General features: G+C 37.4%; 6 protein-coding genes and 1 long non-coding RNA gene across 15 annotated transcripts in view; 2 read left to right on the top strand and 5 right to left on the bottom strand.

Annotated features, from left to right (window-relative positions):
• Positions 1–494: 494 nt before the first annotated feature.
• LOC130548620 (calcium-binding protein 7) lies at positions 495–39,188 on the bottom strand. 2 transcript variants are annotated; one of them, XM_057325513.1, is made up of 8 exons: positions 39,159–39,188; positions 31,370–31,575; positions 31,152–31,231; positions 28,009–28,267; positions 10,229–10,372; positions 9,379–9,491; positions 8,061–8,211; positions 495–4,560 (listed from the first exon to the last, which is right to left on the bottom strand). In XM_057325513.1, the coding sequence occupies exons 4-8, from the start codon at positions 28,115–28,117 to the stop codon at positions 4,430–4,432; spliced, it is 648 nt and encodes a 215-aa protein (XP_057181496.1). In that variant the 5' UTR covers positions 28,118–28,267; positions 31,152–31,231; positions 31,370–31,575; positions 39,159–39,188; the 3' UTR covers positions 495–4,429. The 2 variants fall into 2 exon arrangements, with proteins under 2 accessions (XP_057181496.1, XP_057181485.1); XM_057325502.1 differs by lacking the exons at positions 31,152–31,231; positions 31,370–31,575; positions 39,159–39,188 and having other exon boundaries at positions 28,009–28,867.
• Positions 39,189–41,603: 2,415 nt separating this feature from the next.
• On the bottom strand, positions 41,604–52,350 carry LOC130548627 (uncharacterized). 2 transcript variants are annotated; one of them, XR_008962063.1, is made up of 4 exons: positions 51,788–52,350; positions 51,496–51,609; positions 44,471–44,531; positions 41,604–42,472 (listed from the first exon to the last, which is right to left on the bottom strand). It is a non-coding gene; the product is annotated as an uncharacterized LOC130548627 (long non-coding RNA). The 2 variants fall into 2 exon arrangements; XR_008962061.1 differs by having other exon boundaries at positions 51,496–52,350.
• A 13,172-nt stretch (positions 52,351–65,522) lies between these two features.
• nf2a (NF2, moesin-ezrin-radixin like (MERLIN) tumor suppressor a) lies at positions 65,523–97,113 on the bottom strand. Its single transcript, XM_057320483.1, has 18 exons — positions 96,986–97,113; positions 96,266–96,613; positions 91,631–91,756; positions 90,820–90,942; positions 86,588–86,671; positions 84,583–84,651; positions 84,062–84,144; positions 82,645–82,720; positions 82,261–82,395; positions 82,096–82,170; positions 77,676–77,789; positions 76,966–77,088; positions 75,355–75,471; positions 75,161–75,261; positions 74,757–74,862; positions 70,388–70,515; positions 69,557–69,716; positions 65,523–66,803 (listed from the first exon to the last, which is right to left on the bottom strand). Exons 2-18 carry the CDS (start codon positions 96,377–96,379, stop codon positions 66,753–66,755), a joined length of 1,785 nt encoding a protein of 594 aa, XP_057176466.1. The 5' UTR covers positions 96,380–96,613; positions 96,986–97,113; the 3' UTR covers positions 65,523–66,752.
• A 1,836-nt stretch (positions 97,114–98,949) lies between these two features.
• Positions 98,950–108,758, top strand: fbxo21 (F-box protein 21). Its single transcript, XM_057326522.1, has 12 exons — positions 98,950–99,207; positions 100,183–100,318; positions 100,490–100,599; positions 100,705–100,826; positions 100,938–101,084; positions 101,276–101,409; positions 102,351–102,487; positions 102,661–102,840; positions 104,741–104,873; positions 107,168–107,358; positions 107,615–107,772; positions 107,931–108,758. Exons 1-12 carry the CDS (start codon positions 98,984–98,986, stop codon positions 108,167–108,169), a joined length of 1,911 nt encoding a protein of 636 aa, XP_057182505.1. The 5' UTR covers positions 98,950–98,983; the 3' UTR covers positions 108,170–108,758.
• A 742-nt stretch (positions 108,759–109,500) lies between these two features.
• Positions 109,501–114,532, top strand: tesca (tescalcin a). 2 transcript variants are annotated; one of them, XM_057326584.1, is made up of 8 exons: positions 109,501–109,632; positions 111,707–111,776; positions 111,855–111,935; positions 112,016–112,155; positions 113,589–113,650; positions 113,720–113,827; positions 113,939–113,986; positions 114,088–114,532. In XM_057326584.1, exons 1-8 carry the CDS (start codon positions 109,572–109,574, stop codon positions 114,175–114,177), a joined length of 660 nt encoding a protein of 219 aa, XP_057182567.1. In that variant the 5' UTR covers positions 109,501–109,571; the 3' UTR covers positions 114,178–114,532. The 2 variants fall into 2 exon arrangements, with proteins under 2 accessions (XP_057182567.1, XP_057182575.1); XM_057326592.1 differs by having other exon boundaries at positions 109,535–109,646.
• Positions 114,533–114,647: 115 nt separating this feature from the next.
• fbxw8 (F-box and WD repeat domain containing 8) lies at positions 114,648–131,205 on the bottom strand. 3 transcript variants are annotated; one of them, XM_057326530.1, is made up of 11 exons: positions 130,730–131,201; positions 130,535–130,639; positions 129,826–129,990; positions 129,557–129,645; positions 129,159–129,310; positions 128,029–128,225; positions 127,312–127,533; positions 120,889–121,016; positions 116,430–116,603; positions 115,393–115,509; positions 114,648–115,314 (listed from the first exon to the last, which is right to left on the bottom strand). In XM_057326530.1, the coding sequence occupies exons 1-11, from the start codon at positions 131,084–131,086 to the stop codon at positions 115,161–115,163; spliced, it is 1,860 nt and encodes a 619-aa protein (XP_057182513.1). In that variant the 5' UTR covers positions 131,087–131,201; the 3' UTR covers positions 114,648–115,160. The 3 variants fall into 3 exon arrangements, with proteins under 3 accessions (XP_057182513.1, XP_057182527.1, XP_057182519.1); XM_057326544.1 differs by lacking the exon at positions 116,430–116,603 and having other exon boundaries at positions 130,730–131,205; XM_057326536.1 differs by lacking the exon at positions 115,393–115,509 and having other exon boundaries at positions 130,730–131,204.
• A 3,799-nt stretch (positions 131,206–135,004) lies between these two features.
• The window catches only part of rnft2 (ring finger protein, transmembrane 2), an 11,740-nt gene continuing 2,565 nt past the window's right edge, over positions 135,005–144,179 (bottom strand). For 2 of the 4 annotated variants that reach the window (XM_057326558.1, XM_057326565.1), the window contains exons 6-11: positions 144,079–144,179; positions 143,609–143,762; positions 138,137–138,286; positions 137,467–137,532; positions 135,479–135,580; positions 135,005–135,339 (exon numbers count right to left, since the gene is read on the bottom strand). In XM_057326558.1, the coding sequence (XP_057182541.1) occupies positions 135,205–135,339; positions 135,479–135,580; positions 137,467–137,532; positions 138,137–138,286; positions 143,609–143,762; positions 144,079–144,179 (708 nt within the window). In that variant the 3' untranslated portion in view covers positions 135,005–135,204. The other 2 variants (XM_057326575.1, XM_057326571.1) reach the window with 2 other exon arrangements.

Genomic DNA, 144,179 nt, shown 5'->3' on the forward strand with positions numbered 1-144,179 from the left:
AATGGCTTTTCATTGTCTACCTATATGCTGCTTTAGTCGATTTAGATTTATATATTCAGCTCTGACTTTACTGAGTGAACTGCAAATAAATCCAATACGATTGTGATACCTCAGACAGACACTTTCAACATCACACATAACCTGATGTCTGTTCTGATGAATCACCGTCTTAATGGAGTTCTGCTTCATCCCAGACCAGACCTTCACTTCTAGAACATCAAAACCTATTTTTAATGATATCCACTTATAGCTTAAATTGATCAATCTTTCAGAAGGGGCGAGTCACAGAGAAAAGAGTGTGAGAAAGTGAGGTACATACATCGAAAGCACAAAGGGAAGGAAAATACTGTGGGGTCTGACTCTTGGTTTGAAGTATGCTAGGAAGCTAGAATTAAGAAAGTAATAGCACTGTATTTCTAGAACCCCCCCCCTCTCTCTCTCTCTCTCTCTCTCAAAATTTACAGTAAACATTATGTCACACTGTTTGTGAGCAAATGTGTGGTTTGGTATTATCTTTATTCATCTGAAACACAGTACGATGTCACAGAAGGATACATACATTTTGTGCACTCAGTAAATCACAGTTCACGACGTAAAATGAATGTGTGACGTCGCATTAATAAACATACGTATATGGCACATTGATTACTCGCATTCAAAAATACTTTATCCCGAACAGCACTTTATATTCAGACCTGATTGCAATATCTTAGAAATGATAGCACTGTAAACAATATTTCATGATCTTTAAAAAATACAGTAAGGCAAAGTAAGAAATGTCACAGGACAACATTCAAAACACACGCGCGATTGCAAACAGGCCAAATATTCAGTTACGTAAGAGCGAACGTTTTGTGCATGTCTATTTAGAAATGCTCAAAAACGCAGCTCACATCTTGAATATGTCATATACTGTATTGCCATCTCTTTAACAAAAATAATAATGCTCTACATGCATTGATTCAGTCGTACAAACGTAAACATCTTTAATAATTCATGTCATACAAAAAGAGTCTGGCTCTGATAAAAATGACTTGAATGTGAAATTAGGAAAAATCTATTTTAAAGTGCTTACGCATATTAAACTACTGTCTCTATGATAAATAAGAATAAATAACTCTTTGCACTTCACGATCTGGTACAAACCAGCGCTCTCATTAAAATCCACAGTTATATATCAACACAGATTTTCTAGTCGCTTTGATGTATTGCTTTAATGTATACACAACATTACCTCCGTAAGGAAGATGATGCAAACAACGCACCTCATAAAAAATGTTTGTTTTTTCAGATACCCCTTTTCATGTTGCAATGTTAAATACTAATACATATATATCTATATATATATATATATATGTTTTAAAACATTTACAATGTATATGAACCATATGCTTTAATGTTCCATTAAAAATGGGACTTTATATTGATATACTGGTGTCCCCATCTAACAGGCATTTATGACTACACATAATTTGCACTTTTGATGAAAAATGTCTCACAAAGAAGTTGGTTTTAAACAAAATATACATGCTCTGGAGACATCATGCAAAGCTACATCGGGAAGGCATCTGTTTGCATTCATTGTCTTGGTTCATTTGCCAGCTTCTCAAAAAAGAAACAAGTATTAATTTGCAATAGTTCTCCAGAAGGTTTAAGTGCATACACTTTGCTAAACTTTTATGCAAAGAAAAACCGTATTGATAAACCTAAAACTTGAGCAATGCTCAGTTTCTGATGTGTTTCTTTAAACTTTATAAAACTCTCTGGGTGTTGTGCTACTTTTTCCATGTTTGTTGTTTAACTCAGTGACCTTCCTGTGGCTCGAGAGCATATGATTAATTTCCCCATTTATATTAATAAGAACTTACGCCTGTGTGATGGGGAAACCTGTACACCGTTGTCCTGTGACTCTTCTTGGGCTGATCAATCGATTATAGTGGGTGTTTTTTTGTCCATTGCATATTTCACATATTTCACCCACACATTCAAAAATAAGTTGTCACGATGCCATACCTAACATCTACTGTAAATCAATTCAGGCCGTGGGCAGAGTTTTAAAATTAATATTACCCTTTAAAATGCCATTTTTATAGAATGGCACACCTGTTACATATTCAAACCCCAACATTCATTTTTGTAAAAAATTATTCACAGTAATAAATGCAATCATCAAGTCAAATGGTTTACTAATTACTATGAGTTTTCTGGGGTGTAGGACCAATCGGAAAATTGAAGGGGCACATACAACCACAGAAAAATATTAAGTGACCACTCCAAAATTGTTTCATTTTTTTCTGAATTTACTTACTAAAGTGTTTAAAGGGATGGTTCAACCAAAAATGAAAATTCGGATAAAAGTTCTGTAAAAAAATATTATTATTATTATTATTATTAATTTATACAGGTTTGGAACAACTAGACAGTGAGTAAATGATGACAGAATTTTTTATTTTTGGTTAAAACATCCCTGATCATTTTTGTTGACATTTTGTGACAACTTTTCTTTCAAATTCCGAATGACAATAGTTTTTATTTGCATTTATTTGCATAAAATTAAAATAGGACGAACTGGTCAAAATAACAAAAATATTGCAGATCTTGAAAACCGCATGTTTAAACGACACAATTCTAATGTTTTTACATGTATTTTAGGATTATAAATATGTAAAAAATTGAATATATGATTTTTTGTACATGAATGAATTAAAATGTGTTTTTGTTCAAATTCAACAGACACTGGACTTGCCACAATAGATGCAGATGAAAGGCAAAACTGGAGTGATCTCTTAATTTTTTCTTGATTTTTTCCGATCATCTCATGAATATGTAACATTCAGCAGTTCTTTCTCAAGGGCAGGTAAATCAGTGCTAGACACTACAGTATACCATTTGCAGCACCATTCAGTTCACCATGTAGGTTTCGGTGTGTTATTAATGTTGTCAATTTATAATTGAAACATTTAAAAGTCAGGCTACATTTATTTCACACAGTGTATGAGAAAGGGGCGGATTCAGATAACTCTATAAGTGTCCCCCTCAGTTCCAAAGGTTGCTACGCCTCTGTATTCTTCCCAGTAAAATCATAAAATCACATTTTCACAAATGCAACATTTGTTATGAAAGAACGACACATTTTTAAAACAGAAGTGATGTAGCCACAGTGTTTGCTTGCAGGTTACATTAGTATGCATACTCCTAACACTGCAAACAAATGAAAACATCATTATCATCCATTTATGTTTGGCGATAAGCGTAAACAAACATCGATTTGGTTTGAAAGTAACCATTAAAGCTGAAGTGTGTCATTTTGTGCTTAAATCATAATTTCTTCCGAACTTAAAATGCAGAGAGAGATGCAAAGTATTTATAGGCTGATAGTCAATAAAAGTACAATAGATCATTGCAACACAATAGCACCCAATGAGTTTGGACTGGGACTGTTGGTTTGGGCCGATTCAGTTTCCAGTTGGTGACAGCAGTGGTGCAGAATTGCACACTTGAGCTTTAAATGATGTCCTGATATGTCAAAAACTCAAATCTTCCTTTTCTAACATGCCCATTTGGTATTACTTTAGTCATGTCATTTAAATTCAAAAGCTCCTATGTCATATCTATATGATAGCTACAGTGCAAACGTTTGCGAAAGCACAACAGTTAAGTTTGCACCAGCAAGTGTCGATCATTCAAGAGTCAACCTGAAAATGCATCGTGTATTTCAGGTGAAAAAACTATTTGAATTCACATAAAAACTTCAGTATTTCACTAGTGGTCGAACATCACTTTTGGGGGGCTTCACGCCCTTTGGATCGCATGAAGAACAACAAGAATCTTCTCAGGCATGTGCAACAAGGTAAGAACCCACGATAACACAAGACGACATGACATGAGCATGCTCTAAACAGCCCTTAATCTCATGCAAAGGGGTCAGTATACTGGATGTAAAGACGCTTTGTCATCCAACTCTTCATGTATGTGAGACGCGTCTTTGATGGTAAACTTTGCGCTGGGATCTAATATATAGTTGAGCTCTACTTGACGAATCATTCAGACGATTGTACATGCATCGTCATGCATTGAAGAGTAGGATCCTGGGTTGGAGAAGTCTATGCGTCTTAATTCACCCAAAACATGAAGGGGATATATTTTGGAGTTTTCCAGGTCAGGTAATGCAATGCGTTGAAATCTCTCTTCCTTTTTGTGTATTTTTTTGTGTGCGTGTTCAGTAAGTTAGCAATGCATGTGCGTATCAACTGTCAAGTAGAAGCTGTATTTTATCTCCAAAACATCAGAGTCTCAAAACTTGAATGTCACGTAAGATGAACGGTTCCGCCGCAGCAGTTTTTGTGTGTGTGTCTTTTTTAAACCTTTTTTGCCATTTCTGTCATTGGTGTATGTTTATATCATTCTATTTTGTGATTGGTCCATTCGGTTACTTCATGCCGCTGCGAAGCACCTGATTGGCTGCGATGAGCATGACACTGATGATGAAAGCAATTGCAAAGGCGCAGATGAGACTTTTCCGTACGCACGTTTGCTTCACCTGCTGAGTCGGACTCTCGGCTGAGAAAACAGAGAGATGAAAGTGGGGATCAGGACACATATGAAGGTATGATAAAGTTTAAGAGTAAAATGAAATTTGTAGTTCGTCTTTGTCCTTCTGAAACCTCAGATGTCCAAATGTTTTTCAGGAAATGGAAAAAAATATTTGACTTTTTAAATATGTTAAAAAGCGCTTTTTAATACTTTTTACTGGTTAGATATTTGCAAAACCCATTGACAAACATACAGTATAGGGTGACTAATACTAATGATTTATGGCAAAAAATAAAAATCACAAAATATGGAGATACATGGTTTTAGAAGGACACTTAATTTGCTAAAACATGTCAGTCATTGTAAGTCATTGAAAGGAACTATAGCACTATCACAAAAGCATAGTGAGCTGCACACCTACAAGTAGGCAAGATCTTTATACATCAAAGGAACATTGCTGATACAAAAACCGTTCCAAACAGTAGGCGGCAAAATCATGCTGCCATATGCCAATTTAGTCAAGATTTAAAGCAGAATCACATACAAGTGTATAACTACAACAGATCTGAGGCAGGCATCCAATCACAAAGTCAAGGGAAATATTCTTATGCTGCGTCCCAATTCGCCTACTTATACTATGCCCTTTAAGTGTTATGGAAAAGTATATACCTTTTAGTGCGTATTAAAACTGTGCACGCACTAGGACTTACTAATGCGAAAGGGAAGTGGCCGTTGTTGCCTAGACGATACTGTAATCTTTAACAATAAAGTTAATCAATCAACTGTCACACACTTGCATTTAAGTCTTTATTCATTCATTATTTTGTATGTAATGTTTACTGTATACTTACACTTATTAATTAAGCGAAGCATCTTTTATTTAAAGGGGTCATATGGTGCGAATACATGTTTTTCTGTGTCTTTGGTGTGTTACAAGTTGCCCATGCATGTATTAGACACGTAAAATTGCAAAAATGTAAGTGTCGGAACAAAAGATGCATTCTATCTAAAAACGAATGCTCACCCAGACCTGCCTGAAACGCCTCGTGTAACCACCCCCCCCACAAATCTACGTCAGTTGGTGGTATGAGTTGACTAAGAGCGCCCAAATGTATACACAAGTAAGGTGGACGTACCTGTCAGTACAATTGAAGAGGAACCTGATGTTCCAAATATGGTAAGAGGCGTTACATTTCCGTCATATGCTTGCAGTATTCGACCAATCACTACGCACTGGTTAACTGGCCAATCATAGCACACCTCGCTTTTCAGAGCGATGAGCTTTGTAAAAAATCTGCGTGTTTCAGAGAGGCGGAGCAAAGAGACGATACAAACATGCACGGTATGTGGAAAATACAGCGTTTATGAACCTTAAATCGTGTATACACATTGCGTTACATCTAAAACAAAACGATAATATTCCTTTTAGCCGTGTCATATGACCCCTTTAATTTCATTAATGCAGTGTAGCGTCACTAAACTCCGCCCTCTCGTGGTGAGTTGTGGGTAATATCAGCTGTTAAGTGTCCATGGATTCACACTTCGAATTTTCACAGGAAACAGTAGACCATTCGGGCACTTTGAGAAAACTCATTTCAGCTAGACATGTGCCCGGTTAACCGCGGTTACCACTAAATCCTGCTGAAACTGAGCTGGCTGCGATAATGCAAGGTATTGATTATTTTATTGATGCGTAGCTTATCCGTGAAGCACGTCTCTGGGATCAGTAGAAATGCTGCTCGATCTAAAAGCAGTGTGAGTTTGAGTCGCTTATAACGTGCATTTAAAAAAGCAACACCCGTCAAACATGATCATTATAAATATACTTTATTATCATGAAAATACCTGATGAGGCTTGAGGATCAGTGATAAAAACATGTCCTTAGGCATTTCCTAGAACTACGTGTGTTATGGTCTTCTTCTGCAGTGCGAATTTGGAGTTTCTGCACGAGAGCGCCCTCTGGCTTTCGGATGCAGAAGCATTTTACCGTACTTCACTCACAAGTTGTGCATAAATCAGTGATAGATATTTTCGGTTAACCGGGCATATGTCTAATTTCAGCATACTATGATTTGGGACATACTTACTAATTATATTTTCGAATACTATTTAGGACGGATAGTATGCGAATTGGGACGCACCTTTAGTAAACGTTGCCATATTTGCATGACAACTGACTTATCGCTAAGCCCCTCCCCTCAAACGCAGAATGGAACTCGGACAACTTGAGGTTTCAGCGCCATAGAGAAGCATTGTAAAATCCGAAGCTCTCATCGTTTTTACAGGGTTTAAGCCAGAGGCGGATATTGTGGGTTGGCCGGAATAATTCGCATCACCTTTTCAACAGGTGTTATTTTTAAGAAAAATTGATGGACTTGTGTTCCGTCCCATTGTGGCTTCAAATGCAATTCACTAAATGTTGGTATGGCAAGTTCAATTGACGTTATTCAATCTAACAATACGTGATTCTAGTATGTATAGAACAACAGATAAGAATAAGACAAAACTGTACCCACCAACCCATTTAAAAATCGAAATAAAGATGACTCTCCAAAACAAAAAAGAAAGGAATTACTCATAAACCCCATACATTAGTGAAGTCTGCGGTATTATTACTTACACAAGGCCTACAGTGTAATTAAACCTCAAAGCGTAATTTAAATAATAGCAATACCCAAGTGAATGTAATGTATGCTAACATACAAACCTAAATAGCGTTCTCACGTCATGTTCATTGCAGGTCGAAAGCACATAAACGAAGGTCTACATGTAGTGTCTCTCCATATTAAACTGGTTCAATGTAAATTAATTTAATATTACCCTGCGGTACATTACATTTATGCATTTGGCAGACGCTTTTATCCAAAGCGATTTACAGTGCATTTAGTCTATACATGTCTTTTTTTTTCAGTGTGTGTTCCCTGAGATCGAACTCACAACCTTGCGTTGTTAGCACAATGCTCTACCAACTGAGCTACAAAGTAACACATGAACAGTTTTGTAAGACATTAGTGAACTCCTTGTATTTGTCCAAGCTAGCGACAGTAACTAAGGGAGGCGGGGCTTAGCGATATGTCAATTGTTGATAAACAGCTCTGGATAAAAAATGTGTGTGTAAATGGTAATGGATCTAAATGTAAAATCTAATTCAAATTATGCTATTCATGTAGCTCATTTCTGTGTGCAACACATTATTTGTTAATATAAATTAATATTCATATAAATTGAATAAAATCTAAATAGTTATATTATTAGCCACTAGCCAGACCGATCAACAAACACAGAACGGAAAGTAACTTTGGGCCGGGCGTGTGTGGACTGTCTATAGTGAGACGCTCGCTCTAAACTCACAAACAAATTTAAACCGTGAATCTGTTTGTGTTTTCCGCACTGCGGAATACAATTTATACTCCTAACATTAATGATCATGATAATGAAACATAACATTTAGTGTAAGTCGATGTAAACGTTTAACCCTGCCACTCAGTCAGATCGGCAAATCAAAAAAAAATCGGAATAAACTTACTGTCAATGTCAACTTGGCAGTCCTCAGGATTTTCAATATGGTTCTCCTCCGTCATGATAATATTCTCGATGTCTTTCATAGACAGGTGGTCACAGAACGTGTCGTACAAAAGTCTCTTAAGCTCTTCAACAGTCAGTTTCTGCATGTCACACTGAAAACAGGAGAACAGAACTGCATTTGATCTTTCTTTCACAAATGTGAAACCATCTGCTTTCAAAAAAACTTTGCATACAATTTGCTTTGAAATAACATGAACTAATGTATCGTGCATAAGACCACGATTGTGTGTTTACAGAGTAAACAGGGTTAACTGTGAGGTCACGTTGACTGTAAATAAAGGCTCGATTGCACAAACATTTGTATGGTAATTGCACCGTGAGATGTTTAAAAGAGAGATCCCAGTAGCAGTTTGGGGTCAAGTGCACCGCTCGAAGCGTGCACCAGCAGTGAGCTGTTATTACAGAAGCACACCCTTCGGGAGAGTCACCATATGCCTCTTACAAATGATATTCAGCTTTACCCGCTCAGAGACCCGCTGCGGAAGAGACTCGCGAAATCTATTAATGAACCTCGCTTAGAAGTGATCATCTGACATAATAAAACATCTGCGCTGGATCCTATTCACATTATTGCTTTTAATTGAATATGTTCATTTAGTGTGATTAGAAAACACCATGATATAAAAGTGAAGAAAATGAATGGCACTACCATGTGAATACAGACCTAAAATTGATGAATAGAACTGCGTAAATGGCTTTTAAAAAGAAAAATCACAGGTGAGATCTCTTCATTATCTCAATTACTTCTCCTAGACACAAATGAGATTATGTGGAGAGCAAATGGAAAGTTTTGCTCAAGTCTTTTGCATCTCAGATATTTTTCAAACTGAGCTCAGATTTGTCAAGTCTGCAATCCAAAGTCAATTTTATTGAAGATCTCAATATATGAACTCAAATATTTCTTATCAAATTGACCCAAATCAAGATTATTTTACCACTACAATCTACATACTCTTCATGTATTTTAACAACTGTTTAATTTCTTTTTTAAATTTAATTCAAGTGAATTGTATTTCACCTAAGCAATTATACATTTTAGTGAAGTGCAATTATACATTTTAGTGAAGTGTTTTAGTGAAGTGTAATTATACATTTTAGTGAACCGTGTAGAGGGTGTACGAATTCCCTCAAGGCTTTTTGAGAAATGTCTAATGAATATCTGTTTCTAATCCAGATGTAGTCTTTGTGCGCGACAGACAGAAACGGCAGACGTGGCGTCTCCTGTCACTTGAATTAAGACAGAAGTGGCTAATAATCACCTTCCAGAACACAGAGTCAAAATCGGTTCCGTTGAATTTGTCAGGCATTCCGGCAGCGGTGAGTTTGGGTCCCAGGAGGGTGACGAATTCCTCGAAATCCACCTGGCCGTCTCCTAAAAAGAGACACGGTGAAATCTTGCCAAAATTGGCCCTGGTATATAAAACATGCATCCATTCATTTCTCTATTATTTTCATTTTCAATATAAATTAAATGGCAACATGTGATCATATGGGGTATTTCCAAAACCATTAAATGAGATTTACAGTATGTTTAGTGTTTGACATGACACTTACAGAGATTTGTTGTTTAATTAATGAATTCAACATTTCTTTATATTTAATAAAATTTCACTTACAAATCCTTCAAATTATGCACAGTGGTTGAAGAACTCTACATAGTTTACAGTGTTCTAATCTGCTCAAAATATTGATATAAATGACAATTTTATTAAACTTTTAAACAGTGTTGGCCAGCTGGTTACACAAATTAAAAGGACAGTTAACCTAAAAAATGTAAAAGAATATATATATATATATTAAACATAAAGACTCGAATTATAATAATACTACTTATACTTATTAACAAATATATTCATATTAAAATCAATGAAATTTTAAATAATATAATAAAATGTTATATTTAAAAGCTTTATTAGATGTTTTTTTAATTATTAAATGTTTGAACAAATTTTGTGTTCTCTATATCTTCTTTTTTGACTCTAAAAGTAATGACAACTGCAGACCACAGTTTCATCTTAACTGTTCTAATGAAAAAACATCACAACTTAGTTTTGGGTAAAATATAGTCCAAAAAAAACATACAGTGTTTGCTTGCATTCGTTTTCTCACCATCCATGTCGAGTCTTTGAATGATGACCTCTAGCTCGACCTCATTGGGCATGTACCCTAGAGAACGCATGGCCATGCCAAGTTCCTGCTTTGAGATGAAACCATTTCCATCTCTGTCAAACACCTTAAACGCCTCACGGATTTCTAAGGAACAAAATCACAAACACTCATTTTAGCGACAACGCACGTGCAGCTTAAAATCTTTGAAGAAATGTTGACGTTGTGAAGCTTAGAACGGTTTACATACTCTCAATAATAATACCGAGTATGGAATCATTACTCTGCAACAATAAAACAGATGGATATTGAAATAATCACAACAAAGTGACTTGAGATGGACTTGAAATGACAGAGATTTTTAGGCCCATACATTTTTTATCATCACAACAGTTCACATTCTGCTCCTTACTCCTCTCTTGGACTGGTTTAAAACGAAAAAACTGAAAGTTTCGTTATAGGTTCAAATGCTGCATCGCATACTGTATGGTTGGTTGAAAATCCCATATGCCCATATATGCACTATACATCACCATCAAGTCATTTTCAATTTTCCACTTGTCATGCCATAATGTCATATTCGTAATTATGAAATACGAGACACTCATGGTTGCCAGATATTACAATAAATCCAGATAATATATTCAACATTGTGTGAACAGAAGTATTTGGTGCTGTGCCTTGCTAACTGTGATGTAGGATTGATAAATGGCTATTTGGACGTGGAGAGCAAACAAAACAGCGCTCTGGATCTATTGCTCCCCTGAGTAAAGGAAATTAGCCAGGAAATATGAGAAGAAACGATGCTTCTGCTGTCCAAATATGCCGACTGCAACAGATGGGGAAAGCAACTTTATCGTTTTCGTTACAGAGGAAGTAAGCAGATTTCACATAAAAATATGGTGGGCTGTCTAATTTGCTCATTTCCATGTAAAAATGAAAACATCACATTTTGAAAAAGAAATTGAGAGGTTTAAAAGAAAGGCAAGATGGAACAGAGACACTTCTTATAATATGTGTCTGTGTCGACCGTCAGAATAAACGTTTTTGTTTACATAATATATGTCTGTGTAATGTGCATATTAATTTTGTATTTATTAACACGTACACATGCAGGCATGCAATGTTCTGAAATTGAGATTTATAAATCATCTTTAATTTCGAGAAATAGCTTTTGTTAGGATAGAACAATATTTGGTCTAGATACAACTATTTGAAAATCTGGAATCTGAGGGTGCAAAAAAATATAAATATTGAGAAAATCGCCTTTAAAGTTGTCCATCAGAGGCGCTGTAGCAGGCCGTTGCTAAGAAAAAACAGTTATAAAATGACCAATATAAAAATTCGTAAACATTAATTAATTATGGCTAAATATAAATAAATAAATATACATATTTTCTAAATATATATATACAAGTAGCTATGTTTTAGTGTTTATAAATTCAAAATGAATATGCACAGTACACAGACATTTATCAGCCTATGTAAACACAAACTTTTATTCAGGATGCGATTAATCACGATTAATCATTTGACGGCCCAAATTTTTATATTTATATCAAAATATTATATTGACAATAATATTTATACTTAATATATTTTAAAATTATAATGAATTTATGTATAATATTTAGTAATAATAAATTAATTAATATTGGACATTACTTGAACATTGTGAAGGACAACTGACTAATTGTGGCCGGATTTATGCGAATTTATATTCTCATATATTATATGTATTTAAAACTGTCATAGGTATTTTTTATATATCACAATAAATACTAAATACTCAATAAATAATCTTGTCAGTATTTTGTATTACAACTGATATTATAACGAACTTTTAAGTAAAATTGAGTAAAACCAAATGTTGTATCATATAAGGGAATTACTCATAACTTGAGATGTTATTTGCATGTGTAATAAAAACGAGTTATCTATCAATAAAGGTTACTGTACCCTTGATGTGAGAACAAATATGTACCTTAATTTCAATTGTACCTTAAAAGGTACATAACAGTATCATCAGACATTTCTTGTACCATTAAGGGTATTGAAAAGGTACAAAACTGTCAATGTAAGAAATAGCCGTTAATATGACGGCAATGTGTAACAGTTATTGCTGGACTACAGAAATAGCTAAACAAGCCGTCTGTCTCAATATATCCTGCATGATTGACACTAATTACTGCAATGCAAAGGTGATCATTTACACAACTTTTACCAGACCCCCAACATACAGAGGCAAGACCAAACCAAACCCTTACTGCTCACCAGCATGTGTTTGCAAATACACCTGAGAAATCCTCGAGTGGACTTACAACAGAAAAATGCTTTTCCCTTTGATTTTTAGCAGACAGATTTCAAAACTACATCTAGCTCAAAATAAATCCAACGTAGAAAATTGTATTACCTTGATGATTACACAAATTCATGATGATCTGGTTTAGCACAAAAGATCTTGGACTTTGCATTAATAACTTATGATGAGGATGACAGTCAAACATATCTCTGGTCAGTTTAACATCGTGCATAAAATATGAATGATTGGAAATGTGGGAAACTACTAAAGCTCTATGGACTCAAGGATGTTCATTGTGACTCTGCTGTGGGGAAACCACCTCAGCCTGTTGCTAAGCAACTGCACAACTGTTCCAACCCACTTTTGTATTGGATGCGATTAGACTACACCCCATCCTTGCTTTTCAAGGTATATCAAAACGTTGTATCCGTTCATAAAAATAGCATGTCCTGTGGAACATATTTTGAAAGCCAAGTGTGCATGAATGTAAAAACTGTGTTTTCAACAGCAGGGTTTCTAAAATACTGCTTTTCAGAATATTCAAACATTGCGAAGCTGCATCTTATCAGTGACTATAAAATATTCATTATTCAACTTTGTCAACCAGGTAATTCTGAACAGTGAATGTTTTATTAATCGTTTTGTTCACACTCAGCCAAGAACCAACACGCCTTGACCCGCCTGTGGTAGAATTTGCATAATTATGACTTTTAGTCCACCGCTCATGAAATGTTCATAAAAATACAATTATGCTTTCTCTTGTTCTGGAAAGGACACGGAAGATGTCGTCTTTTTGTTTGATCTTTTATGGCTTTGTAGAGTTAGTGGCACGACATCACAAAAGAACTCCAGACATTTTTTTAGTATCGTGGATGAAACAAACATGACTTCAAATGTTTTAGGGAAAGTGAGAATTTCTGGTGTTTTTATTTGGGTTTTTTTATACATTGAAATGTCAACTAAGCATTTCTGTCAATTTATTTTTGTTTATTTGTATCTCAAACCACATATGTATTGGGGACATCTAGGGACCTTAAAAGATATTTTGCCTGCTCTGTCAGCTTTTGATGATGTTTGTCTCTGAATGCGTTTTGCTAAATTATTAAATGGCTTATATTATATAACTGTCATCTCTTCTTTATGCAGGGACAGAGAAACCGATGGGTATATCATAGTCCAGGACAGCAAGCAACTACAAAGAGAGATGAATTAAAAATTCCTTCAAAGAGAGCCAATTAATCTTCTTCCTGTATTAACCTTCTTTGAAAGATTAAACTCATATAGTCAGTCTAAATTGCTGAGAGAGAGAGAGAGAGCAAGAGAGAGAGAGCAAGAGAGAGAGAGAGAGAGAGAGAGAGAGAGAGAGAGAGAGAGAGAGAGAGAGAGAGAGAGAGAGAGCGAGAGCGAGAGAGAGCTAGAGAGAGAGAGAGAGAGAGAGAGAGTGAGAGAGAGAGAGCGAGAGAGAGAGAGAGAGAGAGAGAGCGAGAGAGAGAGAATACCCAAACTATTTCTACAGTAATATAACAGATAAATGACTTTTAAACTGCCTCTCACATGACTGTCACATGGGCATTATATCGGATGACCTCTTACTACATTACAAATGATTTCATTATAATTATTGTGTTTAATTTTAGAGCTTTATTATATTAGTAATCATAGTTTTGAATATAACGACAGTCCTGATTTATAATATAATGTCCACAAAAAGACATTATATAAAGTAAAATGTTCATTCTGCTCTTTACAGATGATAAACAGAGACGGACGCTAGCAATATGGACAAAGGACAACAAGCACCTCTGTGCTTTTAAAGTAGCATCTCACGTTCTGCTTCATGACATGAAAGAACCAACACCGTTCGGGGTCGGGTCAATCCAGCGAATGGGTGACATTTGCTAAATGAAACATTTTCTTTTTTTTCCAACACAATCTAATAACACAAATGTTTCATTATTTAAAATGTATGTTGGTCAATATCAGAGAACTTATTTATTTTTTACATGTTTTTTTAAATAGAAGAGGGATGCATTTTTGTAACAGGACTGAAAGTAACAGGACTGAGTTTTTAGCATAAAATTGACAAATACATATATAGCCACATGGCAAACATGCTAATAATATGAGGACATTGATCAAATTGTAGTGATTTGCAAAAACAATTGAACAAATTCCAATTAATAATTTAGGTAACAGGACTGTTGAGATTGACCCTCTCCAGCCACAGCTAAAATACACAAAAACTTTTGTTATTCACATGGCCAAGATGGTGAAACTTTCTGCTCTAATTATGTTATCTTGGGACATGACTACAAATGTATAATATTTCTAAAATGTTATCGATTTTTAATGAAAAAAAGTAAATAGATGGAATGTGGAATTACACAAAAATGCCAAAAAATTAAGGTTTTTGAAGGATTTAAGCAGTAGCTAACAGTGACGTTTGAGCCTTGTCCCTCTGCGCACTGGTAAACTAAACTTGTAACGTTACAGTAAACTAAACGTATGGAACTGACCGTAGTAAATTTACCATTTATCTGATTAAATGTCACTGTTATGCAGAATAACAGCAAATATGCGTGCACAATATGTTAAATTTAAGACTGACCAGTCAAAATCACTCGTCTCAAATTAAGCTCACATCCGCAACCAGAATGAATTGAGGCACGGCGGCTTAATAAATCATAAATAACTTACAATTTGATGATCAAATTACTTGATAAAGTCTTCCTCCTGTTGTTTTGAAAATTTATCAGCTTTTCTTTTTTTCCCGAGCCTTGATAACAAAGTTTATCCACAGGCTGTTAATGTTTTGAGTTTTGAATGACGTTTTCCGCATTTCATCTTCTTTTTTTTAGTTTGGCGGTTGGCGATCCAACTTCGGGTGCTTCTTCCGCTTTACGAGATTGCTGGTGAACAACCCCCCAGATGGCGGAAAGTTAGCAAAAAACAAAGCGCGCCCGTTAAGAAAGATGATATGATTGGTCAGTTTTACTGTTACTCAAAATTAATCTCTACCGTTGATTTACTGCACTGTCAGCCAGCGGTATGCTAATGAAGGCGCCCGAGTAAGCACACGTTCGACTTCTTGCAGCATGCGCAGGCTGCGCAGACAGCGTATGACATTGCAGAACCGCAACTGCTCCGTGATCTTGAATTACTCTCGTGAGACTTGGAATTCTCACATGGATAGAGTCCGCATCGATCCAGGAAGTCAAATATACATATCTAATAGGGAAAATCGGCATTTATTGAAAATAATATTTTAAAGTTGATTAAATATTACTTTTTACGATAGTTTAGGTCATCACAGAGGGCCTAGCGGATTTTTAATAGAGGATTTAACTATATTTAATGGTAATTATAATGAATTTTACATTTTGAACTTGCAGTTATCTTTATGCGCAAGGCTCTTTGCTTAATAATAAAATGTATTTAAAAGTTAATACTTATGCATTTTTATACATTTAATGACCTGGGAACAGAAATGTCACCCATTCGGTAGAATGAGCCTGTCATGACCAAATACGTTATTTGAAAATACGCAAATGAGATTTGGAAGATATTGCACAGAATAAGATGTTGTGTAAAATGTTTCTCAATAATTGCTTTTACTTTCCTCTCATAAAGCTATCACGTGACTTCAAAATTGTGACATAAGGAAATAATGTTAGCAAATAAAGATTTTGGGTGAGCTGAACCTGTCCTAAAGTGTCCAAGAAGTTAATTATTGAAACATTCATACCGACTCGATTATGACATCCCAAAGTGCTCGGATCGAATTCTGCAATCCTTCTCAAATACCCTCTGCCGACCCTTTGTTGTCATGGTACTGATATGGAACCTCTGCGTTTAATCCCTTTGTCCTTTTAAAAGTCCCGGGAGCTTGAAAGCGCTTGCAGGATCTCTATCATCTAAAGCCCAGGTGCTTCGAACACACGCTGAAGCCTGTTTGATGTGTTAAGGTGCAGTTGCACTTCAAAGCTCCAATGTCTTCTCACAGTTTTCATGGACAAGCTTTTAAGAGAGGAAGACATAAAAGTGCACGTGTGGGGTTAAAGAACTACCTTCAACACACACCTTGAACTTTCTTTCACATTTATGCATTTGGCAGAGGCTTTTATCCTAAGTGACTTACATTGCATTATACTACACATTTGTTTCTGACTATGTGCACTCCCTTGGGATCGAACACATGACCTTGGCGTTGCTAGAGCCACAGGAAAGCATCCAATGCAGACACTGCATTTTCAAGTTTAATGTAATCCTGTATGAAAAGATCTACAGAAAACAATATGAATATTCATTCCCCGCAATACTTTTAATGACTCTTCTCGCTCATTCATGTCAGTTGTATCCCATAATCTTTCATTTCCCATGTGTAGATCTGTCAGATGCGCCAACAGGCTTCCCATCAAACAAGCTCTTGATATAAAATTCTTAAAATCACTTTCTCAAACTTTGTGGTTTGACAATGAGAGTGTAGCTTCATGTGTGTGTGTCCTACAGACTATTTTAAAACATCTATGGCAGGCTTAATCCATCTTGTGTGGTGGGAAGACCCCGCAGATCTGAATATTACAGTAACCATATTTTAACAAGACTCTGGAGTATTCACAAGCATTTATTACAGGACCAGACCGCTGTGTTGGGGGGATATGCACTCATTTAACATTCTTATGCTGGAAACCTCAAGAGGAGGCTTAATCACACAGGTTTTAAGGATTTGAAAAAGCCATACCATTTGCCTTCTAGTCACCCGAATAACCCTTACAAAAATGAATTGTGGTTTTATTATGAAAGTTAAGTTACCATGTTTTCTGGCAGATTTATATAATTTTATAATTTATATATATCACTGCTGTCCTTCTGAAAGTTTGTATATGCATATTTTGTGATTTTTATTTTTTTGCCATGAATCATTATTATTAGTCACGCTTTATGTTTGTCACTGGGATTTGCAAATATCTAACCGTTAAAAAGTGCTTGTCAACTTTGACAACAACGCAGTATTTAGTCATTTAAAAAGTTCAGTGTTTCAGCAAATTTGGACATCCCAGGTTTTAGAAGGATAGCGATGATATACACATTTATTTATATATATACAGTATATATATCACATATATACACTCACCTAAAGGATTATTAGGAACACCATACTAATACGGTGTTTGACCCCCTTTCGCCTTCAGAACTGCCTTAATTCTACGTGGCATTGATTCAACAAGGTGCTGAAAGCATTCTTTAGAAATGTTGGCCCATATTGATAGGATAGCATCTTGCAGTTGATGGAGATTTGTGGGATGCACATCCAGGGCACGAAGCTCCCGTTCCACCACATCCCAAAGATGTTCTATCGGGTTGAGATCTGGTGACTGTGGGGGCCATTCTAGTACAGTGAACTCATTGTCATGTTCAAGAAACCAATTTGAAATGATTCGAGCTTTGTGACATGGTGCATTATCCTGCTGGAAGTAGCCATTAGAGGATGGGTACATGGTGGTCATAAAGGGATGGACATGGTCAGAAACAATGCTCAGGTAGGCCGTGGCATTTAAACGATGCCCAATTGGCACTAAGGGGCCTAAAGTGTGCCAAGAAAACATCCCCCACACCATTACACCACCACCACCAGCCTGCACAGTGGTAACAAGGCATGATGGATCCATGTTCTCATTCTGTTTACGCCAAATTCTGACTCTACCATTTGAATGTCTCAACAGAAATCGAGACTCATCAGACCAGGCAACATTTTTCCAGTCTTCAACTGTCCAATTTTGGTGAGCTCGTGCAAATTGTAGCCTCTTTTTCCTATTTGTAGTGGAGATGAGTGGTACCCGGTGGGGTCTTCTGCTGTTGTAGCCCATCTGCCTCAAGGTTGTGCGTGTTGTGGCTTCACAAATGCTTTGCTGCATACCTCGGTTGTAACGAGTGGTTATTTCAGTCAAAGTTGCTCTTCTATCAGCTTGAATCAGTCGGCCCATTCTCCTCTGACCTCTAGCATCAACAAGGCATTTTCGCCCACAGGACTGCCGCATACTGGATGTTTTTCCCTTTTCACACCATTCTTTGTAAACCCTAGAAATGGTTGTGCGTGAAAATCCCAGTAACTGAGCAGATTGTGAAATACTCAGACCGGCCCGTCTGGCACCAACAACCATGCCACGCTCAAAATTGCTTAAATCACCTTTCTTTCCCATTCTGACATTCAGTTTGGAGTTCAGGAGATTGTCTTGACCAGGACCACACCCCTAAATGCATTGAAGCAACTGCCATGTGATTGGTTGATTAGATAATTGCATTAATGAGAAATTGAACAGGTGTTCCTAATAATCCTTTAGGTGAGTGTATATATATACACTGTATATTAGGATGCCCAATTACAGTTATTTTTTATAATTCGTATAATTTATGTTGAATGTTTTTTAATGGTTAAATGTTACTTGGGCTGAGATTAACACAAAATTTTGCGTAAACCGACCTGTCTAGAGCGATATCGCAAAGTCTGCGATTATGTTTCATGCTCAGTTTGTCCGTGAAGCACGTCTCTGGGATCGGTAGGAAATGCTGCTCGATCTGAAAGTAGTGCGAGTTTGAGTCGCTTATAACGTGCATTTGAAAAAACAACACCGTCAAACATTATCATTTTAAATATACTTTATTGTCATTAAAATGCCCGAGGAGGCTTGAAGATCAGCAAAAGAAAGATTTCCTGGAACAACGTGTGTTATGGTACCTCTTCTGCTGCGTATAGTTTTTCTGAAGTGTTTGACAGATTCCTAAAATATTTGTCTTATCTCTTTAATATCACAGGTATTTTAAAACAGATGGTCTAATAAATTTGTAAATATATAAAACAGAGTTTAATTTTTGTAAAGGAAATTTGAATAAATGTGGCAGCAACGCTTCTTTTCTTTGTAGTATACTTAACATTTAACTTTTTTGAATAAAGTTTCTATAGACTGAGATTTAATGCAGTTTTGAAAAAGAGGTCAAAATGTCATTAATGCACCAAAACTGTAAAATCAAAAATAATACTAAAATCACTATAAAAATCTGTAAAATCACAAAGAATATCACACCTCAATTCCCATACAGTAGATACCAAATACAGTACAACCTTAGCTCACATATCACAAACTTTATCTTCTAGATCAAAATGACACTTAATTGCTTGATAAATTAACTTTTTCGTGACAATCTGTATGTCAAAATGTATTTTACTATAAGCATGACTATACACAATATAACACTGACTCTCATTACAACATACTGTACATGTACTGTACATTAAGAAATATGAATAAAAAACGAATTTCAGGAAATTGGGATCACCACACGTTCAAGTGCATGTTTTTATAAGACCACGCTGAAAGTGACATTGGCAGAGCTGAACTAAATGAGATTGGCTTTTGTTAATTCTGGCCCTGATAACTGCAGCATGACGGCAGTCTGACTCCGGGTGGAAAGCAGACGTCTGCATTCATTGTCATACGTTCACAAAGGAATGCTCATCTGCCGTCTAAAAAATTGCTCCTAAAATCCGTCACGAGATTTAAAAGAGCGAGAGAGAGAATGAGAGAGATAAAAGTTTCGAGACACCACAGACATCCCTCACTGTAAAAAATGATTTGTTGTTTTTTGTTGTTTCAACTTAAAAAAATAAGTTACCTGGTTGCCTTAAAATTTTAAGTTAGTTCAACTTAAAAATATTAGTCAACACAACGAGTTTGCAACAAATTCATTAAGTGAACTAATATTTTTAAGTTGAATTAACTTAAAATTTTAAGGCAACCATGTAACTTATTTTTTTAAGTTGAAACAACAAAAAACAACTAATCATTTTTTACAGATGTGTGATGCTCGCGTGTCTTTTGACATCTTCAGAATCAGTGTACTGCCAGTCGTCCTACATTTTAAACCTTGCTCTTGCTCCCGGGGAAAATTGATCACAAATTCCTCTCTGCTCTGCACAGTCTTCACTTAAGCTTATGTTTTGAGAGAGCTGCTTTTGACCTATATGAACTTACGCCCCCATTACACCCACCGTCAGAGTTAAGCCCTACCTTACGGAGGCGAATGTTATTCACAAAGCGCATGCAGACGAACGTTCCTCTGGATAAGCTCCTAAAGCAGCGATCACGCTGCCAGTCAGGATCCCAGCTTATGTCTAATCCTTGTAAACATAAACATTAACACTTGACATGTTACACAAAGGACATACGAATACATTTACAAGTGCAATAAAACATTGTGGACAGAGAAGATGATTTGTTTTTTCATCATATCTCTTACCCTGCATTCACACGGGGCGTCAGCGTCAACACTTCTCATATACTTTTAATGGGTGATGTCATGCGTTGCCGAAACCGAATCGCCTAAGATCGCCTTATTCAAATAACCTAGTGCAGGTGCTAGCCAACTGCGTTCATGCAAGACCGGAGAACAATGTGATTGGCTGTTGTCACAATGAAGATCGGCCACGCTTCAGACACGCCCCCCGCCAAGCGTTAACGCTGACGCCCCATATGAATGCAGGGTTACAACTGCCTTGTCTATACCCTCACCTCAAGTACAGTTCAAGTACACACACAAGTTTTACTAAGCATAATTTAGTGAAGTTTAGGAATATTTTATTATGTTGTTATATTTACTATACAGTAAGTATATTAATATCAATGTCCTAGTAGTATACTTGTAAGTGTACTATTATAGTACTACTTGGGACTAAATTGGCCCACTTAAAAAGGTAAAAGTTTTAAGTATACTTTAAGTCAAACAGTGTAGTACACTTTGTAAACCCAACTAGAGTTTACAACAGTGTGTATGTAAACAAGTATATTCTACTTAAACAAAACAGTGAACACAACTTATAAGTATATTTCTATTAAAAGATTGGCCAAACATACTTAAACTTTTATGTGAGTATAACTCAAGCATATTTAAAGGGGTCATGTTGCACAAATAAGTGTTTTACTGTGTCTTTGGTGTGTTATAAGTTGCCCATGCATGTATTAGACACGTAAAATTGCAAAAATTAAAGTGTGGGAACAAAAGATGCATTCTATCTAAAAGCGAATGCTCACCCAGACCTGCCTGAAACGCCTCGTGTATCCACACCCCCACAAATCTACATCAGTTCGTGGTATGATTTGACTAAGACCGCCCAAATGTATACGCAAGTAAGGTGGGCGTACCTGTCAGTACAATTGAAGAGGAACCTGATGTTCCAAATATGGTAAGAGGCGTTACATTTCCGTCACACGTTTGCAGTATTCGACCAATCATTACGCACTGGTTAACTGGCCAATCATAGCACACCTCGCTTTTCAGAGCCATGAGCTTTATAAAAAATCCGCGCGTTTCAGAGAGGCGGGGCAAAGAGGAGATACAAACATGCACGGTATGTGGAAATACAGTTTAAAAAGTAGATGCCGCTAAATTTCATACACTGTACCTTTAAGAAGGATAACTTTCTTTTTACATAGCTATTATTTAAAAGCATTTTTTCCACATTCTGTTGTTTTAAACCTTTGCAGTAAAATGTTGTTTGTATGTTGTGGTTTGTTGTACTATTAATATAATACAATACAGAAGATTGTGGTAATGCTAAAAAAAACATGTGCATAGTATTTCAATCCGATCTCCAAACGTAAGTGTTTTATGAGGTGGCGATGTGGTATGAATTTGTACGATGTGAATTATAGAAAAACATACGATTAGAAATAAGGGAGGAAAAAGGTCCCTAACCCTGTCCCATCCACAACCATCACAGGGGAAAGGTCGCACAAATTCATATCAATTAGCCACCAATTTGCTAAAATGTAAAATATAACAAATTGCCATGAGATTGTGTGGAGTATGCACTTGTTAATATTCTCCGTATATAAAGCACCTCTGTCCTAAATCATGTGGAAAGTTGCTTGTGTAGTGCTGTGGAAGGGCAGGTTGGTCCATGGAGACACACACACACACTAACACGCACTGAGACTGATTTTCAATTACCAACATACCCACTGGTGAGGAGTAGAGGAGGGTTCTGCTCCAACGCTTTTCCAAAATGGTCTGCCAAACCCCTATTTTTCAAACAGAGTGCCATTTTGTTTAAGGGTATTTGTGATGGGGAGATCAAAACAGTGTGTTTGGACTGCAATAGACGGGATCCTTTGACTAGACTGTTATTAGACAATGTGATGGCATTAGTATTCATTGCTGTCAGTACATAAAGTGTTGTTCTAGCGCTTTTTTGTTTGCTTGGAAACATTCTGATATGTGCAATATTGACATGTAGTGCTCAAGAACAAGAACACTTGCATGCATGCACAGTTTTGGGTTGTGCGTGTAGTCATGGCCGTACCCACCATTGAGGTCCCTGAGGTCCAGACCTCGGTAGTTTTGGTCATTTTTTTGTTACTGTTTTTAGTACTGCCAATTTAGTAGAAAACGCCTAGATAACTGATCTCAGATCTGATCTACCTCAACTGTTTAACAGCGCTCTTAAGTGTCAATCTGATTGAGTTGGCCAATCAAATGAAAGAAGGCGTGAGTTGCAATTGACAGAAGTCGAGCTCGAGTTCAGTTTCTACTGTGAAAGAGCGCGATGTAAGTAGCTGTTTAATGTTTTATAGAAATGTTAGCGGCCATTCACATGTCGCGTCTAAAAATGCGTGCAAAACGCTGACTGCGTCGCTTTCTCTTTTCAGAGCGCCCGGGAGTTTACACTCTCGTTTTGAGCGTGCTTGACGCGCGTCAACTTTTAAACAACAAACCTGAGAAATGACCGATTGTAATATCCAGTAATCCAAACTACAAAACACCGAAAACATATCATTTACGTGTTTAATGTCCGTTTGAATCGACAAAAACATTACCAGACCTCCACTAGTTCATGCTAAACTGCGTGGCTTTGACACGGGTGTGTTTATAGGTTGTGGTTAGCTTATTAAAACAACCATATGATTCGCAAATAATTCAAATGCATCACTTTTAAACAAATTCTCGTTCTTTAATTCTGTTTGTATATTATTTTAAGTTGACCTATTTTTAATAAAAACTTAAGTGTCTGCAACTTCTGTAGCTACACAAAAAAGTTAAAGGGACAGTTCACTCAAAAATGGAAACCTCTTACCTTTATGTCATTTCAAACCCAAATGCATTATGTTCCTTTATGAAATACAGTTTGTATTTCAATCTGTTAGTATTTTTATAAAAATATCAATTGACCATGTGTTTACTTTCATTACTGATAAACATGAAAAGACAGAGATGGTTTTAGCAATTGTTATGTAATTTGCACTCCAAACGTTTTAAAATGCACATACTGTATGTAAATCAAGAAAGTCCATTTTTGGGGGGGACAAATTCAGTTTTTGGACCTCGGTATTTCCAACATCCTGCGTACGGCCCTGCGTGTAGTGGTACAAAATGTCTTGATTATGAAGTTTTTATTGTATCTTTAGTAATTAAATTTGATTTACATTAACAAAGTTTCTCGCTGCCAAAGTTTCTCAGTTTAAAGTTTCAATCCGTTTCCTTTGCCTCTCTATTGAAAATCTAGATTACAGGTTGCTTTATGTGCTTATGTTTTCGTGGGTTAAAGTCAAATGATTTCATATTGAAATTATAATTATTATAATCTTATTGTTGCAAATCAGGGAAATGTAAGGAGACAGTTTTGAACACTGATTGTTTATGCACTTGCTCAATAACTGATAACTTTTTATTATTGGATTGCAGATCAATATTTGTCAGTCGGCTACTGCTGAAAGATGGAGGACTTGTTTATTTCTATTGTTGTAACTCCGTTGGGAAAGGTGAAATATGGATTACAGCCTACATGTCCAGACAGCCCAATTGTCGCATGTGGTCGAGATCAAACTTGTTATTTTAATCTGAAGCTATTCACGTACTTATGAAATTGCTAATGAGATGCTAACAACATCAGTACCGTTGCAGGCTTGTTTGCTTCTGATAGCATCTCAAATACATCTGTGGTTTGCAAGCGAGTGTGTTAAAGACCACAATGAGAGCTCATTATCTTTTTACACACTGTTACCGTACGCCAGAATAAAGATAAGGCTAAACTTTACAGTGTAGTGTACAGGTGGTAACTTTGTGTACTTGTTTGCATTATAGTATTTTGGATATTTGTGTGTAAAGTGTATTTTTTTATGTCTGGATAGACTCATACATACACATGCAATATTACCATGTGGATAGCTTACAAATTGCCTACAAATCTTATGTACTATATGTACATTTTTTTTAGAGGCATACAAACCTTCACACATCCACTTAGGATTTATGTGGCATTGAAAATAGCACAATAGCACATTTATGAATGTTTGTGCTTTTTTTTTGTTCACCATATCGTACTTCTTATGTTCATCATGATTAATAAATCTGAAGATGCAAGTATTACGATGATTGGCGAGTCAAGAAGTTCCTCACTCAGCTCCTTAGCAGTTTCGGTTTTATTTGTGCCGCTACACGAACATGCAGTAAATTTAACAGATTTTACATTTGCATTTATTTACTTAGTGGACACTTTATCCAAAGTGACTTACAAGTGTTCAACATTTTGCCTAACGAGCCAATAATAAGCAAGTAAAGAAAGAAACGTATTTATGTCAGAAGTGAACAGCACAAAAAGATCAAAGGTTTTGGAGAACAAGAGTAGTCAGAATGATAATAAAAGTGGATTTTAACAATAACTCCAGTCGAATCCTGTCTGTACTTTTTAAATTCATTCGACCAGAAACCAGCAGTTTTAAAACGAAAAGACCTTAAATGGAGACAACCCATGATCTCTAGCTTGTAGACAACGCCACACACAGCATAAAGTCCAACATACAGACTGTAAACCAACAAGCCTGTTCACAAATGGATAAGATTTAGGATGAGACTGCCACAATATGAAAGACATATGAAAGATGTTATTGTGTGAAACCCTGTCGCAGCAGTTGGAACAGGAAGAAATATGACGGAGCAAGCGCAAGCTGAACTTGGCTGGTAAAAGGTTTGTTTGCTCTGTTGTTTGTCTGTCAGTGAGACACCTTCGAGTGAATCACTCCTCTGGTTGTGTGTCTATTTCTAAACCACTCTACCTGCCAAACTGTCATTTCATCTCTCTTTACCAGCACACCGAGAGCAAACAGACGACAGCAAAACATGGATTTCTTTCACTACATGCAGAATTTATGCAAACTGTGATGCTGCTCCGGATAAATAAATCTGTTTTATTTCCGTGAAAACACTTGTCATAGTGCTTTAATGCAACAGTCCACCCAAAAATCATTCACGCACACTGTTCCAAACTCGTATGACCGTTTTTATACAACGAAACAAAAAGGAAAAGATTTGAAAGAATTCCCAATGGAGACTGGAGCTTTTGAGTTTCAAAAAGCACCATATGACTATGTTTCTATATGTTTTCTAAAGTCGAAAACTGGATCATTTGATCCAGTTCATAAAACGTATTGACAAATTGGACTGATTCAAAGAAACAGCCATATATTCAAATAAATTTGTCTTTGCAGATAAATGAAAACCAAGTTGGAAACTAAATGAGGATTTGCTAATCATTTTTGGTCTAACTATCAGTGTAAAAGCCTGTTAACTCCAAGAAGCGCAATGCAGTTTTACATTTTAAATGCATGGGCTCTTTAAATTGGAATGGGATTTTTTATTGGCTGTCAATGTTTTGTCATGAATGGACTGGAAAAAAACGAAACGGTATGTAAAATGTAAAAGTTCCTCACATCTTTTTGCTTTGCACGGTATCAGAGACAAATATCACACAATAAATTTAGGGTTTTTATCATTTCGAACTTTAAATAGGTTTACTTCAAGAAGCACTGACATCTCTCAAGGCTATGCACAGGTCCTGCTTCATGAGCGATGTACGTGCTGGTTTAGAAAACTGGCACTTTATCATAAAATAACCTACAGCGTTCTTATAAACATCATTTGCAACATTATCAGGAAAGCCAGCTATAACATTTACAAGACAATAAAAGAAGAAAACATTTTGCAAAAGGCAATGAAGTCAAATTTGAGAACGCAATATGATGTTAGTCATTCTTTTGACAGCTTTTGTGCATGCTACAGCAAAGATTATTTTTACTCATACCTTGAATATTAAAAACTAACAGAAATACATACAATGCCCCTTAGGCTTCCAAGTGCAAAATTGTCAACATGATTTGGTTTGTTTTTACAAAGACTTGGGAACATTAATTAATTAATTAATTTCAGCTATGGAAAAGGAAGGCTTTTTCGATCCAGGGGCATCATCAGTCCAGCATGTGCCGTTTGAACGTCTTTGATCAGAAGAGGCTGGCGTTCTCTCACAGACAGCACCCTTACTTTCCCTGTGACATTGAGCTCTGTGATGAAATCCATCCATAGCACCAAATCTAATCACGCGTTATTCCCTCCTGCCAACCTCTTCTGATGACAATGCAGACACGCCTGATGTCTGATTGTCAAGCGTGTGGCGCTTTGACAAGGGCAGTTAACGTCTGGGTAAATGCCTCTGTGTGGAGAACCACAATTTGACAATTTAACCTCTCGGTGAGAGTGGTAATGTCACAAAATCTATCCAGTATGATCAGAAATGACGACCTGTGACACAAAAAAATAACCTACACCTATATACTGTACATGACCTTTCAACCATCATCCTTTATTTGTCATCATGCATTTTAAAAACAGAGCATCTAGATAGAAGTTTTCGAGAGTTAAGGGTGTATGCATCTTATTTAACTAGATTTACATCGCTTCCTGATAGAAAAGTCTCCTGATAAATGAATTGCAATGCATTTCTCTAAGGCACTTAAACTGAATAAGTTCAAACTAAATCACTCTGGACAGAATTCACAACTGAGACACTTTGAGTAGGACCAATAATTGTATTCATCTGCTCTATCAAGATAAACTATCTAAAACAATAGATCAACAAATAAACCATATTAAATATTAAAAAGTATTAAAAGTAATAACTGTTCGTGCTGTATTGTGAGACGTTTTGTGTATTGTGTAAATTTCGATTAGTTGCATTACGCAGTGAAGGTTCACATCGGCAAGGGTCTTAAATTCAGAATAACATTCAAATATCTTTCTACTGCTTCATAACAGACCCACTCTCCATAAACCACGGGTCTTATTTGCCCTGATCTGTTCTCACTGTGATACTGTAGGCTACACGAGATTTCCACGCGTTTAAAGTGGACTCTCCATGGATCCTGCTTTATGTAAAGAACATTTACAAACCAGCGATTATAGCAAATAAAACATTCCTATTAAGTCAAAATGGTCTTTCTTTCTATATCTGTGTCATCCCCAACAGGTGCACAAAACATCTCCTGACGTCTATTTAGGAACCAATTGCTACCCAAGAAAGACTTTAAGTGTTCCTATATACCTAAACACAACATCCATATAAAACAAATAAATGTTCCATCAGGAGTCTTTTACTAACCTTCAACCTCATCCTCGGGAAGGTTGACCGGTGCCCGGTATGAAAGGAGATCTGGAATAGTGCATACCCCACGGTACATCAAAGTGGAAGTCACCGGATGCATAGGCATTTCTGCGGTCTGTGTTGGACAGCACTTGTGTGTCGATCCTCATATATGATTTACAGTCCAGAACGCAACTTTATCACTTGGCTGGAAAGCCTTCGTCCATTCGATCAGACTGAATCCCTCACTGGAGAAGACGCACGGAAATCTGAGATCCTATATAGGAGAGAGAATCCCATGGAAAGGTCCGATAGTAAACTCGCAGCGCGCGCAATTGCGCAGCCCTCTCCAAGAAACCAGGTGTGGGAATTTACAAATATTCGCAGGTCACAGCGATTTGATGCTTTCAATCTTAAAATTGGAGAAATCCACAATGTCTCTAGGCTCTAGAGCTCCTTGTAAGTAATAATAATACGGAGGGTCCATCGCAGACGCGCACGCATCATCCAAACACGCATTTTATCACTGCGACAAAAGTACGCGCGCGGTGGCGACCCTTAAGCGAGTCGATCGATTCTACCTCCAGTTCGTAAGGCAGACATCTCCAACTGATTGTTTTCGCGTAAACCGCTTCTCAAAAAGCGCAGTCGAGCTTCAAGGGCGGCGTGCACTTGTTGGATACAGAGTGCCCAATTGTTTAAAAAAAATTCGCTCTACGCGTGTAGAGATTGGAGATTAAGGTATGTTTCTCTTGAAACGTAGAAAAGAATAACGATGGCACGAAAACAAGGAAATATAAAACCTCAGAACGTGGGGTTCCCTTGAGATTTATCTATATTTAGTCTGAGCCCGAGCAGCAGCTCCTGGTATTTCCCATCCGCGCTCTGCAGGTGTTGGGGGCGTTAACACAGGACGCGTAATAGCATTCAAACAGTTAAACGCAGCATAAGGAATCTGAACGCGGGGAAATTGTGTTTCTTTTTAAAAGTTGTATGGTTTTGACACGCACGTCAACAAATTTACAAAAACGGACGCAAGGACGCGCCTCGTTTAAATGCCCCTTTGAAATAAGCAAGAAAAGGTTTAACATGCAAAAACAGCAATATATATCATAACGAAATATAAGAGAAGTGTTTAAGAACTTAAAGTGTAGACTACAAACGACTGTTTTAAAATTGATATGTAGTCTGTTTTGTTTACCCCACACTTCGTCTTTAAGCCAGGACGCACAAGAACGCAATATCCCTTAAAACAGACAAACAGTGCGTAAACAGCAAGACTAAGAAGCAGTGCTCATGCGTCTCCAGAAATGTGTTTTTAAAGCTTTAGCTATTTTAACGAACGCACGTTGCTTAAAACTCGAAGATTATGACGCAGAAGACGCAACGTAATGGCCAAAGAGAACGAACGCGCCTCCTCACGCTATGTAAACATCTATGCAGGCCTTACTTTATTCAAGCTACACATTTTTATAGGTTCCCTGGAATCAAACCCATGCCCTTTGTGTTGCTAGCCCAATTCTCTATAGGTTAAGCTACAAGAATACTTAAATGAATACTCCGGTCATTGTCATTCATTTTAAAGCTTGTCCTCAGGCTTGTATGATAGACAAGGTTCTTAGACCCCACCTAAAACAAGAGGAGATGTGATAAATGCTTTCTCTGGATAGAAACAGATCCTTTCCCCTTTGGCATTTCCTTAATGGAAACACGTCTTTAAAAAAGTCAGGTTGGGTTTGATAAGAGTATCTGCTGTTTTAAAACACAATGTATTGTCAGGCTTGTCCACACGAGAGAGACTGAATGCACATCGAACCCTGTAGAGAGAGATGGCAGCTTTATTTAAGAGATGCTCGATCAAAAGGTACCTGGCGTGGCGTTCGTGAATGTCATCCATCGCACAATAATCTGTCTCGGTGTGGGTGGGTTATTTTTCGTCTATGTTCTCATTTTCCTTTCCGCATTTGTGACATGTTTGCAAGCAGGTGCTGCATTCATTCCTAAAAGGCGCTTAGTCAAAACATGCACATTCTGAGACACCCAAGTAGGGTTATCTGTGGCTGTGATGATTTGGGAGGTTTAATGACACTATTGTTTCTTCCAGCTGTGGACTGGAGCTGCTTCGATAGGACCCAGGTGCACACATCCAGACCTGATGACCTATTATTATGGACTCTACTTCCACACTCAGATTCTCAGAAAGGCTTTTTCTACCCCCTCTGTTTGCCCACATACAGGGACTGTAGTGACGGGTGTCCCGTATTGTTGTTATGCACGCACGCTCTCAGCGGGAGACCATATTTTTCACAGTGTCATTCCACAATGTCTAACACTGACATGTGAAGAGTGACAAGAAGAGAAAAGGGGTTTCTCAAACCCCCGGCCACAGTCGTTGGTCTCTCTTCACCGCTCCCCGATCTCTCTCGGGTCCCTTCAGGCTCTTTGACAGTGAAATACTCCTTCAAGTGCCGTATATATTTTAGATCAAGTCTGTAGATTGAAGACATCAAGTTGAGGCTTAATGTCAGAAGTTAAGGCATTACCCATGATACATCGCTCTTTCTTGTGTGTGATTACAGCTGATAAGATTGGTATTCATGATGTATTGCCTTATCTTGAGAATTTAACGCTTCGGTTTGGAAACCTAATAACATCTTGTTCGGTTCAGTACACACAAACACAGTTCCTTTCTCTATTTTTGCATGCAAGTAAGTACTATAACAACTGTCTGGATTTTGGTGGATTCGCATGAATCGCATGATAACATCTAAGTCCTGTTGAAAGGAAAGGAAATTAAATACTGTATATAATATAATGTATAATCTTATATGTAACCTAATATCTAATCATTTATATATATAAAAATATTACATGCCAATTTTCAAATGTTTGCCTGTAATTGTCATTACTGTTACATTAGGCATTAATAAATAATTTATTTTCTTTCTTTTATTTTTAAATGAATTTATTTTTTCCTTACAGAAATTAGTATTGGGGGAGGAGGGGTGTGTTTAAGATATTGATATAATAAAAAATATATTTTTTCTTTTGATTTTGGGGTCAAATATAACACAGTCTCGTTCAAGAGCTTTCGTGAGATTCACCCAGATTGTGAATGCATAAATCATACAGTGATGTTTGTCTTAGTAAGTGCAAAATACCTTCAGGGAGAGCCGGGCGTGTAACTGCATGGGTTCCCTTTTACTCCGGTCCGTATCGATCTCTGTGTTAGCAGTGCCCTCTCAGAAAACAACACAAGGCAAACGGCACTTCTTAGCAAACTTCCCTTCCATTCAGGCATTGCACAAAAGTCAACAGTATGGGGCACAGACCAAAAGGTCACTCCGTGGCTTCCACTGGAGTTTATTGGAACACATACCGATCCGTCTGTCTTTCAGAGTGCATGTTTCATTCATGTGTCTTGTATAGAATCTAATAGCTCTCCTCATGGTCCGTCTGGGAAAGTGTCCAGCTCATCCTCATGTTAGTTTATATGTGAGTCTCTAGAGGGCAATGTCGAGTGCCAGCGGCCCTACGGAACAAGTCCAGCAGTGCCAGACATTCGGTCCTTGCTTCCTTTGGATGCTGAAACAAATTAAAACACAGCATGGAGTGTCGGTCACATATTTTATTTATCACCTCAGGTTTTCAGTCGCCTTTCTGAATGTTAAAAACGTGAGAAGATTGTATTCGTTTTTTTGCCTAATTTTCCACCCAGAGTCATTTACGGTCCCAAAGAGGACAATCCGTCTGGGCCAAGCTTAAAGGGATGCTCCACCCATAATTGAAAATTCTGTCACCATTTACTCACCCGCTAGTTTTACCATACCTGTATACATTTCTTTGTTCTGTTGTTCTTGAACACAAAGAATGATATTTGTAAAAATAGTAGCTACTGACATTTCTGGGACATCATAGTAGTTCTGTTGAACACAAAATGACATATTTTAAAGAATTTAGGAGAGCAAACCATTCTAGGGCACTGTTGACCATTGTCATTTTTCCTACGATATTAGTCAATGATGTCCCAGAAATTTAAGTTGCTCTCTAGAAAATCTAGAAAACATAGTTGCACATCCTCTTTGTTCAGAAAGATCAAGGCATCGCTGCTAAAGACAAAACCTTATATTCTGAACAAACACTTTGATCTAAAGAAAGGACTGTTCAATAAAATCTATTATAAGCTGCCTGAATGTTACAAATGACACTACAAAAACTGCATGAGAACAATTTACTTGAAACCGGTTTTATTGGCAATGCCACTGGTTTTGAATGGACGGAGGTTCAAAGGCAGTGACCTATTCAACAAGATTTAGATTAAGCTGCCAAGCCGCTCAGATGTGAAGTAAAGGTCGAAGATAAAGTTTACACAAGGAGAAATAACCTTGGTGTGTTGCGGAGAGAAAGAGAGAGATCTTATTTTCTCGGATCAATAGACAGCAGAACAAAGCACACCCAGTGAAGAAGAGGTTGTGTCCTTGAGGGTTCGGCTGCAAACTTTACTAAAACAACTGTGAAAATCTCCACATCCTGCATCCCGATCTCGTCGTGAGCCGCCACGGCCGGATGCTTGGGAAAAGACGCAGGGAGGTGAAAAAGCGGCTGAAGAAGACACACAGAGCTGCCAAGCGGTTTTCAACTGTATCCACTGGCACCCATAGATCCCCTTCACACTTCCTCTTTTTCTCTTACAGTGGTCCTTCCTCCTCTCTTCCTGATGAGAGAAACGGTGTGCTGTTGTCTGGCATTTTTTAAGTCTGGCTGTTGTGAGAGGAAGGAAGAGAGGACAGAAAATCCCATACAGTAAATGATCCATTTTATCCTGGAAGAAGAGAAGCTCCTTGTAAGATCATTGTAAAGGAGCAGAAATGGCAACGATGACAAAAAATCCCAAGTGAAAATGACTGTATCTATAAACAAGCGTTCTTCAAAAACATTGACTAAATGTGCATTCAAAAGACATAAGCATTTCAAATGTGCAATCTCTCACTTCTGCCAATATGGAAAACAATTTTTGTGACATGTTTCTGCGCTTCTCATCACATTCCAGGCTATAGGGTAACTAGATAAAAGGGGGAGGAGCCACTCAATATGCCCAACTTAACTTCCTGTTTTTGTGAATATAACATCAACAGCATGTTTCAAGGTTTATAACTCATACACTGACACTTTATAAAAACACTTCAGATTTCCTGATTTTAGATTTCTTCACGTTTGGATTTATTCTGTGATCTGCGATTATTACTTACTTCATACTTTTACAGAACTGACCATTACATTTTGGACATTAGCAAACGTTCTAAGAACAAAAATAACATTACATTAACCAATGTGTAACCTTAATCTAAAAAATAAATGCTTCATTGTTACGTTACGAGGCCCAATGCGTTTCCTAATGCTGCAGAACTGTTGCTTGCTGTAAAGCTTTCCACAGCTACAATGAAAAGTAGCTCTGACATTTATATAATTTCTTCTTCATTTAAATGTTTTTAAACTTACTTCACACTTTAAAGACGCAAATATCAGGCGAGCCCAAAATATAAGAGGTCGTTTATTGCAGACAACATCTGTTTAAACTTCTAAATCATAACGAAAACTTTCACTTCACGTGTTGAAGCTGAAACTACTAACACTTCTGGCAAAATAATCAGGATGGATGTCGTGCTTTGCCGAGGGTCTCATTAGGAACAACTGGTTTTACCCTCATCATAAATCTATGCACAGTCTATGAACCCATAAACCTGTCATCCGGCCAAAGACCAATAATTGAGTGTGAAATCAAGGCTTTGCGGGTCTAATGGGACTCTGATACTGGAGATCAATCTCTCTCGCTCTTCCCACAGCTCATTAATGCTCATCTTTGCACATTTGGAATGCAGTAAGTGTATTCTCACACCTGCAGGCCATTTCTATCCTCGCTTGGCTTCTATCAGCCCGCCATCGAGATGCGTCGCAAACGCTCCTTTATTCTGCACAACCTCGCTGTGTAATTATGAAGACAAGCTGTGCGCTTTTAAAAATATATTAAGCATCTGTCCTGGGGATTTCCCCTCCAGTAGGGAAGACCAGAATGACCATTATGCACCGCAGCTGGCTCACAAGGCTCGGATGGAGAGCCGGGTTGCTGAACACTAAATTGCATGATGTTGCTTCCGGATAGCAAACCCAATTTCTTCACATTACAAGCACATGGTGCATATAATATGGAGATAAAATTGTTAAAATTGAAATGGTGACTTAGAATAAGCAAATAAAAGCATTTAACTTTAACATAAAAGTAATCTTGCCTTGCATAAAAAACAACATTTGGAGCTGAATTTGAAACCACGTTACATATTTTAGGTTTATTTTTAATGCCAGACGATTACAAAAATCTGAGAAATTTAGGTTTGATAAAAAATGGAAGTAACAGTGCTCATAGAAAATATAAATAATTAAATATTTATATAAATTAAATATTTTATATAAAAAATTATCAATATAATATTTGAAAATCACAAATTTCATATTCATTTTTTTTTTAAATGTTGTGTTAACATGCATCACCCGCAAAACTAAATACTAAGACACTTAAATACATGTACATTTTTTAATTCATCTGTATACCGACAGTATAATTTGCAATGATATATTACCTAGACAAGAATGCAAAATAAAAGTGGTCACTGGTGGTGTCACACTTCTGGACCCCTCTTTTAGACACAGTGCGCTCATAATCTGGTCACTTGTTAAAATTGAGGAAATGTGGCTGTGTTTTCTAGGAAAGAAATTTGAAAAGATGGCTTCCAGGAACCCCCCAGTGAACAAACTGTAAATAACAAGCATTGATTTCAAAAATAGATTTTCCTTTTCAGTTCAAGCCATGAATAGACTTCTTTTCTTGTCATTCTTGCATTTCCATAGGTCTGGGCTGGGCTGGTCTGCCTCAGGTGTCTTTTAGGCTATAGCCAGACCATTCAGTAACCAGGACACAATGCCATCAAATATCAGATCACTGCCAATGACAGACTGTGATGGACAGTCTGAGGGACACAGACAGGAACGTCTGTGAGGATACGTAATAGATAATAAGGACAACATTACTGGACCCAGCAAGACATAATAGCTTATGCTGGTCAAGATCTATCTTGGTTTTGTTGTATTTGGCACATTGAAGGAACAAGTAAACCTCATACGTGCAGCAGAGCTTTCAGGCAAAGAAATGTTCTCAAAAGAGTTTTCAAGTTTACTTCAGTTTGGTTATGAACATCCACATAACTTCACTGTAAAAAATGCAGACCTCAACTCAAACTTTTATAGTGACTTGTTGCATCTTTTGTTTTCATTTGCTAAAGGTGTGATTCTAAGTCAATGTAAAATCTTGAGGTCTGATTTTTTTTACAGTTTTATATTCATGGGCTATTCAGTTATGCAGTACATATAACCAGTGTTGGGTGTAACTAGTTACTAAGTAATTTAATTACTTTTCCTTAGAAAAAGTAAAGTAAGGTATTACTCTTATTTTTTCTGTAATTTAATTACAGTTACTTCTAATGTAATTGAACTAAATACTTTGTGTAATATATTCAATAGTGGAAATGACAAAAATTATAAGTCTAACTTTAAAATGTATGCTTTAATGTATTCTTCTCACATTTGTATACTTTGGTCAGTTAATAAGAATAATTTATGAAGTTATTTATTAATCATTTGAATGAATTAAACGAGCCGTTTCTTGTCTATCCTTGAATCAATTCTAATCAAGGTTGATGAAGGATATAGAAAGTAATTAGTAATAAGTAATTAAATACTTTTTGGAGAGAGTAATTTGTAAAGTAATCTAATTACACTATTGAATATGTAATTAGTAACTAGTAATTCATTACTTTTTCAGAGTAACTTACCCAACACTGCATATAACTATGACATATGATGTCAGCCAATTTAGGCCCAAGCATCAGTAGCTCACATGATGCCTCAAAAAAATACTGGATGACTACCGTAAAATTATTTTTGCTGCCGTTTTAGGTATAATCAAATTGGCTTTTGAAGTCATTTTATTCTGTTTTTTATTTTAAACAGCGGTGAGTTGCTGTAAATAATAAAAATAAGTTGCAATCACTTATTTTGAAGTTGAAGTAATGTAAAAAAGTACGTTCAAATGACAAAGCCAATTTGATTGTAGTTTATTGTCACTCAATTATGGCAATAAATCTATAACAATTACAGTATGAGACTCGAAAGTTTGTTAGCACTATAGCTAATGGTTTTAGTTAGAACTAAAACTATTAAAGCATTTCTATTAATTGAACTCAAACAAAATATAGGCCTCTTTCTCTCAACAGGTATTGGTCTGGCTTTTGTTGAAACTAGTAACTTTGTATTGGCACCTATTGTATTATTGCTCCTGTATGACATATCGCTCATTGCTCGCTGAACTCTCTGTAAGTCGCTTTGGATGAAAGCGTCTGCTAAATGACTAAATATAAATGAAAATCTTATAACTAATAGAAACAATTTTGCCTTAGCAATAAACTGAATAAGTAAGCGCACTATAACTGGGGAAAATAAAAAGTAAACGAAAACTAAAACTGAAATAAAAACACATCAATAAAAAAAAGCATTTGGCAATATTTAAAGAAAAAAAATCACATTAAAAATGGCAAAAGCACAAAAGAAAATAGCTAAAAAATTCCATGAAAACTACAAATATTAGCCAATTCATTCTATAATTCAAGTAATTTAATTATTATATTGAACAATAAAACTAAAAAAAAATTACAATCATAATGTGCAGCCACAGGTGCTTATGAATACAACCCATGGAAGAAGTTAGCCATGTTCAATTAGTCATGTTGTGTAGATGTGATGATACTTGCTGATGTTTGTCTAATCGATGCATCTGTTTGTGTTAGCAGATCAAGCCCTTCGGGTATTGACCCCAGTCAATGATCTGTGTTGTAGCCAGCTGGAGAGAAACTGCGATGCAGTCTCTCTCCAATCATTGACTTGCACAAAGTCACTTTCTGTAAGAAGCTCAGTTTTATTTGCCTCTGAAAACACAAGGTTATCTTAACCTTATGTATACTGTAGATGTATAGTTGGCTATGTGATTAAAATCACATTAATAATTATTAATGCTGCCATAATTAACTTGATATCTTATGAGATTAATTAAATATGTGTAATGTAATTAGATTAACAAGATTTACATCACAACAGAATAAGAGCAAGAAATATCTTACAAGCACACATATTTAATAGTACAAAAGACTATTTACAAATCAAATTATAAAAATAGTTTTTTTATATTTTTGTATTATTAAAGATATTTATGGGTATTATTTTTTTTTATGAGTGAGTGAGTGATTGTTATTGCTTCTCAGTTAAATGTATTGTTTTAAAGATACAAACGAAAACACTGATTAAAAATCATAATCAATAAAGTAATTGCTTGGCACTAAATTAATTCAATGCATTAAATCAAAAATAAATTTGTCAATCAAAAGAAACAAACCAGAGCAACTATTTCTATAACCACTCACATACACAACGCAACACACACAATAATGCACGTACATACTTCCCTCAATTTCCACTACAATCATCTGCCCATCACACTGTTTCAGTCTCTGAGAGGACAATGTGGCGGCAGTTCGGGTTGAATTGGGCTCAGTGAAGCAAAAAAAAATGAGAGAGAAGTGGTAGAGCGAGCATGAGTGAAAGATGGAGTGAGAGAGTCTCACAGTTGTTACATCTCAGCCTGTGGCCGCACAGACTTAAACACTCTTCAGTGCCAGTAGTGTGTACAACAATATGTTTGTATGTACACACACAACCAAAAATATATATATATATTTAAAAGACTGCAACACTGTTTACACACAATCTTTTAAATTGCTTTGAGATTGAAGAATCTCATTTGACATTTGTCTGCGGCGTTGAAGCGCTTGAGAAATATTAAGTGTATATGAGAGTTTATGTGCCCTAGACTGCAGTATTTTATCAATTTCCGTCAAGTCCAAGGTCTGTTTCAGCAGAAATTACTCAAAAGTCAAGAATCAAAAGTCTTTAAAGGAGTCGTGCAAAGGTGATTCATGCATTCTGACTTCTTTACAATGCTAAACGTGCTGTCTTCTCGTGTTTGACATGGTCAACCTGTCAAAAAAATCAAGTTGGACGTATGACGTAGTATTTCTGTGCTTGATACACTCCACCAGGGTAAGTATAGGTTTCGTAAAGTTTTTTTCGAACATGAAATTCCCTTACATAACAACTTTTCTCTTATTGAACAATTCTACTGGAAAGGCACACTAGCGAGAGCGAGATGAAAGAGCACGCCCATGCGTCAACCATGGAGAGTGGGAGAAAGAGCACGGCCATCAATGCGCTCCTTCGTTCGCGATATTCAGCTGTGTTTGTTTGCTCACTGCATTTGGGTGATGAATGTTATATAAACGGTGGATATAACTCTGGATTCGGAGATCGTTTTAAACTGATAGATGGCGCGGCGGTCCCAGCGCTAAAAGATGCCGGACATGATCCGCACGTGGTAAGTGAAACTGAGTCAAATGTCTGTGTTTTGTTGGCAATCGGTGTGTACGTGCATAAGGTAAACAACACAAACTTATAATGAATCAACTGTTATGCAGGGATAATGCGATGATGTATTGTGTGCTCGTGCTTTAGTTCCGCCCCCCCCCCCATGAACACGTTCAGGGCTCGCCTGTTTTCGGAAATAATCGTACAGCATCTGTCTTTTATAAATGTGATCAAACTAAATCCTCTTCGAAGATACGAAGTATGCAATACTACTGTATAGGTACTCAAGATTAATATGAGATTGGCAGAAACTGTGTGTGTTACATCCGCTTTAAAAATTGATGAGTAACCCTTTCAAATTGAAGACAAGACTTCCATTCGCAAGAGTTCAAAAGTTCAAATTTTGTAACATTTACAGTACATGACAATACAAACATTTTAATTTAACACAAATTTAAAATAGTTACACAAAGTGGGGGGCACTGGGATATGAAAGTGACATGAACTATTACTTTTTATACTTGGTCGTAACATTACAGCAAAAATAGACTGCGCCATCTTTTTATTATTTATAATTTTTTGTCAAGCTGTAAAATAGTGTTTTGTTGATATGTAAATCTGGGTGGTTATATTTGTCATTTACTCACCGTCCTTGTTGTTGTATTAGTTTATTCTTGTCCTGGAACACAAAATTAGATAAGCTTAATAAAATAAATTCAACAAGGAGCAAAAATCAATTTTTGAGGTGCAAATGAGAAATAGGACAAAATATTTTGGGAGCAGTCTATGCCCCCAAATACCTTCACGGTAGAAAATAAACATCCAGGACATTCTCCGAAACTTCTCAATTTGTGCTTCATGTAGGAAAGAATATCATGAGATTGCAATGTATGTCCCCTTTAAGCCATCATGAGCATTCTGCTCGAAGCAGTCCAGTGAATAGACCTGCTCCAAATCTCCTTTCAAAAGAGCAACATTGTGCCAGCCGAAGCTTACATTAAGCTTCGCACACACACATTATTGCTAAAGCACCACATCACTCCAAATCCGTACATTCACAACAACACAGTACACAGGTGTCTGTCAGCGTCTCTGTCGATACACCCGACTAATGAGAGCAGTGCCAGAGCAGCGGTAAAAGAATGCGGTCAATGGTGCTAATCTATCAGGAGCTGAAAAATGGCAGGAGGATAAAGATGTACATTAAGTGAAGGTAACATGCAGTCAATGCTGGGGTATTTTGCGTGATTTATGATTATTCACCCACAGTCGATGAAAGGATGCGAGAGATGAACTGGGATGAAAGATTTCCGAAAGGTTGAGGGAAAGAGATTTTGTTCCTGCCAAACTAATTCTGCCTCCAAGACATGTGGGAATGATCATGTTTATGAGATGAATGTTGACACAATGTGCGATGATGTCAGTTTTATTTGGGTTGTGAATTTTCTTTCTGGAGGCGTGCCAATTTCAGAAATCAACTGCTATTGGTCATAAAGTTGAGTAGCTAATTATATACGAAAAGTTCATTAGCAAAAACAGATGTTCAAAACTCATGTTTTTATTGTCCATTCCAAGTCATATCAATCGAACTGCATATCTAATTAAGTAATAATAACTCAAAAAATACAGCTAAGTAACACAAGAAAGCACAATAAAACATAAAACTCATCATCATTTTGAGTTATCTCAAAATTTTGACTGTACATTATTATATCGAACATTGTATGTTGAACTAAAATGAACGATTGTATTGGCATTAACTAACATTAACAAAGGTAAATAAATGTTGAAATGACATTGTTAACCTCATTGTAAAATGTCTGTAAACTACAGCGAATGTTTTTGAACCTTAATGTAGTAAATATTAAAGTACAGTACCAGTCAAAAGTTTGGAAACACTCGTTTATTTAGATTTTCCCCACATTTTAGAATAGTAAGCTCATCAAAACCATGAAGAAACTTGTAACTGTGGGAATTATGTTGTGGCTAAAATCATCCCAAATAAATGAACACTATGTTATGTTTTAGGATCTTCAAAGTTGCCACCTTTTTAGAATTGTCCAAATCACTTGTCATTTTATCATCCAGCTTCTTGAGGTCTTACCCTGGGAAGCATTAAAAACAACACTGAAGGAATGCTGGATTCTTATTAGATGCTTTTTACTTGTTATTTGGTCCACGTAATCCATTTCCAAAATATTTTCAATAAAATGTTAGTTTTCTAATGAAAGAAATGAATGTGCTTGCAAAATTATATTTTTCTCTGCAAAGGTCAAAAATTGAAACATTGACCTTCAAGTTACTGTAAAAGACCGGTACTGACTGGGGACAAATCTGCTGTTTGAAGTAAACGGATAAAAAGAACTTTAATGGAAGAAAGGTGTGTGTGTTGTAGAGTAACAGTGTGTGAAGGGCACCGAGGTGTCGTGAGACCACCGCAATCTGGAGATTCTGCCACAGATAATGTCAGACAGACAGATGCGAATCCAATACCACCCTCTGCCCCACCCCGATTATTTCTCCGACTTCTCGTTTCTCATCTGGTTGTATTCTCATACGTCCATTGATTAATACGAGCCGTGATCTCGCTGTTTCTGTCCTGATTCTAATCTATTGAACTAACCCGCCTCCGCCTGCCAGCGTTCTCTGACCCCCTGGAGTTTTCAGAGTCGGGATCTGTCTGAAGCCTCCGGGGACAATCGCGGTGTTCCACTTTCGGGGCCTCTGGTTTGATTTAAAGGGACACCCTGGCTCAGGTAAAGCTTTCGAAAAAGCTGGCCATTTTTCAGGCTTGGTGAGCAAATTGCAGGTGCAGTATTTTCCTCTTGAGCCTACGGTGCTTTACATGGGTTTTAGACAACTTTTAAAACAACAAGGAGCCGTTTTGGTGTATGGTTTCCCCAGGTGGTTGAAAAGCGCAATTGTCTGATACGTGTCGTAAATACTGTCGCAAATTTTCCCCGTTGTCAGCTCAATACACGTGAATTTGTTTACAAAGCTGATGTAACCGGCTGTACATATGTACATATAACACTTACAAATCCAGGAGCAGGACCGCTAGGTCTACATCAGTTTTGCAACCTGTTGCCTCTTTCAGCTCGCGCCACTGAGTGTAAGCCCGTCCGATATTGATTCGTGATCGGCCTAGTGTCGCTTCCTCCGACAAAACCCTCTTTAGTTTTTTGCAGGCTCTGCCATGGTGATGGTTTGGAGACTTGCATTGAACTAGATGGTCTCGTCGTATTGTTAGATGTTGGCTAACTTCACCCAGGCTATGAGTAAAACGTGACGTAAAGCAGGTGATGGGCGGGGCTTGTGAACCTACCCGCACACCAAAGTGTGATTTCAGCCGATAGAGGGCTGCTTAGGTTGAAGCACCGGTAAAATTCGCCCAGTTAAGAGTTGTCCTACGACTAAAATAATTTTAGAGAGATTATTTTAAGGTCGAAAAAACGGCTCGTTGTCGCTTTAAGGGAAAATGTTTTTTCCGATGATGCTGAAAAATGAGAACAGAAATACAGCAGTGAATTCTTTAAAGCACCGGCTTTCTGCAAACTTTAGCAATATACTACGATAAAAACATCTCAACATGCATTTGAGACAGATTTTGCATTTTTGATCACCCGTCTGAAATACATCATATTCTTTTAGCTAATATTAAAATGGCAAAAATGCCAAAAAGCACACATCATCATGTGATACACGATCAGTTCCAGAAGTGCTTCTGCAGTACACAGTGAATGAAGCACACAGAACTAGAAAATAAATGCCGTCCAACCTTCCTTTAAGACATCCTCTCCGGAGGATTTCAAAGCCTCTCGTGTTCTTCTGCTCGGTTGATCTCTGTGACAGATTGAAAGGGTGTCTTGTCAGCGACTTACACTCGCTCAGTCTCAGATGTGGGTGTAGGGTTAAGTTGCCCTTGTAGTCCAAGTCTTATCTTCTTCTGCTTTGCTTTGGCCTGGCAGATAAGAGGAAGACAGCTGAGATACAGATACAATCAAGGTTAGTAAATGATGGACAGTTCCAGCCTGCTCACTCAACACGTATGTGATGGACGTGTGGACAGGTTGAGTTTAGCAATCTTGAAAATAACTCGTGTTTTTTATAGGCTAATGATAGCACTGCATTCAACTAGGATGCCTATAGTAAACATTTTAAGGATTAATTCACCCCAAAATAAAAATGTCCTGTTTACTCACCCCTATATCATCCAAGATGTTAGAAATTAAAAAAGAAATTAAGGATTTTTCTTCAGGAAAATCCTGAGGAAATTTGCATTTTGGAGTGAACTAATCCTCTAATACCATTCATTACTTGACAAATTAAACAATTTAATTACAATCATTAATATATAATATTAAAATGTGAAATTGTGTTAATGGTAATGGTAATAGTAAGGCACTCAAAATGAGTTTCTGGCTTCATTTTGCCGGTTGTGTTTATACACTGTACTTTAAAAAAAGAAGTGAGCAACCAAAAATGAAATTGAAATGGTTTAATTTATATTTCATATTTATGCATCCAAAGCGAGTTGCAGTGCATTCGAGGTATATACTTATTTTTTCTGAGACTCAAACCTGTGACGCAACACTTCCTTTAAAGGAATAGTTCACCAAAAAAAGTCCCCACTGACTTTCCATAGGAATAAAAATGCTGTGTTTTTTTTAAGACAAAAATACGAAAAAGCCAATTGGTGTACTGAACACACTAAAACCGATGATCATTTTTCACTGATAATCTTTATTTTCACTGTAATTCTCGGATCAAATGATGCATCTATGCCGCAGGTAAGACGTCAGTCAAATGTAATGTCTTGTAACCAAATGTCATGATGTCAGACCTGCTTTGAAAATATCGATTTGAGAGGTCAGCACATAGCAGGCATTGCATGACTTATAAAGAAAAATTGCAATACGTTTTCTGCTAGATTTGGATGCTGACAGTGGAATTTAACAAGATCCACTGTTCCACTGACACCCAAGTAAATAATGATAGAATTTTTTGTGGACATCGGTAGTACAAATGTATTTGCTGTATATATAATATGCAAACAGTATTGTATATGTTTAAGCCTAATATCTTTCTAAAAAATCCAATAAAGGTGTTTTACTGTCCTTTTTTGTATTATTGAAGGTGCTGTGTGTGATTTTTTGGAGGATCTATTGACAGAAATGCAATTTAATATACATAACTACGTCTTCAGAGGTGTATTAAGACATTGCATAATGAAGCGTTGTGTTTGTATTACCTTAGAATGAGCTATTTCTTTCTACTAACACCTCGGGTATACTGTTGTTTCTACAGTAGACCTAAACAAATAAACTGCTCTGCAGAGCGCGTTTCGTAAATACTTTATCTCCTTCGGCAAAGAAGTGAAAACGTGACAACATCTTAGTCCTGTGTCAGCCACCATAATGCTTCAAAAGGGAGGGAGGGGTGAGCAGTGGAATGAGCCGTTTGCGGCAATTCTCAACCTCACCACTAGATGCCGCTAAAATCTCCACATTGCTCCTTTAAATATCCACGTCTTCTTGGCCGCTGAAGAAAATAACAAATCTTAAGGTATAATATTGACTACAATCAAGTGTCGTCATCTGGCTGAAGTCACCGCCTCTGGCTCAAAGCCATGAATTCACCCTTGAGCAAAGCTGCACGGTCCGAGTCACCCCAAACCAAACAGCAATTCATCTCCGTTGCTTCTTCAACTGTTTTGACCTCACAATTGCTCAGTTAATTACCTCTGCTGAATGCTGAAGTTCAAGACCAACGCTGTGTTGTTGTTTATTGTAATGAGCCTGTAATGGTTTGGAGATGTTCCTAAAGCTTTAAACACTTAATGAACTGCAAATTGTGGAACTTTAAGGAGGAAATCATCAAGCTTGATATAACAGAAAATTTGGGTGATTCTTTAGTTTTATTGAACAAAAAAGACACACCTTCATTCTGTAGGACTCACCGGACAAGAAGGGGCTCAAAGTAAGGTCGGATACAGCATGTTAAACAGGAGGAGGTCATATCTGTGTGACAAGAAAAATTAACATTGAAATTATTGTGAACCGCACGAAAACTAGCAAATGCATACCACCATACAATTAAAAAAATTTGAAATAGTCCATAACATCACACATTCTGTCGTCTAAAGATTTAAGATAGCTTTGTGTAAGAAACAGACCCAAGTCACATGGATTTAGAAGACTTGCATTTTATATCATATCACAGTATATTACATCATTTTAAAGGTTGTAAATAAGACTAAATAAGATCCCATAAGAACAGACCTGTTAAAAATACCTCATCATACAATCTAAAACAACAGCTTGATAAATAGCAAGTAAGTTATCTGAATTTGATAATAAATTATATCCAAATGAATCTAAATTTGACAGACTCCTGACTTGCTCAAAACATGCATTTAATTGTTGACAATAGCGTTGTTTCCTCGCTATTTATTGAAGCATTCTGTGTCTTTAATTGATTGCTTCCGTCACAGACATTCAGAGGCAGCTCAAGGTAACCTTTCCCTGTCGTCGTCTAATGGATTTGTTACTGCTATTGACAAGAAGAACTTGTGTTTGTGGTTTCAGTGGAGCATTTATATCTCCCTTCAGTCTCATGCATTTAAAATCCTAGAGAGCTGACAACTTACGCAGCATTTTAAGACAACGCTGAATGCTACAGTTGTATAAAAACCTTTAATGCTTTTTAAAAGCCTTTAAGATACGTTTTTAGAAATGATTTTTATTACAAATTAAATGAATCGCGAAAACTGCGTGTTTTATGCTGGGTGTAAAGGAAAAATCATTTCAGAGGATTAATATCGTGTTAGGTTCGTGTTAATATCGGATTATTGTTGTCCATGTAAACGTGGTCAGTGGTCATTTTATAAAGTTATTTATGAAACCAGTCTTTTATAGCGTGATATTAAAGAAGAAATTGTGTGTAATGCATACCAGGGTCTGTAAAATGTGTATTTTAAGTACAGAAGTGGCATTTTTTGAGTTTTGTTATTAGGGACGGCATCGTTGAGCTAGTTTTGGGTTGGCAATTGGGATAATTTTGTTACGCAGATCTGGCAACCCTGTTTCAGAGGTTAAACTTCTTATTGTCTGACATTTTGATAACATGCTACCAAGACCAAAGACCAGAAATATGTTTGACCTGGACGTCTGAACATTCTGCACTGAATTCTGCATTGGGTATTCATTGCGGTATCAGGGTCCCGCAGAGAAAACATTGTCCTCATCTTAAACACTTAACACGCAAAAATACATCAATCTAATATAGAGCTAATAGATAAAAGAGCAAAGGAGAGCGATGCAGAGATGGAATAAAAGGGTCCGTTCGTTTGTAAAAGTGTCATGACTGTGTGCGTTTCATGACAAAGTATTAAAGCGCAGAGGAGCTATCAGAGGAGAACGCAAGTAACCTTTGATGTACACTTCTTTCTCTTCTTCCTTCTCAAGCACACACAGAAGCATTATTTTGCCAGCGTCCCCCGAGACGTCCATGTAACTGAAATCTAAATCTCCAGTCAAAAACTATATAGACCCATCTCAAACACAGCAAACCGCAGAACACCAAAACCAGATCGTTCCTCTAATGATTTTTCCTGAAATCTCATCATCTAGAGTCATATCCAAATATCCCCCAGTGTGTTTGACTAACCGCAGGTGAGCCTTTCTTATTACATCTGAAGTCAGTTTTAAAAGAATTCACCTCATCAGATAGCCGCGGATTAGCATTTTTATGAAGAGGAGACTTTTTAAATGAGCATCTCTGACTCCCTTTAAGGGTTCAATCATAACAATTTTAAAAAACAATAATAATAAAAACAGACAATATGGTTCAAGTCAATTTCTTTCTTATAATCTCTTTTGCTTTGGGTACGAGAGACTTATGGACACACTGTACGGACTGTGTTTTGTTTGTGTGTTCCTCAAAATGTTTCAAATACTATTTGTATAAACCCAGAAGATTAGAAAATGTCTTTTTTATAGCTCTGGAGACTTAAACAATTTCTCGGCAATGTTTGATTTGAGCCTGAACTCTTTTCTCAGAAGTTTATGCTGTACAGGAAAGAGAAGAAATAAAAACAGATATGAGCATGCTGACATGCAGTAAAAATACACAACAATAAAACTGTTCAAGTGCATATTATTCAAACCTCTAAACTTTACAGAATTGGTTGTCATTTTGGCAAATCTGAGTTTGGGTCAAAGCTTCAGAGGTGACATATAAAATGACCTATTATCTGATCTAAGACCCGTGAGATTTTGGTAAGAGTATACATTTTTGTTGTTCGTTTAACCTCATTCATCTCTGTCTAGGAGAAAAAACAGAGAGATAAAAGGCTCTTCTCTATGAAAAGCGCAAACATTTTTTTATCAATAAACTAATTGAGTAAGCTAGATAAAAAAAGAAGTGCACAATACTACACTTTAAGTGCCTTTTTTTACGCACTAACTTTGCACTTAACATACAAAAAAGTCTTTAGAGACATCATAACAGAAGTACAAAAATATATATTTTTAGTAACTCTTAAAAATAAAGGTGCTTAAAAGGTTCTTCACCAGCGATGCCATAGAAGAACCATTTTTGGCTCCACAAAGAACCATTCAGTCAAAGGTTCTTTAAAGAACCATCTCTTTTTTACTTCTTAATAATCTGAAGAACCTACTTTCTCCATAAAGAACCTTTTTGAAACCAAAAAGTTCTTCACATGTTAAAGGTTCTTCTATGGCATCTAAGAACCTTTTGAAGCACCTTTTTTTTAAGAGTGTGCAAAATTAATGTGTGACAACAGAGCACTTTAAGTACATTATGGAAGTGTATATAGTGTTCTTAGTGCAAAGACCTTTGGGTTGTCCATGGAGCAAAAAACACAAGTTTAAATCACAATCGACATCACTAATATGACTACTGTTGTGTATATATCTGTATATCCTTTTTTCTTTCAATTATTGTTATTCATTTTTCTAACTAGTTTATTTTTTCTATTTATTGCACCTGCACTAGGAGTACACACTCAATTTTGCTACATTCAGGTTACAATGTCACGTTACAAATTCAAAATGCAGTTCAATGACACAGGTGTTCAAAAACTAGTGTCACGTTAAATTACAACGATTTCTGCGAGATTGAGTCGCCTCAAAATTGGAATAAAAATGTATATCATTGTGTAAGACAAGAAAAATATAAACCACACAACATATCTGTTTATAAATATAAAACAAAAATCTAAATAAATGATTAGACGCATACTGTCGTTTCTTCAGTTCAAGGTTCACAACCTGATTTATATTCTGTGCTTTCCATTGACTTTTATAACGTTCCTTTAAGCTGTGAAGAATCCTGATGTATCTGACTCGAGCCATCATTAGATGAACATCTCCTATCTGCAACACAGCTGGAGAACAAAAAGCTTTCAGATAGCCACATAGTCTTCATTCAATCCCAAACTACCTCCTAAACCCTTCACATTGATCTCCTAAACACAGAGAGGCCAGATAGACCAGATAGGGGTGTCAGGACATCCCACCTGTCCAGGTACGGCACAGAGGTCTTCATTGATCTGTTATCTGCTAGATGTCCACAAGTCTTATACCAAACCACGAACTTAATTATCACAAACAAAATGATCTTCTAAGCCTGTAAAACCTTGTAGTTGTAACCCGAAGGAAACAGACGGTATGGGGGGAAAGGGGTGGGCCGTGCCTAACGGTTCCGGCAAGGGCGTTAGATCGGGTACCGTCAGGTGAGACAGGTTGAACGACAGACGGCATTCTGACCTGGAGACGCATCACTAATGAGAGACGCATGACACGGTACCAGAGGAAGCACTCCTATCAGACCCAACAGATGCAAGTCTGCTCATGAACAGGTGTTTGGGATACCTGCTACTGTATGATGCAGATGTTCAGGTGACTTTGAGAAAAGCATTAGAGAATCTCGTTCACACCAAGGACGTTAACTATAAGGTTTTTAAAACCATTCAAAATTGAACTGAATAGCAGCATCCCTACCACAACTACAACAATCATGTTCAGAGTGGGGTTTTTTGTTCCTGATGAATGAGAAAACTTTGACAGGCAATCAAAATCCAGTGCATATAAAATGTAAAACTGCATAAAGAATGGGCACTAAAAGACTTATCATTATAGTTTATAGTTATCATGCTTGGTGTGAATGTCCCTTAAGCCAGAGAAGGAGAGAGACGAGTAAATGAGAAAGAGGGGACAGAGAGACATAATATGATGTTCTCTGTATTTGTGAGAGAGATTTTAAGTATTTCTCCTTGTGTAAAGGTTGTTTTAGTTTACTAAAATGAAAACTTGAAAAATGTTTCTGTTTGTGGAAATCAAATTAAATAATTGTTTGGAAAAACGTAAACTACACAAAACATTGAAATGTTTTCTTAGAAATAAACTGAAATAAGTTTAAGGCACTAAAATTATAATAAACCAAAAAATAAAATTAATCTTATATACTGTAGCAAGATAAACAAATAATAAAATGACAAAAGCATATAACACAATTGCTAAAAATGTAACTAAAATCAACATTTAAAAAATATAAAAATAAAAGCTAATGTGAAATATTAATAAAACTAAATAACAACTCTGGTATAAGCACAATTTTACTACAAATAATATGGTTAAACTATAGTTGCAAAACCATGGATAATTTCTGGTTACCATTGTTTAACTATAGTAAACTGAAAATATTTTCCTATGGATTCAGCCATATGGTATTGAATTGTGCATAAGCAGGATCTCTTAAAAAACGGTTCACTAAAAAATGAAATGCACCATTTACTCACCGTTTACATGTCCCAAACTCATATGCTGTTTTTCTGTGAAACACAAAGTAGAGATTTTCATGCAGCCTTTGCTACTCCTGGTTTCTAAATCGTTCTGGATTTATCCTGACTGATCATCTTCACCTCCAATAAAAGAAAATATTTTAAACTAAAATAAACTAAATGAAGCATCAAGAGACCTGGACATACAGCACAATAAAAACAAAAGGGAAGAAATATAATGTACCGTTATGAACCAGATGTCCCAGAGTGTATTACGACCTAAATCTAAATGGAAATGAGAGAGAGAGAGAGAGAGAGATGCACCTGTCATTGACTTTAGTGTGCGTTCACTATGTTTCACTACCTTCACGCTTTGCACATTGCATAACTCTACATTAAATGTTTCACATGCAATTTCATTTCACTTCCTGATTCCAAAAGTTTAACCGTCATGCCATGAGAAATCACTTCTATGAAAGTTCTGAATTCAATTCGAAGCACTGTAGCCATCCGATGGGACTCAAGGAAATGTGATTTGAATAGCAATATTTCTGAAATCAAGCCTGTAAGATCCGTGAAGTGAATCACTGCTGTTCCACAAGACAATTTATTCACTGTCACATTTAATGTGGTCCAAGAGTCGTGGCACCTTACGGTCTAGGTTAAGATCTGACCGAGAAAGGTACTGGCCAAACAGGAACTGCACCGTGGCATATATACGAGAATATACTGACCATAAGTGCAAAAGATGAGAACGACCTGCATTAACCTTGAGAATGTCTTGTAAAATATTTAAGTCTCAGAGGAAATCAGTCATCGTTATATTTCTGACTTTCATCATTTCTCTCCAGACGTTTGAAGAAAATCCATCAGCCATAATTGATTTATATTCTGTTGTTTATTATTGGTAACAAAAATCACTACATGTGAAACTGACAAAGTATTCAAGTAATTTATTTGGATCTGTTCTTGGCCAGTTATCTTGTTCAGGTTATTTTATGTGAGAATTTAAAATCCATAATATTAGGGATAATGTACAGGCAGCCGGTTGTTATCGCAGAAATAAACCCCGACAGTGTTGTGATCAGGACCCGACGCAAAGCGAAGTGTGATGTCTTGTACATTATTCCGCTTATTACATGCAACTTGCCAAATGAGAGAAAAACGACATGAAATGTGAATTTGAAATATTTTATGAGCTCATTTTTACCGAATGCAGACCTTCCGCTAGGAAAAGTCGTTTACTTTCGTTAAGAAACGGCGTTCAGATATCACGAACAGGCAATTTGGTTTAATCATTTGTAAATATAATGTCATAGGTTTTTTGACAAATTAAATGTAAATTTATCTTTTAATAACATGTCAAAATATTTGCTGCATCTGGGTTACCGTGTGTTATTAGTTTTTAGAGGTTGTTATCTGGGAATAAGGAACCTGCAAATGGCCAATCAAAATCAAGCATTTCAACGAGCCGTGTAATAAAGAATAATAAAGGTGCTCATGGCTCCAAAAGTAAAACAATCGTTTGCTTGTTCTTAGCAGAAGTACACAAAATTATTTTTCTATACTTCTGGAGCTGTGGTGTGACAATTTTTCCTATTTTATTTTATTATTTTTTATATTACTTTATTATTATTTTTTCATATCTTGTGTTATTTTATTTTTTATTTTATTTTATATTTAATTTTGTATTTGATTTGATTTTGTATTTTATTCCATTTTAATTGATATAATTTGTATTTTATTTTATATACATTTTTTATTTGATTTCACATCATTTTACTTTATTTTATGCCCCCTGATTGACCTTTTTGGCAACTAGATGTAAATTTTTGTTGAATTTTTGCAGTTCTTTTAACTATCAAAAAAAGTTTATGAACCATGGTCAGAGCCACAGAAATCTGCCTTGCATCAATCACATCAGGTTAACAGACTGAAACATCTGGGGATCCCAAACTGGGATGTGAAAGTGTTCATTAGCATATAACATTTATGAACATTAGGTTAGTAAATCTGTCTTGGCGAGGGTCACTGGTTACGTGATGTGCCAGCAGATTTTGTTTATTAGGATTCTGCGGCTGTTCTCTAGATCTCTGCTGTTTAATTGCTTGAAACAGCATAGCAATGTTCGTCTTGTTGTCGGTACGAACATGTCAGCATCCACCACGCCTCAGATTTACCTTTCTCATATTCATCTGCCTTCTGCAAATATTTTGACATTATTGGACTGTTGGGCTCGCTCATTCCATGCAGTGATGTATTCACAAACAGGATGATGTACACGTATACCTCCCCTAGAACACAATGAACATTTTATCAGTTATAACACCTGTCGTTTCATGCCTTGAAACCTTTTGAATGACGAATGTAATTAAATCTATAAATAAAGCGTCAGTTTTCGCCTCTGGGTTACTACACGGCACTCCTGTCAATCAATGACTCAGAAATCAATGTTCAAAGATGTTTATTCACCTTGTGGGCATTTAACCCCGACTGTGATCTCCAGTGAGCAGATTTGTGTATTTCGTACATATCATCTATTTGCATGCTGCACATACCCGTGCATTTACGCCTCCCCATCTGCTGTTTACGAGGAGCTCCCATGGTTGTAATTTGTGTGTGTTGGTGTATTTGTGTTGCCCCTCGTGTCGGTCGGCTCTCAGGGGTTGAGTAGAAAATCCCTGCCGTGGAGCTGCAGTCGCATTAACATTCTCCACCACGGGCAGACCGAGCGTTCACGCCGCAGGAGGAGAAATTCTTTGACGCTATCACTGTCGCCTTTCTCTCGACTTGTCTTTGTCAAAATGTCCATCTTCCCTCTCTCACTGGCAAGCACATTTAATGGTTCTTGACACTGATAAAGAAAGAGGTAACGCCCTCGCACACTCTGTATATGCTATCTAGAAATGACATTGCCACGCATGCTCCATTGAGTGGCTTACTGGGAAATATAGTATCTTTTTAAAGGAGTAATTCAGACAAAAAAATGAAAAGTCTGTCACTCACACACTTGTTGTTCCAAACCCATGACGTTTTCTTTGCTGTGGGGATTCGTGAAGGAAACGGACACTCTTTGTCATATAACGGAAGTTAAATGACGACTGAGGCTGTCAAACTTCAAAAGGACAAAAAAGCACAATTCAAATATCATAATAGTAGTTCACAGAACTCATTTACATAAAACAGTTTGCATCCACAAATGAGAAACGTCACAAACAAACTGCAATACGAACGCTTCAATATCTGCAATATCATATCAAATCAAAGCAAATGGCAAAGACGCTCGAGCAGAAGAAAGAACGCTGACAAAACCAGAGGACACCAGTTGTCCTAAAGGACAAAATCAACACTGGTATTGTCTGTACAGTATTCAGTATCTCCTGAAGCCCAGTGTTGGGTAAGTTACTCCAAACAAAAGTTATTAATTACTTGCATATTTAAATTAAACTAATTGACTTTTGCTGGTACAACATCCATATCATGTTGCATTTCATACAGTGAGGGAAATAATTATTTGATCCCCTGCTGATTTTGTAAGTGTGCCTGCTTACAAAGAAATGAAGGGTCTATAATTGTTATGGTAGGTTTATTTGAACTGATAGAGTTTAAAAAAATCAGGGGAAAAAATGTTATATAAAGGTTATGGTTTAATCAATTTATTTGTGATAGGATTCAAATCAAAAACATTTTCCCCCACTTTGGGTCCCCCCCACTTCTCAAACCAAAGTTACACCCTTGCGTCAGAGCGATTCCCAGCATGCTTTGTGTGGACTGGATAACGGAAGTAAATCTCGAAATAAAGTGTTATTTTATGTATTTATGTCAAGATTACAACGGGAGGAGGCTTATAATTGTTTAGTATTCTGTTCTATGCTGTAATTTAAAGAGTTGTGTAACATTAGTGATTTTAAGAGGTTACCATTGTGCATATGAGAAAAAAAATGTAGGGCGGGACTTGATTTCATCCACCGACAACTGATTGGATCGTTAAAAGGTGAAAGATTTGAATGCCAGTTTGCAATCTGTCAGTCATTGCAGCCCTGCCCTCACGCCGTTCCTAGTGAAGAGAGGTCATTTCGAGAGGGGGAAGATGTTAACGTTTTTGTTTAAAGATTACAAGTGCAACTTAGTTTTTAAAAAATAATGATGTGCACAGATAAATAATTTGTAATGAATACTTTACCAGTATGTAAAACAATTAGACTGATCATTTTTAATCTCATGCCGACTTTAATGCAAGTCAATATTGCTTTATACAAAATTGTTGAAAGTATAATGTAATGCATGCGCACAATACGTAACTGTAATTCAATTGCCCTTTATCCACTTATTTCAAGGAAAAAGTAATTTCATTACAGCACGTAGTAAACAATGCTGAAACCACACGATAACCCCAAATGTGTTTTCACTAAAGCGGTATAGCTCAATCTTCAAGTCATTTTTGTTGCTGTACCTTTAAGAACTTTATGTAAACACCCTGTTCACAGCAACAGGATTTAATGATTTCTTCTGATGGTTTTTTTTATATATGTGGCTCTGGAGAATATATGCGCTCTATCTGTGGGATCGGTAAGTTATTCTGAAGTGCACCAAGGCATCGAAAAGCACATCATGTGATTCTGAGCTACGTGATGCTCAAGTTAAATCAAGCTTGTGAGCAGAGAGACCCACATAGAAACTGTGTACAGAGAGCTATGCAGAACTCCAAAGAATTGGATTTTCTTACAGTATGTGTGCTTCTTAATGAAGTGCTCTGGCATACTCGTAGTATACGTCATATAGTTTTAAATTCTTGACACAGAAAGTTAGTGTGGCATCTGCTGATATCCTCATTCTGTTGGGTTCGCTCAGTCATTTCAGTCCTTTTATGTTTCTCCGGAATAAAGGCGTCTGATTTTACACACCTGACCTTTACAGAGGTGACAGTTTTCTGCATTGTGCACCGCAACACGTTTATAATGCTGCAGGAGGAAAACAAGAATTTAATAGGGAGCATAAAAATTCCTGCGACTGATGCATTTTAACGCCAATATATCAACGTAACCCGAACGCAACTGTCGGGGATATCCCCACAATCTCATCCGCATCCACCAACTGGTCCTCCACAAACAGACAAGCTGACATTTCGGACGTCATAACTCACGATTCACCCCCGGCTCAATCCATGACGTATGTAATGTACAACTCAATTCGTACCTTCCTTGACCCTTACAAAGGTCTACACCATCAACCACAATCAGTTCCTCCTCTCTCCAAAAGTGCAATTTACCTGCGTGTGTGAATTGGAAATATGGCACGATTACGTCACAGACGAGAGGTCATAAGCTTGAAGAGTGCTTGAGATGAAACTGAATGATAGATAAAGTGTTCACCAGGACTTCGTTACATTCACGGGCATGTGGGATGCACGAGGTCTCCGGTTGATGGATCAGTAAAAGGTTAATGCAGGTCAGGCCCGAGATCGATTTCAGCGTGGTTCAGATGCAAAGGCTACGGATCACCCACATCGCATTATGCCGATACATGTCATTTCTCATCGAGTGCCAATTAACCTCAGATCCAGAACCACTAGGAACCGGTTTAGGTCAGTTTATATAATATCCCATGTAAACCATTAAATCCCACTTGATTTTCACATTGTGATCTAATAAAATAATTGGTTATCTGCTAAATATTATGTTGAAAACATCTCTTCTTCATTTGTAATAACAGAATAATTAATATTTCTATTTTAATGAATAAAATGTCATTTCTATTTTGTTAGGTTTCATTCTGTGACATTACACTCACATAAAATGTAAATGTTTTTATTAATTTTTTTTAAGGGGATAGTTCACCCAAAATGAAAATTCTCTCATCATTTACTCGCCCCTTTGTCATTTCAAACCTTTCAAGACTTTCTGTCTTCTGCAAAACGCAAAAGAAGATATTTTGAAGAATGGCGGTACCCATTCAGTTCTATTGTATGGACACTATAACCAACGCAAGTCAATGGGTAACGCCGTTGCTCGGTTACCGACATTCTTCAAAATATCTTCTTTTGTGATCTGCAGAAGAAAGAAAGCCATGCATGTTTGAAATGACATGAGGGGGAATAAATGATAAATAAATGAAGTGAACTATCACTTTAATGTGGGTCAACATCTACTCTCACAGATTTATATTGACCTTGTAACCAACTACCCGAAAACCCTATCAGGAAACTAAAAACCCATCAAAAACCGCATAGTAATCAGTTGTGTATCCATATTCTCATCCATATGTTTATGAGAAAGAAAGTCGGGTGTATATTTGACATGTACTGTGTGTATCATAAGCAGTGTTGGGTAAGTTACTCTGAAAAAGTAATTAATCACTAGTTACTAATTACATATTCAATAGTGTAATTAGATTACTGTGCAAATTACTCTCTCCAAAAAGTATTTCATTACTTATTACTAATTACTTTCTATATCTTATATCAACCTTGATTAGTTAAGTGATTGAAGGATAGACATGAAACGGCTCTTTTAATTCATTCAAATAAATAATATTAAACTACATAAAGTAGTATTATTAACTGACCAAAGTATTACAAATGTGAGAATTATACATTAAAGCACAGATTTTAAAGTTAGACTTTGAATTTTGATGCCAATTCCACTATTGCACACACATATATTACAAAAAGTATTTAGTTTAATTACATCAGAAGTAACTGTAATTAAATTACAGAAAAAATAAGAGTAATCCCTTACTTTACTTTTTCAAGGGAAAAGTAATTAAATTACAGTAACTAATTACTTAGTAACTAGTTACACCCAACACTGATCATAAGTGGGTTTCTTTTTGAGATTTCGATTAAATAAAAGTAAAGGAGTCATTCATTCTTCTCGCCCTTGGTGTTGTTCGATATTAACAGGTGTTTAGAAAAAATCTAAAGCCAAAATCATAGGGTCTCCCCAAATCACTAACCTAACAGAGGTGCAGGCAATGCAGTTCACTGCCCCATAGATGTTTTTCTGAGGAAATGAAAATAATACGAATCAAAGAATAGTACGTTTTTTAAGCCGAGTTCAGTAAAAAATCCCCGGTTCCATTTTACGGGCCGTGGAAACGTCGGGGGAAAACCTGTCCACCAGCTCAGCGGAAACATTAAAGGTAATATATTCCAATTAGCATGGGAGGACATTCAACTAGGCTACATTTGCATTCGGTAATGTGCCTACATTTGTGGATAAGAGTATGCGTGTGTGGGTTATAGAGAGAACAAAATCACTTTTCACCAAGAAACACAGCCACAGAAAGCGCAGATAACATAAATTAGCGCACGGCGCTTTGAGTCACCCTTCAAAGTCTCTTTGAGCAACACTTGAAATGATACAACACGTGCTGTTTTTCTGAATCAAATTTTGGATATCCCGTCTGAAAGGAAGCGGAAAGAACGTTTAACAACCGATGAATATCTTTTGATTCCGTTTTATTTGTTCTTTTTCTGAAAAGCAGTCGTATCAATGCCGAACCACACGCTTCCTCTCTATTGCTACGACATCACAAATACAATAGTTCTCGGTTCTTAGCTACGCACTTGATCTAATACATAAGCTGAAATTCAAAAACAAGCACTTCACGGCCTGTCACCCACTGCTGGGTGCACGACAAGCTCTAACAATTCGAGATCTAGCGGTGGTTGGAGTGTAATTCAGAATCACTGCGGGTTTAGAGCGCAAGCTCTATTGCTACTTTCTGAGGCGGGTGATTAAGTTTCAATTGAATTACAGCCGTAATTGCGAACCACACTGAAGTTTTACCTTGCAGGGCTAAAGACTAGACAGCATGAAATGTGTTTGGCTGGGGCGCACATCTCAATGCTTTCAAAAAGTTTAACTCTCTAAACTTTTGCCGGTATTGCATAGTCATTAGACATCGTGTTTAACCTGATGCAAATGAAAACGGGGTTATGAGGGGCACACAGACGGACCATCTGTTTAGTGGGTTGTGCTGCTGTTATATTGCTTTGAAAATACTGTACATTAAAAACAACATATACCCAAAAACATGGGCTCGGTGTTGTCAACTTTGCGACTTTAATGAAACCCCTTTAGCGACTTTTCAAAACAGCACCTATAATTCTAGCAACTAATTCTAGGTCGTGTTTAGTCACTACTTCCTGCTTGTTCCATTGTCTGACAGTAAAAACAAAAAAACATGCATTCTAAATGAGAACAACAGAACGGCTATAAAGTGAAGACACCATCCTTAAGCAAAGGAAATCTATTTTCCTATATATTAACTGTGAATAAATAAAAACATTGAATATATATTTGAAAATATATGGAATAATACATTGTTAATATAATACAATTTATTATAATTAATAAATGCTAAAGAAATTGTCGCTTTTCATGTGATGAAAAATACAAGAACTTGGTTTCAATATATGTAAATGTATGTTATTCAAAATATTGCATTGTATTTAACATAATGATTTCCAGATTTTTGTTTTGTTAGGGCAGACGAAATGCAAATATAAAGCAATGATGTTGTAAATATGCTAATTAGAGTATGACATAATCTGAAATCATTTACAGACTTCAAGGCTGAAATTCTTTCATGTTTACATTTCTTTGTTCTGTTAAACATAAAGAAAGATAACTGGACGAATGTTAACAACTGACATTTATGGAACATCATTGACTGCCATAGTAGGAAATATTATTGTATCATTTTTTTGTTCTGTATAATAAAAAATGAGATATTTTGAAGAATTTAGAAAAGCAAACAGTTCTGGGGCACCTTTGACTAAATTTTTCCTACTATGGTAGTCAATGATATCCCAGAAATGTTATTTTTCCAAATAACATAGTAATTCATGACATAGTTTTCATTTTTGGGTGCAGTATCCCTTTAAATCAACTGGCAACACCGCGCTTCCATTTAGCTTCATTTTCCTCTGTGCTGAAACAAACGTAGCGTGCAGTTTAAAGAGATGCGTGGACTTACAAACTAATGCTATGTTTAAACGAAAAGAGGTAATGAAAGATTTCTCCGCTTATGAGAGTGTGTTAATCATGCCCGCTTCAAACTCAGCAGCACTAGTCGTGCCACTGATAGGCCCTGATGAAATGCTGTAATAATTAAAACCACTCATGTGTTCAAAATAAATGTCGGCCTGTGTCCCTCGGCGGGCAGAGACGCCACTGGGAGGTGATGCCAATTACAGTCAATATTTCTAATTTCCACTAAGCTGAAGCGGCAGAGAACATTTCTCGGTGGAATTGAAATTCATCTGCCAATACGCACACCATGAAATCACCCAGCTCCCAGCTAGCTGCTTTGACATCGCACTGAACGAACATACAGATAGTAAACAATGGTGGACCAGCCGAACGTCACATACTGTATTTAAGCTGAAATCTGTAACTTTCTTTGGTTAGAAATAAGTCAGTTATTGAGCAAGTACACAAAAAGTAAAACATTCAGCGTTACCGCTAGGATTTTGTTGAACTGTGGGACTGGATGACATCACACGCTAATTGACATATTTGTGACGTCACCGCGGGTGCAACTTTATGCCCGTTTCACTTGTACTCTCTGAACATTCGCTTTTAATACAGTGTATTGCCCAATAACGCCGTTGTTTCTGTTTCTCTTGTCAGTTCTGATTTATAACCGCGTGTCTGACATGCGCTTATTATCAGATAGCTGTTTTCAGGTTTATACTGTATATCCAAACAGCGATAACAGTGGCAGGTTTTGGAAACGCTTTTATTCACGAGTCGGGCACCGTACGTACCCTGCCACTCACTGCACAGGTTGGACGCTGAGAAAGGCAGGCGATCCCTGCGGCGGTGTTGTGCCGAATTTTGACTAATGTTAGTGGGTAATGGGGGAGTCATAATTTGACAGGAGTCATTTTTCTGCACAACACCAGAACAGGGATTGCCTCTCTTGGCATCTTTTTAAATAAACCTTAGCTTTCATTCCGTGGGAAAATGTCGGCAGTAACGTTACTGCCCCGCGAACACGAGGTCTTTGCCGGTGTTGTGCCGAAAAATGACTCCTGCCAAATTATGACTCCCCCATTCCCGACTAGCACTGGCGAGATAAATTAGGAATGAATGGGAAACACTGCGTTTACCGAGAAGCTGTAGCCGTGGTGGGGAGGATTTCTGTTGTAATGGCGCGCCTGACATTTTCACATTGTTCTTACCATAGATATATATACATAGATGCATCATTATCGACTGTTTCTATGAGCTGTTACAGTAAAGTACATATTGGGTCGGTCAATGCCGGTGTTGTGTCAAAATCCGACTCCCCGTGAGATTACGACTCCCCTGTTTTCCCCTACAAAGGTTAGGGTTAGGATTAGGCGTGGGGGCGGGGGCGGGATTTAGAGATAGGGACCATTCACAAATTCGCAAAAAATATTTATGGTCATATGCCCCGAATACAACTTCAGACTTATCAAGACTCAACAAAAAGCAATGATGAGGATTGAAAAACAGATCAACAGGTAAGAAAGTCATAAACACACCGTGTTACATCAAATCCAGATAAACAAGACGCTGAATCAGGGTTGACGGGATAATCCCCCGTGACACACACCGACTCTGTTATCGTCTAATTAGGCCTCCGTATACGATGAAAAGCGGCTAACAAGTGCACACGTATGCATATTCTCTGCACCGGCTCACCATCCCTGCCCTCAGGAGTCTCTGCGGAGCATGTTACGTGTAGTGTGAAGACACGGAAAATGTAGGTGAATTATGAAATCGTTGGCTTTTCATGCGTTTATTCAATATTAACCGACGAGGTTTTCATTCATTTTCTCAATGGATACGGCACGGTTATTAAAACAAGAGCCCAGACAGGGAGAGAGACTCAGCGTGATGATTCTGTGAGTCGTGAAAGTCTAACAGATCTCTCTTGTGCAGAATCCAGGTCGAAACTGCCGAGTTCTCCGGCTGGCGCGGGGAAAAGTGGGGCAGACTGTGTGCTTTTTATCCTGCGAGTAAGCGATATGACACACTCTCCCACAGAACGCCTCATCACTAATCATACCGACAGCAGAGATTTAAGAGAAATAAACACGAAAAGACATTAATGAGAGGAGGAAAGCAAGGAAGGAAGATGATTTAATAAAAAAAGCGGAAATACTGAAGAGAACCAAAGAAGCGAGAATCTTTTAATGTTGGGCTCACAAATCCAAGACTCTAAAATAGTACCACGTTTTTATACTGTACGCCTTACGGACAGACAGACGGATGTATCTTGGTTGGTAGATGCATGGAAGCGTTTCGACAATAACAGTATGCTGCAAACTGCAAATGTACAAAGAAGTCGTAATGACGCCACCATCACAACATGACACGAAGGTGTCTAGTCATGATTAGCACAGACACACAAAAGTGGGCAAACACAGAGCAAGACAGAACACAAGGGGCAGAAAACAAGGCAATGTGACAGAACAGCAGGTTAGCCGAGGTTGAGAAGATATGAGGAGAGAGAGGCGCTTTTGAAGAAGACAGCACATCCTCTCAGCGCCTTTTTTACCCATTCGTTCCTCTAAAAATAGCGTGGTGAAAATACTGACAGGCGGTGACACGGTGAGCCCAGTTTCCCGCATTGATGAGACATATGTGCATATGTGATGTTGAGGAGGTTATGAAAGAGAGAGCGGATTAACTGTCTGTGCTGTTTTCCGTTCATCTGGCAGATGTAATTTTGGGAATTCTGGGAGCTTAAACAAGACAGGAAATCAAACTCGTGTCACTTCCATAGAAGGAACAGCGCTGCATCAGTGAAGGAATGAATCACAGTTTCTTACATTGAAGTCCTGAAGTGAGTTGTTCGAGGCATGCATCTGTTCAGACTTATCTGCCAGGAAAAAACAAACATTAGATTAAGCAATACGGCTGTTCTGAAGCCTGCGGGACAACACAACACAACAATAACAAAACTACGCAATCTCCTTTTGTCTCAATCAAAAGACAATCTTTTGTCTTTTGTCTCCTTTTGTATAAAGGGACAGTTCACCGGAAAAAAAACATTTATTTATTCATTTGTACTCATGTCACAACCTGTATATGACTCTTTCTTTAGTAGAACAGAAAAGAAGATATTTTGAGAAACGTCTTCGTGGTTTTGTGCCTTTACTTAAAGGGGGCTAATATGGTTACCAACATTCTTCAAAATATCATCTTTTGTGTGAAAAAAAGAAAGCCAAACAGGTTTGTAATGACATGAGGTGAACAAATGATGAAGTCATTTTCATTTTTGGGTGAACTATCCCTTTAATAAGTAGCTGACGTTTTACACTGATCCATAACCTGAGGATTTAGTTTGTCTTGCTTCTGTAAAAATTGGATTGGGTGGCTTAAACGGGTTTTGAAACCAATTTGAAAGGCGTCCCCCAGAGATCATTCTAACAATTCATGGTTAATTTGAATAAATTAAGCTCACATAATAACAAGAACAGTGCGACGGAATTATAATATAATGCTTCTGCTCTTAGGCACAACTAATTGCTGAATGGATAATACATTTCTCTCATATACACATGAATATTGAATGAGCTTTCACTAATACACCAATCAACATAGTCAGCACATCATAGTATACCAAAATAAACAACAACATTTTGTTTCCCCGAGATACTAAACAAATGGTATTAACGGTTTGAGAAAAAAAATGACATTAAAGGTGTAGTTCAGCTAAACATGAATATTTTCTCATGACGTACTCGCACTCATGCCATCCTCGCACTCATGCCATCACAGATGTGTGTGACTTTCTTTCGTGAGTTCAATTTTATATTAAAAATACGTCATTTTATCTTCTTAGTTGGGACCCAAAATGTTGACGCTCCAAAACGCACATAAATCATCAGTGAAGTTATCTAAACAGCTCCACTGGGTTAGTAAATGATGAAAATCATTCATATTTTCAGCTTATTTTGCTGAAACTACAAACACGCACATCTGAGAGCTAAATTCAAATAAGGCCACACGTCAATAACTTTGAATATCATTGGTTACCGTGTATCAGTATTAATTGTCATATGATATTAATTCATGAGACACGCAAGATCCCTACAACACACAACAATTTTACAGACAAGTACACATACAGACCGACATACTGTAAGTTAGTAAAGCTTAACATGTAAGAAGCCCAAACATACTTCTGTTTTCATTTCAACACAATGTCAACAGTAGAAAGTACACAACGGCTAACAGCCCCGGACGGCTCTTTGCTCACAGACCATTTGCCGGCTACAAGCAGGTGTATTGGCTTATATGCAATGTCTGACTCGGAATGCTCAGGTTCTGTATCAGGGTTATGCGGTTGGGCTGCTACAATAAATGTTTTCCATCTCGTCCTGTCTAAAGGTACATACATCTAAGCTACAATGTCAATCATGCGTCTGGTGTTTAGAGACTAGACGTATACCGTTCAGCTCAAGTCAGTTGTTCTCACTTGAAGGTACAGCCAACCAAAATTAAATCATTTATTTAGCTGAAAATATTTATTCTTCTGGAACACAAAAGAAGATATTTTGAGAATGAGTATGAACATAAATAAAAAAAAGTAACTAAGATCAATTGTTTGAACCAAGTTGGTTCAGCAGCCTAGTTGATGACGCCACACAGCCGGTGGAGTAATTACGTCAACTAATAAATACGTTCAGATCGAATTAATGTCAAATTCTTGCTGTAAATAACGTTACATTGCATTTAAGGACTACTTTTGTTATTCTACTTTTGTTATCTGATGTTTTATTTCATTTATAAGTGTCCTCCTACCTACGCTATTCCACCCAGGGATTCCCCAGGGTCCTAGAGCACACATGTCATGCGCATGTGCACTTTTCAAACAATGGCGCTTCTATTTTCTTGACAAATTAAAAGATGTAAAACTGAATTCGTATATATTTAGAATGATGGATATGTAATGCACTGCGTGTTGCTTGCTTAATTTGATCAAAAGCTTGATGCATGTAAGTCTACATGTCATAATAATGGTTTAAAACAATCTGAGGGTGAGTAAAATGACAGATTTTTCATTTTTGGATGAACTATCCCTTTAACTGTCAGCATCTATTTCTTGTTTACAGTAAAATAACGTAAAAACATTACTATTTTTATCACTATGTGAATCACCGCAGGCTCAAGCCTCAAGGTAGTGAGAGCAACTCTCATATTCTGTACTCATGCAAAAGAAGAGCAAAGAGGAGATTCACCCATATAAACGAATGCGGCTGTCACTCACAAAACTCTGCAGTGTGAACGTGATGCCCTAGTAAAGTTACTTGACCATCAAGACCCCCTAAGTAAAAGAGTGGACAAGCAAAAAAAGGTCAATGATTATACACCCCGTAACATTTCAACGTGCCACAGTCAAACACATTCTGTCGCGCAGACAGACACACCCCGGCTCGATGCTCCCCATTGATCATCATGTGAAAGGCTCATCCTGATTTCTGCAGGCAGTCCTTTGAGATAACTATTCTGTCCAATGACGCAAATACAAAACAATACAGGAGTTGAGCGGACGTGAGGGCAAAGCACAAGTAACGTTCATACACACACACACACACAAACTCTAGTGCACCCTTCCTCGCTGTCGAGGGGTATTTGAAAGTCACCGGAAACGTATTAAAGCAATTGAAGCAGAGAAACGAGCGACTAAACTCAATGTCATTTATTAGCGTCGCAGGTAAACTCCAAAACAAGCACTGACGGGCCAGTCAGCGTACAGTAGTGCACCATTCCTCATTCAGGCTTATCTGAAGTATGTTTTTATTAAGAGACCATTCCAAATTTTCATTTAATCCAATGTATTGTGGCCATTCCAGTCCAGTGTCTGTTGAATTTCAACAAAATCAAACCTCAGGAGTGACAAAGCCATCTGACAGCATGTCGCGATTCATGAAAACTGATCAAAATCCAATATCACACAAAAAAATCTGAACTTTTCCTAAATATATGTATAAATAATACTGTTGTATTGCTTACAAAAACCTTGCCTTGAAAGTCCTGGCACTGCTTTTCACAAACTCTGTATCCATTCTTCTTTTCACTCTGGTCCCACATTTTTTGATCTTACAAGGTGCCCATCTGCCATTCAATTGACTGATGAGACGCACAGTGACATTCTTGGCTCCTAAGGCATATCCATCTCGATTTTGACAGCCTGTCAATATGCCTGGAACCAGCTGTCAATCAAACTGCCACTCGCCCAGACGTGCAGATATTGTATTGAGGAAGGGCAGAAACTGATGAGTGATGGCGCGCGTGCGCTTATCAGGCTGTGATAATGAGCACTGTGGGAAGTACGATAACATTGAATGGTATAGACATGTGACTGACCGTATTAGGCTTGATTGATAACACAAAGTTAGATTTATAGTCGTGACTGTAAGTGCATAGTAAAAAGACAGGCAACAACAGTTTGACTTTTTGGATATTAAATGGACTGCAACTCAAACGTCAATGCATCATTTCCCCAGCAATTATTACAAATTGAAGGACTGGGTACATTTATTGCTAAGCGTTTTACATTTCATTTGACATTTAGATCAATTACTAGAACAAATTAATTGTGAAACTAAATGAATCATTCATGTTATAATTAAAATCACTGTAGCTGTTATGTGACAAATATTAATGGTTCATTTTAAGGTTTTTTAAGACGGCTTTTACTAATTTACCAAATGTACGATTATGTCCAGGCAGGAAAACTAAAATCTGATGGATTGCCGTGTGATCCCAGTGCTGGATACAAGCCTGTCAAACACATCTACATCAACACATGTAGTATACGCAAAGCAGAATCCAGAACAGGACAAAAAATGAATTTTTGAGTTAAATAAAATAAATACCTTATTGATGCTTGTCCCTGCAGAAGTGGATGCCATAGGTTGGTTGCCAGAGCGTTGATATATAGCTGCCAGAGCATTTTGAGTGTTTTTTCTTTCATTTGGGTGTTGCAAGGTGGTTGAAAACAGTAATGAGTCAACACAGCTTACCAAAAAGTCTCCCTTAAACCTCCTTTAGTCTGCCATGCATGAACTGTACATTGGATCAATAAAAAAGTAAACAGCCCATCTGTCCTTAACAAGCCACACGATTCAGGAGATTCACACAAAAAAAGTAAGGGGTTGTTTTTAAAAAATATATTGTAATACTGCAATACAAAAAAATACAGCCACACAGAATTTCAACTTCTTTATTTCTCAGCACAAAAACGTTTTAAAAATATATTCATTTTTTTAAACATTGTAAAACATTTCAAGAAAAGTAAACTAAAAGTAAACTACATAAAGTCAATAGCGTTTTGTTTTTTAATAGTATTACTTCTCCTAAAACATCCCATATTCATGGGATGAGTAAACCAGCTTCAAAACTGTAACACAATGAGGTTCAATTCAAACGTATGTAAAAGCAAAAATATAAAGCAGCCTAAGCCCGTGTTCACAATTGACTTCTTTTTTGACAAGAAAGGCGCTTTTTTGTAAAAAAAAAATTTGGTTACAAATAGCAGCCGAACGCCATGACTTCGGAGGCAGCCCAGAGAAACAGATAGGCAGCGAACGGAAGTCTATTTGAATTATACACAGAGAGCGTCTTTGCGATATCTAATCGCATATTTAAAAACTACAATATTAATTTCTCGCTAGAACTGCAATCAGAAGTTGTTGAAAGTGAAAATTAAACTTACATTTATACAAAACAATGCTCCAACGGGCGTTTCGGCCGCCATTTTATTTTTTTGAGCTTGAGCCTTCTCGACCAATCACGTTCCTCGTACGTTGTTATGGAAACGACAGGTCTCTGTCATTGGTTAGCTGTGAAAAAGGAGCTTGACGTAGGAGTTTTTTTTCCAGAGAAACTGAACTTTTTTCAACCTCAAAAGACGTTCTGAGCTACAGAAAAAGACGCCGGCGTTTAAAAAAGCGCTCGGGACGTTTTTTGAAAACACTATTTACTCCATAGGATTATATTGTAAAACAGACACTAGCAGCTTCGAAAAAGAAGTCAAGTGTGAACACGGCCTAATTCAGCACAATGGTGAAATACCACTGCTTCAGGGCGATTATTCTGACATATCAAATGTGAGACAAAAATCTGCTATGCAGTCGGAGAAATGAAAGTGAGATTCTCAGACGTAGTGTAGGGAGCGTGTGTGCACTTAATGTCCATGTCATATCTTCATAATAGATTTATGAACAAATTCAGTAAACTATTTCGTGTTTTTCTGCTTGTAGATGAGGGAAAGACCAATGTCTCTGTAGGCCACGTCGAGACCCTGGTCTTCTCATGTAAATGTAAACTTTAATCAAAAATACATTCTTCATCACCGGAATGTGCTATGCGTAGAGGAATGGGTCACAGCCTGTCAGGATTGACATTCACACATACAAACGGTATGGATTGGTCCGTTCAGATAGCTATAGCTCTTGGAAGAAAGCCACTCTGGATTTGGTGCTCTGTAGAGTGAGCTGTGAAGACACATCGAAGAAGACAAGATGAAAACCACAACTATTAGACAATTACATTAAATCCTATTACATATCAGTTATGTGATCTTTAAAACACTTAGACGCCAACTTCAACAACATAAACAAACGTTATGTGGCCCAAATTAATTATATTTAATGTAGTTTTAACTAAAATACAATTAATATACTATAAAATATTTATATTAATTTAATTTAAATAACTTATTGTATTATATAACCAAACACAGACTGGAAGTTAACTGCGGGCCAGGCTTGTGCGTCCGATAAAACCATCTATGATGGTTTAACTTTAAATGCTTGAAATTAGCTTTGTAAACAAATATCAAATTAAACTTATGCATTTCTTAAAATAAGACTACTGTAGAAAAGTAAGGGTAAAAAATAAACATATTCATTTTCATATTTCAGCAGTAAATTACATTCTGACATTAAGATTGCAAATGTCATATCAGGTTAATGCATTAATAGGGGTGTAAATAAATGCAATATCATTAAACTTCCTTAATTAATCGTAAAGACACTAAACAGCTCTAGTTTTAATTCATTTAAGTCAATGTCATAAAAACACAAGACGTGCATGACATGTTTAACTGAGCCATGAATATTAACTAAAAATGGACTGTGACTGATATAAGGCGTACAAAGAGAGAGAATACGGAAAGGGTGAGAGAGCATAAGTGAGGGAGAGAGAGAGCTCTGATCAGCTATCATGCGTGTGCTCAATGACACTGATGTTAAATGACACTTTATAGACAGAAACTGGACTAAACTAGACACACACAAATCAGACGAGATTAGGAAGAGAGACACAAATAAGAAGATAAAAATGCCATTTTGTATATTTCGGAAAGTTATGTTTTGCTATGAATCATATAAAAGAGATTCACAACACAGGCACCCTAACGTCTTTTCTTTCCTATCTGCCAGGGGTGGAAATCTTTAGGATGTAGGCCATTAACAACATAGTTCAGGGGACAAAATAAAGCAAATCTTTGAGCCTTTAATATACGTCAATGCATTTGAGCTGTACAACCCTTTCTAAATATATATTTTCAGGTGCTGTACAAGAAGCCAATGAAATCTATCCGAAATCTACCCAAAATACGCAACATCCAAAATACACTGAACAAAATTATAAACGCAACACTTTTGTTTTTGCCCCCATTTTTCATGAGCTGAACTCAAAGATCTAAGACTTTTTCTATGTACACAAAAGGCCTATTTCTCTCAAATATTGTTCACAAATCTGTCTAAATCTGTGTTAGTGAGCACTTCTCCTTTGCTGAGATAATCCATCCACCTCACAGGTGTGGCATATCAAGATGCTGATTAGACAGCATGATTATTGCACAGGTGTGCCTTAGGCTGGCCACAATAAAAGGCCACTCTAAAATGTGCATTTTTATCACACAGCACAATGCCTCAGATGTCGCAAGTTTTGACTGCTTGAACACGTGCAAGTGCATCGCTGAATATTTTGATAGATCACCACAGAAACACATTCGGGGAACAGGTGACGCTGTCAGTGCATTAGAATGCTCTCTCAGCATCTCTGCCCCTCAGGCTACAGCTAACAGCAGGACACACAAGGGTATGAAGAAAGTCCAGCCACGGCCATTAATCATTCCACCGGTGTGACCTGAAAAGCCAGCGACCCCTGTCGCTTTGCTCCGAGGTCCAGTGCTCGGCCCACCTGACCGATGCTGATTTACAATGAGTCAGACAGTGTGCCGAAACAAGTCTCGCAACTTCGACGAAGAAAACAATAGCTGTCAAGGAGGCTAAACAGAAGTGGATTTTCTCGCCGCCGAGAGCCGTTCCCAAAGTGCTCGGCTTAATTCGTTCAAGCGCGACTTCAATTAGACAATCACATCAACTCAGATTGACTGAACGTGCGATGGGCGCTCCATCCTTCCGAACGGCCAATCGCGACACGGGAATCAATTAGCGTAGCGCTAACGAGACAATTTCACACGTAGGCTGCGGGAGCGAATTGTACAGCTGAAATGCAGCTTTTAATATACCGTTTCATAAGGTTTGATGGCAATGTGGCTGAACCTTTCAGAAGCAAGATGAATGAGTTCATTTTGGATTATCGGCACGTGGTTGCGTGACTAACCGTGTCATTAGGATCATATTTCATAGGTACAAATCCTTTAGGGAAATAGCGTTACAGTGCACAGTTTCTAGAAGTGTTTCAGGGGTTTTAGGCAGTCTGAAACATGATGTTCATCTTGCACAAATACATGCAGAAAGCAAATGACTTTACATCCACTAAAATTGACCTTGGGACCTTTGGATTGAAAGAATAGAAAACATTGCTTAGGAAAAATCTAAATGCTTTAGCAGAAATGCAACTTTTTTGATATTTCGCTATCTAATGCAATACATTTCTGAAATTGTAAAGTGCAGCTTGACTGTCCAAGTATTTTTTGTGGCCCATGTCTAGTTTTAGTACATTTACATTTACGCATTTGGCAGACGCTTTTATCCAAAGCGACTTACATTGCTTTATCCTATACATTTATACATAGGCATGTGCAATCCCTGGGATCGAACCCACAACCTTGCGTTGTTAACGCAATGCTCTTACCACTGAGCTACAGGAAAGCTATTAATAGCTTTAAAAATCTTGTAACGCACACTCAGGCTTTGGTGAAATATGCACAAAGTTAGTTTTACTTGTGTAGGTTTACAACAACAATCACAGACATTAGAATGATTTAACAGACCTTTTTAAAGTTGCTCTGTTTGCTGGTGCCTTTCTCGGCGTTCTCGTTGTGCAGGATATCCAGCGGCGTTTCTCGCTCTCTTAGCTTTAATGACTCAATCTCTGTCTTCAGTTCATTCAGCTGCTCCTGAAGATGTTTGCTCTTCTCCATGTACTCCACCCTGACGAACAGAACACACTCTTCATCTCTGTTTCAAAATTCTGAGAGCTGTCTGCTGCCACATAGGAGAGTACTGAGATCATTGCAATGCATTCTGGGATTGCTTTCTCTACAAAGGGTGCATGTAATCCTCTACTAGATTTAGGCCAAAACGAGGTTAAGAAACTTTGGAGTAACATAACTTTTACATGTTGAAACTGTCATCAGCAGATCACCTTAAACCCTTTAAAGGGATCGTGTTTTTATAGGTTAATCCGTGAGTTATTTGGGTATTGAATTGTTTATTTAGGTATACAAATGTTTTTCAGAGAATCCTAAAAAACATTCTGCCCCAGACTCAGAATGTAATTTCATGAAGAAAAATCACTTTTCTTTGCATTTCGGTTATGTAGTTATCAGACATAGTATGAACAATAAATGAGATTAATGCGCAAAGACCAAAAGGTACAGCATCATCAAGCTCTTTCTTCACAATATTACAAAACATAATCTAAACAAAACATCAAAACAAAAGTCAGTCTGCTTCAACTGCTTAAGTAATACAATTTGAGCACTTTAAAACAAAGTCAGTGAATTGAGCAACAGCGGAGAAAACACACTCCGGCTCATCGGCTGTGAGAGCGGACATACGTGAAGAGAGCAGAGAGATTGATCAGGACAGACTCGACTCACTTCTCTTTCTCGATCTCCATGGACAACCGTTTCATGTCCGTGTCTTTGAAGTCATAACTCAGGTTCTCAGTGCTGAAGTTGAAGTTAGTGCCGTCAGGGGGAAGAGCGTTGGCAGACAGCGGTGCAGGCTGGGGAGAGTGGGAGAGAGTGAACTGATGTCTCTATAGAAAGCAATGTGCATAATGGAATAAAAAATAGAGATGCACCGATTGCAATTTTCTTGGCCGATTCCAGTTTCCGATTTTATTATAAGTGAAACCTGCCGATCACGATTTTTGCCGATTACGATTTTCTATCCACAAACTATAATTGACAGTATATGAAGAGTTTGGTTCCTAAACGCGATAAACGCCATTTAAAAAAAATGAGTTTCCGCCAAAATCAGTATTGTATCGTATCAGGTCGGTATTGATAATTCACTTTTTAATTTTACGCAAAATGCGATATCCGCCGTGTTATTCGGTCATGTTTTCTCCCTTTTTTCCAAACCGCAATATACGCCAGTCTCACTTCTCTGCAGAATGCGATACATCCGGTCAACCAATCACAGCACACCATTCCACGCATTGTAAACAGTAATGGCGGCGCTCTGAATACGGTTTCCCTGATCTACTTTGTACTTTGTGTTTAACAAACAAACAAACAAAATGAACGATTTTGATGGCATTGATGAATCTGTGCTGGTTTCTGCAGTGGGGAAGAAACGTAAGCCATCGGAATCTAATCATTTACGTGAGGAGATTAAAGGTCTTTGCACATACAGTCCGAAATTTTCTTATGCGTTTTTTCGTATTTGGCTCTCGTTTGTACGGTGTCTCTGAATTGTTAAAAAAGGCCACTCAAAATGCTTGACGGATGCGAAAAACGAACCCGGTCCGAATTTTTTTATGATGGACGAAAATATCGGAGGCAGTGTGTAAATGTGATTGACACAGCGTGAGGTCGTATTTATTTTTTAACGTGCGGAAATTTCGGATGCAAATTTCTGACTCAATGTGCAATGGGCTTTAGAAGATGAGGCACTAATTTATAACATTAAAAAGATGACCCGTTGAATTCATTTTAGGAGCGATGACTGCTTGAATGTATTTTTAGTCCAGTGCCTGTATGTAAGATCAGTATTGTATTGTATTGAGTTCATATGTGGATCAATATGAAAAATAACTTTTATATTGATTCAATCTATTTATTGCAGTTTGAAAAAAATTGTTATGGATTTATTGCATTTTGGGTTAAATATGATCAGTTTTTATAATAAATCTTTTAAAATCAAAATCTGGATTTGATTTTTTTTATGTTACTAGAGCCTAAAGATGCTATGTGAAACAGAAAATAGTGGTTTTCATCTGGCCACTTTCTTTGTAAAGAAAACACATTTTTACTCAAATTAATCAAAATGGATTTATAGCGTTTTGGAACCAAACTCTTGGAAACCATATACACCTTTCTTCAATGCACATTTTTTATTGAACATTACAATATCCCCAAATTTCCCTAAATGCAGTTCTCAAAGCTTCATTAAATTACAGCATCTTCTCTCGCCTAAACAACTCTTTGACTGAAAAGAAGAAGAAATAATAAATATAACTAAACAAATGTCACTTAATTGTCCCGTTTCTCTTTTGTACTCATCTCACAAAAGTCTAAGATTACAAGCCTATGCATAAAAAGGTACTTTAACTTTATTCTTGTCTGTTCCTGTTCATGAAACTAACATAGGTTTATTTTCTTAAATGTAAAATAAATTGTCTTAAAAGAAGTGGGTTGGTTCATTTTAGCTGTAACTTCAATAAAAAAAGTTTAAAATCTTATAAATGAATTCTACTCTAAATATGTTTATGTAGCATCACATTTCTTGTGTTAGTAAAGAACTGAATCAGATAATCACATGTATTTGGATTTTAAAAACAAGTAGAAGTCTTGTTGAATGTCATTTTACCTAAGTGAAATTACTATAGTTTTCACGTAAGACAAGCAATCAGGTTGAATGGAATTTACGTTTGTTTCACACAGAGTGAACGACTTCAACATGAGTTTAGCACGTGTCAGAGTTTAGCATCACTGTTAGCATACAGACCCCATGTAGACGGAGCAACGAGCGATGAACTACAGTGCACCTTTTTGTCTGTACAGTACATGATGCGTGTGCGCGCGCGTGCAGTCAGCGGATATGAGAGATGCGTGTCAGTCAGCAGAGACTCGCGGTACGGTGGACACACATGCGAGTACAAATGAGCCGTGAAAGACAGGCAGTGCGCACGCACGTTTACATGTTTACTTGAGTGTACGGATGGCTGTGACGTTATTGCCTGCGTCGCGGGCAACAGAAGATCGGCTTGGAATCGGCAAGACGTGAGACTGACCGGTCAATCGGTGCACCTCTAATAAAAATACTGATATGATAACAAAACAAAAGAGCATTTGTGAAACTTTTAAAGGGGTCATATGGCGCGAATACGTGTTTTTCTGTGTCTTTGGTGTGTTATAAGTTGCCCATGCATGTATTACACACGTAAAATTGCAAAAATGAAAGTGTTGGAACGAAAGATGCATTCTATCTAAAAGCGAATGCTCACCCAGACCTGCCTGAAACGCCTCGTGTAACGATAATATTCATTTTAGCCGTGTCATATGACCCCTTTAAACGCAAGAAAAGGTCAATTCAAAGGCCTCTGCAGTTAAGAACAATTACACCTCAATAACAGAATGATTCTATGTAAAGCAATAAAATGTCATTTATTTACCGCGATGTGACTTATTTCTGAATAATGCAAGATGTTGATCTGATTTCACATTAGCCATAACACGTCTACATTCACATTAGGCATAACACGTCTACATCTGTAGCCTCTGACAGGTCAACCGAACTACCGATAAATTTCAGCATCTATTATAAACTTCATAAACTGCCTTCATTTGCCTCAGGCAGAAGGGCTTATCTAAACAAAGCCGAGCTCAGGTTTTCTGCAGCCACCCACAGCAGGATTTTGTCAAAAGACCAAGTTAGACTTCAGGGTATGAATGCTTTGAAATGCCTTTTGGATTTCTAAGTGGTCAAACAGATCTAACGTTACCCACCCGTTGAGAGAGCTTATGTTTAAAATGATACGCTGACCTCCGATCACCCCTTAACTCACGGCGCATGCAAAATGTGCGAAAAGACCTCCCATGGGATTTCGAGAGCGTCCAGGAAGCTTTAAAAGTGAGAGATTAGCTCCCGAGTGCTTAGGTTAATAATCGACCATCAACGGCACTAAAATGTGGTTTCCAGTCAAAAAACGAATTTCCTGACCTCAGTTATATCCATTATCCAATACGAAGCTTGAGACAATGCCACAATAACCATGCGATTGATTCAGAAATGAGGAGCACTCACGTGTATTTCACTCTGATGGATATTCACAATGTATTTAATGGAGGTATTCACACTCAGTGTTGGGTGTAACTAGTTACTAAGTAATTATTTACTGTAATTTAATTACTTTTCCCTTGAAAAGGTAAAGTAAGGGATTACCCTTATTTCTTCTGTAATTTAATTACAGTTACTTATGATGTAATTGAACTAAATACTGTGTAATGTATTCAATAGTGGAAATTACATCAAAACTATAAGTCTAACTTTAAAATGTATGCTTTATTGTGTCATTCTCACACATTTGTATACTTTGGTTAGTTAATAAGAATAATTTCAGTAGTTATTGAATTAATTAAATTAGCCGTTTCATGTCTATCCTTGAATCAATTCTAATCAAGGTTGATATAGGATATAGAAAGTAATTAGTAATAAGTAATTAAATACTTTTTGGAAAGAGTAATTTGTACAGTAATCTAATTACACTATTGAATATGTAATTAGTAACTAGTAATTAATTACTTTTTCAGAGTAACTTACCCAACACTGTTCACCCTACGCTTTCTCTCCAGCACTTCCTTCTCAATGCACACACATTCCAAAACCATTTGTAATCCTACAAAAAAATCATTTCAGCAATGCCACACCACCGCCGGGTCCTCCCAAACCATTTTTTAAGCTGGACAGCTAAATATGAGAATAAATATTCCTCCTCGATTGCATTAGGGTGGTTATTGCGAAGCTGAAAAAGTCTCACAGGGCTCTCTGGAAAAGAGCAAAAGCAATGTTCTTGTGAGTAATGGAATGGTCGTCCGATGCAACTTTTGTTTAAATAAATTATCTTGACATTGACGAATGGCCAAGAGGCTAAATCAGACTAGCGTTAAAACCCATAAATGTGCAAACTCTTTTTCTCTTGGACCGACATGGTAATCTCAGGAGTTTAAGAAAAGTAAGCTATGTTGAAAACGCAGTGGAGGTCCCGCTGAGGTGTTTTGGTGAGGAATAGGCGAATACCGAATTCGCCGATTTGCTGGTGATCTCCAGCAGTTTGTTTTTGGCTCGGCGTTCCGACTCTCGTGCCTCCTGCAGGTCCTGTTTCAGCTGGTCGGCCTCTTTTGCCCTGCGGAGAATAAATGTGTGATTTATTCACTCAAGGTTGAACTCTTTGAAGTGGGCACAGTACTGGAATCTCCCGACCACAAATTCAGCTAGAAATGAAAATCTCTGAGCAAATCAAACAGCATGACCTACGACACCAACACTGTGTCACGAATGAACTAGAGACCCCGATATGATCGATTTGAGAATAACCACCGGCACAGAACCAGTCGTGAGAGGACGATTGGTCAAAACTATGCGGCTATCAGTGTCAGAAATTGCCTTTTGTATTAAGGAGCAATATTTCCCTCTGGCGTTACCTCCTCTCTGACTCTTCTGCCATCTTCAGCGCAAGCATCTCGGCCTCGAGCATCTTCTGCTCCATCATTCGTTTCTCCTCTTCAGTGCGAATCGCCGTCACCTTTCAATAAAATAATTCAAATCATAGTCAGTGTACACAGGTCGTGAAGGATCTGATATTTCCAAGCGGTGTCAGAAGGTTGACATCTCTAACCTTAATGCGGTGTATCTCCTGCTCTGCCTCGGCTGCTTTCTGTGCCAACAGCTTGGCCTCTTCTTCTGCGATCTGTGCCTTCTCTGCCAACAGGTCAGCCGTCTCCTCTGAACGTAACTGAGAGCAACAATAAACACACAGATACACATGGAAACAAATGGAAAAGCAGGGATGTTTTGCTTCTGCCCTGTGTTTGAATGAGCGCATATTTTCATTTATGAAAGTTTCATTTAATGCCCCGATTGTGAATGTTCTTCAAATAAAACAAGTCTAATGCTGGGTTCACACCAAACGCTAATTAAGCGATTTGCGCGAGTAAATGAAATACAAAGTCAATGCAAAGACGCGTATAGACGCGAATTTGTCAATCTCGTCTTCCGCGAAGGTTGAAAATATTTGTCAGATCGCATCACTCACGCGAAAATAACAAACTTTTCCCGCAAGTAGTAAAGCGCGTGGAACGCGATTGTTCGCGTTTGGTGTGAGCCCAGCATTAGTAACAACTGAATTGCTATTAACCTTCAAGAAACAACTGAAATCACACCACATTCATTTGACAAACACCAAATTCTACTATTTGAAAGAAAGTTTAAAAAAGTGCTACTCTGTTGTTTTTCCAATCTGTAATGCACAGTATAATAAACAAACCTGAATTAACAATTAATTGTAAATGTTTCCAATTTCTCCAAGTAATGCTGACGCTGCACAAGTTATGCACATTTCCACACCGCCAGAGTAACTGTCTCAAAATAAACTGTTACGTAAAGCTCAGACTAACACATCTGCGTCACAGAAATCATGTCACTAGGTCAATCCTTTCTTTCCCCAAATATATCTCATAAATCATATCAACTTTCTGTACTTTCCGAACGTAAAAAAAAAATACTTGTGAAGGGAGAAAGAGCGAGTAAGAAAGAAATAGAGGGGGGAGAGAGAGAGATGTCTGAATCAATATGAAAGCTTAGAACTGCTGTATATGTAGATCTCTGTGATTGAAATTGATAATTGTGCTATTAAATGCAATTCTCTTAATAGCTGACATCAGCTTAATACTTAATAAATCAACAGTAAAGAAATTTAAACAGACCAGAAGCAAAACTGACATATTAAGATTTCATTTGTAAAAACAGATAACTCCATTTTCTAATTTTCAAAATCATGTTTTTTTTATTGTGCATTCCAAGTAATATCAATCAAACTGCAGTTGGGTTGTTTTGATTAAGTAATAATAACTCCAAACAAAACATCTAACTTACACAATAAAACACAATAAAAACATGATAACTTAATAAAAAATGTTTTTCAAAAATGACAGAGTTATCCGTTTTTGCAAATAAACTTTTCAATCTTAAGCAATTATCCAAATAAACAGTTAGCAATAAAATAAAATAAAATAAAATCGAGGGTTGTATTTTTATCGCCAATAGTTTTCTGACTCGATATTGAAGTGCTTATACTTTTGATATCCATAACAATTTCAAAGGATAATTTTTTATTTCTTTGTGGGGAAAGCAAGACCCACAACACTGTCATTAAAGTCTGTATGATAAGCCTTAGGTCGAATAAGAGCAGAGAAGCCCGTGTAGTGTGTCTGATGTTTGAATTTCTCACCAGTGCTTCATTGGCCATCTGAGCTTCGTCCTGTACCTGCATCAGTCGCCTCTCCAGCTCATCGCGAGCTCTCTCTGCCTCCTCGCGCAACCTTTTCTCTCTTTCCAACGTTTGGCGTTCCATCTGCAGCGAGAGGTGAGAAAGCTCATCCATATTTCACTAAGAGCCCTGCACCGCTAAATGGGTTTAGTGTATCACAAATCCAGCACCTGGTTAAAGGTGCCTAAGGGTGCAGGGGGAAATCAATGCTCATGGTGGCTATGAAGTCTTAGATTTACTGAAGCAGCGGGCCGGAGGCTAGTCTGTTTGCACTTCCCACGCTCTCTAAAGCAAGGTAATGGTTTCCCAAAAGTGCTGTCATTTCCACGGACTCTTGTAAACATAGACTTGAATTTCAAGTCAAGTCAGCTTCAGGGATGTAAAAGCATAATTTATGACAGATATACTAGTTTGGAGAAAACAACAAATACAATATTTTTCTCTTACACTTCAGGCCCATTCACATCAAAATGACATGTAAAGATGAACTAAACGCAAACTATATTAGCGTTCAAATCAACAGACAATGTCAATGTTTTATCCAAAAAAAATCTTTCGGAAAGTGATCCTAACAATATTGTTCCTTGTTTCATTATAGTTATAGTTGTTGTAAGGACTCTCCTATTCTCTTAAACTGAAAACAATTGGAATGCATTCATGAACTTTCACACCTGTTTCCGAGCCTTTTCTTCTCTCGCCTGTGACTTCATCTGCTGGACCTCCAGCGAGTCCACTCTACGTCTCCTCATAAACAGATCGTGGTTCCCGATGCACAGCTGAAGAATCTTCAAATAACAGACAACAAAGTATCTTAACTGATAGCTGACCTCTACATTAAAAGTATCCGGTTTTTCTAAAGTGAACGATCAAATTTAATTCTTTAATTCTTGTTTAATATGCCTAGAGCAGGGGTCAGCAACAGGCAGCCCATTATTTTGATTATTTTGCCGCTGCTGGTTCTGAAACAGATCTGTCACAATCACGTCTTTAGTGAATTTGCCTTCAAAATAAAAGTACGAGAACGTTTTTGCAGCAATGTTTTATTTTGAAATGAATTGAGAGCTTTTAATTTGAAAAGTTCTGAAAGATATTCTAAGTAGTCTGTCGATCGCTAGACACACTTCTAAAATAGCCGTCATGAAATATGGGGTATGAAAAAACTAACAGTGAAGCATTGAAACGTTTGCTTATAACGCGGGGCCTCAGCACCAGAGCACGTGAGCGAAGCAGAGCGAGAGCGTAGCGTTAATATTTCTCGCGGAAATAGTATGTCAGATTTTTTCCTCTCTCCTTGAAACTTTTTTTTCCTCTTCAAAACTTTTTTTTTTCGTTCTTCAAAACTTTTTTTTCCTCTTCAAAACTTTTTTTTCGTTCTTCAAAACTTTTTTTTCGCTTTTCAAAACTTTTTTTTTCGCTCTTCAAAACTTTTTTTTTTCGCTCTTCAAAACTTTTTTTTCGCTTTTCGAAACTTTTTTTTTCGCTCTTCAAAACTTTTTTTTTTCACTCTTCAAAACTTTTTTCCTCCAAGAACAACACGAGTGAGAAAAAAAAGATGGCTAGCTAACATTAGCATGCGGTACCAACTTCGGCCAGCAGGTGTCACTATCAGTATGCATGAAATCCAATGCCTGACCACCTTGTATAAAACAATTACGCGACTCAAGACGTGATAAGGTTCTATGAAGTTCAGAGGACTTTATCAGGGTCCTACATTTACTTTTAGCAATACCAGACATTTCAGACTGGGCAGAGTGTGGTATTCAGCAGGTTTAAAAGCAATGTTATTTGATTAATGTAGCCTATACTGTGTGAGGGAGGTGTTTTTTAGAGGGTTCTGCATCTAAACAGCTGGAGTTGGTTTTAGTTGTATATTAATCTAAACAAGCTTGACGGTGGCGAGCCTCTCGCTGTCCCTTTTGCCCATCCCCAGCCAACATAGCCTATGGTCAGCTGACCACCGGTGGCAAAGTCACGCGTGCAGTTGCAACAACTCGGCCACAGCGCACTCGCCAGATATGCGTATTCACAGCATTGTTATATGCTTGTTTATAAACAAACGGGAGAACAAAACAGATACAAGTACGTTACATGCTTATATTGTATGCATCACGTGAGGGGAAAACGGATGGTACACAGGCAGTCGCGTTTCAGCTGCACCATGTGTGCTCATTCGTCCAGTGTGAAACAGTAGCGCACCGGACACGCATCTATTCCTAATGTAAGATGACCCCGTTTTAACTTCATTAACAAAATGTGGCCGTTGAACGTTAATTAATTAGGAATAGATGCGTGTCCGGTGCGCTACTGTTAAACCTGGCCACCTCTAAAAAAAAGTTCTGGCTACACCCCTGCCTGGCCTAGAGTAATGCGTAGATGAATAATATTTGAAACTGAGAGATATGGTGTTCAAAATCATGATATACCACATATACCGCATCGCGTCGTGCCACAACGCTCTTAGCTGTTATAAAATGCACTGTAACCCACTGCTTCTTGGGGCTTATTGCTTTTATAAAACGGTTATTCCATGTGCATATAAAGTTTCATGAAATAAAGTGATATTTAAGCTATGTAATGCGGTCAGCAGTTATAAATCGGGGTATTTTATAACGGCTTAGACCTCAGCTCAACCAATCAGAATCAAAGACCAGGACTGTTTTATAAAACGTCATTTGGACCTGTATCTTCTTTTTCTATGAAATAATAAAACCTCATCTGAAAAGAATGAACTTTTCTTTGTATCTTTACTACATATGCTTGAAAAAGGGCAAATGAAAGTGTTCATCCGATGCATAGTGAGAAATTTCACTGGGTGTTTCTCACATACGTTTTTGCACGCGGAGGTTTTGCACATACTATTTATTTGACATTCTATATGTGACCCTGAACCACAAAACCAGTTTTAAGTAGCACAGAAACATTTTTAGTAAAAGCCAAAAATACATTGTATGGGTCAAAATTATTAGATATTTAGCAAATTTCCTACCATAAATATATCAAAACTTTATTTTTGTGAGTGGATGGCCTGCTACAGTGCCTCCGATTAACAACTTCGAAGGTGATTTTCTCAATATTTTGATTTTTTTGCACCCTCAGATTCCAGAGTTTTAAACTGTCGTATCTCCACCAGATATTGTCCTATCCTCACAACCCATACATCAATAGAAAGCTTGATGTAAAAATCTCAATTTTGAAAAATTGACCCATAAGACTGGTTTTGTTGTCCAGGGTCACATATGTGACCCTGAACCACAAAACCCGCACGGTATATTTGAAGAGTTTATTTCCAAAAAGAGATAACTCCGTTTTTAATTTTCAAAAATCATGTTTTTATTGTGTTTTAGTGTTAGTTAGCTGTATTTTTTTAGTTATTATGGCTGAAATCAAAACAAACCAACTGCAGTTTGATTGATATTAATTGGAATGCACAATTAAAAACATGATTTTTGAACAATTTTAAAAACTGAGTTCTCTCTTTTTGTAAATAAACTCTTCATTTGTAGCAATGTAATTATATACAATACATTGTATGGGTCTCAATGATCGATTTTTCTTTTATGCCAAAAAATCATTAAAGTCGCCATGAAATTAAAAATGATCATTCTAATTGTTTTACACAGTGGTGAAGTATTTATTATAAATAATTTATCCGTGCACATCATTATTTTTTAAAAATTCATTTGCACTTGTAATCTTTAATCGAAAACGTTAACCTCCTCCCCCTCTCGAAACGACCTCTCTTCACTTCTGGTCATGAGGAGCGGAGCGAGGGTGGGGCTGCAATGACTGACAGATTGCAAACTGCCGTTCAAACCTTTAAACGATCCAACCAGTTGTCGGTTAATGTCGGTGGATGAAATCGAATCCCGCCCTACATTGTTTTCTCATTTCAGAAGTCGTTTTAATCTGGTATGTCACGATACGGAAAAAAGATACTTCCGTTTCATGCAGACTTTAAAGGGGTCATATGGCACGAAAACATGTTTTACTGTGTCTTTGGTGTGTTATAAGTCACCCATGCATGTATTAGACACTTAAAATTGCAAAAATTAAAGTGTTGGAACAAAAGATGCATTCTATTTAAAAGCGAATGCTCACCCAGACCTGCCTGAAACGCCTCGTGTAACCACACCCCCATAAATCTATATCAGTCTGTGGTATGATTTGACTAAGACCGCCCAAATGTATACGCAAGTAAGGTGGTCGTACCTGTCAGTACAATTGAAGAGGAACCTGATGTTCCAAATATGGTAAGAGGCGTTACATTTCCGTCACACGCTTGCAGTATTCGACCAATCACAACGCACTGGTTAACTGGCCAATCATAGCACACCTCGCTTTTCAGAGCGATGAGCTTTGTAAAAAATCTGCGCGTTTCAGAGGCGGGGCAAAGACGAGATACAAACAAGCACGGTATGTGGAAAATACAGCGGTTTTGAACCTTAAATCGTGTACACACATTGCATTACATCTAAAACAAACTATAATATTCATTTTAGCCGTGCAATATGACCCCTTTAAGTAAAGATCATGTTCTGTGAAGATATTTAGTTAATTTCCTACCGTAAATATATCAAAACTGTATTTTTGTGAGTGGATGCAGCAAAAGTCTCTGATGGACGACTTTAAAGCCGATTTTCTCAATATTTAGATTTTTTGCACCCTCAGATTCAAGAGATCTTAATAGTTGTATCTTGGCCAAATATTGTCCTATCCTAACAAACCATACATCAATGGAAAGCTTATTTATTCAGCTTTCAGATGTATAAATCTGAACTTCGAAAAACTTTATGACTGGTTTTGTGCGCCAGGCTCACATATAGTATGAAAGCAGGCAATTTAGACGCAGGGGTAGTCATTTAATTGACCCTTTTCCAAAAGCGACTTAAAGTTGCAAAAAGTACAATATTCCCAGAGTAAAACAAGAGTTGCTAAGGGCTAAATAATGGCACATCACAGATCGTCCTTTAGGGGGTTTGAAACGACAATCTTCTGGCTACCAGCCTAGATCTTCAACCACTATGCAACACTTCAGTAAGTTTGTGGTTATCAATTCAACACCGTTCGCCGCATACATAATGGAACACTCACCAGTTTATTGACCTTCAGTTTTGATGGGTTGAACTTAAACATGTCTGCTTTCTTATCCAAGGGCTTAATGGCAAACTGAAGATGTGGTTAAAAGAAACACAAGAGAAATTAGCAAATGAACAAAAGTCCACAGTTAAAAATGACATCGGCCAAGAAAATGAGCACCTCTTTATCGCTGTAAGAGATGTTTCTGATCTCATTCCAGGGAAAAGAGATTTTGGGTGTCAGTTTGTTCTCGGGTTCATAAATGTGAAGACCCAACGCATCAACACCCAACAGCAAGTCGGTTCCCTTTTTATTCTTGAAAAAAAAAAGATATCACCCAGACATGACACAGTTGGCGAAACTAAAAGGTAGAAATAATTACTTGACGTTTCAAGTCTCCGTTATCTCTAACTGTGAAATTATGCAAGGTACAGGACATTAGGTCACCAGTTATGGAAGATTTATTCCTTCAAGCGTTTTGCTGTAATGTCTTTATGCGTCCAAACCCAGAGAGATCTGTTGGCTCAGATCGTACCTACAGCACAGCGTCGGAAACTTTCTTACCCTAATGGAGAAGTAATTGACCCCATACATCTCCAGGTCCTGAGCTATTTTTAAGTACTCCATCTCTGCTTCATCTCTGCAGCACATAATAACAAACAGAAAGGCAGGAGGGAAGAAGAAAACCGGAGAGAGAGAGAGGGAATAAATTAGACACACAATAAAATCTATTCCTCCGCAGGGCTTTAATGAGACTCGACTAACTTGGAGTGCAGACGTTACAGGTCACAGAATATTATTTTTAGAATAACTGCAACAACATTGATACTCATAATAAACAATTACAGAAATACATCCAAAATGACAACCAATGAGATTTGAAGTTATCGACGTGTCGCCATATTCGAATTGAATGCTTGCTTTGATTTTGCTAAAGAAGCGTTTCGCTTATGAACCCATGGAGTCATTTGGATTACTTGAATGTCTGTCCTTTTCCACTATTCCCTAGATAATTTTCATTATTTCTTTAATATGACCAAGCTAGGAACTACTAGATGCGTTTCTTTTTTTTAAATGTGAGAGTGCCTGTCCGTTTAAAAACTGCTAAAGGTAAACGCTTGCACAAATTCCTAACTGTGAACACGAACAACTTTTGAGGAGATGCTTGCCTTGGCAAAACTCTAATAAAACCACAAGAGGATTACATATCACCTAACGCTCAATGTTATTACTCATTTTGCGTACAGTACACAGAGCTTAGCCAATCGTAACAGACATCATTAGTATACAAAACCCTTCAAATACAAACTAATACAGACTATTTATTTCAGAGGGCCAGAAACGGTCGTTTAAAACAGAATGATGACCGTTTTCAGTGCTAGAAATCAGGGGACTTCAGGTGGAAAATACTATACAAGCTATAAGATTTAGCTTTAATGAACTGTATCTGTTTGAGTTTGGCAATGTCTCTGGTTTGTGTTCGAATGGTTATAGAAGAAACAAATACTTCAACCTTTGTGAGGGAAAGAATTGGATGTATTTCAGTAAGCAAGAAGGTGAGGGTGTGTGGAATATGAAAGTGTCCTACATGCATCTAAATGGGCTGTGAAACGACACAAAAAGTCAGTTTCATCATCGCAGTGAACAATTACAACCTTATTTTTAAAGGGCAAAGCTATGACCGGTTTTACCAAAATCAGTCACTTTTTTTTATCTTGAGATGACCTCTCAAAATGCACACCTGGTCAAAAGCACACCTGTAAGATGGCATTTATAAACCAGATATTTGTCTTGTCCTGACTTAAGAGAGCAAGAATGACATAAGACTAACAGTTAAAATGACCGAAACCACTTCTTTACTTGAGGTTTGCACTCGAGGCAAGCAGCAAAGCCTATCATTTACAAATTGTGTATGCGATATGCATCAGATGGTCAATGAACGGTTTGTGGATGGATTGTCTAAGATGAATGTGGACGATACCTGGTTCTGCCTCTGTGCTCAGCATAACAGATTGTGATTCTCTCCTCCCACATTTCCGTGGTCATCTGGAATAGATTAATAACCTGCACAACAGAAACACACATAGAAATCATTATCATAAACAAAAACTTGGTTCGTCTGGTAACGAATTGTGTCAGGATGCTCCATCACACTAAATCCGTGTGACTTCAGTTCAGTTTGTTTTGTGCACGCCAATGATCTTCAACATCATGTTTCACAGCCAAACAATAAAGGAGGTGGAATCTGACTTTAGCAAGCAAACCAAGTGTGAAAACGGTTTATAAAATCGGTTAATTGAGTTGAAGGGCATTTTCTAATTACATCCGACTATTTATACTCTTCAGATCGCTTTGGATGCAAGTGGAGTAAACGCGTGAGGTTTCAGTACATCTGACGCCCTACGGGAGGCCCGCTGAACGTGTACAGCTCCATTACCAGCCTCTCCGAACACAATCTGCATAATTCCCGGGGAGTGACGGCCAACTCAACATCACACTTACTCTCTTTGGTAGCAGCTCCTCCTGGGACAGGAAGCCCGGCTTGTGGACATTAGGATCGTAATCACCATACTGCAGAACAAAGACACACAAAAATCAAAACTAATTACTATTCATGTTATGAATATTGAAAGGCAAAAGTGGAACCACGCAGTCGTACGAAAGAAAAACAGCAATTATACGCACCTGCTCTCACTTAAACTGATTAAGTAATTCATAGTTGCCTAACACATAAAAGCACTTTCAGATCACAAGATGATGAAATACAGCTGTGTTTTTATAAGAGGCATTATGGGTAAGATAAGTAGAGGAGAGAAAAAGAGATGCGCAAAACCACACGAAACAGCAGGAGTGTACAGTCACTCGTTGACTGAAACAGCCTGGCCAAACAGCATCAGTTTGGTCCGTCATGTTAAATTCATCGAGCTCAACTTCAATGAAGCTGGCGTGTAAATGCATTTCCACTTAAAAGTGTCTATGATTGGTAGGTCTATGGCTTCATGCCTCTATTATTATCATGCTTTCTCGAGAAGAGAGAGAGAGAGAGTAGAGTTAGAGTATTTTATTTTACGCTAAAATGTGCTTTTTTTCATCGTTTACTCAGCCTCGTGTTATTCCAAACCTGTATTAATTATCTATTCTGCAGAACACAAATGAATAGGGATGTAACGATGTGAGCCGCCGGAAAATCGATTATAATATTTGACGATTCGGTTGAGAGGTTAAATAAATCCGGTACATGTTTTGAACAGCAGGGGTCGCTGTGTTTACTGCAAACTTGGAAAACGTTGATATTTCGTTAAAAAAAGTAAAAAAAATCCAAGTTAGGAAAAGCACAGACGAAGTCTTAGTATGTTTATATTAAAGAGACTTTTGTATCATTTGTTTTTTTATTTGATTTGGAATTTGTTTTAAAATGAATCAAATTTAATAAAAGGGCACTTGTTCATTTCTAATTTGTCTCAAATCATTTTGTGAAAAAAAACGTATCGTGAGATCAGTATCGTGAAACGTTTCGTATCGTGAGCTGAATGAATCGTTACATTCCTACAAATTATAATGGATAAAAATAGAAGAATGTTGGTAACCAACCAACACTGACCCTCATTGACTTCTATTGTATGGACGCAAAACCTCTAAAATGACTCACAACTATCTTCTTTTGTGTTTCACAGAAAAAAAGAAAGTCATGCAGGTTTTAAATGTCATGTGTGTGAATAAATGATGGCAGGATTTTTATTTTGGGGCGAACCGTCCTTTTAATGCTTGACGTACATTGGCAACTGTAAACAGTTAAAAAATTAACTATATTGCATTAAATAATTATTTATTGCAGTGGTTCACAACTAATTTGCCTCATGACCCAAATTTTAGATTGGATATCAAAGAGCCAACAGTCAGTGGAAGTGTTTGACATTTGTACATTTATGTTTGTTACTGTAAATTTAGTGCTGAAAATGTTCATATCTATATTTACTAGCTAAATGTTGCATTATTTAGAGAGGAGGAACCAAGCTTGAATGTGTCTTAAGTGTTTCTTAATACACTCTAAAAAAATAATTTCAACACTGATAATCATCCGAATCAATAATGCACCAAAACATCTGACCATAAATGAATAAAAAGCCCTGAGCTTACAGTAAGCACACCAGCTAGTGTGTGAAGCGTACAAAGTGCTTTAACAAAGAAAACAAAAGCTGCAGCCAATTCACCGTCCAGTTTTAGAACCTGTCACGAGTGAGAGAGAAACCGAGAGAGATTTCTAAATTGGCACAAGGTGAGATTTGTGCAGTTAGCCAAGGCTTTGGGATAAACCGCATGCTCTTGTTGCCCCTGAGCTGTCAATCAAGCTGACACCTGGTTAATAAAATTCAATTCTTTCTGCAGTGTCGCTGTAATAGAAAAGATGCCGACCTTGAAAGGACGTCAGGGTTTAGCGTTGACATCTTTCTACGTGTCAATAAGAGAGCAGGATTTTAAAAAAATTCTGGTTCAAAATGCTGCTGACCTTAGCATGGACGGCGTACGAGGCTAACAGCACTGATGCCTCAGGAGGACAGTAGATCTCCTCTTCAAGAATCTTCTTTTTCACCTGTGGGTTTTCAGAAGACATTATTTACAGCCACATATTTGGGAAAATACCACAATAAGACGCAATCAAAAGAATATAATTTCTCCATCACCACCGAAGCCTGTATTGCTACTATTAGTATTTATTTCTGTTATAGCAAAACAGATCGCCGACTAGCTAACATTCATAGCCTACAGACTTAAAAGGTCGGTGGGTACATTTCGAACACAAACAATTATCCATTAATAATACAGCTGAACCGGTTTCCTTCCGGCTACATGGACAGCCAAGTCCAGACATCATTTAAAGCTACAAAGCCTGGTCAGAATATTTCAGGGTCATTTCAAGATTTTTAAAGCAGCAGATGGCACAGAGGTTGTGGATACACATTAGTTGCCTGAGAGTTGTTGAGTTGAATCCCAATTGGTGCCGTAGGGAAAAACAGGTGAACTGGTGAGCCTGTTCAGAATGCTAACACAGACTCTTGAACCGGGTTAAAAGCACTACATGTTTGTTTGTAACAACCCAATTATTCTGTCCATCACCTACAGAAAACCAGATGAATGTGTGTGACTAGTTTTGCCTCTTCTAAAAAAGCTACCAAAACTATGTGTTCAGAGGTGTATACAGTCCTTACATCATGAAGTATTTTGTTTTTATTAGCGAAGAATGAGCTATTTCTCTCTACATACACCGCGGGTCCCCTTATATGGTATTCACTGTCTACAGTAGCCCTAAACGGACAAACTGCTCTACAGAGCGTGTTTCGTGAATACCTTATCTCCTTCAGCAAAGAAGCAAAACCGTGACGACATCTTAGTGCTGTGTCAGCCACCGTAGTGCTTCGAAAGGGAGGGCTGCCGCACTAGATGCCGCTAAATTTCATACACTGGACCTTTAACTGAAAACTTCCTTACAAAAAAAATGATATCTACAAAAAGTGCAAATGGAAATGTTCTAGCAGAACTAATTGCAAAACATAATAATGAGTCATTTCAATGCAGTGTCTGTCGATGCATAAGGCTGTCCTAATGAAGAATCATTGAAATCACATTACAGTCGATTAAAGCTATGAAAAGTGAAAATTAGCTGTACAAACAAAATATGAAAATACAAAATATAAAATGTCACAGCCTTTCCAAATGAGCTGTAGCCAAAAACACAACCACATGGAAGGCCGCTGGTAACCGTTGACCATTAACTGCTTGGCAAGATGAATAATAAACAAACGAAACTGATGAAACCAAGAACACAGATGACCAAAACTAGATTTAATGACGAGGCTATAATAACAGCAAAGTATTAATAAGAAACCCGAATGCCCATGCTACATTTAAAAAGCCATATCGCCCAACTGCACGGCAAAAAGTCTCAAGATTTTGCCTTCTTCATAAGAACTGAAGTAGGAATTTATAAATCTGGGTTTCATTTATGTACCTGTCAATAAAAATGATCACACCTCCTTTTACCCTTCATTCGGCTATCGGCCTGAAAACAGTCACCAAAAAGGTTGAATAGCATGCAATGTGTCATTGACCGGGCAGAAAGGTGCTGGCTTTCAATCTGTTTAACAAATGTAACGGCACTTTAAGAGAGCAGTCTGGGAAGGGTGGCCGTTCCTGATAAGAGCCCATCCAGTAGAGCGGTTTCAAACAGGATCTGCACATCCAAACACACAGCCTACAGATGAGCGGAGGGCAGAGGGTAAGAGAGAACAGACTCACCGTTCTCCAATCTCTTCTCCAAATTCATTAGCAGCTTATGAGAATTCATTACTTTTTTTAAGAGAACATTGCCATTCTGAACAAGCAGCCAGGGGTCTACCTCCCATTACGAGGGAAGATAAGCTACTTACGTTTTCTCAGAACGCTCATATCTTCGTCTTGTGCCCTTTGCAATGTATTCAATCCGTAAAATTGATGCAAGCGCTCTAAATTAAAGGGCAAACGGTCAAAATATAATGTCAGTTAACAACTGCAATCACCACGGTGGAATGTGGACATAAGGGATGTTTGAAACTATATTTTTTCAAAATCAACAAGATGGGTTGCAAGAACAAGTGAACAATCTGGCATGAGGATTCTCTGTATTAGGATGAATCACCTGACCGGGATTAACCAATCGGATGCGTTTCTCTGGGAAGGCGTTTAAAGTCACCATGCAAGTGTTTTATATATAAATGATTTATCCGTGCACACAATTATTATTTTTTTTATTCATTTGCACTTCTTTGCAAATCTTTCATCAAAAACGTTAAGCTCCTCTCCCCCTCTCAACAATAACTCTTCACCACATGACGTCAGCAACAAAAAAAGTGGTAGGACTATACTGACTGTCCAATGGACAGGCACTTTTAGTCCTCCCCTCCAGTCCAGACCCAATTTACAACAAACCAATCAAAAAGGGAAGGGCAAAATAAAGCCCCGGCCCTACATTTTTTTTGAATTTCAGAAGCCGTTTCACTCGGATACACGTCACGATACGGAAAAGAAGTCAATCGCAACTTCCGATTCATGGTGACTTTAAAGACACGCTTTGGCCAATTGCTGCAATGTGTCAATCCCTAAATTGGCAGCACCGCTGACATACAATTCAGTGGCCAATGCGGGGTCTATGCATGTCTATTGGGAATTTACATAAGACTGCATTCAAAAAGTGCAGCAGGATCAAAGACAGAATGCACTTTTTTACTTTTAAACAATGGGTCTCATTTACTAAGCATGCGTACGCACTAATTTATGCGTGAAACCTGCGTACGAATGTTTTCAATAACAAATCATGATTCACAAAAATCGTACTATTATTTATTCTAAATATAAGAGAAAAGATAGGAACAGATGAAAGCAAACGTACGCAAAAAGTCTCTTTCTTTCCTTCTCTCTCTCTCAATGACAAAATGTATGTTTCATTTAATTTTCAAATTTTTTCACCATATCCAGTTAAAGAGTAAGAAAAGCTGCGTTAGACTATCGCTCGAGCTGCGATGTTTCTCTGAGTAACAGCACTTTTACAGCCGGCTAACGAGAACTCTTTAAACTGCGTGTCTGTATATAAGGTGTTTTATTGTGTATGTTCAAGAATTTCTTGCGAGAGCGCATCTGTAGACAGTGTCACATGGGGTTGCCTGGAGTATCTTAAGTGACGACAAGCGGTAAAGGAAAAGTTAGGCGGAAAGCCCTAATATGGAGATGGACTGGGTGTGTTTTATGCAAATGACTAAACTCGTGCACTCATTTAGAATAATCCAAATTCACTAACATTAGGACGAGGTTAAGAACAAATTCATGTGCGTACGCATGTGTTGTGAATTAGGCGGAAAGTTCTCGTGAGAGGTTCAAATGTGCGTATAAATACGAAAAATCTATGCAATTATTATTGAATGAGACACAATGTTTGTCACAAGTAGCTCAAAAACAGGAACCCAGACACGGCCTGCTATAGCACAGCACGTTGCGGCAAGCAACTTAAAACAAGACCATTAAAACATGCAAAAAAATATCAACTAATGGACGACAGTCATTGCAAAAGAGAGAACTGTTGATGAAACCGTGCTAAATGGAGCCAAGTGTTTATTTACTGTACATGCCAAGCAACCCTACCATCTCAATAAAATGACTGATAATGAGTTCATAATGACGTTACTGCTTTACAGTCTCTGATCTCGGAGAAAGAATCCTGGCAGGGAGCTGTAAAACAGTGGGAGGTATTCCCCTGGGCTTATAGACAGGAGCCTCGGTGTGGAGCGCACCGATTCCACATGACTGAACACAATCACACCAAACAATGGAGAAGAGCACTGAACCTGCAGACAGCAAACTGTAAACCCTCTCTGACAGAGGACCGCACCGAGAAACCCAATACGAGAGCTCTGTTCTGCTGCCAACCCCATTAAAATGAAATGGCTTCGAGTTCGGGTCAACAGCATATTATCACCTGCAGTTGATTACAAACAATACTTTTGTTTAGAACACATTTATGCTAAAACTAAATGACCAATAAAACGATTTTCTCTGCTTTGGTTAATCCGTGCAGGGCCATTCTTGTATTTCCTTTGTTGGAAATACAAAGGCAGGAGGTTCAATCCTGAACAGTGTTTAGGGCTGCTGACAAAAGTGCTACAATTTCCAGTTGTTTGAATCCAGCTAAACCCACCTGTAGCATTGACTGACCTGTAAAAATAAGAGATGCTGGGTTATGTCCTGTACCAGCTCCTCTTCAGCATTCTCTGGGTAAAACTTAGCCAGGAAATGGAAAACTATTGGCTCATCTTTGGGCACATCATGGTCCATAACCTAAGAATAAAAACTTTGGGTTTCAATGGCATTCAAATTGTCAAACTCTCAATTATTTTACAAACCAGAAATTACTAGGTTAGAACATTAATATCATGTACTTTAGACCTTCAGTCTAGTACTTTGCAAATACCACGGTATATCATGGTATACAGATCATATAATCAAAGCATAACAGAATTATCCTCTGTTAGCATACAGCGTAAATAACAGTTTATCACATCATATTACATTCTAAATAATTACAAGGTGTAAGGTGTAGTAAAAACCCAAGTTGTTGTTATTATAACATTTTCTATGCTTTGAACCAATTACACCAGTGGTTCTCAAACTTTTTTGTTGTAAGACCCCCTTTGTGTACAGTAGAGTGCATTGCTTTGCGGCCCCCCAAATAAAGACTTATAATCTTAAAATTTTAATTAAACCAAAAACATTTTTCAGTTATACAATGCTGAAACATCAATTCTTTTGGTTGGTGATCTTATTTTTCTGCTGTTTGATTGCACAAAATTTACAATACATTTCTATATTTCATAAAATGGCACAAAATCTGAGGCCCCCCCTGGAACCATCTTGTCCCCCCAGTTTGAGAACCACTGAATTACACACACCGAATGCAAATAAAACTTGTGCTTTCACAAACACATGAAACAGTAAAAGAGTGAGACATTTTGAAAAAGTGTTCTACCCTCTTGTCCATCTTGAGCCATGCGATGGTGTCTTTAACATCATACCGCAGACCAAAGAACCAGCTCTCCCTGAGCCCCAGCTTCCGGCACACGAGTTCAAACAGATCCTTTCCTTTCCACTTCAGCTGCCCAAACAAGATTAAAAAGAAAGGTCAGCAACATGAAGGCTTTTCAACTTTTCAAAAAAATCATGAAATAGCTTGATAAGCAGTTTTATATCCTGTGCTGACACAAGAAGCTGTGGCGAGAAATACCGAAGGGTGCATTCCTTTGCTTTAAACAAAAAAAGTGTTCAGTTAACATAGTTACATTCTTTTGTATTATTAATTTCACAAAGTTAAACAATCCTGAGTACAGGACCCAATATTTTTGGTGCATTTCCTATTTCAGTGTATATCTGTTGTATATCTGTCTTAAAGTACACTTGTATATGGCTGGCCCTAAAGCTAACAGGCTTCGACTAAAAGCCATAAAACTCCAATTCTGATTTTATAGTCTTTAGGGGAAGCAATTTAAAATTCTATTCCCTAGAGATTAATCGACTACAGACTAACCACAACAGCACCACCATAATAAATAATGGCAATGTTAGAATAACCCAGTTTCAACAGATGTGGAGAAAAGCGAAAAAAAAAGCATCATTACCGATATCAGAAAGTGCATACAAATTTTTAAAGTCCCACTGCAATGCCTTGGAACACGCAGCATTATTTGATATGTTGACATTATTTCAACTGAAAAATGCAAAGAGCGCGAGACATATCGAGTGAGTGACCCCGCCCCCTTTTAAAATAACCAATAGCGTTTCATTTACTGCACACAGTCAGCCCGACAAAGCTGCATTTACCAGCATGATAGCCACAGTGGTGTAAAAGTCTATCGAAAAGAATATGAAGATCAGTGATACCAGTGTAGTGTCATTTGAAGCTTGTTATTTACGTTGGTGAATGACACTGGCGTTTGTCTTCTCCTTTACTCATCAAGGCTGCTATGTCCAATCTATAGAATGTGATGCTGACGTCACGCCCTATGTTGCAGGTTTCAGTGGCGCCGACATCTTGGGAGGATAATACTCCACTGCTATTATTGTTTTGATATGCACACTTACTTGTTTTGTTTGATATATGGAGAATTCGAAAGTGAAAGAGCCATGGGCTTTACCAGTTTTCATAGTTATATTTCCTAATCTAACAAGAAAAACAAAATACTGCATTGAAAGCACTAGCAGCCATCCTCCCAAGATGGCGCAACATTCAACGCAGCGTGACGTCGATTAGCAAGCTCTATTCCATAGAGCCTTAACATACAACATTCTGTGTAGACTTGAAACGGGTCAGATATGTTTTGTTTTCTCACCGGATTTGCACGTATGATAGCGCAAATGATCAGCTCTGTGCTATCGTGTCTCTGAATCGGAGGACACTCACGTGCAACCGCTCGCGAGATTAAGACTTTAATGTTATTGGTTACACTGTCTGGATCATCCCCCATCTCCCATCTAGTGCATTATGCGTCATTCACCATGTAGGATATAATAAATGTGCGAACAAGTGGCTGATATGAGGCGCAGCTTCCGCAGCTCTAATGGTGAAGGGGGCGGGACTCTTCGGATTCTAAAGCAGATTTGATTGGATGAGAACTTTGACGAGAGGCTGAAGTGTAGCTTGATGGTCATGGAATTTTCGATTATTTTTGAGCGCACCTGCCAGACTGTCAGTTTTGAACGCTATTATCTTCTAAATGGGAATTTTGTCAGCGCGAAGGAGCATATCAGTTTATTGACGTCCTTACGGCTAACTTATTTTTAATAAAAGGAAAAACGTCCATTTTGATTTCACTGGGGCTTTAACATCAGTTCATGCTTTCATAATGTAAATAACGTAACGTAAATAAGACAGAAATAGAAGCGTATCAGTGGCTTTTTTTGCATTAAAATAACTTGATTTTCTTTCGTACATGTACTTGAAAAGAACGAATAAAGAACCAATAAAAAAAAAGGAACCAACCAAAATCCATTTAGTACCATGAATACCTGCATAAGGCTGCATCTTTATTATTAATTTTACTGGTTACAGATTAACTGGAGGGATAAACATGGTCAAATTAATTTCTGATATTGGACCTGTCCTTTTAATATCTTCGAAAAACCAGAATTCAAAAAAAGATTGCAATCTGTGTCTGCAAGAGAATATCAGCAGAATAACAATTAGAAAACTCATCTTGCAAGAATTATTCCCGCGTGTAAGCGTCTTTGCTCGATTGGGCTTGTCATTAACAGAGTCTCCTCGTGTATAAAAGCCATCATCTGGACACAGCCATGCTAGATGTTTAATATACTCTTACCTTATGTCACTCTGACTAATAAAGTTAATGACGTAGAGGACATAATCTTGCTTTTAAAACTTCCACCTGGAATTGCAAACCTCATCAACATTGCTAACTCTAATTACCATAACTGAGACAGGTGCTGTTCAAGGTGCAGTTTCACCCTGCCTACCTAATGTTTATGTATGAGTACATATCACAATATGCTGCCGTCGCAATATGAGCCCAACCAATTAAAAATGCTGATGCCTCCCCTCCAGGAAGCTGATGGGCTGCATTCAAGGACAACAGGTGCAAACTTCACAGAGAAATTAGGCAAGTCTGTAAAAAGATGTTCACTCACTCAGCTGACAAGTTATATGCCTATTTAGTGAAACATCCATAAATGTTCAGCCTATGACAGCATAGTAAAGAAATTACAAAACCAGAAACTTCAAAGTCACACTCTGTATTTACCTTTATTGTGTTTTGCTTTTAACCAAAACCATATTATATTGAAGGCGGAATTGCTTGTTACACAGCATGAGATTAGATGTGGTCATTTTGAAAAGTCAATAGTGTACTGCGACTGGCTCTCGCTTTTATACAGAGACATAACTTATACTAAGCCCTGAAGCAAAACAGAGTCCTTGAAATATCCCTGGAACATAGTTGTACATGTACATTGCATTTGGCAGACGCTTTTATCCAAAGCGATTTACATTGCATTACAGTATACCATAAATTTGTTGACCCATGACCTTGGCATTGCTAGCACCACACTCTAACCATTGAGCTACATGAAATATAGTACGTGTGATTTATGTACTATAGTACATTATAACACTGATCAAACATCTGTATAAAAATCTTGCATCGCGACATTTTCTTGAATTCACTTCCACTGCAAAAACAGCAAAGAAGGAATATGAAATGTATGTTATTCACCTCTAGTTTCAAAAGAGATTGGATCTTGATTGTATTACTCATAACTATCTGGGGACCATTTTCTATCAAAAGACATCACTGCATACCCAAGGGCTCAAAATATGACTGGAATAACATGAATTGTGGTTTACCTAGATGACTTCAATGTTGGGCTATTATGGGCTATCAATGTCGAGCAATATAATCTCGACATTTGCGCAGAGACTGAGAGAGCAAGTGTGGAGGATTTTCCGTTTTGTAAATCCATGCTGCCACCTAGTGGTCCTGCTTAAGAAAATTGCAACAGAAACTCTACAGTAAGGATAGTTTAAACAGTAATGCACTCGTATTGGAAGTCTATGTAGCAAAGCATTGCACTCGCATTCCTTATATTTTTTAAAACGCACTGAGGCTGAGAGTGAGATTCATTGTCAGTGGTAACCAACGTAAAGTTTATCTTGTTTTTACAACAAATGGCTGTCAAAAATTATGACACTTATTAGAACATTGCATGACAACAGCACCATGACCCTCCTCTGCCCTATACTACTATTTGTCAAGAACCTCATTAACACTTAAGCAATTATTGTTAATAAGTGTGAAAAATCAAAACAGACGCGCCAGATAGACAGACATGTAGCAGAGCAGTAGACAGGGTCTTGTGGAATTGGAAATCCTTGCCCAGGAGACATTAACTGATGGTACACGTCTGTCACACTATTTTCTTATCACCATATGTTTTCCCTTAATTCATCAAACACATTCCCCGCAATGATTTCTGTGTAAAAATAGGGCATATTCATCCACAAGAATTTATGATGTGCAAATGAAGCGTACTGCAGCGTACATACTGCCTACAGACTTCCCACTGGTATTGCCATTTATAGACAACAACACCTTTATACTTGGGAAAGATGATTATTGGGATACTGCAACATACTGGTGCTTGCTTTCAGGATTTGTGTGCTTGTTCTGGCAGCTTTTTGCAAACATTTTTTTTGGAAGACCACCGTCTCTGTTTTTTCAATAAAGATACTTAGATGTTTGATGCAGCTCCCCTTGAGAAACGGGTCAGAACAAGCGGCATGCTCAAGGGCCATGTGGCGAGAGCCGGAGCACAGACATTAAACCGCTGAGAACCTGGTGGCTTCTCGAGGCTTACATGCCTCAGATTACCAAAATAAAGCCCTGATCACTGCATCACACTCTGTACGGATTTGCCTCTAGGCTACAATAAATGTACTGCCACATGTGATATAAAGGCATCGTGTCCACCTACAGAGAAAGCCGAAGACTGAAACAACATTTATTCATTATTCAGGGAGTTTTAGCTTAGAAATGTAATGCATTTATACAGTACATTTTTACAGCAATCACGTACAGGCAGAACGCTTGCCACTCACCTGGCAGCTGAACTCCAATTCAGCATCCATCGTCACTATTCTGACGTTGAACGTTTTGGCTTGTTTCCTTTTGATGGAACTGAGCCCCATTATGGATGAAAGCACACTTGACATTTTAAATGTAGATGGAAAACCTTCCTCCTCCTTGTTGGAAACTACATATATTTGTTTACTTACAACTTATCTGAATCATCGCTTAAAATAAAAGTGGCACTGGTTCATCTTTCCAGTTGCTGTAAGAACATTGGGAGAAGTGCACAATCTTCACAGCCGGGAAGTTTTCAAACCACCTGTTAACTGATAACCTGTGGCTGGTTACATACTGTCGCTTTCACTTCCTCTAAAGGTCTGTGAAGAACATAAAGAATAGAAAAGAAAAAAGAATAACAAAAGATTACTCAAACTTAAATTATCAGTTGATAATACAATACATGTATAAGATAACTGACGTTTATTGACAAACATGCTAGTAAGATAACTATTAGCATAGTGAGCTAAGCGGTGACAAACATCAAACAAAGGCTTACTTAGATAACAAAAGTACACGTGTAAGGCCTTTAAGACATTAGAACCTCAAGACTTTACAACAATTTAAGATTTTATGAATTTAGGCTTATGCTAATTTGCGATTTCACCCTTCAAGTTATTGCTTTGTTGCCAGAGTTGTTGACGGATTCAGCTTGTAAAGCTAAAAAGATTGTAAACCAGTCGCAAACTCACCTGTCGAGTTGTAAACACAAGTGAATTCCTCCTGCACTTTGTGTGATTTACACATCTGAGTCTGACACACTCACTCTCACACACACACACCTTCTGTTTTGACTCTTTCAGGTCAAAACTACTCTGAGGTCGCGCGCGCATGCGCACTGGCCCGCACCACTCAGCACTGTCAGCAGCGCTAAAGTTAATGGCCCGGTTTCACAGACAAGGCTTAAGGCTAGTCCCAGACTAAAATGAATGTGTGACCTGTCTTAACTGAATATAACTTGCCCAGAAATGTCTGGGCAATATCTGTGCCATTGTTTTGTTTCGAAATGCACACCAGTCATGTTTTCTTCTAAGGCATTTTTATAAAAGCGACATAAATATCTAAATTCATCTAAGGCATACTGTAGTCTTGGCTTAAGCTAAACTGTGTCTGTGAAACCGGGCCTATATCATACAAAAGCTGGGGATGTTTACATTGCAAATGACCGCAGTTAGGTCTATGAAACAAAGGATAGTTATTCATTAATTCATTTATTAATTATTTTAAAGCATAAATTATTATTACTATTATTAGATCATTACATTCAAAATTCATTTTATATATATATATATATATGAAAAGATTGGTTCCAAAGTGAGATAACTCCGTTTTTATGTATTTTATTATGTTATCATGTTTTTATTGTGTTGTATTGTGTTAGTTAGCTGAATTTTTTAGTTATTATGGCTTAAATCAAAACTATATAACTACACACACACACACACACACACCTTTTGCACAGTTTTTGCAAAGTATATTATGAATTTACATGTCATTGCTAATTATATACTGTATATATAACTTTATATGTCATAGTAGATATGTATGTGTGTGTGTGTGTGTGTGTGTGTGTGTNAAAGATTGTAAACCAGTCGCAAACTCACCTGTCGAGTTGTAAACACAAGTGAATTCCTCCTGCACTTTGTGTGATTTACACATCTGAGTCTGACACTCTCACACACACACACACCTTCTGTTTTGACTCTTTCAGGTCAAAACTACTCTGAGGTCGCGCGCGCATGCGCACTGGCCCGCACCACTCAGCACTGTCAGCAGCGCTAAAGTTAATGGCCCGGTTTCACAGACAAGGCTTAAGGCTAGTCCCAGACTAAAATGAATGTGTGACCTGTCTTAACTGAATATAACTTGCCCAGAAATGTCTGGGCAATATCTGTGCCATTGTTTTGTTTCGAAATGCACACCAGTCATGTTTTCTTCTAAGGCATTTTTATAAAAGCGACATAAATATCTAAATTCATCTAAGGCATACTGTAGTCTTGGCTTAAGCTAAACTGTGTCTGTGAAACCGGGCCTATATCATACAAAAGCTGGGGATGTTTACATTGCAAATGACCGCAGTTAGGTCTATGAAACAAAGGATAGTTATTCATTAATTCATTTATTAATTATTTTAAAGCATAAATTATTATTACTATTATTAGATCATTACATTCAAAATTCATTTTATATATATATATATATATGAAAAGATTGGTTCCAAAGTGAGATAACTCCGTTTTTATGTATTTTATTATGTTATCATTTTTTTATTGTGTTGTATTGTGTTAGTTAGCTGAATTTTTTAGTTATTATGGCTTAAATCAAAACTATATAACTACACACACACACACACACACACACACACACACACACACACACACACACACATACATATCTACTATGACATATAAAGTTATATATACAGTATATAATTAGCAGTGACATGTAAATTCATAATATACTTTGCAAAAACTGTGCAAAAGAAGACTTAAAAAAAAACTAAAACAACAAATGTACGGTGTGTTCAGATGAAATATGCTTAACGAGAAACTTTATTTGATTAATAACAAACGTTAAACGCAGATATTTCTCACTACTCTCAAAGTTCAGCCCTCTGCACCAGAAGGGGGCGTGGTGTCATGGCAGAATTGGGCGGCACTTCGATGAGGTCATCGGAGTAAACAGAAAAAATGGCGACGCCATACACAGGAGATCGAGTTTTAGGGACAAACGCGGTTATTTCTGAGAGCTTTGCCAAGCAGCTGACCGATTTACCCGCGGAATTGTTAGAGTATATATTGTGCTTTCCTGTTCTGAACCATTTCGACATTTGCAACGTTTCCTGCACGTGCAAGAGGCTGCGTGACGTGTGCCACTGCAGGGGGAAGGTTTGGGCGCACCAATACAAACTCAGGTGGCATTTGTGAAAAAACATTTCTAAATTATAACCTTCATCAGCTGCCAGATACCAGATTCGTGCTTGACTTAAACTCGGTCCATTCATGTTAGATGGTTTAGATGTGTCCTCAGTGTTCGGTTTGAGTTCACATTGTGATGTTGCATCAGATATGTCCTGCGTGCGTGCATACATGCATATGCGTCGTGTATTATTAAATGGGTTACATCCCTTATAAGTAAAAGCAAGATATGCACATATCATTATTAATTATGAATAGTGACCTTGAACATAGAAATGCTCAGATAATCTAGTGTCCTCGTTGTCCCCATGCAAACATTTACAAAAATTCCATACTAGCAAAACTATTATTTATTTATATAAAGTCTTGACGAAATATGTACAAAACTTTCAGGATTCTGGTTGTATTTCATTGCTTAGTTTTATTGTAACCATGGTATTTTGGGTTTATGCTATTGATAATGAAACCATAGACTGGTGTCATTAAACGTACCATAGTGGCATTTGTATTAAAAGTATGGTAATACAATGGTAATCAGTCTGCCAAAAGTGATTACTTAACTTTGACCATAATAACCCCGGTTAATTTTACTTGTGATATGGTTAACATGGAACATATTTCTAAGGTGCTAAATTACAATTTGTAATACACTTCCGGTCTGTGTTAGGTTTACAATTTAGTTTCTATTAATATTAATTCATAGTAAAAGTATTAAATTCCTTTTAAACTACTCAACCGTTATCGATGTTTTTGCGGAGGTCTACCAGAATTTAAGTTGGGCCACATAACATTTGTTTATGTTGTTGGCGCTGAAACGGTCTATAGTTAATACATTATTTGGGATGTTGGAATTGCCTTGGCCACATTTAGGGTCGTCTTTAACATTATGTTTGTATTCCCTCGTTTGTCAGTGCTTTATACATGAGTATTTTTATGTGTGAGGTTAAATTGACGTGTCTTGGATATTTTAGGTGGCCCAGGCTTCAGAGACTTTATCGACAGAATGAGTCATACGATTGGCTGAAGGAATTTAAAACGCGTCACATGGTTGGTCAACAGATAAGAAGAACAGTAGAATCTATTTCCAAGAGGTTCTTCACAGAAGTTGTAAGTTCATGTGAAGTACGGCCTACACGTTGCAGTTATGATAAATATATACAGAACTATATTTAAAATTTCATATTTATATTTAAAAACACAATGGTGAGACAGGTATAGTCAAGGCAAGCTGGATTTACTCTGTTTCTTTACTAACTAACCCAGAGCTCTGTAATTTAGCCTTGCATTGGCCAGGTTCTTGGAGACAGCTTTGCAGAAATAGAATCTCTTGGTGCTCCAGAACACTTCTGTGAAGATGAGCTGATCACCATTTTGAATTCTGACAAAAGGTTAGAGATGATCTTATTTCTATTACCATCGGATTTTCTGAATACCATTTGGTAAGCAGATCAAATGTATAATTCTCGCTCCCTTTCTTTCTATGACGGCTTCAGCAAAAGTTTGACACTTAAGTACTATGCAAAGAAAATCCTGTATTTCCTCCGTCAGCAAAACATCTTGAGGAATCTGAAGATTTTCCTTGAACGGCCACCAGAACAGCAATTAGCCCTTGAAGGTAAAAGCGTTTCCCTCAAACACAAGAACGTTTTTTCTTTTCTTCAAAAAAACCCCCAATGCCTTCCTTCTTTTAGTAGAACAATGCTTTTTGTTTGATCCAATTTTTCAGGGGCTGTTTTGGTCGACCAGTATTGCAACCCGCTGGCTGATGTCACTCTTGAGAGTATATCTGCCCAGATAGAAGACATCACAGAAAATGTGAAAAAATACCTGCGCGTGAAACACGCCACACACCCGTGTCTGCGAGCTAGTCAAGGTCAGTTTACAAAAAGAGATCTAGAAAATTCAATTTATTGTTCTCAGAAAGGTCTTGTGTAGCCAGTCACGTAGGATTCTCTGTTGTCTGATAACAGCTTTGAGCGTGATAAATTAAATTTCTCAGAGGTCTCTTAGGTTACTTTTTGACAACAACTTGTTCAATTTGGTTCTTCACTGTTGTTTTCCTAGATGACTATGTTCTGGAAGACTTGGAGTCACAGAGGCAGGTGATATGCGCTCTCAACGTCGTCCTGTATGAGCAGCTGCAGTACAAGGGCAATGACCGCGACTACTACAATCCGCTGAACTCATACATACATCAGGTGCACATGGATACTGCCTTGTGTCTCATATACACATTTTCTATATAGAGACCTGTGCATTGTTGAGTTACACCAGCTCTATTCCAGATCTAATGAGCTGCCTAACTAGAAAGCATTTTAAGGGACCATGGGCACATAGTTCTTGCATGCTGTTTCAAAGAATGAAAATAAGATTTTGGTCAAACTACAAGGCAGCATTTTAAAGGGACGCTTCACCCAAAAATGAAAATTCTGTCATCATTTACTCACCTTCGAGTTGTTCCAAATCTGTATAAATGTCTTTGTTCTGATGAACACAGAGAAAGATATTTGGAAGAATGCTTGTAACCAAACAGATCTTGCCCCCCGTTGACTCCCATAGTAGGAAAAATTACTTTATCCTTTTTTTGTTCTGTTGAACACAAAGGAAGATATTTTGAAGAATGTAGGACAGCAAACAGTTCTGGGGCACTTTTGATTACCATTGTATTATTTCCTACTATGGTAGTCAATGGGGGGGGGCAAAATCTGTCTGGTTATAAGCATTCTTCAAAATATCTCTCTCTGTGTTCATCAGAACAAAGACATTTATACAGATTTGGAAGGTGAGTAAATGATAGAATTTTCATTTTTGGGTGAAGTTTCCTTTTAAGATAAAGACACCCACAAGCACAGTGAAAGATGCCACATAAAGTTTGAAAAACGTATAAAAATGGCCGATTATGTATCTAATATTTGTACGTGCTCTATATTTATTATGTTCATTAGGTAGTGCACATTGTCAGTAACTGAGCGGTTTGAATGCTGACTCGAATGTAGGCAAGAGAGTAAAAAAATACAAAAAGAATCATATATAAAATGTTGGATTTATTTAAATATTTTAAACGGGTATGATGTTGAATTGAAATCTAAAGAGTAATGGATGGTCAACAGTGTTCTCTCTTGCACCCTCTTCTGTTTAGGTGCTGCTCCGTCATACAGGCATTCCCATCAGCCTCTCTGTGCTCTACATGACACTGTCCAGAAACCTAGGCGTACCGCTCGAGCCTGTCAACTTCCCCAACCACTTCCTGCTCCGCTGGTGCCAAAATCAAAGGAGGTGGGCATTATTAGCATTTCTTCACGTTGTAGCTATCTGTTATAATCGCACCGCCCTGAATCCAATACTTGTTTGTGTTTTATGCTAAGGTGCTTTGAAAAATGCTACATTTTATTTAGTTACAATGGCAAAAAATAGAACATGCCTAAAATAACCAATGAGCTGTTTTACAGGAGTGGTGACATCTATGATTACGTGTACATCGATGCTTTTGGCAACGGCAAGCAGCTGGCTGCTAAAGAGTGCGAGTATCTGATCAGACACCAGGTGACAGCAGATTACTACGGTGCTATAAGCACAGGAGAACTACTACTGCGGATGGTGGGAAACCTGCTCAACATCGGCAAGAGAGGGTAAGACGGCACACAGAAAACAGGAGGATGAGGTAATCTTGAGGGATATACAGAGGCAAATTAAAAGACAGATATACTCTATATAAACCAAAAATAGAGTCTTATTTGACATGTGGCAAGTTTGGCAGGGGAAAAGACCATGACACACATTCGGCATAAGGGAAGAGGTAATCAACCCCTGGTGTTATGAGGAGATAAGGAGCTGAAAATGGCCAATCAGCTTAACTCGTATTTTTGTCGTTTTGACAGTGGATGTGGGAACTACTGGCTTTTATATCGTCTAAAATGATTACCTCTTCTACTGGCTTTTATATTGATGAATTAGAGGTTAGTCATGTCTTATAATATTGGTATTGTACCTGCCCTATGGAAAACATCGTATAGTTCCAGCGGCTAAAGTTTCGAGACCTTTGGGATTTAATGACTTTCCACCCAATAGCACTTATATCCTTATTGATGAAGAGTTTTGAGCGCTTAGTGAAAACATATATTGTATCCCAAACACAGCAACTCATTGATCCTTCTAGGGGAGTAGAGGATGCAATCCTAACTGTTCTGCATTTGCTGCTCTCTCATTTAGAGAAACCAAAGTCTCTTGTTAAAATCTTATTTGTGGACTTCTCATCAGCCTTTAATTATATCTCTCCTACTATATTAGCTGGTATTCTGGAAAGAGAATTTTCACTTGAGAGTAAGTGGATTACATGGGTGACCCAGCGGGTTAAGTTAGGAGGATCTGTTTCTGATTAAATGATTACCTCGATTGGATCTCCCCAAGGATGTGCGTTATCTCCTTTACTCTTTATCTTATACACACATTCTTGTTCAGGTTCTTTCAAAAATAGATACATTATTATTATATACGCAGACGATACTGCTTTAGTGAGTCTTTTACATGAAGGAGAGGAAGAGCATGGGCCTGTTTTTGACTTCTTTTTAAATTGGTGTGAAAAATGAAATCTTCCATTGAATATTTCAAAAACAAATGTATGTATTTATATTTTATAAATGCATGATGGATACAAAGGCAAGTCAAATATCCTGATTCGGCAGCTAGTAAATACTAACTCTATATCCTTCATATAATCAAGGCTGATAATTAAATTATGCTTTTAAATACTATATATATATATATATATACTGTATATGTGGAGTATATGAATGCTACAGTTACGTATTATTAAAAGCAAATTGTGTCATTCTGTACATTTTTTATACATTGATAGTCAAATGCTAACCATGGCTGACTGACAGTCTGGGAAGTGTTTAGTAGGGCTGGGTATCGATTCTGATGTTCCGATTCGATTCTCGATTCACAAGCTCTCGATTCGATTCTCGATTCGGGTCAATGATTGCTACAAATCCTATAGATATCAGGAAAAAAAGATCAGTAAGTATCAGATTACAATGGTGAATTAAAAAATGTAATGAAGAGCCACAAATCTGTATATTAAACTTTGAAACAGAACAGTCGCATACCTTGATCAAACAGGATCAGGTTGGTTTACATTTAAGATACAGTATAACAAACTAAATTTCGCAAAATTAGCTGTAAAGAGAGGCTGCAATCATATGAACCGCTGCCTTTTATGTGAAGATGATGTTCAATTTGACCGCCATGTAAATTAAGCAAGGAATGAACAATATGCTCCTATTGTAACATCCACCCGTTGTAAAAGGAAAAGTGACATCTAGTGGATAGTAGTAGCAATAACATTCACGTTAATGAATGTTCAGTGCTTGCGGAAATATGAAAGAAAAAAAATAGATTCACGGCTTTTGAGAATCGATATTGAATCGACCGCATTTTAAGAAACGATTAATCGAGCCCTGGTGTTTAGTCTGTGTTTGTCGGCTAAACGTGTTAAATTGTCAGTGTTTGTGTTTGTTTACTCTCTAGGGAAGGGAACGAGAAATCGTACCAGCTCCTACGGGACTCTCTGGATCTCTACCTCACTATTAATCCTGATAATGTGCAGTATCTTCTGCTGCAGGCCCGCCTCTACTTCCACCTGGGCATCTGGCCGGAGAAAGTAAGCACAGTCACACAAAACATTCAAAGGTTTATATACCCTTGATTGACATTCAGCCAGCAATCATAGTTCAGGTCAGTTTGGGGTGGTGTGGCATAAGATCTGGCCTTTTGGGTTCAAGTCGTGCAAGGAGAGATAGACAATCCATCATCGTTGTGCCCTTGAGCAAGGCATTTTATCCTCAGGTTACAGCAGAGGGGGGCTTGTGCCTGTGCTGTGGATTGTCACGGTCACTTTGGATGAACGCATGTGCTAAATGAGTACTTGAATAATATAAACAGGTGTAGCAAAGTATAAATGTCAAATGCTAAGAATACACCGCAAATGCCATTTTAAATGCATGCATGTTGGATACAAAGGCAAGTCAAATATCCTCATTCAACAGCTAGTGAATACTAACTCTATATCCTTCATATAATCAAGGCTGATAATTAAATTACGCTTTTAAATACTATATACACTCACCTAAAGGATTATTAGGAACACCATACTAATACGGTGTTTGACCCCCTTTCGCCTTCAGAACTGCCTTAATTCTACGTGGCATTGATTCAACAAGGTGCTGAAAGCATTCTTTAGAAATGTTGGCCCATATTGATAGGATAGCATCTTGCAGTTGATGGAGATTTGTGGGATGCACATCCAGGGCACGAAGCTCCCGTTCCACCACATCCCAAAGATGTTCTATCGGGTTGAGATCTGGTGACTGTGGGGGCCATTCTAGTACAGTGAACTCATTGTCATGTTCAAGAAACCAATTTGAAATGATTCGAGCTTTGTGACATGGTGCATTATCCTGCTGGAAGTAGCCATTAGAGGATGGGTACATGGTGGTCATAAAGGGATGGACATGGTCAGAAACAATGCTCAGGTAGGCCGTGGCATTTAAACGATGCCCAATTGGCACTAAGGGGCCTAAAGTGTGCCAAGAAAACATCCCCCACACCATTACACCACCACCACCAGCCTGCACAGTGGTAACAAGGCATGATGGATCCATGTTCTCATTCTGTTTACGCCAAATTCTGACTCTACCATTTGAATGTCTCAACAGAAATCGAGACTCATCAGACCAGGCAACATTTTTCCAGTCTTCAACTGTCCAATTTTGGTGAGCTCGTGCAAATTGTAGCCTCTTTTTCCTATTTGTAGTGGAGATGAGTGGTACCCGGTGGGGTCTTCTGCTGTTGTAGCCCATCTGCCTCAAGGTTGTGCGTGTTGTGGCTTCACAAATGCTTTGCTGCATACCTCGGTTGTAACGAGTGGTTATTTCAGTCAAAGTTGCTCTTCTATCAGCTTGAATCAGTCGGCCCATTCTCCTCTGACCTCTAGCATCAACAAGGCATTTTCGCCCACAGGACTGCCGCATACTGGATGTTTTTCCCTTTTCACACCATTCTTTGTAAACCCTAGAAATGGTTGTGCGTGAAAATCCCAGTAACTGAGCAGATTGTGAAATACTCAGACCGGCCCGTCTGGCACCAACAACCATGCCACGCTCAAAATTGCTTAAATCACCTTTCTTTCCCATTCTGACATTCAGTTTGGAGTTCAGGAGATTGTCTTGACCAGGACCACACCCCTAAATGCATTGAAGCAACTGCCATGTGATTGGTTGATTAGATAATTGCATTAATGAGAAATTGAACAGGTGTTCCTAATAATCCTTTAGGTGAGTGTATATATATATGTGTGTGTGGAGTATATGAATGCTACAGTTACGTATTATTAAAAGCAAATTTTGTCATTCTGTACATTTTTTATACATTGATAGTCAAATGCTAACCATGGTCGTGCATGACTTTCTGTGACTAAAGGTCTTTATTTCACTTTGGACGGCAGCATCTGCGCCAAATGCATAAATGTTAATAAACACATGAAAATATTTTGATGATTTTGCATTTAGGACTGTTAAACGATTAATCGTATCCAGAATCAAAGTTGTGTTTACATAATATACGTCTGTGTACTGTGCATGTTAATTTTGTATTTACAAACATACACATACATATACAGTATATTTAAGAAAACAATTAAAAAAAAACAATAAATGTTGATATATAATATCAATTAAATATTTAAGTATGCACATGTACTGTAAATATTTCCTAAATGTATATAAATATGTATGTGTTTAATAAATACAAACAAATGTATATGTGACATACTGTGTATATTATGTAAACACGCTTTTATTCTGGATGCGATTAATCGTTTAACAGCCCTAATACCAAACATAATTCATATTGTGACACAACTGGTATGATGTCTTATCTTTTTGATTTCCGTCTCAGGTGTTGGATATTCTGCAGCGCATTCAGGCTCTGGACCCATCTCAGCACGGCGCTGTGGGCTATCTGGTCCAGCACACCCTCGAGCACATCCAACACAAAAGACATCTAGTAGAACCGGAGGTAAAGAGACGCAGTGCGCCGGATCACAGGGACGTGCAGTACTCTGTTGGTCTCATCATGAAGCATAAAAGGTGCGAGTGCGTGACAAACCACAATAAACATGTTTTCCTCTTTGTCCTCAATATCAAATTTTGGTCTCATTATAATAACAAAGTATCATGAATTTATTCTGAAATTTGACGAGAGCAAAGGGAACAAATTAACTTCCCTTATACGTTAACCTGGTCCTATTCTGCGAAAAAATTGTGTTTTACATCAACAATTTAGTCGAATTGATATTTGACAATATTATTTTGTTATTTTTATACTGTCCGATTGTTCTCGTAGGTCAGGCTATAACTGTGTGATTTATGGATGGGATCCCAAATGCACGATGAGTCAGGAGTGGATTAACACCATGAGGGTCCATCAGCTGTCTAAGGGGGCCGATCAGCCCTTCTACAATGTCCTAGTACAGGACGGAACCTGTAGATATGCTGCACAGGGTGAGTCGGCCCTGTCGTTGCTCTTTTCGTAATCGTATTGTTGATACATGGGAAATAAACTGATTTCCTAAGCATTTCCTCAGCGAAATGGTTGTTAATTGAAGACGTTTTCATTTTAGGATCGTAATGGTCACGAATCATATTCTCGTTGTTTGCAGAGAACCTCGAACCTCACGCTGCCCCGATGGAGATCGCCCATCCCGAGGTCGGCCGTTACTTCGCCGAATTCTCCAACACGCATTACATCGCCAACGAGGAGCTTGAAACGCGCTACCCGGAGGACACGTGCAAGACCCACAGCACTGTAGAGGAGCTTTACCACGGTCTCACCCCAAACTCAGGGCAGCCGCCGGAACCCACCGCCAATTTCCAGGACCACGATTTGTTAGATCCATAGAATGGAATGCCAACACCCGTCCCTTTCTCTCCCTTCCCAATCACAAATGTATAAAATCACCCATCTTTACACTAATGTGGGAGTCACTGATGGTTTGTTTAATAAAGGCAAAGGCGTTAGATCAACGGTATTTTCATCTGTACAACATCCTGGTCCTAGATCAGTTTTAAGGGCAACTATCACTCAGTCAAACACAAAGGATGTGGTTAAGTAACGATATTTGTATGGATGCTCGCAAAATGTACTTCTATAATGTGTAAACATATCGAATAATAGAAAAGAGGATCTGAATACGTGTATATGTGATCTGTTTCAGGTCCACTTTACGACATTTTCATCTCTGATGAATCCCTGATATAGTCCTGCATATCTCACCGAACTAATGCACTAACCATTGTTACATCTGTTAACAAACATGCACTTGACATGACATGAAAAAAATGTCTAAAAAATTTTGTAATGTTTATTCCCCCCCCAAAAAAAACTGGGGCACAAGAACTTCTTGGCTCATAATGGGTATAAATATAAGAGTATTGAGAACATAAGAAATAATTACAATAAAAGGAGAAGCTCAAAATGTGGTGGTGTAATTATTTGATATATTTTATTTATTTATTACTTTATCTGTTACTAAACTTTCATGTTCAAAAAACACTGTGGTATATTTTCTTAGCTCTGAACAGTTAGATTTGCCTTTTAATTAACTTTCATTGCTTTCAGATTTCCAAATCATATTCAAATCAAACATCAAATACATTTTTGCACAAAACATATACCTTATACCAGGAAGAATTTCTTTATACATATGCATGTATGAAATTTTAACATAAGCCATATGGCTCAATGATTTTAATAAAAAATGACACGCAGTTCCATTTGTAAACAAAACTGTGTGTGTGTGTTTGACAACTTTAATTTGCATCCAAAGCAACTCTACCTCAAATATTTATGATGCAAATATGAGAACCCATAATGCACCAGACATACTATAATCCACTTTCTGATGACAATGCTGGATATGTGCCACTGTTGTTATTATTGAGAGAGTTTAATTCCCCAGGCATTTAGATCATAGTATTTTGTCATTGTATTTCATTTTTTTATGCAATTTTAATAATCATTTTAATACTATTTAAAATAATATTAGTACCACGAGGCTTTATTTCATATAATATCATACTTGCCACACCGTTAAAATTTGGTAGGACAGAAAGCCACAGGTGTCCTACAAAACATGTCATAACATATCAAAACATATAATGGCATTTTCAGATCGCGGGCTGCTCACAGACACTTTGCATAGCCTATTTCGCAACAGGGGAGGATCTTTACTCTTATTTTTGGGAACAGGTTAAACCTACTCTCACTTTGTTTCCTCTACTCTTCAGTGAAGCACTTTATCATGGGAGGTTCACAGTCTGACCGAGCGCATAAGTTCCAACATCTCTCTGATAAAACCGGCTGTGAGTAACTAAATGTAATGTACAGCTTCTGTTAATTCTACAATGTTTAAAAACTGATATTATTAGTAGCTATGTCGTCAGTAGTTAAGTTATTAGATGTGGCATATATAAGCATTTCTATATGCTGCCAGGGGTAAGGAGTAAAATAGGTATTTCGTTTTTTATGGTGTGCATGTTTAATATATAAGCAGCGTTGGTCTACTAAAGCATTTCTAGGGACCTAGGATGCAAACTAGCGTATGCTATATTTTCTATGTACAATGTATTTTTTTTCAGCTCTTTGGCTGAAGTTATCTTTCTTATACTGTCCCAAATTAAATAAATAAATTAAAAGACAAAAAAATAACTTAATACTTAAAAATGCAAACTATGTACTGTGTTCATGATTACATTGTGTACGCTGGGTCAAGTTGTCACAAGGCTATTTCAATAACTATTTCCTTATGAGTCAAAAGTCCAATTACACAAGTTCCCATTCTCTCTAGCAGTGGTTTTGTATATTCTACTATTTTGCCATTTCATAAGCTGTGTTTAAATAAGCATTTTACTTTTTAAAAAATCTACAAAACACTCTAAAACGATGGGTTGTTTTCGCTGGTTTTCACTTTGCTATTGTGTATTTAAAGAACTGTATGCATTTTCGGTTGTCCTTTCATACTTTGCGCTATTCAGCCCACATCTGTTTGATTTCTTAACAAACTTCGGGTTTAATGCAAATGACACATTTTTGTGACACGTTGGCCCGGTTTAGAAGACACGGTTTAGCTTAAGCCAGGACTGCGTTAGTTGAATTAAGATATTTATGTTGCTTTTATAAAAATACCTTAGAAGAATACATTACTGGTGTGCATCTCGAGACAAAATAATGGCACTGATATATTTGAAGATATTTCTGAGCGAGTTACATTCAGGTAAGACAGGTCACACATTCATTTTAGTCTGGGACTAGCCTTAAGCTTTGTCTGTGAAACCGGGCCGTTGTGTCCCAGAGAAAACTGGAAAAACTGGTATTTCCTAGTTGCTTTCAAATATTTTATATTGTTTTACATGAACTGATGAGTGTTTTGAATGCTTAGTTCACACAACTAGATATACAGTATATATTACGTCATATGCATAAACAGTGACTCTAACCTGACCTTTAAAATAACATTCAACATTATATTAAACATCAAGTAATATACTTTCAGAATGTAACGAATCTTCAATTTAGACAGTAATAGTATAATATAAACAGTATATATTTATATTTAATTGTACATATAAATATTACTCTGTTGGTCACTATAATACTTGCTAATGAATGAAAGGTTATGACATACTCCTGTATTTTGACAGCTGGAGTAGGCAACTCTACATAAATCTTCAAATGTACTGAATCTCACTTAGTTGGAATCTTGAACAAGCCCACACATGTAAGGTTCGAGACAATTTGTGTGGGAGAGGTGTTTTTGCGATGGCTTTAGTTCATGTGCTGTAAATGTACAAAATGTATTAATAAACATGACAAAAGGTTTTCCAAAAACTAAAACTGATATTGCATAGCAACACTTTTTTAAACGCTTTTCTCTCCTCAAATTTTTTTTAAAACATGCAGAATTGTCGGGTGTACATTCCCAAAGTAAGTCAACAATAAAAACAATCATTAAAAATTGCCCGGTTTCACAGACACGGTTTAGCTTAAGCCAGGTCTATGCCTTAGTTGAATTTCGATATTTATGTCGCTTTCGTAAAAATGCCTTAGAAGAAAACATTACTGGTGTGCATCTCGAGACGAAACAATGGCACTGATATATTTGAAGATGTTTCTGGGCAAGTTACATTCAGGTAAGACAGGTCTCATTTTAGTCTGGGACTACCCTTGTCTGTGAAACCGGGCCCATGTCGCACACCTTTCTAAGCAATAGGACAACCCCCCCTCCCACCCCGTCCTGTAACACAATCTGAGGAAGATTTTGCATTAGAGATCACTATTGTTGCACTAACTCTATAGAAAGCACCCTGTTATCTACGTTCTCTCTACCTGTTACTTGTTTATTTTAAAATCTTTGTATATTTTGTTTTTCCCCTTTAGTTTCCATAGACCAGATAAACAGCCTCCATAAACGATTTATGTCCCTCACAGAAAATGAAGGCGTTTTAAGGTACTGTACACACAAATGATTGATTTAAGGCTACCTATTAAGGGAAAGTTCACGCAAAAATTATTTTGCCCTTTTCAGACGAGAACATCTTGACAATATTATTAATTTGGCTGTGAACCCAATCCGGAGACAGATCACCGGGGCCTTTTTTGATAAAAGGTAGGTAAGGATGTGGTTAGGGCACACCGGGGCTAAATGTCACATGGGACGTTTTTTTTCTCACAAGGGACTTTTTCCAGGAACTTGGGTCAGAATGAGGACGGCTATCTACAGGAGATTGAATTTGAGGATTTTCTGACTATTCTGGCATTCTTCACACCACCCAAACAAGGCACCAGCGAAGAGGAGAAGCAAAATATCAAGAAGGAGAAACTACGCTGTGAGAATAAGTTTCAGAACAAACTCAAACTAACTAATAACAAACGTATTCAGATGTAAAGGCTAGATCACATTGCTGAAACAAACACCACCATCATTGGGTTCGGTTTTATCAGTGCAGGACATTGGTGGTGATACACTGAACCGATAAATTAAAGGTGCAGTTTGTAACAATTTTGCAGTAAAATATCCAAAAACCACTAGGCTAGTGTTATATATTTTGTCCAGCCGAGTACTTACAATATCTCAAATGTTTCCAACTACTTGTAAATCGTGAGAAAATCACCATTCTAAATCAGTGACACGGGGCTGTGCAGTCGCCGGTCAATGGCGTCATATCCGCGTTACCCTTTGTTACCGCCTTTACTGACGTAGAAACCGCATGACAACAGTGTTGTGGACAAATGCGGAAGTAGTTTCTAGCGTCTAGCAAGCCACTAACTTGTTTGGAGCAGTCACTTATTTATGGACCACAATTATTCGCAACAATTATAAAACTTTACCTCATCCACTAACATGACTTCTCGTTCCCGTCTGATTGATGGCCATCAGCAGTGGAGTTGAAGACAACAGATCCCATCATTCCACGCTCCTTCACAGCGTCATCAAGCTACGGCATTGTTGTCGTTTTGATCAGCGGTTTTTACAAACTGCACCTTTAAACAAGGGACGCTTCACTCGTAATAACCTCATTTGTACCAAGTTAAAACTATTTAATTTATTATTTATAAAAACAGAAATTGTGTGGAAATGCATAACAGTGCATGTGGGAGTCGCGCATTTTGAGTTTGGTCATTGGGTGGGTTTTGTTACGCATATCTGGCAACCCTGCCATCATCTTCCACATAAACAGCAGGTACGTGTACGCACGAACTTTGTGGAGCAGGAGAAACAGGGCTGTCAACAGTGATTAACACGTTCATCTTTTGTACTCGGAAGTAATACTGTTAGGTTCATGCATTTGTGTACTCGTAGTGGAATAAAAGTACGAACATTATTTAAAGTTAAAGCGCATGGCAGTAAAATTACCTTAAAATTCGTCGCCCTCAAATTAAAATCAAAACCTATTTTATTTCTCTTTAATGTCTTAAAAACGAACTAAAAATAAAATGTCACCACTATAAATTAAGACATTCTTATTTTAAAGACACGTAGATCCTTACCTGCTGTCCTTCGGCGGAATTGCGTCAGCTGTGAACACCGGAAGTTGAGTCGTTCATTTAGCGTTACTGCAAAACGTGTCTGCAGGACTAGCAAATGTATTATTGTATTTAAATAAATCGACTTTTAAGTGTTATTGTTTTCCATTTGCCCTTAGAAAAGTAACGATAATGGTAAATTTGTGTATTAAAGCCAAGGTTAATTTTTGTAAAGAGGGAATAAAATAACTAACATGATTGATAATAACTGATAACTTTATTTTCTTCTCTGCAGTTCTTTTCAACATGCATGACACTGACAATGACGGCTTCATCACATTAGACGAATATAAACGTGTAAGATTCCTATCACTTCTTTATTCTTACTTATCACAACTACATCCACATGACTGTTTCTGATTATAGCTGGTAGAAGAGCTGCTGTCTAGTAATGAAACCATAGAGACGGAAACAGCAAAAGCCATTTCAGACGCTGCAATGCTGGAAGTTGCAAGTGTCACAATGGGTCAGATGGTACAGTATTATTTTCTGTCATTTGGTCTAAATGCCACCGACATGAATCACGATTGTTTTACTGCGAAGTGAAAGTTTTGATTTTGTAAACGGTTCTTGCTGTTGTTAAAGGGTCCAGATGAGTATTATGAGGGAATCACCTTTGCACATTTCCAGAAGGTTTGATCTCTTCAACAGTCTGTTTGTCATTAGCTTATTAGGGAAATATTAAAATGATGCGCATCCAGTTCCTACCTCACATTTGCATGTCTCTCCCACAGATTTTAAAAGGGATCCAGATCGAGACCAAGATGAACATTAACTTTTGGAACTTGGACACAATTAGAGTTCAATGTGGGAAATCAAAGTAGTTTCCTCTTTAGAACACTAAGTTCTAAAATACTATTTCAACCTTTAGTCATAAATGTTTAGGATGCGGGTATGAGTGAGTCCAGACTTCATGAATGTACAGAGGAGACATAGTTCTCCCAACAATTTTATAACCTAGAGGACATTTGTCAACCACATGGGGCTATTTTTGTGGCCTCTCAATGCACATGCACTCAAACATTTTAATTGACCCATGCTTTCATTTATATACAGTATAATAATGCTTATATTCAACAGGATTTATAGCACTGTGGGCTTTTACCAAGCCATATTATTTTGTGTTTGCAAAAATTCAATGTGTTCCTTTCTGAATAAAATGAACATTTTGATAAATGACGAAGTTTTTACATGGTCAACGATCTCGTTTTTATAACAAAGAAGTGCTGACATACTCCACCCCCTGAGATAAGAAAACAACAAGCCATGTCTTATCAGTTACTTCTGAAAAAGCCTGAACTCTAGAACAAAAAAAAGGAGCTATTCTTACGTTGCGCTTGTTCAGCTGGTTCACTTTATCTGACTGGCCAACCGTTTCATTACAATAAAATGCAATCTTTTTGACAAATATGTATTTATTATGAGTGTTATATTTTAATACATATTAGGGGGTGTGTAACGTGGTACTCAAAGCATTTAAGTATGCTTTAATTTATGCTCAAAAGTATGTATTACACAAATTATTGTTGTTCAAAACAACAAATATATACATCTCATATTCTTATACTACAGCAAATGTGCAAACACGAAACCTAATTTAAAACAAAGATTTATGGAAACGAAAGTGATTTTTGGAAAGAAACAATTAGGCCGTAAATTCAGCAGAGAAAAAAATCATCCATATAAAACTGGGTCATCCAAATTCAGACGACTTTACAAAGTATGACTTGAATTACTTTTCAGCAAACATCAAAATATGTTTTCTCTGTGAAGCCTGACCCGAAAGAACTGCAAAACAGATGCCAGCCTAAGGGCCACTCAATATATCATAAGGCATGGCCAAGCCAATGTTAAAGTTGTAACCGGACGACTCGATGTAGTTTGACCTGCAGATGGGCAGAACATGATCCGGTGCCGACGAGTCCATAGAGAAATCATAGTGACAGATCAGTCCCCTGTGTCTACAGAAACAATACAAATACAACATAAATAGTCTGTCAAACAATAGCAAAGATAACACAGCAGGCATCTGTAGTCACCGTCGGTGAGCGGTGAGGTCATCGTCTGTGATACAAGCCCCACGAGGCTGCTTCTCATCAGGGATGTTAGCCGTCACTAGAGTGCTGCCGTTAAACTCTATATGTCGAACTGGGTGCCTGTACACAGACAGAAGAGTCTGATATCCATGTCGATTATACACGAAACTGTATCATTCATTCAATTTGATTTATATAGCGCTTTTGACAATGTTGCATTGTTTCAAAAACAGACAAAAAGTTAGTATTAAAATAACAAGGGTGCTCTTGGTTGTTGACGGAGATTGCCTGGAGCTGGGATGATCAGTCAAGTCCACAGGATCTCGCAGGAGGACGGCAAAAAGAATTACAAAAGAATATTTAAAACTAAAGTCTTTCTTTGTATTGGGGTGTCACAATATACCGGTATAATTGTGATTTTACATTTATGCATTTGGCAGACGCTTTTATCCAAAGCGACTTTGGATTGTATTATACATTTGTTTCTGACTACATGCAATCCCCTGGGATTGGGATATTTAATTAATATAAATATTAATATGAATTTATATAATTATTCTATTGTATAATAATTGTATTATATAAATGATTTGTTGAATTTTGTTGTATGTTAATTAGATTAAATAAACAATTTCTTGAATGGGTCATGTAACTGTGTCGCATTTATAGAAACCGTATGGTCCATTGACATCTAGCGGTTGAGCTTAATATAAAATTCAAAATATTAGCGAGGCAAGTTTAGCCACGAAACGGTTCTTCTCGGTTTCTTTTGCTTGTTATCAGAAATAATCTACAGGCACTCTATTCTTTGCGGATGTGTAGAGAAAGTTAAGGGCAGTCCACAAACGTGCGCATGCGCAGTAACCTTTGTTTATGTTGTTGCTTTGAACCCGTCTGTACGGTTGCCAGGGTGTTCTGGGTGATTTTGTCAAGTGAAAAAAAGAAACCCTCAACACTCAAAAAAGTCTAATTACAAAGTCAAGCAGGATTTGAGGTTTGAGGTCATGTCCATATTGGAACAAACAAGCGAGTATCGTTACCTGTTGTGCATTTCCCAGAGTTTGGCTCCTATCCTCATCTCCCACACACTGACCAATCCCTCAGCACCACCACTGACAATCTTCCAATCATCTGCCTGGACGGTGGTCACGCCCATGTGATGGGCATATAGAGACACAACTGAGGAGCCGGTACGCAAGTCAAACACTCTCACACTGAAACAGAAGAACGAGTAAACGTCATTACTTGTACACTGCGCGACGTGTCAGTAGCAGAACAGAATTTAACTGTTTTTCTTGTGAGTATGTCTCTGAAGAAATACAACTCGGTTTTTCAGAACATTTGTCATGTCGGTAAAGCTGACAGTCTCACAATCTCTTCCTCAGTTCTTGGGCAGAAAAAAACTGCAAAGTGCACCAGACTTTATGCCAATATTCTCAAGTTTGGCTATGCAAGACTAATATGTCCGAAAAACGACAATACGACAGCTTTATTCCCCTAACAGAACACCACTGCGAGTTGACATTAGTGGCCAGTACAAAGAAATTACTTTTCCAGACCCAAAGGAGCTCAAATCCATCTGTTCTCTTTAATGGTACCAAAGGCAGCCAAAAGATGACTCCATGCCGGCGCTTTCCAAAAGATAATCGGCAAAATTTAATTTTGCTTGGACAGAAAAATCACTTAGAGCACAAAAGATATTAGTCACAATGAATAGTTAATGCATAGGCAAGCAGGATTTAATGTTGTGAGTAATTATGGGCTCGTCCTTATCTGTTGCTCTTGTTTAATTTTACCGAAGCATTTATTCTTGTAAGAGGGTGTAATGTATTTACCGGCTGGTCATTAATCTAATGCTAAGAGAAGATCTAGTGCTACTGAGCTGTCAGCCGACAGGCTTTTTTTAATTCATCAAGAATATTGGTGTCACGCAGCTAAAATCCCAACAACTGAATATAACGGGAGAGACGAATTCATGCACTGAGAATGCACATCTGCATAAGACACCTGTGCAGGGAGTTAATATAGTGACAGAATGTTTTTATAATGCAAAAACAAAACGTCTTAAAATGAAGAAATGTCAATTAAAATCATACGCAAGCAATCTGAAAACAACATTGATTGAACAGGAAAATGATGTTGCGTTTATAATTACAGTAGAATGCTCCTTTCTAAACATCTCATTTTCAGTTCAGTATTTTCAGTTTGTTTTTAGCAGTCAGCAATTCACTGCACAAAACACAACTTACCCTTAAACAGTTTCAATGTGCTACTTTTAGTTAGTAACATTTGTGACCCATTTGTAGGGAAAACGAATACTATGGGAGTCAATGGGGGATGAGATCTGTTTGTTTACTGACATTCTTCCAAATATCTTCCTTTGTGTGTAGCAGCAGAACAAAGACATTTATACAGGTCCGAGCGTGACTAAATGATCACAGAATTTGAATTCATATATAATATGCTATTATTATTATTGGGACAATAAAGACCTGCTACCCCAAAGTCTATGGCGCTTTATTATTAACCACCTGTTATTCCATTTTTCATGTCTTTATTTAGTTAAAAATAGATGCCTGATACGTGATGTGAAAATGAAAAGGCAATACGTCACAACTACGTGTCTTTGGTAAAGTGCCGTCGTTTTTACACTCCACATTTTTTTCTTCGACGTCCAATAGAAACATTTCAGAGTTTCCAAACTATTGACGGGTACTGTAATTCAGTGGTTCTCAAACTGGGGGCCCCGAGATGGATCCAGGGGGCCACAGATTTTGTGGCATTTTATGAAATATAGAAATTGATCATAGATTTTATGCAATCAAACATCAGAAAAATAAGACCACCAGACAAAAGAATTGATGTTTCAGCATTGTATAACCGAATATGTTTTTGTTTAAATAAAAATGTTAAATTTAAGATTATAAGTCTTTATTTGGGGGGCCGCAAAGCGATGCACTCTACACAAAGGGGGCCTTACAACGAAAAAGTTTGAGAACCACTGCTGCAATTGTACTATTTCAGAGCAATTTCTTTAAAATTGTTGGTCACATTTATCCATAAATGTTTCTGTTTTTATGAGCAAAACACAAGCTCTCCCTCTCTTTTTCTCTCTCCATGCACAAAGCTGGACACATATCACTTATGGCTCCTTCACGCTGTGTAAACTTCCTGTTCAGATGTTTAGCCAAACACAATTCTCTTTTCTTTACAGCCAGATCCAATCAGGCACCAAAACACACAAACACACAGAGCCAAGCTTTATCTGTCCTATTCCTCTCTCTCTCTCTCTCTCTCTCTCTCTCTTCACAGCGCAGATGCTGAAAAACCGGAGAGAGCAGGACTGATGCATTAGGTCCTGGCCTTCGGCCACACTTATAAAGGGCAGGACCCAAGTCTCATTTTCTCTGGGTTGTTTTGTGTTTTGCCCAGAGTTGGATCAGGTGGGGTCAAATTATTCCAGCCAAAATGAGTCTCGAAGGACCATCTCGTTTCATTTATCCATCAAAGATGGACAAAAGGTGAGAGTGTTCGCTTTGTCAAAATTGTGGCTGGAAGAAAAACAAGAAGGGATGCTTTAAAAGAGGCCGCAGCTGGCCATAGAAACATCAGGTCCTCATTCTTGGCACTCCATAAAGTATCCGAGCGAAGATGCAGTCGGAATTTATTTACAAAGACCTGCCAAGCAACTCTCCACCTGCCAAAATAGCGCTCCTGCTGTCACGAGTGTCAATGAAATGGCTCTTTATTCAGCGAAGACTAATTGAGACGCAGACATCGGATGTGGACGGCGCTCGTGGTTCTGCCGGGCAGATGCACCGCGTCTATTCTAGTCTCCGGGATCTCTTTGTCCGCTTAATCAATAGCCCTCGGTGATGCCCCACTGACAATAACGCAATCCTTTCAAACCGAGAGCTTTTCATCATTACTACCCCCTCTTCTGTAAGTGCCTGCAGCTTTTCAGAAGCTCTCTGCGAAATTATTTTCAAGGTAAGCCAAAAATAGTTGAGAGCGAGACCGAGTGCTCGCACCGTTTTTGAAAGGAACGCAGCTGTGAGAAAAAAGTTCTTCCACTTTGGAAAAGAATTAGATGCGTTTTATTTTTTTGTGCTGTAGTCTTGGTTATCGGATGTGCTTTGTTTGCATCTATTAAAGAGACAGTTCACCCAAAAATTAATTCTGTCATTATTTACTCACCCTCCTGTCATCACACAAAAAAAAGATATTTTGAAGAATGTCGTCACAACCGAACAACAGCGATACCCATTCATTTCTATTGTAGGGACACAAAACTAACGCAAGTCAATGGGTAGCGGCGTTGTTCGGTTACCAACATTCTTCAAAATATCTCCCGTTGTGTTCTGCAGAAGAAAGAAAGTCATACAAATGACAAGAGGGTTATTAAATGATGACAGAACTTCCCTTTCTGGGTGAACTATCGCTTTAATGTCTGTCAGAAACTGACGTAAGCGCCCAAGTTGCTGTCGGAGCTTTGGCCTAGCGGTTAGCGCAAATGTCGGTCACATTGAGCCATGAAATTCAGGAGACACATGTTTGAATCTGGTAATGTCCATTCTCTTCAGATGAAATAAGAAATCTGAAATAAGAAATCAAATGAAGACTATTCCCAAAAGTATACACTGATAAAAACAACTATTAGGATTTACTTAATTATTTGTGTTATTTGCTTTATTAAGTTTTCACTTAAATAAACTGTGTGCAAAAACTTGAAAACATTTTTTAAAGTAAAATTTACATACGAAAATTTGCGCAAATAAACCCCCTAAAAAAGTAAATCCTACTACTTGTTTTTTTTTCCAGTGTACCTGCAATGCACTGTAAGTCACTTTGGATAAAAACATTTACCAAATGCATAAATATACAGTATACACAATATGATGGTTTTATATTTTTATCTAGGCAGGATTTTTTTACTGCATTATAATAAACATAACCTGTTAGAATTGTCAATGGTAATTACAAACAAAGTCTAAGAAAAACAAGTCTGTCATCATTTACTCACCAGACAGATTTTGCCCCCCATTGACTCCCATAGTAAGAAAAAATACTTTATCATTCTTTTTGTTCTGCTGAACACAGAAGACATTTTGAAGAATGTAGGACAGCAAACAGTTCTGGGGCACTTTTGACTACCATTGTATTTTTTCCTACTATGGTAGTCAATGGGGGGGGGCAAAATCTGACTGGTTTTGAGCATTCTTGCAAATATCTCTCTCTGTGTTCATCAGAACAAAGACATTTATACAGATTTGGAACAACTCGAAGGTGAGTAAATGATGACAGAATTTTCATTTCTGGGTGAAGCATCCCTTTAACGCCAGCTGCATGTGTAAATGAGAGCGCTACTATCTGTCAAAACTCATCAAACGCTCCCTGTTTAAGAAACTTACAGAGGTTTCAGTATGCCAAACAGATGACAGAAACGTGTGCATGTGTGAACGTAACAGAGATAGATGAGGTACACATGTCGTGTCGTACCGCCTGTCTTTGTTTCCACACACCAGCAGGTGAGGGGGGCTGTCTCGCAGGTTGACGCAGGTGAAGTCCCCCGCCGAGTTCCCCACGGTTATCTCCGACTGGCTGGTCTCCAGGCTGTACACCTGAATCTGACGAGAGAGAGGAAAACTCCTGGTGTGATTGTGAAACTCACAGGATTTTTTGTCAGGCCCACAGCTTGCATCCGCAGATGTCTGCCAACACATTTCTCATGTCTTGCGAACTTTTAACACACATTTCAGGCCGACACAATTAGTTAAAGAAAAAACAGAAGCAGTCTGTTTCACTAAAACTATGTCAAATGAAATTTGCTGATATTTTTATATGGGCCGTTGAATTGTTAAGTACTTCAGCTTTAGGGCACAATTGCGACAATTTACCGAATTAACACAAAAGCCAGCCAATCATATACAAAGATTTATACAACAGACGGTCGTCGTGTGGACGTATCGTCTGGGAATTATTTGAAACTTTTTTTGGAGACCCCAAAGAAAAAAGTGAGTTCAACGATCAACGCAGTACCCCCATACAGATGCCGCAACCCACCCACATCTCCTCCAGATACTATAAGCATCCGAAGCTCGTGACTAACCCCACTCAAATGAAAAGTTTTCTCTGAGGTAATTCAAACCAAAGAGAGATTGGTTAGGTGATTGCATCAGCTGCCATGTGAACACCGAGTAAAGGAAAGTCAACGGTGCGGCCAAATTGGACACAAATTATTGAGGCAACAGATAAAGATGTTAAACAAAAGAGAAGAGGGAGCGCATGATGTCAGGATTGAGCTCGTGCCAGCTATTTAGTGCCTTCGGTTTGGGCCAGACACGAGTAATTGCGAGCCACCGTGTTGCCTGCCAACATCCTTGAAAGAAACCAAAATGACAGCCAATGGGAGTTTATCATCAGACATCAGAAATATGCCAATATTCTGTAATTATTAAGTTAAACATTTACAGCCGCGGAAAAAATTAAGTGACCATTTCAGATGATTCTGATTTTAAAAAGTACTATTTATAGGTATGTGTTTAGGTAAAATGTGACCTTGGACAACACATTTTTACATCGTCTGAAAGCTGTATAAATAAGCTTTCCATTGATGTATGGTTTGTTAGGATAAGACGATATTTGGCCGAGATCTGAAATCTGAGGGCGCAAAAAAATCTAAATATTGAGAAAATCGCCTTTAAAGTTGTCCAAATTAAGTCCTTAGCATAGCATATTACTCACAAAAATAAAGTTTTCAAATATTTATAGTGGATAAATGTACAAAATATCTTCATGGAACATGATCTTTACTTAATATCCTAATGATTTTTGGCATAAAAGAAAAATCGATCATTTTGACCCATACAGTGTATTTTTGGCTATACTACAAATGTTCCCGTGCTACTTTAGACTGGTTTTGTGGTCCAGGGTCACAAATGATAATTTTTTATTCATTCTGTGAACTACTAACAATATTTCTCCCAAATTTCAAATAAAAATATTGTTTCTATGTGCATTTATTTGCAGAAAATGAAAACTGGAGAAACAGGTCAAAATAACAGAAAAGATGCTCTGTGTACCTCAAATACTGCAAAGAAAACAAGTTCATATTCACTTTTAATCAACACAACAGTAATGTACATGTATTTAGAAAAAGTTAAAAATGTATTTTTTATGTGATAACCTCGATTTTCATCATAGTTTTCATGCGTCTTTCACATTGCTGTTGGATGACTTTATGTCACTCCTGAGGTTTGATTTTGATGAAATGGAATGGACACAATACATCTAGAAATGCTGATTTGAAATAAAAATTTGGAATGCTCTCTTAATTTTTTCCACGGTTCTATATGTACTGTATATAGGTTCACACTGATCCGACAAATGTCAACAAATACCAAGAAATAGCAACAAACTTTTTTGGAATTTGTCGGATCACTGTAAATTAGAGCTGTTCCGACCATAAAACAATAATAAAATTTGTAAAAATATACTGTATATATTGATGTAGAGAGCAATGTAAGGTATATAATAATAAAATTATCATCATAAAATATAACATTACAAAACTTTGATGTTTGCCGCTTAAATGGCAAAAATCAATCAAACAATTGTGTACAATATGGCACCTATTAAACTACCCTTACAAAAATGAACCATGGTGGTTTAACTATAGTAGAGTATAGTTGTTGGTTTTAGTAGTAAAACAAACATTGTTTCTGAGTATCTGCAATCCCTGGAATTGAACCCATGACCGTGGCGTTGCTAGCGCCATGCTCTAACCACTGAGCTACAGTAAATTCACCCTTGTTTTACTACAGTAATCTTGATATTTGTAATAAAACTGTGGTTATAGAAATAAATTGTTCAAATATATATATGTATATATACTTTATAAAATGACAAACCCAATTATTGGGTTGTAAATTAACTTATGCTGGGTTATAAACATTTTCTGCGTTGGGTTGGTCCCTTTGACCCAATGCTTGGTTGAAAATAGTGTATACTAACTAACTTTTACTGTAGTAAAACTATTATCATTTTTACAATAAAACCATGGTTAATTCTTAAGGGTAAAATGAAAAACGCTAACGAATGAAAGATGGCTCACTGTCGAACTCGTGTTTTTGACAGGTTTTAATGAGGCGCATACAGTATGTCTTCTCATCAAATAACACACACACATTTTAGATCAGCAGTGTTGGCGCCGACACATCTTACCCCCTAGCAACTTGAAAATCATGCCAACATGTAACACTACTGACAGAGACATGACATCACGCTGACAGGAAAGAGCTAATCATGAATTCGCAAGTTGCACAAGATGGGGCCGGTGAGCTTTTGGGACGCCAGGGTCGGAAGACTAATTTCCCGTCGTATAACACTGTATTAAAAGAGGATTTTTGGCTGGCAAATATGGGTGTTTTTTAGATAAAAAAGAAGAAAGTAATATATAATAAGCGATATGACAGATCCTCTTTACATTGCTGAGCACTTCGTTAAGCCAAAACAACTCGATAGTGTTATACGACCGGAAATTAGTCTGCCGACCCTGGCGTCGCAAAAGCTTAGCGCGGCACCATCTTGTGCAACTAGCCCATTGGCAGAATGGAAAGATGTAGACGACTGCAGATGTTGAGTGACAACAGGAAAAACAGACAGTATGGTTCCATTCTTATGTTACAATATTTAGTAATTAATCAATAAATATTTCCTTCCTAAAATATCAGACGTAAAAAAACACCATTTTAAAATCTTTTCTGCATTTGAGGGTGTGTCTTTGCTTTGTATTGTTATGTTGGAAACTGTAAATCTGAATAATACATATTTTAAAAAATTATAATAATTAATAATTGTATAATAAATTAATTATAATGTACCTTCTTTATAATTAAGCTATTTTCACTTTCAGCTCAATTTGAGCCTTTTTCTTCTCTAAACAATGTAAGAACTTTGTATGTCAAAACCCCTAAGGATGAAGGGGGATGTTTTGTTTTCTCCCTAATTTGTCACTTTGGAAAAAGTCTGCTGCTAAATTAATAAATGTAATTGTATTCTTTACCATAACCAAGAGTATAATTCAGTTATTTTGCTATATAAATACGGTAATCCAACAGCACCATCTATATATCAAAAGTACCATTAATAACATCACCCCATATATCATCAATAAACCTATTAAACCATTATAATACAGCGGTTTAATTGTAAGGCAATACAAAATCTGTTTAAAAAGGAAAAATGTACAACATATACAACAAGAAAAACTTGATTACTGCCTTCCATTTAACAGTGAAACAAGACAATTTTCCTGCAAGCTGACATTGATAAACTGGCTTGTCGTTCACCCTCCCGGTCGGCTCTAAATATCCGTCCCGGTTCGGTTAATGAGAGTGTTTAAAGGGGGTTGATGTCAGTGGACAAGAGCCAAAGCATTGTATTGTACAACAGGACACCATCTGCATCCATCTATCAGGCACTCATCTGATTACTGTCAACATCTACAGCCGTCGCTTCACTGATAAACTACTACAATCCCTCACGTGAGCCGGGCTCCCCCCGAGACCCTCGCTGTCTGTAAACGGCTGGATAAACACCATTGAGAGAGGTCCGTTGTGATTTGGAGAGGTTTCTTTTAATCTCTGCTTCAAGCAATGGTTCACATGATGGCTGATCTTTAAATCAGGAGAGGATCGCTCGGGTTTAACCTCAAAGCTCTTGAGAAATTTCACACAGCTGTTTCTCAACGTTACGGTCACATCAGTAAGGATTAGTCTAGACTAACCCAGATTTGTGATTCTTTTATTTTATACTCTTTAGATAAGAATTATCTTTAATGTCACTGCAATGATATGATTCATATACTGTATATATGATTCATGATACTGGGTTCACCATTACGATTATATAACAATGTTTCCACATTGAAACATCATTGAAAAGATTAAACAGATTTCCAAAACATTAACAATTTTCAGTAACATTTTTACTGTATGTACAATTTTTTAAAGAATTAATTAAACAATGAGTATGTAAATAAAAAAAGGAATAGGACTCTCAGTGGAACTGAATGTTAAGAAAGGAGTTAAGCAAGCTAAACCCTAAGAGAGAACTTTTTAAAGCAATGGCCTACACAAGATGGCGCCGGTGAGCTTTTGCGACGCCAGGGTCGGCAGACTAATTTCCAGTCCGAGTTGTTTTGGCTTAACGAAGTGCTCAGCAATGTAAAGAGGATCTGCCATATGGCTTATATATTACTTTCTTCTTTTTTTATCTGAAAAACACCCATATTTGCACTGTTATTCGACCGGCCATTAGTCTGCCGACCCTGGCGTCCCAAAAGTTCACCGGCGCCATCTTGTGCAAATAGCGAATTAAAGCACAAAAAACATTAAAACATGTATGTTGACATAGATCACATGTTGGTCAACCAATAGGATTAAACAGACGTTTATAGCGCTATGATGCATATTTAAAATTTTTGGTACTGCAATATGTCATGCCACAATATTCTTACACTCCAAATTTGTATACACTTAATTTTGTTATCTTTCTTTTGAAAGGACTAAAATTTCATAAAATAAATAATTAATTGTCATTTTAACCTATCATTAGTACTTTATAAATATACAATTTTATAAATCTATTGACAGTACTAGCATTTTTGTAAGGTGTCATTTCCATATATAGGTTTAAAGGTCCAGTGTATGAAATGTAGTGGCATCTAGTGGTGAGGTTGTGAATTGCAACCAACGGTTCACTCCACCCCTCCCTTTCGAAGCACTACGGCAGCTCTTACAGGACAAAGATGTCGTTACGTTTTCTCTTCTTTGCCGAAGGAGATAACATATTTACAAAACGTGCTCTGTAGAGCAGTTTGTCCTTTTAGGGCCTCTGTAGAAACAACATGGCGAATTCCATGTGAGGGGGCCCGCGGTGTATGTAGACAGAAATAGCTCATTCTAAGGTAACAAAAACATAACGCTTCATTATGTAAGGTCTTTATACACCTCTGAAGACATTGTTATGTTTATTATATTGCATTTCTGTCAATAGATCCTCCTAAAACCTACACACTTGACCTTTAACAAATCTTTTCCAGTCCCCCAGAGGTAGATGCTCCTCCAGTTGGGAATCATTAACCTGAAAATAACTTCTGAGCTTTGTGGTGGTAAAGAGAGTAACCAGGGACCGTTTTGAGAGGTTCTGGGACCAAACTTTGGATTCATTAGGTTGCAGGTTCATCTCTAAGACAACATGAACAACGAACAACGTTTTGTTTGCATGTAACTTTGGGAATACATCGACACACTGCTCCACTGGTGAGCTCAATTATCCAAACATCAGAGACTGACCACATGAGATCAACATTCCCCACTTGTTGATAACGTGTTGGTGACCGTGTTATGAATTCTGCTGGGAAAAATAAGACTGGGTTTAAACCTCATGGGGATGGTCTATAAAATTTCACCACTGCGCCCTGTGCCACTGTCAGCCTTAGGTTACTCAAGGGGAATTGTCCCTAAAAGCATACAATCACCCAAAGCTACTTTAAATAAAAGCTTATTTTAGCATATTTTTTTGTAAACTTGCAACATTTCTTTATCATTATTAAAGGGACAGTTCACTTTCATCATTTACTCACCCTCATGTCATTCCAAACCTGTATGACTTTTTTTCTTCTGGAGAACACAAAAGAAGATATTTTGAGTAATGTTGGAAACCAAACAACATTGGCCCCCGTTGACTTCCAGTGTATGAACACAAAACCATTGAGACATTTCTGAAAATATCTTCTTTTGTGTTCCACAGAAGAAAGAGTCGAACCGACATGAGAGTGAATAAATAATGACAGAATTTTGACTTTTTGGTAAACTAGGCCTTTGTGTGTTATTAATTGATCTGTGCTTGTGCAGCTACCTTGTTGCCGCCATCATTCATCCCCCATCCACAGCTCTTGACCCCCAGAGCAGCTTTGGAGGCCGTCACATCTACACAGGTGACCGGGTGGCCGTACACAAAATGAAGAACATTTGGTTCCTCTTCCTTCCGTCTGGAATCCAACAAGTAAACACTTTCACCTGCCCACGCCGTGACCAAAGGGAAGTCCCGCCTCCCTGGCACCACCAGCACTCCATCTACCTGAAAGACACGGGATATCTCAGGATTCTTCACAAGTACTGATACTGACCGATATTTATACTTTTACTTAATCGATTGTCAGGTGTAACGATCGATGGCACCATCTTGTGGGTCTCAAAAGAATAAAGCCCAAAAAGTGCATTCAACATAAGACTTAAATGAAGTAAAATTAAGTAAGTAAAGAGAATTAAAACCATTGTGTGATTTGTGCAATACTTCCAAAAGTATGTCAACATATTTTGTAACATTAACGTCATTATTACATCTCTGTGGAAAATAACGTAATATGGAAAAGATGCAGCATTTCGAAAAATAAAACGTATCAGACACTTACACAAATATCCTCTGTCATAAAAAATCAATATCAGTCAATTAAAGATGGCATTATGAAATGTCTCGCAGGTGCAAAAATCAATCTCTTTTTTATATAAATGGACGTTGGATTGAGGAGGGATTCATGAATAATTCAAACTTATAAAGAAATAATAAACGTACAGGTTTGGGTAGCTGAATGAGACATTGTGATCTCCAGTAGCCCTGCTCATCTGTGGAGTCCAGGCGAACCTCTGGTCCTGATGCAGAGGCCAATGCTGGACAGTCTGGGCTTAGATCCAGAGCATGAACCCTCTGTAGGTGCTGGTACTGATGAATGGGTTCAAGACCGGTTTCAGTGCTCCAAACATCTACACCACCTAAACAAATAACAACAGACACATAAGGTAGAGGTCTCCGACCCGGGCCCGAAAAACTCGCGGGCTAATGTTTAATGAATAGCCTCGGGTTCGGGTCGGGTTCATAACTAAAAAAATATATAGGCTATATACAAACAAGTTTGCATGCCTGCTGCGCTGCGACCACAAAAACACACACTTTTCGCATAAACTGTTCTGCGCACGTGCCCCCGCTCTTGTCCTCGTTGTCACAACACAGCAGGTGATGGTAAGATGAGTGCGATAAGGCAAAATATTAGCGATGGAAACCGTATTACAGTTCCAAATGATGCAGGGAAAGCTGCACTCTGGAAGAATTATGATCTTGTCATTACTGTCAAGACTGGCCCGTAGTGTCCTCAGCATCCCTGCAAGTGACGTTAGCAGCAGCAGCAGCAGTTCACGTCGGGTTCGGGCTTAAAATGTAACTGTAATGGTCAGGTCTGGTCGGGTTAAACAATCTCGGGTACGGGCCGGGTTCGGGCTTTCGTTTAAAGCCCGTGCAGATCTCTAACATAAGGTGCTTCACCTCCAACAGCAACCAAAACAGGAACCATCGAATAATGAAATTCTCCAAATACCAAACCTAATAAATGATGTTGTCCCAGTATAATTTGGATTTGAAAAAAACATCTTTATATATTAAAAAAACCATTATAAGAAGAAATTTAATTTGAATATAAAATTATAATTATACTTTACATGTGAAATAGTTTAGAATATTCTGACTTATTTCTTGATTTTAAACTGTTATTTTGTGTTAGTTTGTTTGTTTTAAATGTTCAAAATCTTTCATCTTTCTATTTTCCAGGTTTTAAACACATTTTTAATTTAAGATTTTAAGGTCCCACAATTTGAACCTCACTGTCTAAAATGTTACAAAGCCAGTTTAATGTATTAAATAAGAAGTCTCACCGTTCTCATAAGCAGCTGTGGCTATGGTTTTATTGATGCGTACAAGACTGATGTGAGGCGCTGGACTCTCGTTTCTGATGGAGTGCGTGGAGCGCAGGTAAGACGTGTCCCAGTGAAGTGTGTCCCACAGACGGACATCACCAGAGGTGTAGCTACAGAACAAGAGAGTGATACACTGATTTCGGTGAGATGACAACTTAATAGAACAAGACAACGGTAGTTAGACAACGGTAGTTTGCGTGTTGACAAAATGTTTATATGCTCTCCTACTTGTAAGTCGCTTTGGATAAAAGCGTCTGCCAAATGAATAAATGTAAATGTAATAGATGATTGAAAACATACATATTTTGTTACTTTATACCATTCATGGTCCTATGTATATAGAATATCACACATACCCAGCTATAACAAGCCCAGCACAGGAACTGACATCACACAACACTTTTCCTAACTCGTACTGTAGGTTGCGAATAGACCCAACACGATTCTGTTGGCAACAGAGCAAACACACTTAGTTAAGATGATCGTTGTAAAGACAAATGCTTAAAGTCAAGGTTTTATGCATATGGCTGTCCAATCAAATCTAACAAATTTCATTCAATTACTACAAATTAGCCTCAATGCGATCTAGTGATGTAGCTCCTTTTTTAATTTGAAGATGTTTTACCTTCCAGTTCGATTTCACGGTGTTCTCAGTGTTGCATGCGTCCCTGAGCGTGCTCTTCCAGCAGGGGGAGTCAGAGATACTTGCCCCGCTGTGAAAACCTTCCTTCAGACACAACCTGTGCCACAACACCTCATCCTCAGCCAAAACCTTCCAGGATTTACTAACCTGGAACAAAAGTAAGAAAGAAAAAGACTGGAATATCAATATCACAAAACATTTTTGATCATTCTTAAGGCTGAAAACTAAAATTGTGTTGCTTTGCGGCACTCTAGATCAAAGCCCCTGACTAGAATACCAATATTAGATCAGAATAGAATAAGTAGAGTACAGTAGGATATAGTAAAACAAAAAAGAATAGAACCATCTATTAAATGAATATATGTACATGTAACTAAACAGAAAAGAAAGGAATAGATTATTATAGAATAGAACAGAACAGAACAAATAAAACAGAAATGAACATAATAAAATATAACTAAATAGAAAACGTCAGAATTTAACACAACTGAATAGAATAAAACTTAACAGAACCGAATTTAATGTAATAGAACAGAAACTAAAAGAACAGAACTGAATAGAATAGAATGAAAAGGAATATAACTTACTGAACTAAACAGAATAGAATACAAATGACCAGAAAATATCTAGATACAACAGAACGAGAATAAAACTGAATAGAATTTGCATTTATCTGGCTTTATATATTTACCTGAGCACATCGGCCCAGGTCTGTTCTGCTCAGAAACTGGAAAATCTTCAGTGCCAGTTCATAGGGCAACTCCACATCAAAGAACGGGATGTCATTCACTTCATTCTGAACACATTACAACACAACCGATGGAGATGTATTAAGACAACCATGACTAAACACCAAAATCGCAGTACATCATGATCAACCACTTACCAAATCCTGAATGAACTGCTCAAGCAGTTTATGGCATGAGCCGCTGACTTTTTTGGGAGGCGCGCCTTTGTTGATCGCATCGCTCTCGGGTGCGCGCTTCCTGCGCGTTCTCTCCTCCTTGATCCTGTCCAGCAGCGGACTGGTTCTGCCGTCCAACAAACCCTCGGCGATGGACACATACTGCGGCTGATCTTTGGGCCTGGGTTGAGTCTGTTTCTGCCAGTAGCTTGTGTTTTGATCAGATGGACTGTCCTTACTGTGGTGTCCAAAATATCCCACTTTGTCTTTACTGCATTTCTCGGTCTTTAATTCATGTTTCCAGTGCTCTCGGAAGGCCGAAAGCTCGTCGGCTTCCATTCCAGTTTACACAATAGTCATGTTGTGTTTTCATTCATGTTGAATAATGTCGTATTCGTTTGCGAGACTTGTGGACTACCGCTGTTAACGTCAAAACAAACGGCGGTCCGGTGGCGAAATGGCGCCGGGTGGAACATTGCGGGACATTGAGTTCCGCACGGCGCGCGCCTGACCCACCCAAACAAACAATTATTCAAAACACGAGACAATGGCTGTGTCAAGAAAGACTTGTAAGATGCCCACCTACACCGCTTTTTTGGGATAACATAGATGCGTTTTATCCACTTAAGCAGCAAACGATTGCCAACCGTCTATAATGTCCAATATATAAGAATTTACGACAGTTATAATACAAAATACCACACATTATTTTACCTTTTTAGTAATTCATCTAAACAGGAGTTCACATTTAATGCACAAAAATGCATATGTAAAATAAAATCCCAAAACACGCTTATTCTGTTATTCTATTCAGTAATACTATAATGCACATTCTGTTCAATATGCCAGAAATGCACATTTATATGTTATTAAACACACGCCAATATTATACATAAGGCATGTTTTTTGTTCCTATTCTATTCTTCTTGTGTTGTATTTCGTTCTGCATTCCAAAACGAACAAAATAGAAATGTAGCCTATACGCAGAACGTAGTAACAATGTATAGAAATAAACAAAACGACATTCCCCCCAAAATGTCATTTTATTTTTATTTTCACAGCCAACGTTCTTTAATAACGTTTACATCCTTTCACGCAGAAAAATGCCCACGTTTTTATGCACAACACGTTTTAAATTATAGCTACATAAGGCTTGCTTAAGTCTGTCATGCAATTCATATCAAGAATGAATGTGAATTGTACGACCACCCCTCGAAAAGACAAAAGCTGTTGATCAGAGAGAAGTGAGGACATTGAAGAGTTAACCATTACCTCTCTCTTAGGGGAGATGGTGATGTAAACCCTAAACCATGTGACACTTTAATAAATAATACAGCCGACAGAAACAAACACACACTGTTCCATCGACAGGCGAACAAAACACGATTCTCTGCATCCAAACCGAGATTTCAGAAAGAAAAGAAGAATAGATTATAGACGATGTGCTGTCTGCCGGTGGAGCAGACTCTGAGCGCGCTTGGAGACTCCGTGCGCGCGCACGGATGCGCTCCGCTGCCCTTTGCGCACCGACTGCGCTGGATCGGCGACCAGCTGCAGAAGAGATGGGCTGCAAAAGAGAAAATCATCGAGGACGAACGACGAAGCGACGGGAAAAACATCATCAGAAGCTTGCAGATAGTGTGCACGGTCATTCAAGTGACGCTTCTCGTGTTTTTAGTCAAAAAGCGACATCTGTAGGTGAGACGATGCGCACCTGATCTAAAGACAAGCAGCAACAGGTAAGAACGAGCTGACAGGTGAATAACATAATAGGCCTACATTAGAGAGAAGATGAGGATTTTTGTGCTGTACAGCATGTGCAAATTCTAGATAACTCTTAAAATGGCCGTTTTTTGAAACATGGAAGTATAATGGATTACCAAAGTGTGTTAATGATGTGTAATTTGTCAAATATAATCCCAGCCAATACAATATTTTCTAAGCACGTTTTGGTAGCATTGAATGTTTTAAACGTTCAACTAACGATGAAAGATAAAACGTGATTTAAGAACGTGCAGCACTGACAATGTTTATAAAATGCTCTTTCAACGCAACTACGGCAAGAACGTTTTTTGGTAACTTTATGGGAGAACTTGTAGAGAACGTTCCTTATTAGCTCTGGTGTGGTTTTGACAAATCTAAACATTTCAAATATGTAAAATGAAATTCATCTTATTAAATATGCACAAAGTTTCTTTTCATTTTTTGTGCAATTAACAACTCAATGGTTGTCAAAATGTTATTTGACAAAATATTTTTTGAACATTTCCCTCCTTTTAAGATGCTTAGTAACAACGATGAAATCTACATCTATTATAAAACATATTGTTAAGCAAAATCTCACTTCATTGATGCCAACCAATGATAATATAATAAAGAACAATGAGACAATGGTTGTGTCAAGAAAGACTTGTAAGATGCCCACCTACACCGCTTTTTTTGGGATAACATAGATGGTGGTATGCATCATACATATATACTGTATGGTGGTATGCATCATAAAGAAAATGTAAAATTCCTCAACTGTTTTTTGAAAGTGTGGTAGTTAAAACTGCAAATTGTGAACTAGTTTTAAAATCCTATTTTATATCTGTAGAAGGGCCTACACGTTGTTTATTATGTTGTTGCTTGTATGAACCAGCAGGATTTAAAATATTCACAATGAAACAATCGAAATGAAAAAGAATGTTTTTAATATTTAGATCTTTTCCTGCTGTAGAGGAATCTTCAGATTCTCTTGGGATGACCTGCTTCAGATTGAACAGAGAAGAGAAGGCAGAAACTTGTTGTGGAATCATTGGGTCAACATTTTCTCATCCATGTATATCACAACGTTTGCAGTAGTGTTGTAATGGAAACATGCAAACCCCAGACACACCTGTGCTGTACATTACAAGCGCACCAATCACATTCATACCGTATGAAGACCATCGCTCCATCCCGTAGTGTTCTTGATTACTGAAACACAACATGCTGATGTCACCTAGTACGCGTTTGTTTGGTAGAACTCTTGAGGTCAGTGTAGTCAAACTCAACGTCTCTTGGGAAACTTTTACAAATAAAGGCTGATGTCATTGTCCCCTGGCATTTGCGAGGAAATGTTATAGCACTATGGCAATAGGAGACTCGACTCAACTTCCATGACCTTTCATGACAGCTGAGATCTTGTTGTTTTTGCGAGACATCCCAGTAGGGATTGAGGGGGGCTTGTGCTTTGGATATGCAAATAAGCAACTATTTGCAAGAGTAAAATATTAAAATATGATTAAAGGTCAAACTTCAGAGGAGAACTACCAAAAACACTGTTACCAAATCCTCTCCTCTGCGAAATGCACTGTAACGTTTAGTTATAAACTAATGTAACTATGCCATTCAATATCGGAGCTGTGATTTTGTTTCTTTGATGTTTTTATGAGATATTTATTGTCCTTACATTTTACCGTACTATTCTAAACGGAAAACATACTTATACTGTAGAATGATTTCAATTGTATTTTGACATGGATGTTTACAAACAAAGACAAATCATTTTTTAGAACCTTTTTAAAGGGCTTCTGGCTTGATTGTTTGTGACAGTGTTAAATCTAGAAATTTGTCATGAATGAGATTTCATGGGAAATGTGAATCAAAGGGCATGCTACTGATGTTTACATAAGCTACAATCTTTTATAGTTAACGTTACTATCATGTGTTTTAAACATGTTTTACCTCTGCTATTTTGATATTGTGAATTTTGTCATTTATGAAAATAAAAAAAAGCTTTAAATATATACCCGGAGAAAATGTGAACTTTATAAATGTGATCAGAAGATGGAAAGATCAAATCTGATGTCCGATCCGCATTCAAAGCTGTTGTAAGATGATATATATATGAAGAGTTTATTTGAGATAACTCCATTTTAAAAAATGTGCATAAATTATGTTTTTATTATGTTATTGTGTTTTTATGTGTTAGCTGTAGTTTTTCAACCCAACTGCAATCTGATTGTTATTAATTAGAATGCGCAATAAAAAAAAAACATGATTTTTGAACATTTTAAAAAACAGAGTTATATTATATAAATCTGGCCATGTGTCACTTGAATTTTTATTTATCAGGTTTCAACTGAATTTGTTGGCTAAAGAACATGTATTGTTAATAAATCATATTGCTGCCATTAAAAAAAGCAATAAGACAATTGTGTCACTACAGAAAACAATGAAATGTCTCCTGGCTTAATAAACAACTGAACAAGTGATAGAAAGAAAACAATAAACCCCAGAGATAGTTCAGTTTAATCGCTTGAATAAATAAAAAGTACATTACTAAACAGCTGTTGATTATCATGCTTTTAAATAGCTTTAAATGAATGTTATTATTAACATAACTGATGCATAAATGCTGGAACTTTTTATGCATTATAAACATGTTTAAAATGGACCACACCGTCTTTGTCAATCGACTGTAAAACGTCTGATCAGTATATTTGAAAGTGAGCGGACGTGGTCCCATCCTTCCAGTTACGAAGTGTTTCCACCACTGTCGACCGACAAAGCGGACACGTTCTCTCCCGGTCGAACCACAGACATAAGCACTCTTCACAGAACACATGCTATAGAAATAGAAAGGAATGTTATTGGTTCAACCCCCAGCTAATCAGTCAACGCTATGCCCTTTGTCAAGATGCTTTGGATGTCTACTTACAAAAAGAATAAAATGGGTTAAGAACTTCTGGTTTAAAGGTTTCTTACCTGACAAAGCAACGCAATTGGCTCTTTGAATTCAGCCTGGCAGATTGCACACACATCACCCACCTCATTGCACTGCTGAGCACTGGCTCTCATACCATAGCTCTGTAAAACACACACACACACACACACACACACACACTGGGTGATCTTTCCCACCGCCTTGATGTGTAATCACATTTACAAAACAATGAGTACTATAACAAACAATCCATTGTATATCCATTAAAACGTGTGAATTCAATGCTGTGGTCGTTTATTAACCTTTGTGTGCATGGTGGTCTAATCTGTAGGACCGTTTTTAATGTTTACTTAAAATTATGCTATTTGTTGTTTTCTCAACCTCAGACATTTAGATATATTGAAGGTTAAAAAAATTCAAGGGCTGTCAAACAATTAATCGTGTCCAGAATAAAAATTTGTGTTTACATAATATATGCCTGTGTACTGTGCATATTAATTTTGTATTCATAAAAACATATGTTATAACATGTAAAAAAAGTATGATATATAAATTAATAAACATTTATACATCATTTAAATTATTGCTAAATATAAATAAATTAGGGCTGTCAACGTTAACGCGTTAACGCATTCGTTTAATTTTATTTTAGATTAACGCGTTAAAATATTTAACGCAATTAACGCAGCATCCGTTTGTTTGGTCATCCTTTGTCTAGCGTTACATTATATAATCACGCTCTTATTCATGTAAAGGGTTTTAAACCACTTAAGCCCTATTTGAAACAGTTGATTTGACGCGGCAAAACGCAACGCGGCAGCAGTCCCGTCTCGTGCATACAGTCACGGGCTAAAGGCTGCGTCAGTGAATCACTTTTAGCAACCAGTATTAAGTTCTCTTTCCTGCTTGAATGAACAAAACCACACAAGATTATGCCAGAAAGCCCGTTTGTCTAGCATTTTCGTAAGCACAGACTTCAACGCGTTAAATAAAATCCTAAATGAATGCAAAGAGTTGTTAAAATGGGAGAGGCGTCAGATCTGCGTAGAGAGACAGCTTTTAAAAGGGACGCATTCTCAAACCTGCTGCTGTGACTCCTGCCACTAATGTTAATCAAAGAACAAAAGAAAAGAGGAAATCATTGTGTTTTGTTGCTTTAATGAGAATTCTTCTGTTTTTAATTTAGCATTAAAGACTGTAAAGTGTTTGAGAACTTCATTAAATTTCTGTATATTTCCTACCTATTAGACATGAGAGCTCTCAATTATACTGTTGAATGACTATAATTAAAGTTAAAATAAATAAAAAATAATCAATAGAGATTATATAATTAATAGAGACATCAGTTGCAGTACTAATATCAAAATGTTGGCTTTCATTCATAAAATGATGCCGTTAAAGAAATCTGTTTTTTCTACATTAATCTGGAGAAATTATTAGAACCTAAAAGTATATTTTAAAAAATTAATGTTATGTGCGATCAATTGCGTTAATCACAGAAAAAATGTGTGATTAATCAGATTCTTCTTTTTAATCGATTGAAAGCACTAAAATAAATACAAATACATATACATTTAGGAAATATTTACAGTACGTGTATGTGTTTATAAATACAAAATTAATGTACACAGACATACGTTATGTAAACACTTTTATTTTAGATGCGATTAATCGTTTGCCAGCCCTATAAATGACTACATTTCTTACAGAAAATGAATAGCAACTTTTTCATAAATGTGATTCAACAAAGGCAACTGACAAATATTCACCTTATATGTTCCTGTATGTGGTATTTTTACATATATTTTTATGTCTGTATTGATTTATCAACTGTGAGTTTACAAGACCCACAAACATGAACAAGAGTTAATAAAGAGTGAACAAGAAGTGTGCAAAACACAAAGTATTCTAACAAAAAATAAAGAAATAACGCTAGAAATGATTGGATGTATCTAAAATGCACTTTTTATGTAAACAATCTTTTGTCTTTGTTTACCTTTTATATGTCAAGACAGGTTACTGCACTCACCTGTGAGCTGCAGAGAATAACAAATGCTTTACGAATGCCAGATATTCTTCCACACAGATCAAACGACTGCAATAACACACACACACACACACACACACACACACACACACACACACACACACACACAAGTAACATTTTAAAGTGATAGTTCGCCCGAAAGTGAAAATTCTGTCATTATTTACTCACCTTCAGATTTGTTCCAAACCTGTAAAATGTCTTTGTTCTGCTGAACACAAAGGACGATATTTGGAAAAATGTCAGTAACCAAACAGATCTCATCCCCCGTTGACTCCCATAATATTTATTTTCCCTACTTTGGCAGTAAATGGGGAATGAGATCAGTTTGGTTACCGACATTCTTCCAAATATCTTCCCTAGTGTTTAGCAGAACAAAGAAATTTATACAGGTTTGGAACAACCCGAGGTTGAGTAAATGATGACAGATTTTACATTTTTGGGTGAACTGTCTCTTTGCACAGCCAAGACCGTTTTGGGACAACCCCCATAAATTTCTGTATGAATGTTTGAAATGTCTCACTCTCATGTTTTTAAAAATAAAGCATTTGAAGTGGTTTACAAAAAAAACATTCTAAGCAGACATAATTCAGGTGATGAATTAAATCAGCATTGCTACGCTTTTTTAATAGACTGAAATGAATCAGATAACTACCTTGCACAGACTGTAGATGATAATCAGCATCGCACCCAGGAAGTAGCTGTTGGACGGATCTTCTCCCATGATGTACTTGTACCACAGCTGGATGGGAACCAACGCTCTGAAGAGCTGACTCAGCTCCTCTATCAACATATAAAACTTCCCCTGCAAAGTCACAAACAGATGCTGACCTCTCGCATCTACACACCGATCAATAGAAACACAACATTCATATGGCATGAAGCATTTCCTTACTGCTGATCACAGATGTTTTAGATTGAGACAGCGTCAGATACACATTTGAAAGTGTGTCGAGTAAGGCATTTTTGTATTCTCTGATCAACTTCCTCTGATCAACACCGATAAGAGAGATGATACACGATAAATATCTATAAAGTTCAAGAAATATTTCTCATGATCTTTAAAAACTGATCTGAAGATGAAAATTACAGTATTGTGAAAATAGAATTCTGCCAACATTATCATTTCTTTCATTAGAAAACCAAAAGTTTTGATCATTTGGACTGAAAAATAAGAAACAGTAGCGCGAGACCTCAAGAAGCTTTTTTAATTAATTAAAAAAGTACTGTCACTGAGCCTTAACTTCTACATATGTAAAATATATATCCATATATATATATATATATATATATATATATATATATATATAAACTAGGGATGTAACGATTCACTCAGCTCACGATGCGATGCGATTCAAGATTCTGATCTCACGATGCGATTTATTCACGATTTATTTTTACAAAATGAGTTGAAACAAATTAGAAATGAACAACTTCCCTTGCATTATTTCTTAAATGCTTCACGTTTCTTTGCATAATAAAATAATGTTTTATTTCAAATAACAAAACTAAACTGCAATTTTATAACAAATTAATAATAGAAAAAGTCTCTTTAATATAAACAAACTAATACTGTCTGTGCTTTTCTTGGATTTTTTGCAGTTAAGAAATATCAGCATGTCCACGTTTAGGTTTGCAGTGAAAATAGCGGCCCCTACTGTTCAAAAAATGTATTGCGATTCAGTTCACACCTCAACCGATTTGAATCGTCACTCATTATAACCGATTTTCAACCTGCTCACGGTGAATCGTTACATCCCTAATATAAACAATATCGATAAATATATAAATATCCATCAGAATGGATTATGTCATAATAAACATAACAATAAACCTGTTACAAAACATAATTGTGATATAAATGTTTTATGAGTTTGTGTCTTACTCTGTCAAAACAGCCATCCAATAATAACCCACTATCCGTTTGAAATGATGAACACCAGCAGTCAAAATTCTCATTTATGTTATAAATGTTATTCTCATTTATAGCATATGTTGACAAAATATTAAATGCTCTCCTACTTGTACGTCGTTTTAGATAAAAGCGTCTGCCAAACGAATACATGTAAATGTAACTAACCCAGCCTTGATAATAATATCAATAATATCTGTACAAAAAGAGCGACACTGAAGCACGGACACAAGATGACGACATTAAAACAAACCACATGTCCTTCCACAAGCTGAATTGGAACCATTTCTCTGTTCCATCTCATCTGTTGGTACTTGGTTCATTAACTGTGAACATCTTACCCTCCAGCTTTAAAGATGCTGTGACATTGGGTGGGGGGAACATGGCGGCAGTCCAACGCTCTGCTGGCAATTTCACTGCACAGCTAACAAAACTGGCATCAACACAGTACACCTGCTACCAACATAACATTTAACAAAACCCACACAACCCAAACCCTAATCGTAACATTAGAAAAGAAGCGGGTGAATGCAAAACTCATCTGATTACAGTGTCAAAGGACATCTCTCATAGCTTTACATGCAGCTCGGTCTTTAGCGTCTACACTAAGCAGAGACACAACAAAACTACAACGCTACCATTACAACCAAGGACGCAATTGTGTAGAAAGCTTTTTGCTTTAAAGCAGGAATGTATTTGTTGTTCGATGTCAAAGAATTCATTGAGCCATAAACAGGTTCTATTACTGTTGATCATATTTAAAGGGACAGTTCATCCAAAAATGAAAAATCTGTTATCATTTACTCACCCTCGGGTTGTTTCAAACCTGTATAATTTTCTTTGTTCCAATGAACACAGAGAAAGATATTTGGAAGAACGTTAGCAATTTTCAGTTCTGGGTATATATACATATATATTTTGCTCTGTTGAACACATAATGAGATCTTTTGAAGAATTAAGGAAAACAAAGAGTTTTCCGGCATCTCTTACCTACTATGGTAGTCAATGATGTCCCGGAACTGAAAATGACTAACATTCGTCCAAATATCTTTCTTTGTGTTCATCAGAACAAAGTAATTTATACAGCTATGAAATTACATGAGCGTGAGTAAATGGTGACAGAATTTTCATTTTTGAACTATCCCTCTAAAGCTGCAATTTTTTATCCCTTTAAAGCTGCAATCGCTGCTTCTCCGTCAGCGTACACAACAAGCTTCTTCAGCTTGGTTACACAAGCAACACGCCTGTGGACACTGAATAGTGGTCATTGCCTGTCGACGCGGACAACGATGCACAAGTATAAATGAAATTGCCTATAGCATTGTTGTGGTCTTTAAGTTTAATTGAACATTTATGTCATACTGGTACATGTGAAGATATCCAAAAAATCCAAAAGGTCATGCGCTACATATACACACCATTCATTACTACTTTACACATACTTTCAAAGCATACATAAATGTAAAATTTAAACTAAAATGTCATCTAAATCTAACTTTATATACTTAACATAAACACACATACGCATTTACGCATGAACCTTAAAAATTAATTTGGGCTCAGATAGGAAGCTTTAACTGTTATACTAAACTGCAATCGAATGAAAAGCAACCCCATGCACAACTCTTCAAGTAATTGTGAGATACACGCAGAAAAGCAATGGAGGAATTTCCTCACATGTTTATAAATGACTTATATTATAAATTAATGCGCTGTGTGAATCAAGCTTATTCAAATTATTTACAAATGACTCCATTTCTGAGTCAATTCTGGCTCACGTCAAATTCTACAGTAGACAATCTTATGTCTTAAGTTGTAATCGGTCGCATCAGATGCCAGTCGCTGCACAGGATGCATAATGACTTGTTGGACTCCACCTGACAGCGATTAATCACCCTGTTGGGGAGCTTGCTAGCTGACTGACAGAGATCTGTAACCTCCGTATGCAAGCAATTCATCTTAGCCAGCATCCCAGCAGTCCTGCGCTCGCTCACACCTACAGCCATCAGACAACTGAAGCTGGAATCCATCCAGCTACTGAAACACCATCATTTACTCTTAGCTCTAACAACCCGCGTGTGTGACTTCAAGACAACAACGAAAGAACGAAAATAATTATCGAACGCTTGAGGAGGTCCTTTAGGGTGTGAAAGCGTTTCGTTTTTTTTTGTTATCGTTCAAATGGTTCGCAAATATATTATTGCTGTGCTCTGGTTTGAAAACGGCTCTTGTTGTGTATCGATCCTCGCTTCTTCTCTTCATCATTTCCAGCATTTTAAAGGAGTTGTTTACATCAAAATTGGGGACAAATTTTGAAGTGAACTACTCCTTTAAATACTTAAGTCATATTTACAAGATTACTACAAATCACTATATACCAATGATAGCAGTGGAGATTTGAAATTAATTTTCTCAAAATTCTTCGTGGCAGCACATGAAGAACGGAATACATGTCAATTTGTGTGAATTGTTTTGTGTACTTTGTTGTATGTATAGCTACAATTGAAGTAAAAAAGCTTTTGCCTTTGTCAAGAATGGGAAGAAAAGACAAAAAAATGGACATAAAAAATATTTGAAATGTTTCCATTTTTTCTACAAAAACGACACAATCATGCATCACATTGTGATTGCGAATTCCAAGATTGTAAGTAGCAACTCTTCAGGAGGACTTGTATGGGGACAATTTCTTTCATCATGGCAATCCCAGAATGCACTGTGACTAGCTCTATAAAAATGCATCCAATACCAAAAAAGTGTCAATTACATTTCACTATTATAAGCACTGCAAGATATTGAAGAAAAATTAAGATATGTAATATGACATTCTATAATAATGCTTAAAGTTTGTCAAATTTAAATTCTATTTAAAATATATATATCATTCATATATTATATTAACCAACGCACATGTTTCACATTCTTTCTAAGAAAAGCATCACTCTCTATGTCTTGCCATTCTCTCTGCTATCCGAATCAATCAAAAACTGTACATACCTTCTTAAAAAAAAATTATCACTCAGTTATTGCAAACCATTGTGAAATGCATATTACAGTTTTTCAATAATTTCATTATATCTTGCAGTCCTTCTATTTACCTTACTAGCAAGCAACCACATTCGCTTTGCCAGGTTTTGGAACACAGCCCTTGCCTCCCCACTGAACGTCCATCCACGTGCACTGAAGTGTTATGGACGTTGTGATTACATAGACATGCAGAGGCTTGTTGCTACAATTATGCAAGAGGTTACACAGACACGTAGGACGCACGTGTATGTGTTGTGATTCTGTAGTTATGGTGATACTGGGCAGGGAAATCAGCGGAAAGCTTGACACATTGACCATGACATCATTCCCTGAAATTGTGCCACCTGGGCACGGTGGAAAATGCGTGTTTGTGTGCGTGTTTGGCTTCCGTGGGGCGGGTGCGGAGATGATTGGGGTGAAGATAATAGCTGGATGTGTGACGTGGAGAGCAACAGCGGTGGCGAGTTCTTGGAACAGATCTTCAAAGCAACAGAAACTGTGTGCAAGTTTCAATATCCTGGCGGAGAATAAAGTCAAACAAATGCATGCAGTCATGTATGTTGTAAGAGTAAAATGTGTTTCCAAAGCGCCAATACAGAACTAAAGCAACGGCGTCAACGAATGCCATTGTGTGCGTTTGTGCGAGTCCCAGAGAGAGATGACCTCATCCTAGCCCCACTGGGCCAATGAGCTCACACGCTGCCTTCCATGCAGCCAATCACGCAGGCAGGGTGATACAGCTCATTATTTTGTTTTTATTCTTCATTAGGTTTTACTTGCCAGTAGTGCCCAGTTTAAACTGGTGTCTTGGAATTGTGTTGCAGGGATATCCTCTAAGCTCATGTTATCTCATCGCACTTTATCTGTACAATGTGAAGACTGGGCGATCGAAAATTGCAGGAAGTTAAAACTGCCATCTAGGCACAAATAAAATAAAACTGCTTTCTAGGCACAAAAGCGAAAAATAATGCATCGCAAACATGCGGGAGATTTAAATGTAAAAGAAGCCCCAAGAATATGCCCCACAAAACCCAATGTTCGCTTTTATGCAACAATCTGTATACCTTCATCAAAGCAGTATTAAACAAGCCTATGCAACATATTAGCATATTTTGTGATGAATTCATCTGAAGATATTTCAGCATTTTCAACTGGTCACGCAAAGCAAAATCATGATAAATGTTGTCTTACCCTGGACTTGAAAGCGAGGATCATTTTCGGCAGGAACAGAACGAGGCATTTGAGCTCGATGGTGAAATATTTCAGCACAAAATCTGTTATCCCAACAACCCAGATCAGGTCAAAGAAATTAAAGCTGTCAATGTTCGGCTTGGCAAAAATAAGGCTGAAAGAAACAAATTTTAATATTCGTTTTAATACATGATTTCAGCATACCGAGAATAAACATGAGGAAATAATAAAAGAAATGAAAAATGTGAATTAAAATCGGTTCATTGGTGGATTTGTTTGAAAATTAAATGATTAAAAATGATGGAGAACTAAATACTCACAAATGCTGCTATACACAAACAAAAAATGAGACATCAATCTGAAAACGACAACATGGAGTAAATGAAAGCCGTTTAAAATATAAAGAAAATACCAAACTTAAAAATGAATGAATGTTTGAAACATGTGAACTGATGACATGTGAGTGTCACCTATTGTGAAGTTGTTCAGGGCTGAAAGTGTAGTACAGATACGCAATGTTGCCAGCAAGAAAGATCATAATCCAGAGGGTTGTAAATACAGACCTCTCCTC

Source organism: Triplophysa rosa, linkage group LG2, assembly GCF_024868665.1.
Source record: "Triplophysa rosa linkage group LG2, Trosa_1v2, whole genome shotgun sequence".
Classification (NCBI taxonomy): domain Eukaryota; kingdom Metazoa; phylum Chordata; class Actinopteri; order Cypriniformes; family Nemacheilidae; genus Triplophysa; species Triplophysa rosa.

Excerpts from the sequence above, each read along its gene's own strand:
- LOC130548620 (XM_057325513.1), bottom strand. The coding sequence starts at position 28,117 with ATGCCTATGCATCCGGTGACTTCCACTTTGATGTACCGTGGGGTATGC. Across the intron at positions 9,492-10,228 it reads TCAAAGACTCGACATGGATG|GAGACGGCCAGGTGGATTTC; the intron begins GTGAGAAAACGA and ends GTCTCTTTTTAG. Across the intron at positions 8,212-9,378 it reads TTGACTCTGTGTTCTGGAAG|TGTGACATGCAGAAACTGAC; the intron begins GTGATTATTAGC and ends TCCTGTTTTCAG.
- nf2a (XM_057320483.1), bottom strand. The coding sequence starts at position 96,379 with ATGTCAAGTGTGCTTTCATCCATAATGGGGCTCAGTTCCATCAAAAGG. Across the intron at positions 82,721-84,061 it reads GAGCACAGAGGCAGAACCAG|AGATGAAGCAGAGATGGAGT; the intron begins GTATCGTCCACA and ends TATGTGCTGCAG. Across the intron at positions 66,804-69,556 it reads AACAGAGCAACTTTAAAAAG|CTCACTCTACAGAGCACCAA; the intron begins GTCTGTTAAATC and ends GTGTCTTCACAG.
- fbxo21 (XM_057326522.1), top strand. The coding sequence starts at position 98,984 with ATGGCGACGCCATACACAGGAGATCGAGTTTTAGGGACAAACGCGGTT. Across the intron at positions 100,319-100,489 it reads AGAGGTTCTTCACAGAAGTT|CCTTGCATTGGCCAGGTTCT; the intron begins GTAAGTTCATGT and ends TCTGTAATTTAG. Across the intron at positions 101,410-102,350 it reads TGAACTCATACATACATCAG|GTGCTGCTCCGTCATACAGG; the intron begins GTGCACATGGAT and ends TCTTCTGTTTAG.
- tesca (XM_057326584.1), top strand. The coding sequence starts at position 109,572 with ATGGGAGGTTCACAGTCTGACCGAGCGCATAAGTTCCAACATCTCTCT. Across the intron at positions 111,777-111,854 it reads GAAAATGAAGGCGTTTTAAG|ACGAGAACATCTTGACAATA; the intron begins GTACTGTACACA and ends TGCCCTTTTCAG. Across the intron at positions 111,936-112,015 it reads GGGGCCTTTTTTGATAAAAG|GAACTTGGGTCAGAATGAGG; the intron begins GTAGGTAAGGAT and ends GACTTTTTCCAG.
- fbxw8 (XM_057326530.1), bottom strand. The coding sequence starts at position 131,086 with ATGGAAGCCGACGAGCTTTCGGCCTTCCGAGAGCACTGGAAACATGAA. Across the intron at positions 129,991-130,534 it reads ACCTGGGCCGATGTGCTCAG|GTTAGTAAATCCTGGAAGGT; the intron begins GTAAATATATAA and ends CTTTTGTTCCAG. Across the intron at positions 116,604-120,888 it reads TGTGGAAACAAAGACAGGCG|TGTGAGAGTGTTTGACTTGC; the intron begins GTACGACACGAC and ends CTTCTGTTTCAG.